The sequence below is a fragment of the Coregonus clupeaformis genome, chromosome 30 (assembly GCF_020615455.1).
Source record: "Coregonus clupeaformis isolate EN_2021a chromosome 30, ASM2061545v1, whole genome shotgun sequence".
NCBI lineage: Eukaryota > Metazoa > Chordata > Actinopteri > Salmoniformes > Salmonidae > Coregonus > Coregonus clupeaformis.
The window spans coordinates 15,473,705-15,617,883 of record NC_059221.1 but is presented as its reverse complement, the minus strand read 5'-3'; the positions used below and the strand labels follow the sequence as shown (position 1 = coordinate 15,617,883).

The window sequence follows — 144,179 nt, the reverse complement described above, 5'->3', positions numbered from 1 at the left end:
GATGCTGAATGCTTCCCGAAAAGACCCCAGGAGTGCGGCCCCACCACAAATGGGAAGAGCCCGTCCAAAGGACCCCAAGGTCTCGAACCCAGCCACGTCAGGACTTATCCCGGCTCCAGGGGGAGCCAGAAACCAGGCGGGTCCAAGAAGAGTACACCAGGAGGGGGAAACTCGACAGTGTTACCGGTGTGGGGAGATGGGACATATCTCCTGGCAGTGTGGGAAACCAGCCGATGAACCTATGCCCACTGCGGAGTCCTCCAGCTCAGCACCCACACACCGTTTTGCCTCGCTCTTGGGAGTCGTAGATGGCGGCCCAGATCGACCCCCCCACCTGCCCGGTAACTGTGAATCACCATGATGTGGAGGCCTTACTGGATTCTGGTAGCCGGGCCACCCTGGTGCGTAAGGATTTGGTGGGCCCCACGTGTCTGACCCCGGGGAAAGTCCTCCCAGTTTCCTGTGTCCATGGGGACACCAGAGAATACCCCATTACTGAACTTACAATGACCAGCACACGGGGAACCATACACACGACGGCGGGGGTGGTTGATTCCCTCCCCGTCCCTGTCCTAATTGGACGAGACTGCCCAGCCTTTTACCCACTCTGGAGAGAGTCTCAGGAGAGGATAACCCGAGTACCTCGGAAACGGAGAGGCAAGACTCATCCTGGGAAGGCTCCGGTGCAATCCTCCGAGTTACTCACTCCCGCCCCGGGCTCTGATAGGGATGGCAGGTGCCCAGACCGACACAGAGACGGAGCTACAGAATCTGGACAAAGAACTGTCTGGTCTGAAGGGGACCGCTGAGAGGTATCGTTTGTTAAAGCAACAGTTAGACATGAAGACAGAAGAGTTAGATATCCTCCAGGCTAAACTCCAACAGAGCTCCTTCCATAAGCAACAGGAGGAGCTGGAGAGGCTGCGCAGGACCATCGAGGAGTGTGAGGAGACCCTGCGCAGTAGTAAGGAGGTCCAGAAGAAGGCAGAGGAGAAGTACAAGGTGTTGGAGAACAAGATGAAGAATGCGGAGGCAGAGAGAGAGAAGGAACTGAAAGCTGCTCAACAGAAGCTAAACTCTGCTAAAACCAAGGCGGATGCGTTCAGTAAGAAACTCAAGGAGAGACAACAGGAGGCTGAGTCCCTGGTCCTAGAGGTGGAGGAGTTGAAGAGAGAGCAGGCTGGCAAGCACCACGGCAATGCGGACGCCCTCTCCCGGCGTGATGCCTTCTTCGCTGCCTTTACCCCGACGAGGACGTCGGTCCCGAGGAGGGGGATGTGTGATGTCACGAGAGGCTGTGTCCTGGAGGGACGTTACATCCCCCTGAGGTGGCTACAAACCCAGACAGCTATGGCTCCATCTGCTGGTATGGTCGGGAACTCCACCCCTCTATGGCCAATCTTCCCACGCAGCTGAAACAAATGAGGAGCTGATGAGCTGAAGGTTTGGGAAGGGAAGAGACACAGTCTCCAAGCTGGGCTCTCGGGAGGACAAGAGTGCTGCACGTCCACTTCCATGAGGAATATAAGGATTTGGAGATACTTACCTTTGGGAAATACTCACCTTTGGATATATGCACCTGTGGAAATACGTGAGAGACATTTGGAAGGACTTTTTGCTGGGTTGGCCACTAGCTGCAACGTGGACTACAGTAAGGCTGGGGAAAAGTTATCTGAGCGAGTGAGAATTATGATTTTGGATGTGGAAGAGACATCCCTGAACTGTTAACCCTTAAAGAGCCACAAGAGAACAGAATTTTGTTATATTTTCGTTAATTTCCCAAGACCTATAATAAAATCCTTGTTTTGTTTGAACCTTGTCTCCTTGCACTACTTGAGCAATCCCGCTGAAAGCTGTGTAGCCTCTCGTGACGTCACAATACATACAAAAACATATGCATACATATATATACATATCCTTTTTAAAAATATATTTCCCTTTATTACTTTCCAACCCCACCACCCCTTCCCTAAATTTATTTATTTTTATTTTATTTCACCTTTATTTAACCAGGTAAGCCAGTTGAGAACAAGTTCTCATTTACAACTGCGACCTGGCCAAGATAAAGCAAAGCAGTGCGATAAAAACAACAACACAGAGTTACATATGGGGTAAACAAAACATAAAGTCAAAAATACAACAGAAAATATTTATACAGTGTGTGTGAATGTAGTAAGTTATGGAGGTAAGGCAATAAATAGACCATAGTGCAAAATAGTTACAATTTCGCATTAACACTGGAATGATAGATGTGCTAAAGATGATGTGCAAATAGAGATACTGGGGTGCAAATTAGCAAAATAAATAACAATATGGGGATGATGTATTTGGGTGGGCTAATTTCAGAATGGCTGTGTACAGGTGCAGTGATCGGTAAGCTGCTCTGACAACTGACGCTTAAGGGGGTTAAGAGTCTCCAGCTTCAGAGATTTTTGCAGTTCGTTCCAGTCATTGGCAGCAGAGAACTGGAAGGAATGGCGGCCAAAGGAGGTGTTGGCTTTAGGGATGACCAGTGAGATATACCTGCTGGAGCGCAGACTACGGGTGGGTGTTGCTATGGTACCCAGTGAGCTAAGATAAGACAGAGATTTGCCTAGCAGTGAGTTATAGATAACCTGGAGCCAGTGGGTTTGGCGACGAATATGTAGTGAGGGCCAGCCAACAAGAGCGTACAGGTCACAATGGTGGGTAGTATATGGGGCTTTGGTGACAAAACGGATGGCACTGTGATAGACTACATCCAATTTGCTGAGTAGAGTGTTGGTGGCTATTTTGTAAATGACATCGCCGAAGTCAAGGATCGGTAGGATAGTCAGTTTTACGAAGGCAAGTTTGGCAGCATGAGTGAAGGAGGCTTTGTTGCGAAATAGGAAGCAGATTCTAGATCTAACTTTTGATTGGAGATGCTTAATGTGAGTCTGGAAGGAGAGTTTACAGTCTAACCAGACACCTAGGTATTTGTAGTTGTCCACATACTCTAGGTCAGACCCGCCGAGAGTAGTGATTCTAGTCGGGTGGGCGGGTGCAAGCAGCGTTCGGTTGAAGAGCATGCATTTAGTTTTACTTGTGTTTAAGAGCGGTTGGAGGCTACGGAAGGAGTGTTGTATGGCGTTGAAGCTCGTTTGGAGGTTTGTTAACACAGTGTCCAATGAAGGGCCAGATGTATACAAAATGGTTTCGTCCGCATAGAGGTGGATCCGAGCGTCACCAGCAGCAAGAGCGACATCATTGATATACACAGAGAATAGAGTCGGCCCGAGAATTGAACCCTGTGGCACCCCCATAGAGACTGCCAGAGGTCCAGACAACAGGCCCTCCGATTTGACACATTGAACTCTATCTGAGAAGTAGTTGGTGAACCAGGCGAGGCAGTCATTTGAGAAACCAAGGCTATTTAGTCTGCCAATAAGAATGTGGTGGCTGACAGAGTCGAAAGCCTTGGCCAGGTCGATGAAGACGGCTGCGCAGTACTGTCTTTTATCGATTGCGGTAAAAATATTGTTTATGACCTTGAGCATGGCTGAGGTGCACCCATGACCAGCTCGGAAACCGGATTGCATAGCGGAGAAGGTACGGTTGGATTCGAAATGGTCGGTGATCTGTTTGTTAACTTGGCTTTCAAATACTTTCGAAAGGCAGGGCAGGATGGTTATAGGTCTGTAACAGTTTGGATCTAGAGTGTCACCCCCTTTGAAGAGGGGGATGACCGCGGCAGCTTTCCAATCTCTGGGGATCTCAGACGTTATGAAAGAGAGGTTGAACAGGCTAGTAATAGGGGTTGCGACAATTTCGCCGGCTAATTTTAGAAAGAAAGGGTCCAGATTGTCTAGCCCAGCTGATTTGCAGGGGCCAGATTTTACAGCTCTTTCAGAACAAGGCAAGTTGCAGCGGAGGGTGCAGAGCTGGTGACCGAGGTAGTGGTAGCCAGGTGGAAAGCATGGCCAGCCGTAGCAAAATGCTTGTTGAAATTCTCGATTATTGTAGATTTATCGGTGGTGACAATGTTTCCTAGCCTCAGTGCAGTGGGCAGTTGGGAGGAGGTGCTCTTATTCTCCATGGACTTTACAGTGTCCCAAAACTTTTTGGAGTTAGTGCTACAGGATGCAAATGTCTGTTTGAAAAAGCTAGCCTTTGCTTTCCTAACTGATTGTGTATATTGGTTCCTGTCTTCCCTGAAAAGTTGCATATCGCGGGGGCTGTTCGATGCTAATGCAGTACGCCACAGGATGTTTTTGTGCTGGTCAAGGGCAGTCAAGTCTGAGGAGAACCAGGGGCTATATCTGTTCTTAGTTCTTAATTTTTTGAATGGGGCATGCTTATTTAAGATTGAGAGGAAAGCACTTTTAAAGAACAACCAGGCATCCTCTACTGACGGAATGAGGTTAATATCCATCCAGGATATCCGGGCCAGGTCAATTAGAAAGGCCTGCTCGCTAAAGTGTTTTAGGGAGCGTTTGACAGTGATGAGGGGTGGTCGTTTGACCGCGGACCCATTACGGACGCAGGCAATAAGGCAGTGATCGCTGCGATCCTGGTTGAAGACAGCGGAGGTGTATTTAGAGGGTAAATTTGTCAGGATGATATCTATGAGGGTGCCCATGTTTACAGATTTTGGGTTGTACCTGGTAGATTCGTTGATAATTTGTGTGAGATTGAGGGCATCTAGTTTAGATTGTAGGTTGTTAAGCATATCCCAGTTTAGGTCACCAAGCAGTACGAACTCTGAGGATAGATGGGGGGCAATCAGTTCACATATGGTGTCCAGGGCACAGCTCGGGGCTGAGGGGGGTCTGTAGCAAGCGGCAACAGTGAGAGACTTATTTCTCGAAAGATGGATTTTTAGAAGTAGAAGCTAAAACTGTTTGGGCACAGACCTGGATAGTATGATAGAGCTCTGCAGGCTATCTTTACAGTAGATTGCTGTGCCCTGGACACCATATGTGAACTGATTGCCCCCCATCTATCCTCAGAGTTCGTACTGCTTGGTGACCTAAACTAGGATATGCTTAACAACATACAATCTAAACTAGATGCCCTCAATCTCACACAAATTATCAACGAACCTACCAGGTACAACCCAAAATCTGTAAACATGGGCACCCTCATAGATATCACCCACCCCCTTTGGCAGTTCTATCGAGACGGAAAATGTTGTTGTTGGGGATGGACATTTCTGAATTTTTGGTGTCCTTCCTAAGCCAGGATTCAGACACTGCTAGAATTGGAGTAAACTAGTGAACAACAATGCATAGGCCTCTACTTCCGGCTTATACATACTATATACATTTTATGGACACAGTCAATTTTACAATAATTATATTTGGTTTGTTTTTACTCATGAACTTCCTCTATCTACCCTCAACCTCTCCGATCATTTTCATGATGTCCATCCAATTTGCTTCTATATGCCATATCTTTCTAACTGTGCTCTGTCACAAAAGCTCTCAACCTATAACCTATATACTTATTATGGACACAGTATGCTTTACATTAGTTATCTTGTTGTTATTAGTTGTTGTTAGTTGTTATAAGTCCCATCCTTCTACTCCATTCAACACCACCCATCTATCTCTTAACACCGTCCATATTGGATTTCTATTTGCCATATATATTTCAACTGTACTGTGATGTTTTACAAAAGTTCTGAACCCTTCTTGTCACGGTTTCGGCCGAGGCTGCTCCTCCTCCTTGTTCGGGCAGGCTTCGGCGGTCGTCGTCCCCGGAGTACTAGCTACCACCGTTCGATGTTTCATGTTTGTTTGGTTTGGTCTGTTTGTACACCTGTCCCTTGTTAGTGTTTGATTTTGTTTCCTATTTAGTTATCATGTGTTGGGTCAGGTGTTATGTGTGATTGTTTTTTGTCAAGCTGTTGCTCTCTGTATTTACTCTCGTGTTTTGTTGTTTTTCGAGAGTCCGCACTGTGTGCGCTATCGTCGTTTTACGCACTGTGTTTATTGTGCGTAATTTGTATTTTGCCTCCCGGTTGGGTTGGCTGTTCGCCTGTTTGGTGCTGCTTTCGTTTACTAAAGTCTGTTCACGAATGCCCGTGTTTCCTGCGCTTGATTTCCACACCGCATCTACACTCAGCTACTGACAGAATCACACATCAACCCATGGAATCAGCAGGAGCAACCGCGCCAACGGACATCATGGAGGACCGTCTTCGTGGGCAGGAGGACAGGATCAACCAGATCGGTCACGCCCTGGATCGGGTGATGAACACTCTCCACCGATGGGAAAGCAGCGGGGTACCCACGCCCCCACCTACCGGACCATCCCCATCGGTCAGTCCTCCTGTCCCCCTTCCGGAACCCAGCGGGATTCGGCTCGCCTCCCGAGGGCGTACGACGGCTCCGCTGCCGGGTGTCAAGGGTTCCTGCTGCAAGTAGAGCTCTACCTCGCCACCGTACACCCGGCGCCCTCGGGACACGAGAGCGTCTCCGCCCTCATCTCCTGTCTCACCGGCAAGGCGTTGGAGTGGGCCAACGCCGAATGGAGGAGAATAGACGCCGCTACTATTACCTATGCGGAGTTCTCCCGCCGCTTCCGTGCCGTGTTTGACCATCCACCAGAAGGGAAGGCGGCGGGGGAGCGTCTGTTCTACCTCCGACAGGGGATGAGGAGCGCACAGGATTTTGCTTTGGAGTTCCGGACTCTAGCAGCAGATGCAGGGTGGAATGAGTGGGCCCTCATAGACCACTTCCGTTGCAGCCTCCGGGAGGACGTCCAGAGAGAGTTGGCGTGCAGGGATACCACGTTGTCGTTTGACCAACTGGTCGACATGGCCATTCGGCTGGACACCCTGCTCGCCACCCGTGGACGTCCCGGGTGGGGGTTGCCCATTCCACCTTCCGGCACCTCCGAGCCGAGCCCTATGGAGCTCGGAGGTGCTGGCGCTAGAGAACGGAGGAGTAGGAACCCGAGGGGGCCGTTCCCTGCACCAACTGTGGCCGTGGAGGGCACACCGCGGCTAGGTGTTGGGGAAGGTCCCCCGGTGGAGGTGAAGGCAGGCCACGCATTGGGGAGTCCTCCCAGGTGAGTAGGCGCCCTACTTACCCAGAGCTTTCTGTCGTTCACATAACCTTGCCTGTTTGTTTCCCACAGGTTGCACCTCGTTCCCAGCATAAGGCGCTAGTAGATTCAGGCGCAGCTGGGAATTTTGTAGATCGCCAGTTCTGTGTAGAGTTAGGGATTCCTCTCCTTCCCGTTGATAAGCCTTTCCCTGTACATGCCCTAGATAGCCGTCCGTTAGGATCTGGGTTAATTAGGGAGGTCACAGCGCCCCTTAGGATGAAGACGCAGGGGGTCATGAGGAGACGATTCAGCTCTATCTGATTGACTCTCCTGCGTATCCGGTGGTGCTGGGACTTCCCTGGTTGATTACCCATGATCCTACTATTTCGTGGTGAGAGAAAGCTCTTAAAGGGTGGTCTGTTCAGTGTGAGGGGCTATGTCTGGGTGTTTCCATAGGGGCGACCTCGGTGGAGAGTCCAAATCAAATGCCCGCACTGCATATTCTCCCCGAGTATGAGGATTTGACACTGGTGTTTAGTAAGACAAGGGCGCGCAGCTGCCGCCTCATAGACAGGGGGATTGTGCGATAGATCTCCAGTTAGGAGCAGCACTCCCGCGGAGCCATGTGTATCCCTTGTCTCAAGAGGAGAGGAAGGCGATGGAAACTTACATCGCCGAGTCTCTGAGACAGGGATACATACGGGCCTCCACTTCACCCGCTTCCTCTAGCTTCTTTTTTGTGAAGAAAAAAGATGGAGGTTTGCGCCCGTGTATTGATTACCGCGGTCTCAATCAGATTACGGTGAAGTACAGTTATCCACTTCCTCTGATTGCGACTATGACGGAGTCATTACACGGTGCTCAGTTCTTCACAAAATTGGATCTCAGGAGCGCATATAACTTGGTGCGCATTAGAGAGGGCGATGAATGGAAGACAGCATTTAGCACGACCTCCGGTCATTACGAGTATCTCGTCATGCCATATGGGTTAATGAATGCTCCCTCAGTCTTCCAATCCTTTGTAGATGAGATTTTCCGGGACATGCAGGGGCAGGGAGTAGTCGTGTACATAGACGATATTCTGGTGTACAGTTCTACCCGAGCTGAGCATGTAGCCCTGGTGCGCCGAGTGTTGAGGAGACTGTTGGAGCATGACCTATATGTCAAGGCAGAGAAATGTCTGTTCTTTCAGAAGTCGGTCTCCTTTTTGGGTTATCAGTTGTCTGCGTCAAGGGTGAAGATGGAGGTTGACCGGGTGTCAGCTGTGCGTAATTGGCAAACCCCAACCACTGTGAAAGAGGTGCAACAGTTCTTGGGTTTTGCGAATTATTACCGGAGGTTTATCCGGGGTTTTGGACAGGTGGCAGCTCCCATAACGTCTCTGTTGAAGGGGGGTCCGGTGCGCTTGCGGTGGTCAGCTGAGGCGGACAGGGCTTTGGGAGACTGAAGGACCTGTTTACCTCGGCGCCGGTGTTGGCGCATCCGGATCCCGCTTTACCATTCCAGGTAGAGGTAGACGCGTCCGAGGCCGGTATTGGGGCCGTCCTCTCACAACGGTCTGGCACACCACCTAAGCTCCGCCCCTGTGCCTTTTATTCTAAGAAGCTCAGTCCGGCGGAGTGGAATTATGACGTAGGGGACAGGGAGCTGTTAGCCGTGGTACAGGCCCTAAAGGTGTGGAGGCATTGGCTTGAGGGGGCTCAACACCCTTTCCTCATTTTGACGGACCACCGTAACCTGGAGTACATCCGGGCAGCTAGGAGACTGAATCCTCGCCAGGCCCGCTGGACTATGTTTCTAGCCCGGTTTGTGTTTAAAATCACTTACATCCCTGGGTCCCAGAACGGGAAGGCAGATGCCCTGTCTCGGCAGTATGACACGGAGGAGAGGTCCGTTGAGCCCACTCCCATACTACCAAAGTCTTGTCTGGTGGCACCGGTGGTATGGGAGGTCGATGCAGAGATCGAGCGGGCGTTACGCACCGACCCAAGTCCTCCACAGTGTCCAGTGGGTCGGACGTACGTTCCGCTCGAGGTACGCGATCGCCTCATTTATTGGGCTCATACGTCCCCCTCCTCTGGACATCCAGGTATCGGCCGGACAGTTCACTGCCTGAGCACTAAGTACTGGTGGCCAACGTTAGCCAGGGATGTGAGGGTTTATGTCTCCTCCTGTTCGGTGTGTGCACAGTGTAAGGCGCCCAGACATTTGCCCAGGGGTAAGCTACAACCCCTGCCCGTTCCACAACGACCCTGGTCCCACCTCTCGGTGGACTTTGTTACAGACCTTCCCCCTCACAGGGGAATACTACCATCCTGGTCGTTGTGGATCGGTTCTCGAAGGCCTGTCGTCTCCTTCCCATGCCGGGTCTCCCTACTGCCCTACAGACCGCTGAGGCTCTGTTTACCCATGTCTTCCGGCATTACGGGGTACCCGAGGATATAGTGTCTGATCGAGGCCCCCAGTTCACCTCCAGAGTGTGGAGAGCCTTTATGGAACGGTTGGGAGTTTCGGTGAGCCTTACCTCGGGTTACCACCCGGAGAGTAATGGGCAGGTTGAACGTGTCAACCAGGATGTGGGTAGGTTTCTGAGGTCTTATTGCCAGGGCCGGCCGGAGGAGTGGGCGAGATACGTTCCGTGGGCCGAGATGGCGCAGAACTCTCTCCGCCACTCCTCCACCCAACTAACCCTTTTCCAGTGTGTGTTAGGGTTCCAGCCGGTTCTGGCACCTTGGCACGAGAGCCAGATCGAGGCCCCTGCGGTGGATGAGTGGGTGCGGTGCTCGGAGGAGACATGGAACGCTGCCCACGTCCATCTGCAGCGGGCCATCCGTCGGCATAAGACGAGCGCCGATCTCCACCGCAGTGAGGGGCCTGTATACGCACCTGGAGATCGAGTCTGGCTCTCGACCAGAAACCTGCCCCTCCGCCTGCCCTGCCGGAAGCTGGGTCGGCGGTTTGTGGGGCCATTCAAAGTCCTGAGGAGGTTGAACGAGGTGTGTTACAGGTTAGAACTGCCTATTGATTACAGGAATATTAACCCCTCGTTCCATGTGTCTCTCCTCAGGCCGGTGGTAGCTGGTCCACTCCAGGACTATGAGATAGAGGAGACTCCTCCGCCCCCGTTGGACATAGATGGGGCTCCGGCGTACACTGTGAGGTCCATCCTTGATTCGAGACGCCGGATGGGGGGTCTCCAATATCTCGTGGAGTGGGAGGGGTACGGCCCGGAGGAGCGGTGCTGGGTGCCGAGGAGGGACATATTAGACCTGTCCCTGCTGACCGAGTTCCATCGGGGTCATCCTACGCGCCCTGCTCCTCGTCGTCCTGGTCGTCCCCGAGGCCGGGATCGGCGCACGGCTGGAGCCGCGCGTCAAGGGGGGGGTACTGTCACGGTTTCGGCCGAGGCTGCTCCTCCTCCTTGTTCGGGCAGGCTTCGGCGGTCGTCGTCCCCGGAGTACTAGCTACCACCGTTCGATGTTTCATGTTTGTTTGGTTTGGTCTGTTTGTACACCTGTCCCTTGTTAGTGTTTGATTTTGTTTCCTATTTAGTTATCGTGTGTTGGGTCAGGTGTTATGTGTGATTGTTTTTTGTCAAGCTGTTGCTCTCTGTATTTACTCTCGTGTTTTGTTGTTTTTCGAGAGTCCGCACTGTGTGCGCTATCGTCGTTTTACGCACTGTGTTTATTGTGCGTAATTTGTATTTTGCCTCCCGGTTGGGTTGGCTGTTCGCCTGTTTGGTGCTGCTTTCGTTTACTAAAGTCTGTTCACGAACGCCCGTGTTTCCTGCGCTTGATTTCCACACCGCATCTACACTCAGCTACTGACACTTCTATTCTCATTGTTTCTACAGATTGTAAATTGAAAATAAAGATTTTTGCTAAAAGTATTATTATATTATTGATCGATTGACTATTACTTTTCAGGTCACCCAGTAGTGCTATCTGCAGGGTTAGCTCCAGGTAAATATTGCAATCCTTTAGCCATTCCTGGACCTGTGTTCAAAAACAAGCTACAAATGGACAGTACCAAAACAAATAATCTAATGATTCTGTTTCTTCGCAGCAAAATCTACAGAGCTGGGAAGATTGTATCCCCCATATAAATCACATTCTATTGGTAGCAAGAATTTTATATAATAATTTAAATTGAAAAATTCTAAGTTAGTAAGTTACATCTTACATGCTCTTGTGATCTACGTGTAACTGCCAAAATAAAGGAAACACTTGAGTAAATGAGGGATACAAAGTATACTGAAAGCAGGTGCTTCCACACAGGTGTGATTCCTGAGTTAATTAAGCAATTAATAACATCCCACCATGCTGAGGGTCATGTATAAAAATGCCCAGTTTCCCATTATTATGGTTACCATTTTGAAAGAGGGGTTTAAAGTGTGTGTGTGTGTGTGTGTGTGTGTGTGTGTGTGTGTGTGTGTGTGTGTGTGTGTGTGTGTGTGTGTGTGTGTGTGGGTGTGTGTGTGTCTGTCACAGTCACCAGATCTCAACCCAATTGAACACTTATGGGAGATTCTAGAGCGGCACCTGAGACAGCGTTTTCCACCACCACCAACAAAACACCAAATTATGGAATTTCTTGTGGAAGAATGGTGTCGGCCCTATTAAGACACTTTATGTTGGTGATTCCTTTATTTTGGCAGTTACCTGTATGTTAGTATGTAGGTTATGAAAAGCAAGGTGCATTAATTGTTGCTTTATTAAATATTTCCTCCTTTTTTTATTTCAGCAATGGTCAAATATATGCAAAATAAACATTAATATAATAATATGCCATTTAGCAGACGCTTTTATCCAAAGCGACTTACAGTCATGCGTGCATAAAATTTTTTTTTGTGTATGGGTGGTCCCGGGGATCGAACCCACTACCTTAGCGTTACAAGCGCCGTGCTCTACCAGCTGAGCTACAGAGGACCACATTCTTGAACCAAAGCAAATTTCATATGTGTTTAGAACCGGATCACTCAGATATAGCCTACAGTATATCAGACTTGGTCATTGAGTGTCTAAAATGTGCAGTGTGCTCCTTCAAAGAGTCTGTGTAAGCTCAAGAAGGCATAGGAGGTCACCAGAGAGCTATTGGCCCGCATATGGGTCAAGGTTCACCTCAAACCCTAGTCCCAAAATAGGTGTTTCTCCTTTTGAAGCACTAACTACAGTTGAAGTCGGAACTTTACATACACTTAGGTTGGAGTCATTAAAACTTGTTTTCAACCACTCCACAAATTTCTTTTTAACAAACTATAGTTTTGGCAAGTCGGTTACGACATCTACTTTGTGCATGACACAAGTAATTTTTCCAACAATTGTTTACAGACAGATTATTTCACTTATAATTCACTGTATCACAATTCCAGTGGGTCAGAAGTTTAAATACGCCTAAGTTGACTGTGCCTTTAAACAGCTTGGAAAATTCCAGAAAATTATGTCATGGCTTTAGAAGCTTCTGATAGGCTAATTGACATCTTTCGAGTCAATTGGAGGTGTACCTGTGGATGTATTTCAAGGCCTACCTTCAAACTCAGTGCCTCTTTGCTTGACATCATGGGAAAATCAAAAGAAATCAGCCAAGACCTCAGAAAAATAATTGTAGACCTCCACATGTCTGGTTCATCCTTGGGAGCAATTTCCAAACGCCTGAAGGTACCATGTTCAGGAAGGAGACGCGTTCTGTCTCCTAGAGATTAACGTACTTTGGTGCGAAAAGCGCAAATCAATCCCAGAACAACAGCAAATGACCTTGTGAAGATGCTGGAGGAAACGGGTACAAAAGTATCTATATCCACAATAAAACGAGTCCTATATCGACATTACCTGAAAGGCCGCTCAGCAAGGACGAAGCCACTGCTCCAAAACTGCCATAAAAACGGTTCTCCGCTAAAGCTAACTCTCGCTCCTCCTCCTCTGCTCCTCTGCTCTTATCCTTCTAGACCTATCCGCTGCCTTTGATACTGTGAACCATCAGATCCTCCTCTCCACTCTCTCCAAGTTGGGCATCTCCGGCGCTGCTCACTCTTGGATTGCGTCCTACCTGACAGGTCGCTCCTACCAGGTGGCGTGGCGAGAATCTGTCTCCGCACCACGTGCTCTCACCACTGGTGTCCCCAGGGCTCAGTTCTAGGCCCTCTCCTATTCTCTCTATACACCAAGTCACTTGGCTCTGTCATATCCTCACATGGTCTCTCCTATCATTGCTACGCAGACAACACAAAATTAATTTTCTCCTTTCCCCCTTCTGATAACCAGGTAGCAAAATCGCATCTCTGCATGTCTGGCAGACATATCAGTGTGGATATCGGATCACCACCTCAAGCTGAACCTCGGCAAGACGGAGCTGCTCTTCCTCCTGGGGAAGGACTGCCCACTCCATGATCTCGCCATCACGGTTGACAACTCCATTGTGTCCTCCTCCCAGAGTGCAAAGAACCTTGGCATGACCCTGGACAACACCCTGTCGTTCTCCGCTAACATTAAAGCGGTGACCCGTTCCTGCAGGTTCATGCTCTACAACATTCGCAGAGTACGACCCTACCTTACACAGAAAGCGGCACAGGTCCTAATCCAGGCACTTGTCATCTCCTGTCTGGATTACTGCAACTCGCTGTTGGCTGGGCTCCCTGCCTGTGCCATTAAACCCCTACAACTTATCCAGAACGCTGCAGCCCGTCTGGTGTTCAACCTTCCCAAGTTCTCTCATGTCACCCAGCTCCTCTGCACACTCCACTGGCTTCCAGTTGAGGCTCGCATCTACTACAAGACCATGGTGCTTGCCTACGGAGCTGTGAGATCAACGGCACCTCCTTACCTTCAGGCTCTGATCAGACCCTACACCCAAACGAGGGCACTACGTTCATCCACCTCTGGCCTGCTAGCTCCCCTACCTCTACAGAAGCACAGTTCCCGCTCAGCCCAGTCAAAGCTATTCGCTGCTCTGGCACCCCAATGGTGGAACAAGCTCCCCCACGATGCCAGGACAGTGGAGTCACTGACCACCTTCCGGAGACACTTGAAACCCTAGCTCTTTAAGGAATACCTGGAATAGTATAAAGTAATCCTTCTTCCCCCACCCCCCATAAAAAAATTATATTAAAAAATACTAATAAATAAAAGGTGGTTGTCCCACTGGCTATCATAAGCTGAATGCACCAATTTGTAAGTCGCTCTGGATAAGAGCGTCTGCTAAATGATGTAAATGTAAATGTAAATGTAAAAAAGCCTGACTACGGTTTGCAACTGCACATGGGGACAAAGATCGTACTTTTTGGAGAAATTTCCTCTGGTCTGATGAAACAAAAATATAACTGTTTGGCCATAATGACCATCGTTATGCTTGGAGGAAAAAGGAGGTTGCTTGCAAGCCGAAGAACACCATCCCAACCGTGAAGCACGTTTGACCCAAGTTAAACAATTTAAAGGCAATGCTACCCAATACTAATTGAGTGCATGTAAACTTCTGACCCACTGGAAATGTGAAGAAATAAATAAAAGCTGAAATAAATCATTCTCTCTACTATTATTCTGACATTTCACATTCTTAAAATCAAGTGGTGATCCTAACTGACCTAAGACAGGGAATTTTTACTAGGATTAAATGTCAGGAATTGTGAAAAACTGAGTTTAAATGTATTTGGCTAAGGTGTATGTAAACTTCCGACTTCAACTGTATGTCTCTAATTTAGAATACTGCTTGTGAAGAAATGTTCAGTATATTGTCTGTCTGTTTCAAAATATATAGGTTGTTTAATGAGAATTTAAACTATTCAATTTTCCTACGTTAAAATGTATTTTTCCTGTGTATGCATTGTAAATAGTTTATATTCTGCTCTTTTTTTCTTATGAGATATGTGATTTGTGTGTTGCTATTGTGTCGGACCCTAGTGGCCAATAGATGAACTATCTGTGAGTCAAGTAAAAGGTTCTGCATGGTCAATCTGACGTCTGTAGTGACCTACAGCATACAGCATTTACTGCAATACGGCCTCTGCAGAAGGCAGGGCATTCATACTTATTGCGCTTTGCATAGCAGAGCAGAGCTGTTGAGCAGAGCTGGTGTGAAGGAAGTTGTCAAGGAAGTGAGTTTGTGTTTATACAGGACCACCCGCCCCCACCTGGTGTCAACCAATCACGTCAATGCGGAGCCATCCACATTGTTACAAAATGTCGGAGGTGCACAGCAATGCCGTACTGAGCTCAATTTGGCCTCTGCCTCTGGGGGCGCTGCTATTGCGTCACACCCTCCATATGGCATAAAATGGCTTTAAGGGTTATATAATCAACAAGGGGCTATGTGTTCTATGGAAAAAATGCATGACACATTAGCGAGTTGATTATCCTGCTTGGCATTGTTTAATACTTGTTTCTGATTGGCTTAAAGGGCATTATAGAGAGCACATAATGTTCCTATAACGCACGGTATACCAGCATGGTAGAATTCCATGGCTATAGACCCCTTTTTTTGTGTTTGCAAACATTGCAGCATGAGGGCGATGCGCGCAAGTTGGTGGCAGAACTCGGGGGAGTTCTTATAGAATGTCAGCAAAAAAAAGCTACTATTTACATGTTGTTTATGAGTGCATTTCACACTAATTTGGGATTATAATTGGATTTTAAGGCTCATATGAATGTCCTGCTTAATATAATGTTTGTGTCTTCATCGCAAATCAACTGCATTATACTTAAAAAACACTTCAACTTAAACCAGTTAAATTGCTCTTTGGCTAGCTTTTGCTACAGCCTATGTCAATGAGCGTTAGCATTCTAGCTAAATGCTGCATCCAAAATAGTTATTTTGCAAAGATCACAAACAAATATAATCTTAGCTACTGTTCAAGCAAGAATCAAAACATAATTGTAAGCATATGAGATTCTAAAAAAGTTATTTTGTTTAGAAGTAATACCAAACGTAAATCTAGGCTTTGTTGAATGGGCGCAGGTGGCAATGGCTTTCACGCATTTGTGAGTGTGTCCTGTACTGGAAAGGGGTCTATAGTTCATTCCTACATGGTCTATGTTTGAGCTGCTTTTGAAACCATAAGTAAAATTGAAAACATTATTGGCATTGTTGAATTTGATTTTCATAATAGCAAGCTAGGACTGATGGTTTGGTTAGCTAACTAGCAAGTATGTTTGGTTACCAAGGCAACTACTGTAACTCTCTAGTAAACTTGCTAGCTACTTCAGTGGATGTTGAACACATTTCTACCTGTAAATTAACACATTTCTAGCAGCAAAGGTATTAAATTATAGCCATGGTATTTTAGTGATAATGCCCGAGAAGCCAGTGTTTGGAGGATATATTGGCAAGGGTGTTGTTGTCGAGGCCCGGCAAACCGTGCCAATATATCCTCCAAACACCGGCTTCGAAGGCATTATCACTTTATACAATATGTTACCAACATATTCAAATAATAATTGACATTTTCATTAAAAACGTTATTTTGATGAATGTATTCATACTATTTCATCCTTCCACAAGATATAGTCCTGACAAATATCTAGGGTTGCTACCCAAGCCTGCTGGTCGTTCGTTCTATCGGTTCGGTTGCTAGAGACGCGATCCAGTCATTCAGTCTTTTAGTTCTGTATCTATGTCGTTCGTTCTAAATTATCCATTGCAATAATGGCTGGCAACGTGCCTATCCCTTGCTTGCTAGCTAGCCAACTACGGCTAATTTAGTCACGTCAAAAAGTCCAGCCAGAATAACAGCAAAGTAGCCGCATTTGCATTTGTTTAAGCTGTTTTCTAGTGACATTTATTTGGACACATCCATAGCGATTTCGCCTGGCGTAGAAAATGTGCTCTCTCATCAGGACACTTGTTCAGAGGAGCTAGCCAACAACACAGCTAACACAATCACTTCAAACCGAAGCTGGAAAGACTGCAAGCTAGCTGCACTTCCTTTCGTTTACCTTTTTTCAATTGACATTTCTTTGTATATATCCATAAAAATGATGCCAGCTGATTCATGATTTCGACTGGCTGAAAAATGCTGCCTGCCTGTCTCGTCCAGAGACTCCCCACACGATTATTACTATACCATTATTACTATGGGACCGCTGGAGATCTAATTTTAATATTGAAACAATGTTGCAAATGTCGGAGAGACAGACATCAAGGTTTATACAAATCTCCGCTGTTGAAAACTAAGGACTACTGGACGCTATGGCCGAGGAGTAGGGTTGATCCGAGTGTTCTGATCTCACAACTGCAGTCAAGCATCCAAGCTAACTGGTTAGCTTGTTAGCTACTTCCAGACACAAACGAGAGAACACCTCACTCTGACCATTTTACTCGCCCTAGCAGAGCTGTTTTCATGTTATTCAGAGCTTTGTTGGCTGTAACTGTGTTGCTGGCAACAATTTAATTACATTTACTGACACCGGCCATATTCAAGGGTTGTTGAGCGTTTGTCAATTCATCAGTTATTCTGCGCTCTGGCACACAGACGAAAGCGCCCTGAAATCGGAGTGAATTTACGAATGCACCCTAAATGTTAGTCTAAAAGAAATGTGAGATATTGTCTAGATGCTTTTTATAGTGGAGATCAATTTTATAAAGTTCCTGGCTGGGCTGATGGAACAGAGTAAATCGGAATTTAACTTCATAGATTTAGTTGGTGGTAACTTGTGGCTGGAATGCGGTTTTAACCAATCAGCATTCAGGATTAGACCCACCTGTTGAAAAAAAGGACAAGCAACTCGGGGCTCTATGCGTTCTCTGGAAAAGAATGTAACTCTTTGGAAGGTTAGTTCCAGTCAACTAGCACGTCGTGGAACACACATTCCACGTCGTTCATTATTTTCCATAGAACGCATAGCCCCTCGTTGATTATCCCTTACATACCAAGGCTATATTTGCAGCTAGAAATGTCTTAATTTGCCGTAGAAATGTGTTAAACTCACCGATGTATAATAAGAACGGTTCAACTTCCACTGAAGTAGCTGGCAAGTTCAGATAGCTAAAGTAGTTGCCTTGGTAACCAAACAAACTTGCTAGTTAAGCTAACCAAACTATCAGTCCACTCCTCGTACAGTAGCTTGATATTTATAAAAATAGAATTCAATAATGTTTTCAATTCGACTTGGCATTGAAAACTGTTCGTGTAACACCTTCCACAACGTACTTTTTTTTCTCCATAGAACGTAGCCCCTCTTTGATTATCGCTTACATGTTCTATGTTTGAGCTGCTTTTGAAAGCAAAAGATGAATTGAAAACATTATTGGCATTGTTGAATTCGATGTTCATAAATAGCAAGCTAATGTATGAGGAGTGGACTGATGGTTTGGTTAGCTAAACTAGCAATTCGGTTTGTTTGGTTACCAAGGCAACTACTGTAGCTATGTAGTAAACTTGCTACTTCAGTCGATGTTGAACACATTTCTACCTTAAAATGAACACATTTCTAGTGGCAAATGTGTTAAATTATAGCCATGGTATAAAAGGGATAATCAACTCGGGCTCTATGCGTTCTCTGGAAAATAATGAAACTCTGTGGAAGGTTAGTTCCACTCCTCTAGCGCGCCTTGGAACACCTCCTTCATTATTTTCCATAGAACGAATAGCCCCTCATTTGATAATGCACGCTCTAGAATGCCCTTCTAGCCAATCAGAATCGGGTATTCAACAATGCCATGGTATAAGCACAGTTTCTAAACCCAGAGGCGCAACATCGCGAGACTTCCAGGAATGCTTGAGAAACAGACCAGGGCGGAATTTGGGGTTTGTGAAGTCGAGTAGAAGTGAAAAATTGTTCCTTCAATTATTCTTTAATCTAAAGGCACATCCTAGATTCGAGACAATGTCTTAAGTAGTTGAAGATGTTATTACTCCAACCTCGTGAAAGTGACAAACTGACACTTTTAAATTTTCGTCAAAAACAACTTTATATCAAAGGAGTGCCTTTGATTCGACGGCCTGCACATGCGCAGGTTGGAGCGAGACCACAGTTAGACACGATGACGTGCATCTACGCATGAGTTTAAGCTAGGCAATTTTTATTTTTTATTTTCTAGTCACGTCTTGTTGGTGCTCTTCAAGGTTGATTAATTGTGTGGTTACAAAGCATCCTTGCTTGTTTGAATGGCTTGCTATGAAATGAGATCGAGCAATGAAAAACTAAATGTAATTTAGTTCCCAAACAGCAGCATAATTATACAATAGACACGGACCTATTGGTCACTCAGTGCTGTTTAACAAAGATACAGTTATTGCTGCACACCATTTTTACACTATTGGCTTTTTCCATTTACAGGGCCTGATAATCAATGTTATCTTTAGAGTTCCATTAATGGCATTTTTTGGTGTTGGTTATGATAGAATGATGGATGACCATGAGTACACAGGAGTGCCAGGTCTATGATTGACAACAAAGCCTTTTCAGGCCTAGCATTTATATATAGCAACAAGCACATCCATGTCAGTTCTACCACAGAGTTACCAGTTCTGTCATCACACATCAAAGGAGAGGGAAAATGTTGAGCGGCAATATAAAATGGATCCTTCAAACCTGCGCAGTAGTAGCCTATGGAACTGGAAATGTTGGGTGATGGTGTTATTGGTGTGTTTGTGTATAATGTAGGCTACACGGTTGTGGGAAAAAGTCCTCAGACAATAAACAAATTCCCTCAGTCAGTACATATGAGCAGTCTCTGCGTGAAGCACGTCATTTAGCATAAATACAAGAAAGGCCTGCTCTTTCTACTCCTGCTGCTGCCATGTAATGAGCCATTGGTTTTTCATGTCTGCAAACTTTGTCCAAACTTTGTTTTGGCAGCCAGAAAACAAATGTACCCAGTGTTGTAGCAGTGAGCTTTTCCCGGACCGACCGGTGATACATAGAGGGACTGAGGGAAACAGTGACAATTGGAACGGCGTTCCTGATGGAATTTACAGGAATTGAAAGAATTGAAAACTCTGCTTTCTAGCATAAACTTTCAGCCAGGCATGTAGCCACAATTAAATGGTTTGACAGGTGTTAAGAAGGTCCAAAAATGACAATGTTATAGAACGTAATCCTTCGCACACAATAAGGCCTACCTCTTCAACATTTATTGTTTACGTTTTACGTACGTCAGTAACCTTTAGAAAGACAAAACGCTGTTATTCCCAACACCGCAAGTTGGAGACAGTGTGGTGGTGTGTGTGTTAAGACTGACCTCAAAAATGTAAATGGCTGTTGTAGAGAGGAAACTATGTTGAAAGCTACATTTGGACTTGAAATAATCAGCATAATTTTAGGCTATAATGTGTACCAGACCTGGGTCAAATACATTATGTCAAATACTTCAAATAATTGAGCTGTGCTTGATTTAGTTGGCATGGTACAATGGAACCAACAGAATAGTCCCAAAAGTTCAAACTGTGTGAAATTCATTTATTTATTTATCATCGCTTCTAGGTGGCACACACTGCTAAAGCTGTTTTGAGTCCTCCTCGAATCATACTTCTAGGGCGACAGGTAGCCTACTGGTTGGAGCTTTGGGCCATTAACCGTGAGTTTGCTGATTCGAGTACCCAAGGTGAAAAATCTCAACCCTAATTAGCTTCACGGGCGCAGTACTACTATAGCTGACCCTGTGAAACTGCACCTATCAGGTGTATGTGACAATATTATTTTTTATTTTTTTACATATATATGATCAAACTACACAATCCCTAAGGCTAAAATTACTGCTCTTTTAAAAGTTGTGTCATTTAGTCGTCAAATAGGTGATAACCTAAAACACCAATGAATAACACCAGGCTCTAAATCTGGTACAGACCTTGGTCCAAATGATTAGAAATCTTTCAAATACTTTGAGATTTTACTTTGGCCTGTCTGGAGTGGCAGGTGGGTGAGGTTTGCACTTTCGGGTGTTCTCTATTTGTTCCATTGCAACTGGCAAGCTCAATCAAGCACAGCTCAAGTATTTGAAATTATTTTAAATACTATTTGAGCCCAGGTCTGGACTGGTGATTTATGGTTTGGAACTCTGCTGAAGCATGGCTAACTGTCCAATAAATCTGACCTGACCTTTCTTCAGGAAAGTTTGAAGTGGGTCGGACTGAAGCCTGGGAGGATGAACCCTAGACCAAACAATCAGGCCAGAGACAATCCCACCCCCTGGCCCTGCAATATGACATCATCTGTCTGGGTCTAGACGGAGCTGACTGTGGCCTTGCATACAAAAGCACACTGTGACCTCGTAGTGTCTAGGTAGTGCCAAAGGCACAGCACAGAAAATCACTGCACACTGAATGGCCCCAGTATTTACCTTTAGGGAACATAAAATAAACCTTACAAAAACTATATTTGAGGTCCCTTAGCCACAGCATTCATGTTAGCCAGCTCTCTCTTCTTCACCCTGGCTACATCAGCAGCTGGTGCCTTCAGGGAAGAGGTTTGGCAGGTAAAATATAGGCTTATATAGGCTCCACCTCTGTCACAGCAGACACTCTTCAACAGTCTAGAATGTAGGCTACAGCATAAACAGGCATGGGACTCCAGAGTGGCGCAGCTAGAGGCGTCACTACAGACCCTGATTTGAATCCAGGCTGTATCACAACTGGCTGTGATTGGGAGTCCATAGGGCGGCGCACAATTGGCCCAGCGACGTCCAGGTTAGGGTTTGGCCGTCATTGTAAATAAGAATTTTTGTTCTTAACTGACTTGCCTGGTTAAATTAAAAAATATATATACAGTGGGGAAAAAAAGTATTTAGTCAGCCACCAATTGTGCAAGTTTTCCCACTTAAAAAGATGAGAGAGGCCTGTAATTTATAATAATCATAGGTACACGTCAACTATGACAGACAAATTGAGAGAAAAAAAATCCAGAAAATCACATTGTAGGATTTTTAATGAATTTCTTTGCAAATTATGGTGGAAAATAAGTATTTGGTCACCTACAAACAAGCAAGATTTCTGGCTCTCACAGACCTGTAACTTCTTCTTTAAGAGGCTCCTCTGTCCTCCACTCGTTACCTGTATTAATGGCACCTGTTTGAACTTGTTATCAGTATAAAAGACACCTGTCCACAACCTCAAACAGTCACACTCCAAACTCCACTATGGCCAAGACCAAAGAGCTGTCAAAGGACACCAGAAACAAAAGTGTAGACCTGCACCAGGCTGGGAAGACTGAATCTGCAATAGGTAAGCAGCTTGGTTTGAAGAAATCAACAGTGGGAGCAATTATTAGGAAATGGAAGACATACAAGACCACTGATAATCTCCCTCGATCTGGGGCTCCACGCAAGATCTCACCCCGTGGGGTCAAAATGATCACAAGAACGGTGAGCAAAAATCCCAGAACCACACGGGGGAACTAGTGAATGACCTGCAGAGAGCTGGGACCAAAGTAACAAAGCCTACCATCAGTAACACACTACGCCGCCAGGGACTCAAATCCTGCAGTGCCAGACGTGTCCCCCTGCTTAAGCCAGTACATGTCCAGGCCCGTCTGAAGTTTGCTAGAGTGCATTTGGATGATCCAGAAGAGGATTGGGAGAATGTCATATGGTCAGATGAAACCAAAATAGAACTTTTTGGTAAAAACTCAACTCGTCGTGTTTGGAGGACAAAGAATGCTGAGTTGCATCCAAAGAACACCATACCTACTGTGAAGCATGGGGGTGGAAACATCATGCTTTTGGGCTGTTTTTCTGCAAAGGGACCAGGACGACTGATCCGTGTAAAGGAAAGAATGAATGGGGCCATGTATCGTGAGATTTTGAGTGAAAACCTCCTTCCATCAGCAAGGGCATTGAAGATGAAACTTGGCTGGGTCTTTCAGCATGACAATGATCCCAAACACACCGCCCGGGCAACGAAGGAGTGGCTTCGTAAGAAGCATTTCAAGGTCCTGGAGTGGCCTAGACAGTCTCCAGATCTCAACCCCATAGAAAATCTTTGGAGGAAGTTGAAAGTCTGTGTTGCCCAGCGACAGCCCCAAAACATCACTGCTCTAGAGGAGATCTGCATTGAGGAATGGGCCAAAATACCAGCAACAGTGTGTGAAAACTTTGTGAAGACTTACAGAAAACGTTTGACCTGTGTCATTGCCAACAAAGGGTATATAACAAAGTATTGAGAAACTTTTGTTATTGACCAAATACTTATTTTCCACCATAATTTGCAAATAAATTCATAAAAAATCCTACAATGTGATTTTCTGGATTATTTTTTCTCATTTTGTCTGTCATAGTTGACGTGTACCTATGATGAAAATTACAGGCCTCTCTCATCTTTTTAAGTGGGAGAACTTGCACAATTTGTGGCTGACTAAATACTTTTTTCCCCCACTGTATATTCCATATTCAAAGAAAAAAAAGCACTGTTGCCACCTTGCTCTCCAAGTATGGTACACAAATAGAGAAACAAAATTGGTAGTAGTACTTTGTACACATGTTGCTGTTTAACGAAATCAATCAGGGGAGACTCTGAGGCAAAGTGTGGTCTGCTTTTATATTGGCCTGAAGTCAATAAACACATGGACAGTAAAATAGACAGTAACCATCATGCCTGTGGGGGAATGCCTGTAGAGTTGGCACCCTATGAGGGCAAGTCAGGAGAGTTTGTTTAAAAAATTGACTGTCTAAGTTTTGTACTCCAGGAACGTACAGACCCTCTTGATCATTGGGCCAAGATGTCTGCAGGACAGAATCCAATGTTTCATCTCCTGCACTGGATTTGTTCAACATTTTCAAACTCCAGAGTAACTTCTAAAGGTTTTCCCTCCCCACTCTTGTCCAACTGACTTGTTTATTTTACATTTGTTTGCAATGATTTTGAGCAATCAATCTGAATAATGACTTGACTGGATTTGTTGAGGCAATGTGCAATACATAGAAAAATATTCCGTAACGCTTGTCAAATCAAATTGTATTTCTCACAAGAGCCGAATACAACAGGTGTAGATTTTACTGAAATTATTACTTACAAACCCTTTCCCAACAATACAGAGTTAAAAAGTAAGACAATAAAAACAATTTAAAAAAAGGAAATAGTAACACAATAAAATAACAATAACGAGACTATATACAAGGAGTACCGGTACTGAGTCAATATGCAGGGGTACGATGTAATTGAGGTAATATGTACGTGTAGGTTGGGGTAAAAGTGACTAGACAATCAGGATTGATAATAAACAGAGTAGTAGCAGTGTATTTGAAGAGTGTGAAAGCGTGTGAAAGTGTGTCTATGTGTGAGTGTGTGTGTGTGTGTGCGTGGCGTCAATATGCATGTGTGTGTGTTTTGTGTGTGTGTGTATGTAATGTGTGTGTGTGTGTGTGTGTGTGTGTGTGTGTGTGTGTTTGGAGTGTCAGTGTAGTATGTGTGAGTGTGCAGGCAGAGTGTGCATAGAGCCGGTGCAAACACATGGTAAAAATTTGACTCAAGATTACAATTGGACGTTCAAATGTAACTAGCATATTTCCTCCAAACTGTGCTTGCCTCTGCCAGACATTATTGAAATCTGTAACCATTTCATTTAAAACACCAGTATTTCACCTCAACCCAGCCCAGCCTGTATAGTCTGGCATGGATTCTTGAGATTTGAAAGTGATTTCAAGAACAACAGCCAAACACAAGACATGATGGGGGAATTTATAAGAGAAGCTTGTTCGCCAAGTCAAAGTGCATCAAGTGCATCAAGCTACATTGAAGTATAGCCTACTTCTGAACCTTAGAGTTGAATATCCCTCATGCTTAGATTGTCACCTATAGGCCATGCGATTATGTAGCCTGCCCCAGTCCCATACTGTGTCCCATACTGTTATGTAACCCAATCAATCCAATATACCAATAATACATAATAAAACTACTTGTTATGCTGTAACAATAAATTTAGCAGATTTATTACATTAGCAAACAAAAAAAACAGAAAATTTAACTTAAAGAATTACTGCATTGTACTGGTAACAAGTGACTAAATTGTTAGCTATAAAGCCATGGGACCAACTCTATGTTAACTCAGCCCTATGTTCCCTCAGCCCTATGTTCCCTCAGTTCTATGTTCCCTCAGATTTTTTTACATTACAGCCTTATTCTAAAATTGATTAAATTGTTTCCCACCCCCAATCAATCTACACACAATACCCATAATGACAAAGCAAAAACAGGTTTTTAGAAATGTTTGCAAATCTATAAAAAAAAAAAAACGGAAATATCACATTTATATAAGTATTCAGACCCTTTCCTCAGTACTTTGTTGAAGCACTTTTGGCAGCGATTACAACCTTGAGTCTTCTTGGATATGACGTTACAAGCTTGGCACACCTGTATTTGGGGAGTTTCTCCCATTCTTCTCTGCAGATCCTCTCAAGCTCTGTCAGGTTAGATGGGGAGCGTCACTGCTCCTGCGTTGTCTTGGCTGTGGGCTTAGGGTCATTGTCCTGTTGGAAGGTGAACCTTCGCTCTGGAGCAGGTTTTCATTAAGGATCTCTCTGTACTTTGCTCCGTTTATCTTTCCCTTGATCCTGACTAGTCTACCAATCCCTGCCACTGACAAACATCCCCACAGCATGATGCTGCCACCACCACCATGCTTCACCGTAGGTATGGTGCCAGGTTTCCTCCAGATGTGACGCTTGGCATTCAGGCCAAAGAGTTCAATCTTGGTTTCATCAGACCAGAGAATCTTGTTTCTCATGGTCTGAGAGTCCTTTAGGTGCCTTTTGGCAAACTCCAAGCGGGCTGTCATGTGCCTTTTACTGAGGAGTGGCTTCCGTCTGGCCACTCTACCATAAAGGCCTGATTGGTGGAGTGCTGCAGAGAGGATTGTCCTTCTGGAAGGTTCTCCCATCTCCACAGAAGAACTCTGGAGCTCTGTCATTGTGACCATCGGGTTCTTGGTCACCTCCCTGATCAAGGCCCTTCTCCCCCGATTGCTCAGTTTAGCCGGGCGGCCAACTCTAGGAAGAGTCTTGGTGGTTTCAAACTTCTTCCATTTAAGAATGATGGAGGCCACTGTGTTCTTGGGGACCTCCAATGCTGCAGAAATGTTTTGGTACCCTTCCCCAGATCTGTGCCTCGACACAATTGTGTCTCGGAGCTCTACGGACAATTACTTCGACCTCATGGATTGGTTTTTGCTGTGACATGCACTGTCAACTGTGGGACCCTATATAGACAGGTGTGTGCCTTTTCAAATCATGTCCAATCAATTGAATTTACCACAGGTGGACTCCAATCAAGTTGTAGAAACATCTCAAGGATGATCAATGGAAACAGGATGCACCTGAGCTCAATTTCGAGTCTCATAGCAAAGGGTCTGAATACTTATGTAAATAAGGTATTTCTGTTTTTTATTTTTAATAAATTTGCAAAAATGTCTAAAAACCTGTTTTAGCTTTGTCATTATGGGGTATTATGTGTAGATTGATGAGGATTTATTTCTCCATTTAATCAATTTTAGAATAAGGTTATAACATAACAAAATGTGGAAAAAGTCAAGGGGTCTGAATACTTTCCGAATGCACTGTATATTTTTTTAACTCCAGGGATGTTGTCTTGATAAGTGCGTGAATTGGACCATTTTCCTGTCCTGCTAAGCATTCAAAATGTAACAAGTACTATTGGGTGTCAGGGAAAATGTATGGAGTTAAAAGTAGATAATTTTCTTTAGGAATGTAGTGAAGTAAATGTAAAAGTTGTCAAAAATAAAAATTAAAGTACAGATACCCCAAAAAACTACTTAAGTAGTACTTTAAAGTATTTTTACTGAAGTACTTTACACCACTGGTCACATGCGCCGAATACAACACTTTAACGTGAAAAGCTTACTTACGAGGCTTTTCGCAACAACGCAGAGTTAAAAAGTATGACATTTTTGCTAAATAAAAAAAGGAAATAGGAACACAATAAAATAACAATAACAAAGAGATATATTGTAACACGTCGTTTTTGTACCTTGCATAGAACAGCTTCGATAAAGCATTACTTTTCTTTTTACTTGCGTAGATGCTGAGATACATTTTATTTTTCAGCCTCCGAAAATTTTATTCTGCTGTAATTTTGACAAAAGGTCAAGAACACACTGACATATTTCCATGTTACAGCGCTTGTTTATGGAAAACAGACAAAACACAGTCGACTATCTGCGCTAATTAGCTATCTGCGTCTCCGAACACCTATGTGTAAACGGACTACGGACTCCACAAACGTGTTGTCACTGAAAACTACTGTTGCTGCAGTTAAACAGTGTATATCTTTTGCATTTTTCCGAAATTATTTTGCTGTGATATGAAAGTAGAGAGCTTTATGTTTCTAGAACCATACCACAATTGAGAATTTATTCACATTTAGATGGAGTATTTGGCTTTTTTGGCTGCAAGAGCCAATTTGCCTCTGAACATAACATGTAAGGTCCTTGGACTTTAAGGAGTAATGGGCTAGGCACAAAGTAGCTTCTTCCTGTAACTAGCCATTTAAACTAACCTTTATATTAAGAATTTTGACTTTGACATTTAATGTTCTGTATGGCCATCTGTAACATTAATAGTGAAAGTAAAAATTCTTAATATAAATGTTAATTTAAATGGCTAACGTTGCGGGGTGAAGCTAGGCACAAAGTAACTCACAAACAGCTTTTTATCTGACCAGAGCTAGAGAAGCTAGCTATACATTTCAGTGTTTTTCATGTCAATGATTAAGATGACATGTATAACTTTTAGTCACTGGGAGTTAGCGGCAGTATCCTCGGCACTGCTAGCTGTACTGTACACTAGTGATTGGTTGTTCGCGAACAAACAGCTCTTTTTGAACAGATATTTTTGGTGAACGTAGGGAGCTGAATCGCATCGGTGAAAGAGTCGTTAATTTGGCTCCCTGATACTGCTACTACTGCTTTTTGACCTCAAAACAACAGATTTTCTGCAGATAAGTTTGAAAATAATTATTTAAAGAGGGTGACTTATTTCAGGCCATCTAATAATTTGGCCAGGTAAAAATGTATTTGACTGCACATTTCACGATCTGACATAATGGTAGCCTACCCTTTGGGCTTTATACAGGATATGTACTTTTTTATCATGGTTCTTTGTCGATTTTTAAGCATTTTGTACGAAGAGCCGTTTGGGAGCCAAATGAGCCATCTCTTTAACGTAAACGGAGCCAAATGAGCCGGATCACCAAAAAAACTTTGAATGCCCATCACTACTGTACACATGGGTGCGCGCCGCGAATCCTAAACAGGTGCTGTGTTGTCCCATTCTGCGTTCCGTTCCGTAGCTTCAAATCAGGCGCCAACCTGCTATTTGTCCATTTCCAGGGAGGCTGGCGTTGCGAATGCGTACTAGACAAAACGCCTACTCAACGCCATTGTTGTGGTCTTAGCTTAGCAGCGGTTTTCTAACATTTTGGCTACAGTTTCATGATTCAATATTTATTTCAAAGGATGGTATGATGCTTTTAAAACGTTGTTTGGCAAATTGATAGATGTCTCCATAGATCATTTAAGATTGTGAGGGCGAGGAAGGTTGCTAATGTAGTAAAGGAGGAGGTGAGCACCGGGGGAAAGGAAATGTACGAAATTCTGACAAGATCCGACGAGGATGAGTGCACGGCGATGTACGGGGAATCCGACGAATACCTGTACGTTTTCTGCTGTTGGTGATTGATAGTAACACTGGGTGTGCAGGAGGTCAGGCCTAGGCATTGTGTGTGTAGTAAGGATTTTACATGTGGAACAGGCCACTCCATTTCAATGCACACAAACAAATGTAGAACTACCAGTGGTGTAGTAAGGATTTTACACGTGGAACAGTCCATTCCATTTCAATGCACACAAACAAATGTAGAACTAAGTAAAAATACTTTAAAGTACTACTTAAGTAGTTTCTTTGGGTATCTGTACTATTTATGTTTGTGTACTTTTTACTCCATACATGATGATGTGCAAATAGAGATACTGGGGTGCAAATGAGCAAAATAAATAACAATATGGGGATGAGGTAGTTGGGTGGGCTAATTACAGATGGGCTGTGTACAGGTGCAGTGATCGGTAAGCTGCTCTGACAACTGATGCTTAAAGTTAGTGAGGGAGATAAGAGTCTCCAGCATCAGAGATGTTTGCAGTTCGTTCCAGTCATTAGCAGCAGAGAACTGGAAGGAGTGGCGTCCAAAGGATTTGGGCATTACCAGTGAGATATACCTGCTGGAGCGCATACTATGGGTGGGTGTTGCTATGGTGACCAATGAGCTAAGATAAGGCAGGGATTTGCCTAGCAGTGATTTATAGATGACCTGGAGCCAGTGGGTTTGGCGACGAATATGTAGTGAGGGCCAGCCAACGGGAGCGTAAAGGTCACAATGGTGGGTAGTATATGGGGCTTTGGAGACAAAACGGATGGCACTGTGATAGACTACATCCAATTTGCTGAGTAGAGTGTTGGAGGCTATTTTGTAAATGACATCGCCGAAGTCAAGGATCGGTAGGATAGTCAGTCTTACGAGGGCATGTTTGGCAGCATGAGTGAAGGAGGCTTTGTTGCGAAATAGGAAGCCGATTCTAGATTTATCTTTGGATTGGAGATGCTTAATGTGAGTCTGGAAGGAGAGTTTACGGTCTAACCAGACACCTAGGTATTTGTAGTTGTCCACAAATTCTAAGTCAGACCCGCCGAGAGTAGTGATTCTAGTCGGGCGGGCGGGTGCAAGCAGCGTTCGACTGAAGAGCATGCATTTAGTTTTATTAGCGTTTAAGAGCAGTTGGAGGCTACGGAAGGAGTGTTGTATGGCATTGAAGCTCGTTTGGAGGTTTGTTAACACAGTGACCAATGACTGGCCAGATGTATACAAAATGGTGTCGTCTGCGTAGAGGTGGATCTGAGAGTCACCAGCAGCAAGAGCGACATCATTGATATACACAGAGACTAGAGTCGGCCCGAGAATTGAACCCTGTGGCACCCCCATAGAGACTGCCATAGGTCCAGACAACAGGCCCTCCAATTTGACACATTGAACTCTATCTGAGAAGTAGTTGGTGAACCAGGCGATGCAGTCATTTGAGAAACTAAGGCTAATTAGTCTGCCAATAAGAATGCGGTTATTGACAGAGTCGAAAGCCTTGGCCAGGTCGATGAAGTCGGCTGCACAGTACTGTCTTTTATTGATCGCAGTTATAATATCGTTTAGGACCTTGAGCGTGGCTGAGGTGCACCCATGACCAGCTCGGAAACCAGATTGCATAGCGGAGAAGGTATGGTGGGATTCGAAATGGTCGGTGATCTGTTTGTTAACTTGGCTTTCAAATACTTTCGAAAGGCAGGGCAGGAGGGATATAGGTCTGTAACAGTTTGGATCTAGATCTAGAGGGGGATGACCGCGGCAGCTTTTGAATCTCTGGGGATCTCAGATGATACGAAAGAGAGGTTGAATAGGCTAGTAATAGGGGTTGCTACAATTTCAGCGTCTAATTTTAGAAAGAAAGGGTCCAGATTGTCTAGCCCAGCTGATTTGTAGGGGTCCAGATTTTGCAGCTCTTTCAGAACATCAGCTATCTGAATTTGGGTGAAGGAGAAGTGTGGGGGGGGGGGCATGGGCAAGTTGCAGCGTAGGGTGCATAGTTGGTGGCCGTGGTAGTACAGGCTTAGCCTTTGCTTTCCTAACTGATTGTGTATATTGGTTCCTGACTTCCCTGAAAAGTTGCATATCGCGGGGGCTGTTCGATGCTAATGCAGTACACCACAATATGTTTTTGTGCTGGTCAAGGGCAGTCAAGTCTGGGGTGAACCAGGGGCTATATCTGTTCTTAGTTCTGAACTTATTCAAGCTGTTCTTCAGTGAACAGACCATAAGAGTCCTGTGTGACAACACTAACAAACAAGTAGCCATAAACATAGCGAGAGGGAGAAAATATGCCTGGACGAACATCACTGTTCCAGAGATGTATAAACTCATAGGGCTTCTGTTCTACATGTCTGTGGTCAAGTTGAAACGGATGAGAGACTACTGGAAAGTGGACAGAATTTTCTCCCTGTCCTTTCAGGGACAGTCATGTCCAGGAATAGATTCCAAATGTTCCTAGTGAACATTCACATGAGTGACCCTAAGAAAGACTGCGTCAACGATGCAAAAAGGAGAACGCTTGAGTACGACAGCCTTTGCCGTATTAAGCCATTGATGGGTGCCATGTGGATTGCAAGTCGAGCGTACTACCATCCTTACAGAACTCTGTCTATCGATGAGCGAATGATGGCATCTAAGGCTATATCTCAAAAGCCTCAATACATAAAGGCTAAGCCGGTCAAGTGGGGCTTCAAACTCGTTGTTTTGGCTGACTCCAGCGATGGCTACACCATTGACATCAGTGTGTACACTGGAAAGTCAAACTTCTCCTCTGGCAACAGACATGCCTACGACGCTGTCATGCGTCTCATTCAGCCATCCTACTTGGGCACTGGTTACCATCTCTAATGTGACAATTTCTTCACAAGTCCAAAACTGTTCCGGGATTTATTGTTCCGGAAAATTGGTGCTTGTGGAACCCTGCATGAGGATAGAGAAGACCCTGCTGGCGTCGAGACAAATGCCCTGACAATGAAATCCCAGAGTGGATCCATAAGGTGGAGGAGGGAGGGCAACCTGCTGTATGTGAAGTGGAATGAAGCAAGCATGGTGTCAATTGATTCCACCATACACAAAGCATACGAGAAGGACACAACAGTGAAGAGGAAGAAGAGGTTGAAGGACGGAAGCTGGACCACTGTGCTCGTGCCTATCCCAGAGCCCTTTGTGGACTACACCAGCCACCCTAGTCATAGACTGTTCTCTCTAGGTAACAACACATCTGCCACGCTGATCCTCAACACGGGGGCCCCTCAGGGGTGCGTGCTCAGTCCCCTCCTGTGCTCCCTGTTCACAGCGTAAAAGAGGGGGTGGGGGACACAATGCAAATAGTCCAGGTAGCCATGATTAGCTGTTCAGGAGTCTTATGGCTTGGGGGTAGAAGCTGTTGAGAAGCCTTTTGGACCTAGACTTGGCGCTCCGGTACCGCTTGCCATGCAGTAGCAGAGAGAACAGTCCATGACTAGGGTGGCTGGAGTCTTTGACAATTTTGAGGGCCTTTTTCTGACACCGCCTGGTATAGAGGTCCTGGATGGCAGGAAGGTTGGCCCCAGTAATGTACTGGGCCGTACGCACTACCCTCTGTAGTGCCTTGCGATTGGAGGCCGAGCAGTTGCCATACCAGGCGGTGATGCAACCAGTCAGGATGCTCTCGATGGTGCAGCTGTAGAACTTTTTGAGGATCTGAGGACCCATGCCAAATCTTTTCAGTCTCCTGAGGGGGAATAGGCTTTGTGGTGCCCTCTTCACGACTGTCTTGGTGTGTTTGGACCATGATAGTTCGTTGGTGATGTGGACACCAAGGAACTTGAAGCTCTCAACCTGTTCCACTACAGCCCCGTCGATGAGAATGGGGGCGTGCTCAGTCCTCTTTTTTTTCCTGTAGTCCACAATCATCTCCTTTGTCTTGGTCACGTTGAGGGAGAGGTTGTTATCCTGGCACAACACGGCCAGGTCTCTGACCTCCTCCCTATAGGCTGTCTCATCGTTGTCGGTGATCAGGCCTACCACTGTTGTGTCGTCGGCAAACTTAATGATGGTGTTGGAGTTGTGCCTGGCCATGCAGTCATGGGTGAACAGGGAGTACAGGAGGGGACTGAGCACGCACCCCTGAGGGGCCCCCGTGTTGAGGATCAGCGTGGCAGATGTGTTGTTACCTACCCTTGCCACCTGTGGGCGGCCCGTCAGGAAGTCCAGGATCCAGTTGCAGAGGGAGGTGTTTAGTCCCAGGATCCTTAGCTTAGTGATGAGCTTTGAGGGCACTATGGTGTTGAACGCTGAGCTGTAGTCAATGAATAGCATTCTCACGTATGTGTTCCTCTTGTCCAGTTGGGAAAGGGCAGTGTGGAGTGCAATAGAGATTGCATCATCTGTGGATCTGTTGGGGCGGTACGCAAATTGGAGTGGGTCTAGGGTTTCTGGGATAATGGTGTTGATGTGAGCCATGACCAGCCTTTCAAAGCACTTCATGGCTACAGACGTCAGTGCTACGGGTCGGTAGTCATTTAGGCAGGTTACCTTAGTGTCCTTGAGCACGGGGACTATGGTGGTCTGCTTGAAACATGTTGGTATTACAGACTCAGTCAGGGACATGTTGAAAATGTCAGTGAAGACACTTGCCAGTTGGTCAGCACATGCTCGGAGTACACGTCCTGGTAATCCGTCTGGCCCTGTGGCCTTATGAATGTTGAACTGCTTAAAAGTCTTACTCACATCGGCTATGGAGAGCATGATCACATAGTCATCCGGAACAGCTGGTGCTCTCACAGATGCTTCAGTGATGCTTGCCTCGAAGCGAGCATAGAAGTGGTTTAGCTCGTCTGGTAGGCTTGTGTCACTGGGCAGCTCGCGGCTGTGCTTCCCTTTGTAGTCTGTAATAGTTTTCAACCCCTGCCACATCCGACGAGCGTCAGAGCCGGTGTAGTACGATTCAATCTTAGTCCTGTATTGACGCCTTGCCTGTTTGTTGGTTCGTCGGAGGGCATAGCGGGATTTCTTATAAGCGTCCGGGTCCCGCTCCTTGAAAGTGGCAGCTCTACCCTTTAGCTCAGTGCGGATGTTGCCTGTAATCCATGGCTTCTGGTTGGGGTATGTACGTATGGTCACTGTGGGGACGACGTCATCGATGCACTTATTGATGAAGCCAGTGACTGATGTGGTGTACTCCTCAATGCTATCTGAAGAATCCCGGAATATGTTCCAGTCTGTGCTAGCAAAACAGTCCTGTAGCTTAGCATCTGCGTTGTCTGACCACTTTTATATTATCGAGTCACTGGTGCTTACTGCTTTAGTTTTTGCTTATAATAAATAATATGCCATTTAGCAGACGCTTTTATCCAAAGCGACTTACAGTCATGCGTTCATACATTTTTTTGTGTATGGGTGGTCCCGGGGATCGAACCCACTACCTTGGCGTTACAAGCGCCGTGCTCTACCAGCTGAGCTACAGAGGACCACAAGCAGGAATCTGGAGGATAGAGTTATGGTCAGATTTGCCAAATGGAGGGCGAGGGAGAGCTTTGTATGCATCTCTGTGTGTAGAGTAAAGGGGGTCTAGAGTTTTTTTCCTCTGGTTGCACATTTAACATGCTGGAAGAAATTAGGTAGAACGGATTTAAGTTTCCCTGCATTAAAGTCCCCGGCCACTAGGAGCGCTGCCTCTGGATGAGCGTTTTCCTGTTTACTTATGGCCTTATCAAGCTTATTGAGTGCAATCTTAATGCCAGCATTGGTTTGTGGTGGTAAATAGACAGCTATGAAATATATAGATGAAAACTCTCTTGGTAAATAGTGTGGTCTACAGCTTATCATAAGATACTCTACCTCAGGCGAGCAAAACCTCGAGACTTCCTTAGTATTTTATTTTGTGCACCAGCTGTTGTTTACAAATATACACAGACCGCCACCCCTTGTCTTACCGGAGTCAGCCGTTCTATCCTGCCGATGTAGCGTATAGCCCGCTAGTTTTCCATGTCGTCGTTCAGCCACGACTCGGTGAAACATAAGATATTACAATTTTTTGTCCCGTTGGTAGGATAACCGTACTCTTAGGTCATCTATTTTATTTTCCAATGATTGAAGATTGGCTAATAGGATTGATGGAAGAGGCAGTTTACTCGCTCGCCGTCAGATCCTTACGAGGCACCCCGACCTACGTCCACAATATCTTTGTCTCTTTCTCCTGCGAATGACGGGGATTTGGGCCTTGTCGGGTGTCTGTAGGATATCCTTCGTGTCCGACTCGTTGAAGAAAAAATCTTTGTCCAATACGAGGTGAGTAATCGCTGTCCTGATATCCAGAAGCTCTTTTTGGTTATAAGAGACGATGGCAGAAACATTATGTACAGAATCAATTACAAATAACGTGAAAAAACACACATAATAGTACAATTGGTTAGAGGGCTGTAAAACGGCAGCCATCTTCTCCGGCGCCACTCTGTAGGAGCTGCAAAGCTCCACAGTGGAGATTGGAGTATCTGTCCATAGGACCACTTTAAGCCGTACACTCCACAGAGCTGGGCTTTACGGAAGAGTGGCCAGAAAAAAGCCATTGCTTAAAGAAAGAAATAAGCAAACACGTTTGGTGTTCACCAAAAGCCATGTGGGAGACTCCTCAAACATATGGAAAAAGGTACTCTGGTCAGATGAGACTAAAATTGAGCTTTTTGGCCATCAAGGAAAACGCTATGTCTGGCGCAAACCCAACACCTCTCATCACCCCAAGAACACCATCCCCACAGTGGTGGTGGCAGCATCATGCTGGGGGATGTTTTTCATCGGCAGGGACTGGGAAACTGGTCAGAATTGAAGGAATGATGGATGCTGCTAAATACAGGGAAGTTCTTGAGGGAAACCTTTCAGTCTTCCCGGAGATTTGAGACTGGGACGGAGGTTCACCTTCCAGCAGGACAATTTTACATTTACATCATTTAGCAGACAATGACCCTAAGCATACTGCTAAAGCAACACTCGAGTGGTTTCAGGGGAAACATTTAAATGTCTTGGAATGGTCTTGTCAAAGCCCAGACCTCAATCCAATTAAGAATCTGTGGTATGACTTAAAGATTGCTGTACACCAGCGGAACCCATCCAACTTGAAGGAGCTGGAGCAGTTTTGCCTTGAAGAATGGGCAAAAATCCCAGTGGCTAGATGTGCCAAGCTTATAGAGACATACCCCAAGAGACTTGCAGCTGTAATTGCTGCAAAAGGTGGCTTTACAAAGTATTGACTTTGGGGGGGTGAATAGTTCTGCATGCTCAAGTTTTCTGTTTTTTTTTCTTATTTCTTGTTTGTTTCACAAGAACAAATATTTGCATCGTCAAAGTGGTAGGCATGTTGTGTAAATGAAATGATACAAACCCCCAAAAAATCAATTTTAATTCCAGGTTGTAAGGCAACAAAATAGGAAAAATGCCAAGGGGGGTGAATACTTTCGCAAGCCTCGCTACTGTTATTTTTACTGTTATTTTTACTGTTATTTTACTGCTTTTATTTTTTTACTTATCTATTGTTTGAGAGGCAAACGGACCACGTTCCTGTGCCTTGCAAACCGCCGGTATGCAAAAGAAAGAGGGCTAGTCTAGAATGCAGAAGTTATAAATATTGCCTAGACGAATGGAACCACACCCACAAAACTCCATGGAAGTGCAAGGTGTGCGAGGTTGCGCAGTGTGTTATTCCTGACAGGAACTGTTTTGAGAAGTGGCACACTAAACTTCCAGTAACTACCATCAAATATGAGATGCTGGAAGTCTTAACGATGCCCTAGTAACGTTGTAGTTGCTTACCTCAAATTTTGGGCAGATCGAATTGTATAGTTAAAATACGCATATGTATTATATACAGTGCCTTCAGAAAGTAGGCTATTCATAACCCTTGACTTATTCCACATTTTGTTGTTACAGCCTGAATTCCAAATTCATTAAATTGATTTAGATGGGTAAAAATAAAAAAGCAGATATTTAATATCCCTTTGAGCATGGTGAAGTTATTAATTACACTTTGGATGGTGCATCAATACACCCAGTCACTACAAAGATACAGGCGTTCTTCCAAACTCAGTTGCCGGAGAGGAAGGAAACCGCTCAGGGATTTCACTATGAGGCCTATGGTGACATTAAAACAGTTAGAGTTTAATGGCTGTGATAGGAGAACACTGAGGATGGATCAACAACATTGTAGTTACTCCACAATACTAACCTAAATGACAGAATGAAAAGAAGGAATCCTGTACAGAATAAAAAATATTCCAAAACATGCATCCTGTTTGCAATAAGGCACTAAAGTGAAGTGAAACTGCAAAATATGTGGCAAAGAAATGAACTTTATGTCCTGAGTACAAAGCTTTATGTTTGGACTAAATCCAACACAACACATCACTGAGTACTACTCTTCATATTTTCAAGCATGGTGGTGGCTGCATCATGTTATTGGTGTTCTTGCCATCGGCAAGGACCAGGGAGTTTTTTATGATAATAAGAAACAGAATAGAGCTAAGCACAGGCAAAAATCCTAGAGGAAAACCGGGTTGTCTGCTTTCCAACAGACGCTGGGAGACAAATTCACCTTTCAGCAGGACAATAACCTAATACACATGGCCAGATATACCCTGGAGTTGCTTACCAAGATGACATTGAATGTTCCTGAGTGGCCTAGTTACAGTTTTGATTTAAAAGGGCTTGAAAATATGTGGCAAGACTTGAAAATGGCTGTTTAGCAATGATCAACAACCAACTTGAAAGAACTTGAATTTAATGTGCAAATATTTTACAATCCAGGTGTGCAAAGCTCTTAGACTTACCCAGAAAGACTCACAGCTGTAATCGCTGCCAAAGGTGATTCTGTATTGACTCAGGGGGTTGAATACTTATCTTATGAAGATATATTAGTGTTTAAATTATTATTATTTTTTACAAATGTTCATGTTCTTCCACTTTGACATTAAATAGTATTTTGTTTAGATCATTGACAGAAAGCTTACAATTAAATCTATTTTAATCCCACTTTGTAACAACAAAATGGGGAAAAAGTAAAGAGGTGTGAATACTTTCTCAAGGCACTGTAGGTGCCGTTTGCAAGGCATTGGAAAACCTATCTGGTCTCTGTGGTTGAATCTGTGTTTAAAATTCACTGCACGACTAAGGGACCTTACAGAATATTGTATGTGTGGGGTACAGAGATGAGGTAGTCATTCAAAAATCATGCAACTTATACTGAACAAAAATATAAATGCAACTTGCAGCAATTTCAAAGATTTTACAGAGTTACAGTTCATAGAAGGAAATCAGTCAATTGAAATAAATTCATTAGTCCCAAATTTATGGATTTCACATGACTGGGCAGGGACGCAGCCATGGGTGGGCCTGGGAGGGCATAGGCCTACCCACTTGGGAGCCAGACCCGTTGGACGTACTGCCAAATTCTCTAAGACGACGTTGGAGGCGGCTTATTGTAGGGAAATTAACATTCAATTCTCTGGCAACAGCTCTGGTGGACATTCCTGCTGTCAGCATGCCAATTGCATGCTCCCTCAAAACTTGAGACATCTGTGGCATTGTGTTGTGTGACAAAACTGCACATTTTAGAGTGGCCTTTTATTGTTCCCAGCACAAGGTGCACCTGTGTAATGATCATGCTGTTTAATCAGCTTTTTGATATGCCACACCTGTCAAATGGATGGATTATCTTGGCAAATGAGAAATGCTCACTAATAGGGATGTAAATACATTTGTGCACAACATTTGAGAGAAATAAGCTTTTTGTGCGTATGGAACATTTATTTTATTTCAGCTCATGAAACATTGGACCAATGCGTTTATATTTTTGTTCAGTATATTTTGTGACTTGTTAAGCAAATGTCTACTCCTGAACTGCCATTACAAAAGGGATTAATACTTTTTGACTCAGGACATTTCAGGTTTTCATTTTTTATTAATTTGTCCCCCCAAAGAAAATCAATTTTGACATTATGGGGTATTGTGTGTAGGCCAGTGACACAAAATCTAAATGTAATCCATTTTAAATTCAGGCTGTAACACAACAAAATGTGGACAACTCAAGGGGTGTGAATACTTTCTGAAGGCACTGTACATAGTGGTGTAAAGTACTTAAGTAAAAATACTTTAAAGTACTACTTAAGTCGTTTTGGGGGGTATCTGTGCTTAAGCTTACTATTTATATTTTTGACTACTTTCACTGCACTACATTCCTAAAGAAAATGATGTACTATAAACTCCATACATTTTCCCTGACACCCTAAAGTACTCGTTGTATTTTGAATTCTTAGCAGGACAGGAAAATGGTCCAATTACATTTTACATTTACATTTTAGTCATTTAGCAGTCACTCTTTGACTTACAGTTAGTGAGTGCATACATTTTTCTTTTTTTTTTCTTCATACAATTCACTCACTTATCAAGAGAACATCCCTGGTCATCCCTACTGCCTCTGATCTGGTGGACTCACTGAACACACAATGATGTCTGAGCATTGGAGTGTGCCCCTGGCTAACCATAATCTATATTTTTTAATGGTCTCGTCTGGTTTGCGAATTTCAAATAATTTATACTTTTACTTTTGATACTTAAGTGTATTTTAGCAAGTACATTTACTTTTGATACTTAAGTATATTTAAAGTCAAATATTTTTTTACTTTTACTCAAGTAGTATTTTACTGGGTGACTGTCACTTTTATTTGAGTCATTTTCTATTAAGGTATCTTTACTTTTACTGAAGTAAGACAATTGGGTACTTTTTCCACCACTGACTGTACATAATATGAATCAATGTCCTACCTCTGTAAACTACACATAGCCGCGGGAATTAAAATATCTGAATACATTTTTTTATATTAATTAAAGAAAAACAATCTCACAAAAATAGTGCATTGGGCCTTTACTAGTCCTGTATTAGCGGACCAATATAGCGATCTGTAGCGCGGGAAAAACATAAATAATCTGCGTGATGTTATTGATTCTGAGATGTAAGGCAACACTTTACAGATCTATAAGGACGAACGTTGAATTGGTGTAAAAAAAAAAAATTTTTCATTTGTTCGCCTCGAGGTTGGGTGCAATATATTGGGAAGTTGAAATCATTTGAACCTTGCACTACTTGGCTTGCTCCCAGAGCTCCTGTTCTGTTACACTTGAATGTGTTATTTGTATAAATAACACATGAAAGTGTAAGGTGTGTGCTCTAGCCTATAAAATCTACTTGTATTTTACCTGCATGCTATTTTTTTCTGTTTTGATTCATTAATCAATTTGCTGCTACTTCCATAACTGCATATCACCAGATTAATTAAATGAAAGATGTACAGCATTGATTGCTTGGCAGTTCCATCATATGGGTGTGTGAACTGCTGCTATTGTTAAACCAATATAAATGAATTGGAAATGGTGACTACTCATGGAAATACATTGATATTATTTCTAACTATTCCAAACTGAATATCCCTCATGCTTAGACTGCCACCTAGGGGCCATGGGATGCTCTGTAAATGATGGTCGATGAAAGCACAGAAGCCATAATGAGCTCAGGGGTGATTAGCTTTTGCCCTAGTCTTCGTAACTTTGAAACCTTTCTCTGACAATGCAATGTATGAAAAATGACAAAAACTAACTTGTTCCTCCTTCCCAGCATTCTCCATTAGTCATTAAACGTCAAATTTACCATAATGAAAACAATTAAACGTATTTAATGTCGTTGCTTGCCAATTGCTAAGATATTAATCAAATTCTCTACTCATTCAAATCAATGTATATTTTTGGACCAATGTCTGACATGCTGAAACGCAACGCCCAGAGAGTTCATTGTCTAGAGAGGGCTGCTGTCACGGTGGGCCAATCCCCTCATTCTTGGACCATCGTCAACATGGCAGACGTGGATATCATCGTGAACAAGTTTTTGACACTTTGGAGGATACCGTTTGTCCGTCTTAAATTGCCGTGGATTTTCTTGGGTATTTCAATAGTGGGATCCTTTGTCAAGACGACACAGCTCGTTCCGGAGACATATTTTAGCAACAGCAGAAATGTTCTCAATATGTAAGTAGAATGACCTACCGGTTAGCAAACTATCCACAATGACAACTTGATTTAGCTAGTAGAAAGCTCGCTAGCTAGCTAGGTAACGTTAGCTTGCGAAGTGGCAAACCCTTGCGAGCACAGCCACGACTAGTAGGGCCAAACGTCAGTGTTATTCAGTTAACCAGGCAAGTAAGCTAGCTAACAAATCCCCAGTTCTTCTTTCGTATTTATTTACAATACAAGGAGAAGCAACATAGGGATTAACTAGCTACAACCACTTACCAAATTCCTCTTAGGCTAGACATTTGTTACCAGTGGCGATTTTACCATGTCAGTCTTGGTGGGAAAAACAAAAGTGGGATGCATGCCAACAAAGCCACTAAACAATACATTAATTGCACTATAAAGGTGACAAACTGTGCCCACAAACTGTTAGGGCCTACATAAAGCTGTCCCAACAGCTTACCACTGCTACACCTGGCTATCAGCAGAGCCTTGTCTGGCAGCGAAACAGTTAATTCAGCCTCATTTACTGCCTTTTAAAAAAACATCGCTGATATGGCTGACTTGTTTCAACAAATGTGGTTTCTACTGACAATTGAGATGTACAAAATATGGCATAAGGAGACGACAAGCAGATAAGAGGCAATCTGTAATTTCGATTAATACATTGAGTGAGCTAGGACGGATGTAGTCAACAACTATTTTTTCAGCACTTTTGAAATGTACAGCGACAGAATTCAGAACATGGGCCGTTCTTACAGTGTTCTCCCTGTACACCAAGTCAGAACCGTGGGGTAAATAAAGGGGGCATATAAGCAGACAATGAAAGCTCTTACAATATTCAATGTTTACATTTCTCTAAAACAGGTTATCGGCTACATATGCACCACCAAGTCAGAACAGTAGGCAAAATTAAGAGGGGAAAATAGACCAAATTATTAGGGTGAAGCACATGGGCTCCTAACAGCTTACTACACAACATACACTTAGCATTACTTTCTTAGCTACAGTCTACATATCTCCCTGGCATATTACATAATTTATGCAGCAGCATACAATACATTTTTGGACACACCTTGTTGTGCTTCGTGGGCAAATGTTGTCATCAAAGTCTGGCATTCTCTGGATTTATGGTGCTTTCAAGACAACTGGGAACTCTGGAAAAAAACAAGGTCGAATCATGATGAAGTCAGTGATCTTCAGGTTGTAGTTCTAGAAAGAGGTCAGAGTTCCCGATTTACAATTCCGAGTTGGATGACCGTTCAAAACTTATTTTCCCAGTCAGAGCTAGTTTTTCCCTAGTTGTCTTAAACTCACTGAAGTCAGATTTCGCAGTTCCGAGTTAACAGTTGTTTTGAGCGCGGCACAAATCATGCTTCATTGACAGCATGGCCAATGTTGAATGTTTATCATTTTAAGTTTGGAAAAGAGACCGTTAATCCCATACTTTGGACCACACAGCGACTTCACTGAAAAGAAGGCTAGTGATTGCTTTGCAATGCTTGCAGTTAGCCACTGATTCCTTCCAAACCACTCATTGTTGAATTTGCGATTTCCAACTTGTTGTGTGATGTTTATGTCCAATGGCCGATGAGCACCGATACGTTTTATCCATAATTTCTCTTCATTATTTATCTTCATTGCCAGTAGATTGTCGACTTGATTCATGATGACTGCTAGCTAAGATTTTGAAAGTATGATGTTGACATGATCAGTCCAATCAAAGCTACTGTAGATATAATGTGATTTGACGTCATTTTATCTGTGGCCAATGACCTTGAGCCGCCTTGGATGGGCACTTCTAATGTAACTCTATGGCAGCACCCAAGGGGCTTGAATTTTCAAGCTCTACCCTTAGACTTGGCGGTGAAGTAGTGTCCCCATGAGTGACAGAACACTGAGCCAATCATGGCGCAACTAGAGAACATTACCAACACCTACGCTCCGTATTTTCCGCTGGCTGCCCCACCACCACAGAAAGCACTGAGCTAGGCTAAAACACCTGCATTTTGGAGCTGCCTTATTCAATAAAGCAAAAAAAGAGACCATGTTTGTATGCGGCTTTATTAACTCAATGATATGTTTTTTTTTTACATTGTTTGCTAACTGATATGTGACACGTATTAATGCCAAAATAACATGCAAAACAGGCAAGACAAAAAAGAAAGATTTTTATTTTATTGTTTATTTTTGCTAAAAATGTATGGTTTGCTCTGCCCCACCTGCCCTGAATGAAGGGTCGCCACTGTTTGTTACCCCATTCATAGACACTATCTACTTTAGCGCCTATTGACGATAGTATCTATTGACATAGGGAATTTTGTTAAGAGCCCCGATGCCTGCGCTGAACGTTAACACGCATCGCTTGCGGTACTGTTTTGGAAACGTATATAAGGAACGTATCTTTCATATCAGCGAGAATTTTATTTAAAAAAACAAAAGGTTAATTACTGCACACCTTTTATAGGGTTAGTGTTCCCACACGGCCATAGCTATATCTGTTACAGCGCTTGTTTACGGAAGACATAGGCCGCCACCTGTGCTAATTAGCTATCTAGCGTTCTGCGAACACCTGTGTGTAAGCTAACTGGGGAGGAAGTGTAGTTTGTCAACTAGAGGCCACAGTGTATGGATCTGTGCAAAACTGCTACAGTAAGTGGCTTTTTTATAAGAACGATTCTTTCTGGGTTACATTAAAGATAAGGGGCATATCAGTACAGGTTTAGAAAGCAATTATTATTGACGTTTCTGAACATTACAACACCACGTCGTAATTAGAGTTTATACGGAGCCAAATGTGGGCGACTATAATGGCTGAAAACCCTACATACGGAGAAGGGTTTTCGAGAGCTAGACACTTGCCAGTTTGCCTGTGTAGTCTGATTATCAACTGTCTGCTACATCTTGCATGACCACTATTTCTTACATGACCACTTCCTATATCTATTTCAGGTATTTTGTCAAAGTGTCCTGGGGCTGGACCTTACTGCTGTTGACCCCGTTCATCTTCCTCATATCCTACAACAAGAGCTTGACCTTTGCCCTCCGGCGAATGAGCTCATTGGTGGTGGCCACAGCCATTTGGTACACCTTCACTGAGACCTTCTTCTACATTGAAGATGCCACAGGTACATGCCACATGGATAAAGTCCCTCATGAAGAATTCACCACAAAGTGGAGATGCAGGAAGGCTGGGGGTCAATGGGATGGCTATGACATCTCAGGACACTCGTTCATTCTCTCGTACTCTGCACTCATCATTGCTCAAGAAATGGCACCTATGCTTGACAAAAAGATCAATCGGAACATTGTCCTTGATCTGTTATATGTGTCTCTTAATGGAATAGTAATCATCTGGATATGGATGTTTATGTGTACCTCTGTGTATTTTCATGATTTCTTGCAGAAGGTTCTCGGGACTGTTTTTGGAATTCTGGCATGGTTTGTCACATATCGGGTATGGTATCCAATGCCCTTATCGCCTGGTCTTCCACATCAGTCAGAAAAGCAGAGCTGACTTGCTTAAAATCAGCACTACTTGGTACTAGGCTAAACATCCTACTCTCACACTGCAGTGTGGCTCTGCAACGTCTGCCACCTTCAAAACATTAAAGTTAAAAACATGGACATTCTTCTGAGGGTCCGTGTTGACTGTTGTTGCTATTTAAAGTTGTCTTTCCTTTAGAAAGGTCATTTTGGACAGGGGCTTGGGGTTAGTTTGCATGCAGTCCCTACTCCCTATGTGGCTGTAGGCAGCTGGTGTTCTTAAAATGACTCTGAAGTAATCCGAGATCATTGCAGTGCATGGCGTTGATGTCTTGGTCCAGGCCTATCAGCTAGCTAGTCTTCTCTAGGGTTGTGGTCCATACCATTTACTTCCTGAATTGAAAATGGAAAGATTTAAAGAAAAAGGAATTCAATTCACCCCAACTCTGATGGTCACGGTGTAATTTTTTGTTTTACATTTTTGGCTTCAAATGTTTTATCTGTGTGGAAATATTTATTGTAGAGAAATGTATAAAGTAGCCTAATTAATTTATCAATGGCAAATGTAGTGAACACTACATTTACAATGAGATACTGTAAGGCTTACCTTTAAGGTATTTTGAAGGTAAGGTATTGTGCTTTGCCGACAATTTTTATTGTAACACACAACCCTCCAAATAAAAATGAGATCAGTTCTGGAGCTAGTTGTACAGATTGCCAGATGTCTCAAATGTCCAGCAGCTCTCAATCAACATTGTGCTTTATTCATAAGGCCTACATAAGGTCAGCCAAAATTGTAGCCTAACTATTTCGTTTTGTTAGACAAATCATTAAGGACAACATACAATTCTTTCCAGAACCAAAGGATTCTAATCATATCAATGTTACTACTAGCTGTAGGTGCATCTGTTTATTCTCAGCACTACCTAGGGACATGGAAAATTGAGCATGATGTACATTTATTGTCAAATTCATTGTATTTTTAGTAGATTGCGTGACTGTGCACTCTAATAAATTTCTTAACAATGAGGATATTGTCTTTTGTTTGGATGTGAGAAAAACCATAGAGTATAAAATAATAGAGAAAATACATTACATTCAATTATAAGTGTTGAAATAACAGTTTTTAATCTCCAAGTTCTATTTTTCAATTTCATAATTTATTTTTAATTGATGGCAACTGAATAAATTAAGGCTTATGAACAAACAAAGTGCACTGTAAAGAAATGCATATTTATAAATATAAAAAATAAGAAAATACTATTGTGAAATATGTCCATAAATAACAGCTAGAAGTACTCAACTTGATGAAATCATTGTCTCGAGAGTTCTGTGAGCCATATGGAATACAGACCTAATTTGCAAGGATTACGTTTTCAGTTGTAAGAAGCAGATAATTCTTCGTAACAATGGTGCTTGTTATAATGAAATCTATACAAGCCTTGACAATGATAGACTGGTTATGGAATTGTGATTTCTCAATTGGTCTCTGACATTTCACCCAGACAGTGTTACAGTTTATGTATCAGTGAAAGTCCCAGGAGGAGACACAATTGTACAAGAAGAAAAAACAAAATGAAGTGGATTGTAGACACTTGAGTTGAACTACTGTATGGCTATTAATGAAAGACTATGTATTAGTTGAGTACTAGGCAAACTGTCAAATGTGTTACCTTGCTTACTTCCAACTTTAAAATCAGCTTAAACTTAAGGTATTCAAACCTGTGCCATGTTGTGTTATTGTTCTTATACAGGTGACTACTGGAGTCAAATGTTCTTTCCATTACATAGATCTCCAAAGCTCAACATATTGTGAATCAGACTCAAAACATTTTGTTTTTACAGTTCTTCTGTATTTTTTTTGTCACCAACAAACAAAAAAGGTGATGATGAACTGTAACTTCTCAACTTCCAGTTCAGACAAACTTGTAGGGCCGGTTTCCCAGACAACGATTAAGCCTAAACCTAGTCCTGAACTAAAAAGTTATTTCAATGGAGATTCTCCATTAAGCAAGCTTTTTAGTCCAGGACTAGGCTTAATCAGTGTTCAGGAAACCGGCCCCAAGTGTGTCTTGACAAGGAGAAGTAATAAAAGTTAAACCATTATGTAGTGTGAATCAAAAATCGCACCCTATTCCCTACATAGTGCACTACTTTTGACCAGAGCCTTATTGGCCCTTGTCAAAATTAGTGCACTACATAGGGAATAAGGTGCCATTTCGGACATAGATGTCCCACACAGCTGACACACTGTTAATGAAACATTGATCATTGTCTTTGGTTAAGAATCCTCTTCCAACGCCCCGTCTCAGCAGTAATCAGCCATGCAGTCTGTTAACAACCATCTGCACAGTTACTATGAATATCAAGTCTTTCCTCTTCCTCAAAACACCTTGAAGAAAAAGACAATTTCTCAATTGTCTCCCATGCCTTGACAAGGAGTGGATAGATGTTTAAGCAATTGAAATAGAGCTGAAGATCCAAGATTCCTCTGCTCTTCTAATTTAATGCTCTCCTGTTTCCTCGTTTCCCTCGTGACATTTTGAAAAGGAGGGAGGGAGAGGACGGGAGGACATGAGGAAAGACTATTGAGAAAGAGATTCTGTTTCTGTGGAAAAACAGAACTGGAGCTTCCTGTATTGTATCTTGTCCTGTGTTTTTTTTTTACCCAGACCTCATTTAAATATAAATAAATCCTTGTAATCATACAATGCAAACCCTGCTAACGTTCCACATTCGTCTGTGTACATGCTAACACTCCTCAATAGAGAGGAACATTGTACAGTTCAGTCAGACTCCAGAGGGGGGTTCTATAAGAGGTTTAGGTTGTAGAAGTTTAGGTTAAATGCCTAGTCATACCAGTCATAGAACAAAATAAACAAAAAGGTTAGTTAGCTGAACTAAAACTCCTGGAATCAAACCAACCATGTCAGCTATTCATGTGAGTATTTAACTGAACAATGTAGAATTTCATAATCACTCTATAGGGGCACTGTTAAAGGCCACTTACTGATTCCTCGCTCAATATTGCGGAGGGCTCAATTGACCCTTTTCGTATTTCTCCATCATACCTCTGACTTTCAAGGATCAGTTTATGATCAGCTCAAGACAATGGTGCTGTGGTGTGAGAAATGACAATCACATTTTATTCATGAATGAATGGATGGAGCACATATGTTTTCATGGTGCTCTAAAGGTATTGTCTGTATATGGCTGGTTCAGCCGGTCCCAATTCACTCCCGAACCCTTCCCTTTGGCCCAACGTTTGCATATCTGAAGGGTCTGGCTAGGTATAAGCAGTGTAGTCGTGGAACTTACAGATCTGCATACAAGAGTTATGGCCAAGGGAAAAGGGATAGGGATCTAATTGGGACCGACTGGACGTCTTGCTATCCTAACGTCTCATCTGGCAGTTTTTGGCAGCACAGGAAGTATCAGAAGTACAGTATCAGTGTTCATCACGTAAATTGCCTTGGTTTTAATAAAAGAAACCCCAGGCCAACAGAGGAGTGAAGGGCAATAGGTGAATGCCAAAACTATGATGGAAAAACCTATTAAAGGGATATTTCTGGATTTTGGCAATGAGGCCCTTTATCTACTTCCCCAGATTCAGATGAACTCGTGGATATCATTTTTATGTCGCTGCGTGCAGTTTGAATGAAATTGATAACTAGCGTGAGTGCAATTGCTTACTAGCGTTAGCGCAATGACTGGAAGTCTAATGGTATCTGTTAGCTTCCAGTCATTGCGCTAACGCTAGTTAGCATTGGCTCGCGAAACTACCTCGAACTTCCTTCACACTGGACACATTGACATAAAAATGGTATCCACGAGTTCATCTGACTCTTGGAAGTAGATAAATCCAGAAATATCCCTTTAATAAAACTCTAGTACATGCAAGGTGTGGATGAGCCCCGCTTTGTGTATGGTGATGCAATGTCAAAACATTCTGTCTGGCTCTCTCATGTGTAGGGAATATGACCATAATGATAATTCTGAACACACAAATATATTTGTTCCCTTAATTAATATAACTGAACCTACAGCATGCCTCCAAAATGAGCTAATGAGAAAGTAACAAGTGGATCGTGAGACCTGAAGAAGGGAGACATAAATTAAATAGTTGAAGGCATTGAATACCAGAAAAATTAGCTGTTAAGAATTCCTTTGTGTATGGAACGTTCATATATTCTTTGTTCACCCAGGTAAGTAATAGTGTTCTCTATATAGATTCATATTTTCCTGCTGTCGTAAAACATGACAGAAAAGATGAAACATCACACAAATACACAGACATTTAACACAAGGAGGGGGGGGGGGCGTTCACTACACATATTTCTTTTTTAAAAACCAATAGGCAAAGTATCCCATCCCTCCCAGAGAGCCCATGAGGAAAGAGGCCCCGAAAAAAGATGGCGGCTTCTTTTTTACCATTCGGAATGCGTTGGGTAGAACTGCTGACAGGAGGGTTGTGTGGATGTCACCCAGAACCTTGCGGAAAGCGTAGCGTTTTTGCACCCGCTCGAAAAAGGACTGGAGGTTGGGTCGGCTGCCGTCCTCCCAGTATTTCTTTGAGAGTCCCAAGAATTTAAGCCTGTGCAACAAGGCTCCCAGGCAGACATCAGCTAGTGTAAATTCAGGTCCACATAGCCACAACTCACACTTTTGACCTGCCAAAGGGAAAAGAAAACATGATACTGTAGCAGAGTGGTACGAAGTAGCAGATATGTGTGTTGTCTTGTCAACTCTTATATGACCATAGTAGTTGCAGTTGGCAAGATAGCACAGATCTGGGACCAGGCTAGGAAGATAAAACAGAATATGTTTGTAATGTAATGTCTGAACTGAAGGACATAAACATAAATAACATGGCAACAGTAAACATGTCGTCCCACACAAATGCCCCCCCTTCCCCCCTCCCGTGTGACTAACAGATTTCAGTGAATTACTATATCTCGCGCCATGGGCCAATCAGTGTTATTTTGTAAATGCCGGATCTCTATGGCAAGACACCATTCACCCAAGTTTAGTCAAAATCAAGCCAGTGCTGTCTGAGATATTGCTTGTGACAATCATATGGATGAAGGCAGGTCCACAGTCCCCTCCCCGATTTCATAGAGGGGGACAATAATCTCCACTTACCTTTATACTCGATTTTCCTCTTTTCCAGCTCGGCCTCCACCTGATCTAGTACCATGGCCAACTCGCCAAGGATCTTCTTCAGGTAGTTGACATTGTCGTGGTCCAATATTTTTGCCTGTGAGCACAAGAGTAATCCCATATCACACACAGTACACTCGCTTCAGCACTCAGCGGTCCCATTCTGTGAGCTTGTGTGGCCTACCACTTCGCAGCTGAGCCGTTGTTGCTCCTAGACGTTTCCACTTCGCAATAACAGCACTTACCGTTGACCGGGGCAGCTGGAGCAGGGCAGATATCTGACAAACTGACTTGTTGGAAAGGTGGCATCCTGTGACGGTGCTACGTTAAAAGTCACTGAGCTCTTCAGTATGTATACACCTGTCAGCAACGGGTGTGGCTGAAATAGCCGAATCCACTAATTTGAAGGGGTGTCCACATATTTTGTATATACACTACCAGTCAAAAGTTTGGACACACGTACTCATTCAAGGGTTTTTCTTTATTTTTACTTTTTTTTTTTTACATTGTAGAATAATAGTGAAGTCGTCAAAACTATGAAATAACACATATGGAATCATGTAGTAACCAAAGTGTTAAACAAACCAAAATATATTTGATATTTGAGATTCTTCAAGGTAGCCACCCTTTGCCTTGATGACAGCTTTGCACACTCTCGGCATTCTCTCAACAAGCTTCACGAGGTAGTCACCTGGAATGCATTTCAATTAACAGGTGTACCTTCTTAAAAGTAAATTTGTGGAATTTCTTTCCTTCTTAATGCATTTGAGCCAATCAGTTGTCTTGCCACAAGGTAGGGGGGGGGGGTATACAGAAGATAGCCCTATTTGGTAAAAGACCAAGTCCATATTATGGCAAGAACAGCTCAAATAAGCAAAGAGAAACAACAGTCCATCATTACTTTTAGACATCAAGGTCAGTCAATAGGGAACATTTCAAGAACTTTGAAAGTTTCTTCAAGTGCAGTCGCAAAAACCATCAAGCGCTATGATGAAACTGGCTCTCATGAGGACCGCCACAGGAAAGGAAGACCCAGAGTTACCTCTGCTGCAGAGGAAACGTTCATTAGAGTTACCAGCCTCAGAAATTGCAGCCCAAATAAATGCTTCACAGAGTTCAAGTCACAGACACATCTCAACATCAACTGTTCAGAGGGGACTGTGTGAATCAGGCCTTCATGGTCGATTTTGCTGCAAAGAAACCACTACTAAAGGACACCAATAAGAAGAAGAGACCTGTTGGTCCAAGAAACACGAGCAATGGACATTAGACCGGTGGAAATGTGTCCTTTAGTCTGGAGTCCAAATTTGAGATTTTTGGTTCCAACCGCCGTGTCTTTGTGAGACGCAGTGTGGGTGAACGGATGATCTCCGCATGTGTAGTTCCCACCGTAAAGCATGGAGGAGGAGGTGTTATGGTGTAGGGGTGCTTTGCTGGTAACACTGTCTGCGATTTATTTAGAATTCAAGGCACACTTAACCAGCATGGCTACCACAGCATTCTGCAGCGATACGCCATCCCATCTGATTTGGGCTTAGTGGGACTGTCATTTGTTTTTCAACAGGACAATGACCCATCACACCTCTAGGCTGTGTAAGGGCTATTTTACCAAGAAGGATAGTGATGGAGTGCTGCATCAGATGACCTGGCCTCCACAATCCCCCGACCTCAACCCAATTGAGATGGTTTGGAATGAGTCTGGTGGCAGAGTGAAGGAAAATCAGCCAACAAGTGCTCAGCATATGTGGGAACTCCTTCAAGACTGTTGGAAAAGCATTCCAGGTGAAGCTGGTTGAGCGAATGCCAAGAGTGTGCAAAGCTGTCATCAAGGCAAAGGGTGGCAATTTGAAGAATATAAAATATAAAATATAATTTTATTTGTTTAACACTTTTTTGGTTACTACATGATTCCATATGTGTTATTTCATAGTTTTGATGTCTTCGCTATTATTCTACAATGTAGAAAATAGTAAAAATAAAGAAAAACCCTTGAATGAGTAGGTGTGTCCAAACTTTTGACTGGTACTGTATAATGTATGTGAAACCCATCTCCATCTCTATGCCTATATTCTCACACCGTAGATAGCCTCTCACAGGCCAATACCTCTTGGAAGATCACATGAAACATACATGGACAACATCTGCTGAGACACTGGTCTCAACAGAAGATCTACCAGTTGTCATGAGCTATGGCATGTCATTGTCTGGCACAAGCAAGTAACTAAGCATCACTATGTCCCCTTGAAATACAATAACAGAGGAAAATAAACCTATTTGTAACATTGTAACTAACAACAGTGGTAAATAAATATATTTTCATAAAGGTACTGACTGTACATCCTAAAGATAGGCCGAGCCAAGCCGTTAAAAGGAAACCATTTGTTTTAGCCAGCAAGTTAGCCCTGGCAGTAGCAGCTATTCATGTTGATACATTATGGGTCAATAAAGAACTAGCACAGACCCTGACACAATCACTTGGGGTAATTGTGCAATATCTATCCTACATCACACTGAAACATTGTCAATAACAACCATGTTGGAGTTGCTCTGCTTAGTAAAAACGTACTCAACAACTCGTTGTCAATGTGACCAGTTAATTTGAGTAGGAACATTTAATGAAATCGTAATATGCTTGTAACACACAGATACACACACACAAATGGTATTTAGAGCAACCGGAAAGGTAAATTGTTTGTATTGTAATAATAATTTGTATTGTTTCTCTATTTTAAGGCTTCTCCTGTGGTGTGGTGGTGCCGTGTTGCCAGTCTTACCATGAGTTTTTTCTGCTTGGAGAGATATGGCTCTGTCAGAGTGGGCTCCTCATGGTCCAGCTTCATCAGCTCAGACGCAGCGTTGGTCAAGTGTCCTGAGGACAGAGAGACAGAGACATCACTGACTCCTGGATGAAATACTGCTCTGAGATAAGAGACAATAGTCAGTGACTATTGGAGTAAATACCTCTGTTAAACCCTTTTGTCACCACAAATGTGGGTCTAAAACAGTACCAAAAGCAGAGAGTTGATGTTCAATAACAGCAAATGATCTAGTGTATACGTGTCTAGTTGACAAGCGTATAATGCATTAGAAATACACAATATACAAATATGCAGAGATGCCATTAAATCTGCATTTCCCAGAGACTACCAATTTCAGTTCTAAAGTGTGAGATATAAATCAATAACATGTTGTTCATAAAACACATTAATGACTCTGATTAAATATAAACATAATTGGTGAAAACAACAAATAAAGCATCAAGACAGGGCATTGGGTTTCCTGGTTAATTTATTCCACTGAAGGCTTTTGGCCGGACCAGCCTTTTTCTTGATGTACACAACACGTCCATGACATAAGGATTAATACAGTGAGTGCAGACTTAATGACCTAATATCACATACAGAGAATTAATTACATTGCTTCAATTACATTTGATGTGATAAGGATTTTATTTTAAACAAGTTGAAATTGGACAGTGTAATTTGGTTGATGACATCCTGTTAACATGAAACTGTTATGAGAACGCTGAATGGTAATGGATTATCATATCAGTTTTCATTTTGTTTTGGGATATTGCGGATCATGAACTCTGTTTATATTCAATATGATATTATTACAATGTGCACGTGACTTACATGTAAGTATTTTGATGTCTACTAATAACCATCTCAAAATAATTTAGTGAGAACATCCGTTCATACTATGTGAATACTTTACAATTAATTGTAAATGGTTACACTGAACTTAACTTGACTTACTACGTATTTCAGCGGTGGCGTACTTTGGGATCATGGAGTCAGTGGTGAGCTCTGGGTGCAGGATACAGCCGTGTGTGTAAGCGTCCATGGGCAGGCCGTCCAGCAGCTCACGGTACTGCTGCACACGCTCGTGGAGAGGAGAGCCAGCATCGGGAATCAGCTGGGCCACCGTTTCTACAAAGAAACCAGGTACACACAGACAGCTGTATTTACAGCCTGACATACAGTGCAATTGGAAAGTATTCAGACCCCTTACCTTTTTCCACATTTTGTTACATCACAGCCTTATTCTAAACTGGATTAAATAAAAATGAGTCCTCATCAATCTACACACAATACCCCATAATGACAACATTTTTAGAAATTGTAGCAAATTTATTAACACAAAAAAACAGAAATACCTTATTTACATAAGTATTCAGACCCTTGGCTATGAAATTCGAAATTGAGCTCAAGCAAGTGCATCCTGTTTCCATTGATCATCCTTGAGATTTTTCTACAACTTGATTGGAGTCCACCTGTGATAAATTCAATGGATTGGACATGATTTGGAAAGGCACACACCTGTCTATATAAGGTCCCACAGTTGATAGTGCATGTCAGAGCAAAAAACAAGCCATGAGGTCGAAGGAATTGTCCGTAGAGCTCCGAGACAGGATTGTGTCAAGGCACAGATATGGGGAAGGGTACCAAAACATTGAAGGTCCCCAAGAACACAGTGGCCTACATCATTCTTAAATGGAAGAAGTTTGGAACCACCAAGACTCTTCCTAGAGCTGGCCGCCCGGCCAAACTGAGCAATCAGGGGAGAAGGGCCTTGGTCAGGGAGGTGACCAAGAACTCGATGCTCACTCTGACAGAGCTCCAGAGTTCCTCTGTGGAAATGGGAGAATCTGCCAGAATTTGCCAAAAGGCACCTAAAGGACTCGCAGACCATGAGAAACAAGATTCTCTGTTCTGATGACACCAAGATTGAACTCTTTCTCCTAAATGCCAAGCGTCACGTCCGGAGGAAACCTGGCACCATCCCTATGGTGAAGCATGGTAGTGGCAGCATCATGCTGTGGGGATGTTTTTCAGCGGCAGGTACTGAGAGACTAGTCAGAATCGAGGGAAGATGAACGGAGCAAAGTACAGAGAGAACCTTGATTAAAACCTGCTCCAGAGCGCTCAGGACCTCAGACTGGGGCGAAGGTTCACCTTACAACAGGACAACAACCCTAAGCACACAGCCAAGACAATGCAGGCGTGGCTTCGGGACAAGTCTCTGAATGTCCTTGAGTGGCCTAGCCAGGGCCCGGACTTGAACCCGATCGATCATCTCTGGAGAGACCTGAAAATAGCTGTGCAGCGATGCTCCCCATACAACCTGACAGAGCTTGAGACGATCTGCGGCGAAGAATGGGAGAAACTCCCCAAATACAGGTGTGCCAAGCTTGTAGCATCATACCCAAGAAGACTCGAGGCTGTAATTGCTGCCAAAGGTGCTTCAACAAAGTACTGAGTAAAGGGTCTGAATACTTATTATAACTGTATTATAATACATAGGACCATATATCATTCTAACATATAGGCCTGTAACATAAATATATACTGTAACACTATATACCAACTTCAGCCTTTACTTTATATGCAACTGTCCACTTACATATCACAAAGCCTAACAATGGTGTGTAAGGGGGATTTTACTGTGAATGGAGTATGATCAACTACAACCCTGTTTCTGATAATAGGATACATAGGCAAATAGACAGAACCAGAAGCAAACGTTCCACAAGATCAACAGATAGCTATGTGTTTTAACTTTAGATCACGATACCGGCTAGTTTAGGTAGGCTATGAGCTGCAGAGGGCTGGCCTGAAAGCTGTGACTGATGATGGGGAGTGGGGACACAGGAAGGGCCCGTGGATATTCCAGTCTGTGCTGTTCCTCCGGTTGTGTGTCTTCAAGGTGGAGCCGGAGGCCCGGAGTTGCACCTGGCAGACTGCTGACTAATCAGTCCAGGCCCAACAGGCTGACTTGGGCATGGCTGTGGCCGTACGTGGCTTGGCTCTGGAGGTCTGCTGCTGATGCGCTCTGCTGCAGCGCTAAGCAGCAAAGGGTTGTGATTATCAGAGCAGGCTCCTTGTTAAAAGAGCCCCCACCCATCCTCAGACAGAACACACACAGGGGCATGGCCTTGGCTTGGACACAGTCACAGCACTGCTGCATTTCGTGCCAACATGATGATGGTGCAAAATGAAATGTCGCACAGGAGAGAACCCAATGAGCTCACTATGTATTACTGCTCAGTCACATCTCACTCTCATCCATGGGAAGCAAATCGGATACTGCTGACAAAATACCAAAACAAGATTCTCCTTGAGAAAGCATAAAGAGAGATTAAGGTTCAGCTTGCCTGGCTACCCAGACTTCTTGCTTTGTTAAAATGCTATGCTACGCCACGCCCACAAACTTGTTGTTTTGAAAGCGGCAATTCTCCCCGACCTTCACCGAATGCGAACACATTCGGACATTCGGGGCGTCTGATTGGTCCCAGAAAATGAATGGGTTGGGCCAGAGCCAGAACACTTGGGTAAAGCAGCGTTTTCGAAGTACATAATTGGCTTTAATACTGTGATTGGTTAGAGGCGATCCAATCGCTGATTGCTTTGTTTTCACCATAAACGACATCACTCAAACGACTTTCAATGATGGCAGATTCACACTAAAGTATGTAGCGAATGACAGAACAGCGGAATAATTTAGTGTGAGGTGTCAGGCTAGTTCTTAGTTACCATAAAAGACTAAGTGATATGTCAGTGGATTTCACCTTGCTGGAGGTAGGATTTCACCTGGGTCCACTACACTAAGGCTAACTTAAGTTGACTTGGCACTAGATTTCCTGTCCATTACTATGATAGGATTTTCTCTGCTGTTTCATCTACACTTCCAAGGCCAACTCCAGTCCCCTTTGGCAGCGGGCATTAGAAAGTACACATAATTGGAGACAATATCTGTAAATCAAGCAGCTGAATGACACTTCCTCTTTAAAATGAGCATGAGGTCTGGGTCGTGTTCAGTAGGGAGAAAAAGTTTTCCAACAAAGTGAAACAGGGAGATATACTACTCTGAGATATACTATGCTAAATGCTTTGCTACACCGTGCCCTGCTGAACATGAATCTGCTACTAAACAGCCATATTGAGCATTCATTAAAACTATAAACTGAAAATAATCGAAATGTCATAAAAATAGCAACATTTGTTTAAAATAAAATAAGAGCTTGAGAGTACCAAACGGACGTTAATGACATGAGCTGGGTTAGGATATTGAGAAAACATTGGAGCATATCCGTTGCAACTGAAGTCTGAAATCAGTATAGTTGGCTTCTATAGCATCAAGCCTCTCTGTCATGGATGGGTGAGCATGAAGTATCTCGATCTGAAGTAAGAAGAAGTCCTTCATCCATTGGCCATGGTAAATACTGCATCCCTGCAGGGCTTACTGGAGCCATTCTCTCGGGACATTACATAACGACCCACAACCACCACCGCAAATTACCCATAGGACCATGATAGGACACACAATATACTGAGAAAAACATGATGCACAGAATACAGTTAGTATCTGGGTTGAATTACACTTCCCTGATGAAAAATAGCTTAACACTGTTTACAAACCTTAAAATGGAAACCTTAGCCTTAATAGAAACCTCAAAACATGTATACTCTTTGCTATGCAGCCTCCAGCCAGTCACTGACTTCATGGACGATCATTGATCCTTGAGCTGCAGTGAACCATAAGATTGGCCAATTAGATGTATCTCTGTTCACAACTGTTCACAATTCAGTCTGTAAGTATTCAATAACCTGGTAAATACTGTTTATGGTCACTAATAAAGACATGAGTAGCCCTGAAAAGCAGTACCTCCCCAAGTTAGTCTCTAGGTAGGCCAACTCAATGACCTGGTTGTATACTGTTTGCTATGCAGTCACTACTATAACATCATGGATGAAAATAGACCCTAAAGTAACCTTAAAGAGAGCATTTGCAGTCACTCACATCCCACTGCAGTCACTAACATAATGGAAAGAAATCAAGTAGTCTGAAAGGCAATACCTCCCCCAAAATGATCCTCTAGGTACTCTATAATCTGGTTGTAGTCTGAGACGATGGTGTCTCCGTGGATAAAGACGGGCACCTCCTCCCCCAGGTTGAGCCTCATGAACCAGGGCTCCTTGTACTCGGCTATAGGGAGACTCACGTCCCTCTCTTCACACAGCAGACCCTTCTCATTGATCACCAGACGCACCTGGAGGAAACACAGAGAAACACTCAAGTTACATCTTCATCTCATAACTCAACTCTGTTGTTTTTGTGTTTTTGTACAAACAGTACTCTTGATGGTCCATGTTATTATAATCTTATAACAAATATATGTGCTAGTGTCACGCCTGCTCCCGCTCCCCCTCCCTGGCGCTCGAGGGCAAAGGGTAGGAGTCCAGGTGAGTCCAATCATTACGCACACCTGTCACCATCGTTACGCGCATCAGCGCTCATTGGACTCACCTGGACTCCTACCCTTTGTTAATTACCTCCCCTATATCTGTCTGTTCCTTTGTTTGATCCCTGTGTCAGCATTAATGTCGTTATGTTTCCCCTGTCCAGACACTGTCCGTGTTTCGTTTCATGTCTGTATATATTAAATGTTCACTCCCTGTACTTGCTTCTCGTCTCCCAGCGTCTGTCCTCACAGCTAGTGAAGTGAATCTAATAGGGAAACACCTTCAGGTCTACAAGGGTTAACATTCAAAAGCAAATTGTAAGTTGCATTCGCAATTCAGCTTATTGCTGCTACTTGTACAATGTTTTGTTGAAGAACAATTTTCAAAGACAACAATTATCTGTTTCTTTCTAACCAACTGCACGCCCTAGAGCAGAAAAGCATGCTCTACACAAGTACAGACAGGCATGAAACGGGATGTTAAAAGGCCTTAGAAAAAAGTACAATTCATGCATCACTGCCAGACGTAGGCCCTTTATCTTTTGTGTTCATAATCCCAAACAAAATGATGTTTTATTGTGCTCAATTCGAACAAAAATGGCTTCTGTGAGGCAGACAGTATCCAATTACAGTGTCTATTAAAAGCAATGCCAAGCTCCATGGACGGCTATTTGTATAAATAATATTAATGAATGCACAGTAGATTACACTATGGAGGTTGAGGGGGCCATGGAGCGAGAAAAATGTGGCATTTGTTGTACATGGCCAGACAAATTATAATAAAACATCACAAAGTGTGAGTGCATCAAATTATTAAAAAGTTAAAGCCTAGGAATTATTACAACCTGTGTCTAGCACAGGGTAACCTTGTCCCCCGGCTATTGTGCACAGAGGGAGGAAGTCTAGTGCGTGAGACAGAACAGGAAGACCTTGTAGCTCGCTCAACTTACTGCAACAATTCCCATCACTGATTACCTATGTAACAGCATGAAACCTAAACTTAAACAGTAGCTGAAGTAGATGACTGTAGAGAATTATTAGGGTATATACTCAACCAGACCATCGATTCAACAATGACAAATATTTCTCAATCATATGGTTGCAGAAAATGTACCAATCTAACTCTTCTAACCAGACAATAACTTGCACCTTAACATTAACTCCTCATCATAAACTCACTGACCATGGCCGGACTAGCACAGCTGGGGCCCCAGGGCACCTACCTCCAGGAAGTTAGCTGTTTGGAAAACAGCTAACTTCCTGCAATTCTACACATTTGCCATGAGGCTGAGAGAAAAATGTGCTAATTTAAAGCTAATTTCCTGCAATTCTACACATTTTGCCATGGGGCAGACATTTTTTTGTTGCAGTTTTAAAGCTAAATTCCTAAATTCCCCAACCTCCATGGGGCCCCCAAACTGATGTGTTCAAATCACATTTTATTTTTCACTTGCTTCGTAATCAACCGGTGTAGACTAACAGTGAAACGCTTACTTAGGGCCCTTCCCAACAATGCAGAGAGAGAAGAAATAGAAGGACTAAATACACAATGAGTAACGATAACTTGGCTATATACACGGGGTACCAGTACCGAGTTGATGTGCAGGGGTATGAGGTAATTGAGGTAGATATGTACATATACAGTGCATTCGGAAAGTATTTAGACCCCTTGACTTTTTCCACATTTTGTTATGTTACAGCCTTATTCTAAAATCGATTAAATTGTTTTTTCCCCCTCATCAATCTACACACAATACCCCATAATGACCAAGCAAAAACAGTATTTTCTTTTGTTGAAAATGTATACAAAAAAATAAAAAACGGAAATATTACATTTACAGACCCATTACTCAGTACTTTGTTGAAGCACCTTTGGCAGCGATTACAGCCTCGACTCACTTGGGTATAACGCTACAAGCTTGGCACACCTGTATTTGGGGAGTTTCTCCCATTCTTCACTGCAGATCCTCTCAAGCTCTGTCAGGTTGGATGGGGAGCGTCACTGCACAGCTATTTTCAAGTCTCTCCAGAGATGTTCGATCAGGTTCAAGTCCAGGCTCTGGCTGGGCCACTCAAGGATATTCAGAGACATGCTTCACCGTAGGGATGGTGCCAGGTTTCCTCCAGACGTGACACTTGGCCAAAGAGTTCAATCTTGGTTTCATCAGACCAGAGAATCTTGTTTCTCATGGTCTGAGAGTCCTTTAGGTGCCTTTTGGCAAACTCCAAGCGGGCTGTCATATGCCTTTTACTGAGGAGTGGCCTCCGTCTGGCCACTCTACCATAAAGGCCTGATTGGTGGAGTGCTGCAGAGATGATTGTCCTTCTGGAGGGTTCTCCCATCTCCACAGAGGAACTCTGGAGCTCTGTCAGAGTGACCATCAGGTTCTTGGTCACCTCCCTGACCAAGGTCCTTCTCCCCCGATTGCTCAGTTTTGACGGGCAGACAGCTCTAGGAAGAGTCTTGGTGGTTCCAAACTTCTTCCATTTAAGAATGATGGAGGCCACTGTGTTCTTGGGGACCTTCAATGCTGCAGACATTTTTTGGTACCCTTCCCCAGATCTGTGCCTCGACACAATCCTGTCTCAGAGCTCTACGGACAATTCCTTCGACCTCATTGCTTGGTTTTTGCTCTGACATGCACTGTCAACTGTTGGACCTTATATAGACAGGTGTGTGCCTTTCCAAATCATGTCCAATCAATTGAATTTACCACAGGTGGACTCCAATCAAGTTGTAGAAACATCTCAAGGATTATCAATGGAAACAGGATGCACTTGTGCTCAATTTCAAGTCTCATAGCAAAGGGTCTGAATACTTATGTAAATAAGGTATTTCTGTTTTTTATTTGTTGTACATTTTCAAAAATGTCTAAAAACCTGTTTTCGCTTTGTCATTATGGGGTATTGTGTGTAGATTGACGAGGAACATTTTTTATTTAATCAATTTTAAAATAAGGCTGTAACGTAACAAAATGTGAAAAAAGTCAGGGGGTCTGAATACTTTCAGATGCACTGTAGGTAGGGCAACAGGATATATAATAATCAGCAGCGTCAAATGCAGGGGTCCCCAACCAACGTGCTCATAATATGCTATCTGGGGGTGCCCCGACCTCCCGGGGGCCCTCAACTGATGTGTTCATATGCTATGTAATCGGCCTTGTCACTGACATCTGAGTTGGAACCACTGACATCTGAGTGTTGACTACTGTATAAGATCTAGCAGCAGAGACTTACAGGCTCTGGGGTATACTGTAGTGACAAAGGTGTAATTCTCCAACCTTCTGCAGCAGTTAAGAATGACAGACAGTGGAGTATTGCTCTTCAATTACTTCCAGTTATGCGGTAACCTTAAGGTATCAAACTCACGTTGTATCATTCCTCCTGTGCACAATCCATAATTTACTGTATGTCAGATGGATCAGTGATCAATGGAACTACCTTATGAGAGCACTAGTGAGACATAGTTTACATACCTTGATGATTTTCTAAAGATATCCATAAAGACAGGTTTGTGCAGGTTAATGCAATGACACAGCAATTTTTTGTCTGTCTCAGCTATATTTGCAGTGTTTTGGACATCTGCCTTAGTCCTCCTTAGTTTGATCAAAATCCATATATGGATAATGTGAATTGTGCAAGGACATAAATTGATATACTTTTTATGGCATACTCAAATATAAAACATAAATATAAAACACATTTGCCTGTCTGTTGGCCACATACTGTATATTGGTGATTAGAGGACAGAGGAACCAGGGGATCCTAAAGTTCCTTGTTCATTATCTCAAGTCAAATGCCCCCTAGCCATCATTAAAAGCAACCTAAATTGGAAGAAAACTAAAAACCCATAGTACACTTTGCTTAATGACAGTTGTAGGCAACTGTATTAAGATGTAACACTGTCTAACGTAAAGGAATGCAACCTCTTTAAGTGGAACAACAACAATGATGTTTAAATTATGTTTACTGTTACTGTTGAGTGACAACAGGGACAGATCAGCAGTAGCTCCCAGAGTGGTTTGTAGCCAATAGCCTAATGGTTGACAGACTAAATCCCACATCTTTGCCCCATTGGGAGTGGAGCAAAGCTAGCTGAGCACAATACATACAGCTGTAAAGAGTGGATGTTTAACCAGGTGCAGAGCAACACTGGCCCACATGTTGTCTTCATTGCATGATGTTTCCATCTGTCATATTGGTGCTAAGTGTTAATGCTGCTTTCACTATATGTGCATTTCGGAAAAGCGAAATAATTCTGTCTCTATATTCAAAATGTGTAATATACACTGAGTTTGGAAAACATTAAGAACACCTGCTCTTTCCATTACATAGACTGACCAGGTGAATCCAGGTGAAAGCTTTGATCCCTTATTGATGTCACTTGTTAAATCCACTTCAATCAGTGTAGATGAAGGGGAGCAGTCAGGTTAAAGAAGGATGTTTAAGCATTGAGACAATTGAGACATGTATTGTGTATGTGTGCCATTCAGAGGGTGAATGGGTAAGACAAAACTTTGAAGTGCCTTTGAACAGGTTTGGTAGTAGGTGCCAGGCGCACTGGTTTGTGTCAAGAACTGCAACGCTGCTGGGTTTTCCCACGCTTAACAGTTTCCAGTGTGTATCAAGAATGGTTCACCACCCAAAGGACATCCAGCCAACTTGACACCAACATTGTCGTCAACATGGGCCAGCATCCCTGTGGAACGCTTTCGACACCTTGTAGAGTCCATACCCCGACTAATTGAGGCAGTTCTGATGGCAAAAGGGGGGTGCAACTCAATAGAATACTGAATACACTGAATACTCAGTGTAGATTCGGCTTACACCTTTCATTAACAATTTCCGTCCTTCAGTGCTTGAAATGTAAGAATTAAGCCCAAACATTGGAACATACTTTAGGCCTATCCATTAAACATACATAATAAATCAAATAAAAAGCACATGCAAAGATTCTAGATTGAGATCAAATGAGGTGGACATATTTCTTTCATAGGTAATGTTTGTAAGACTTTTAAGCAATAACCTCAGTCTTTGACACCGGCCTGTTGTAACTGTTAACTCTAAACCTGCAGAACTGTTAATAATAATGAGTGATTGAAGCATCTCTCTTTTAACAAAATGTCTCTCACAGAGCCCCAAGGTTGTGTGTTTTAAGCGGCACTAGCTCAAAATGAGATGTCAAGGCATTGATCTATGGTCTGCAGACAACATGCAGAAGATCATGCTCTACACTCTTAGAAAAAAGGGTTCCAAAAGGGTTCTGCGGCTGTCCCCATAGAATAACCCTTTTTGGTTCCAGATAGAACCCTTTTTGGTTCCAGGTTGAACTATTTTGAGTTACATGTAGAACCCTCTGTGGAAATGATTCTACCTGGAACTAAAAGGTTTCTAAACTGAACCAAAAAGGTTATTCAAGGGTTCTCCTATAGGGACAGCCAAATAACCCTTTAAGGTTCTAGATATCACCTTTTTCTAATATACACTACCGTTCAAACGTTTGGGGTCACTTAGAAATGTCCTTGTTTTCAAAAGAAAAGCAGTTTTTTGTACGAGATCTTCAGTTTCTTGGCAATTTCTCGCATGGAATAGCCTTCATTTCTCAGAACAAGAATAGACTGACGAGTTTCAGAAGAAAGTTATTTGTTTCTGGCCATTTTGAGCCTGTAATCGAACCCACAATTGCTGATGCTGCAGATACTCAACTAGTCTCAAGAAGGCCCGTTTTATTGCTTCTTTAATCAGCACAACAGTTTTCAGCTGTGCTAACATAATTGCAAAAGGGTTTTATAATGATCAGTTAGTCTTTTAAAATGATAAACTTGGATTAGCAAACACAACGTGCCATTGGAACACAGGACTGATGGTTGCTGATAATGGGCCTCTGTACGCCTATGTAGATATTCCATAAAAAATCTGCCGTTTCCAGCTACAATAGCAATTTACAACATTAACATTGTCTACACTGTATTTTTGATCAATTTGATGTTATTTTAATGGACAAAAAAATTGCTTTTCTTTCAAAAACAAGGACATTTCTAAGTGACCCCAAACTTTTGAACGGTAGTGTATATACAGTGCATTCGGAAAGTATTCAGACCCCTTGACTTTTTCCACATTTTGTTACGTTACAGCCTTATTCTAAAATTGATTAAATGTAATCATTTCCTCATCAATCTACACACAATACCCCATAATGACAAAGCAAAAACTGTTTTTTGGAAATGTTTGCACATTTATTAAAATTTAAAAACAGAAATACTTTATTTACATAAGTATTCAGACCCTTTGCTATGAGACTCAAAATTGAGCTCTTGTGCATCCTGTTTCCATTGATCATCCTTGAGATGTTTCTACAACTTCATTGAAGTCCACCTGTGGTAAATTCAATTGATTGGACATGATTTAGAAAGGCACACTCCTGTCTATATAAGGTCCCACAGTTGACAGTGCATGTCAGAGCAAAAACCAAGCCATCAGGTCAAAGGAATTGTCCGTAGAGCTCCGAGACAGGAATGTGATGAGGCACAGATCTGGGGAAGAAGCCCAAAAAATTTCTGCAGCATTGAAGGTCCCAAAGAACACAGTGGCCTCCATCATTCTTAAATGGAAGAAGTTTGGAACCACCAAGACTCTTCCTAGAGCTGGCCGCCCGGCCAAACTGAGTAATTGGGGGAGAAGGGCCTTGGTCAGGTTGGTGACCAAGAACCCGAGAAACAAGATTCTCTGGTCTGATGAAACCAAGATTGAACTCTTTGGCCTGAATGCCAAGCGTCACATCTGGAGGAAACCTGGCACCATCCCAACAGTGAAGCATGGTGGTGGCAGCATCATGCTGTGGGGATGTTTTTCAGCGGCGGGGACTGGGAGACTAGTCAGGATCGAGGGAAAGATGATGAATGGAGCAAAGTACAGAAAGATCTATGATGAAAACCTGCTCCAGAGCGCTCAGGACCTCAGACTGGGGTAAAGGTTCACCTTCCAACGGGACAACGACCCTAAGCACACAGCCAAGACAACACAGGAGTGGCTTCGGGACAAGTGTCTGAATGTCCTTGAGTGGCCCAGCCAGAGCCTGGACTTGAACCCGATCAAACATCTCTGGAGAGACCTGAAAATAGCTGTGCAGCGACGCTCTCCATCCAACCTGACAGAGCTTCAGAGGATCTGCAGAGAAGAATGGGAGAAACTCCCCAAATACAGGTGTGCCAAGCTTGCAGCATCATACCTAAGAAGACTCAAAGCTGTAATCGCTGCCAAAGGGTCTGAATCGTTATGTAGATTTGATATTTCCGTTTTTAATTTTTAATAAATTTGCAAACATTTCAAAAAATCTGTTTTTGCTTTGTCAATATGGGGTATAGTGTGTAGATTGATGAGGGGGAAAAAACGATGTAATACATTTTAGAGTAAGGCTGTAACGTAACAAAATGTGGAAAAAGTCAAGGGGTCTGAATACTTTCTAAATGCACTGTATATATATATATATATACAGTGGGGAGAACAAGTATTTGATACACTGCCGATTTTGCAGGTTTTCCTACTTACAAAGCATGTAGAGGTCTGTAATTTGTATCATAGGTACACTTCAACTGTGAGAGACGGAATCTAAAACAAAAATCCAGAAAATCACATTGTATGATTTTTAAGTAATTAATTTGCATTTTATTGCATGACATAAGTATTTGATACATCAGAAAAGCAGAACTTAATATTTGGTACAGAAACCTTTGTTTGCAATTACAGAGATCATACGTTTCCTGTAGGTCTTGACCAGGTTTGCACACACTGCAGCAGGGATTTTGGCCCACTCCTCCATACAGACCTTCTCCAGATCCTTCAGGTTTCGGGGCTGTCGCTGGGCAATACGGACTTTCAGCTCCCTCCAAAGATTTTCTATTGGGTTCAGGTCTGGAGACTGGCTAGGCCACTCCAGGACCTTGAGATGCTTCTTACGGAGCCACTCCTTAGTTGCCCTGGCTGTGTGTTTCGGGTCGTTGTCATGCTGGAAGACCCAGCCACGACCCATCTTCAATGCTCTTACTGAGGGAAGGAGGTTGTTGGCCAAGATCTCGCGATACATGGCCCCATCCATCCTCCCCTCAATACGGTGCAGTCGTCCTGTCCCCTTTGCAGAAAAGCATCCCCAAAGAATGATGTTTCCACCTCCATGCTTCACGGTTGGGATGGTATTCTTGGGGTTGTACTCATCCTTCTTCTTCCTCCAAACATGGCGAGTGGAGTTTAGACCAAAAAGCTCTATTTTTGTCTCATCAGACCACATGACCTTCTCCCATTCCTCCTCTGTATCATCCAGATGGTCATTGGCAAACTTCAGACGGGCCTGGACATGCGCTGGCTTGAGCAGGGGGACCTTGCGTGCGCTGCAGAATTTTAATCCATGACAGCGTAGTGTGTTACTAATGGTTTTCTTTGAGACTGTGGTCCCAGCTCTCTTCAGGTCATTGACCAGGTCCTGCCGTGTAGTTCTGGGCTGATCCCTCACCTTCCTCATGATCATTGATGCCCCACGAGGTGAGATCTTGCATGGAGCCCCAGACCGAGGGTGATTGACCGTCATCTTGAACTTCTTCCATTTTCTAATAATTGCGCCAACAGTTGTTGCCTTCTCACCAAGCTGCTTGCCTTTTGTCCTGTAGCCCATCCCAGCCTTGTGCAGGTCTACAATTTTATCCCTGATGTCCTTACACAGCTCTCTGGTCTTTGTGGAGAGGTTGGAGTCTGTTTGATTGAGTGTGTGGACAGGTGTCTTTTATACAGGTAACGAGTTCAAACAGGTGCAGTTAATACAGGTAATGAGTGGAGAACAGGAGGGCTTCTTAAAGAAAAACTAACAGGTCTGTGAGAGCCGGAATTCTTACTGGTTGGTAGGTGATCAAATACTTATGTCATGCAATAAAATGCAAATTAATTACTTAAAAATCATACAATGTGATTTTCTGGATTTTTGTTTTAGATTCCGTCTCTCACAGTTGAAGTGTACCTATGATAAAAATTACAGACCTCTACATGCTTTGTAAGTAGGAAAACCTGCAAAATCGGCAGTGTATCAAATACTTGTTCTCCCCACTGTATACAGTGGGGGGAAAAAGTATTTAGTCAGCCACCAATAGTGCAAGTTCTCCCACTTAAAAAGATGAGAGAGGCCTGTAATTTTCATCATAGGTACACGTCAACTATGACAGACAAAATGAGAAAAAAAATTCCAGAAAATCACATTGTAGGATTTTTTATGAATTTATTTGCAAATTATGGTGGAAAATAAGTATTTGGTCAATAACAAAAGTTTCTCAATACTTTGTTATATACCCTTTGTTGGCAATGACACAGGTGAAACATTTTCTGTAAGTCTTCACAAGGTTTTCACACACCGTTGCTGGTATTTTGGCCCATTCCTCCATGCAGATCTCCTCTAGAGCAGTGATGTTTTGGGGCTGTCGCTGGGCAACACAGACTTTCAACTCCCTCCAAAGATTTTCTATGGGGTTGAGATCTGGAGACTGGCTAGGCCACTCCAGGACCTTGAAATGCTTCTTACGAAGCCACTCCTTCGTTGCCTGGGCGGTGTGTTTGGGATCATTGTCATGCTGAAAGACCCAGCCACGTTTCATCTTCAATGCCCTTGCTGATGGAAGGAGGTTTTCACTCAAAATCTCACGATACATGGCCCCATTCATTCTTTCCTTTACACGGATCAGTCGTCCTGGTCCCTGTGCAGAAAAACAGCCCCAAAGCATGAAGTTTCCACCCCCATGCTTCACAGTAGGTATGGTGTTCTTTGGATGCAACTCAGCATTCTTTGTCCTCCAAACACGATGAGTTGAGTTTTTACCAAAAAGTTATATTTTGGTTTCATCTGACCATATGACATTCTCCCAATCCTCTTCTGGATCATCCAAATGCACTCTAGCAAACTTCAGACGGGCCTGGACATGTACTGGCTTAAGCAGGGGGACACGTCTTGCACTGCAGGATTTGAGTCCCTGGCGGCGTAGTGTGTTACTGATGGTAGGCTTTGTTACTTTGGTCCCAGCTCTCTGCAGGTCATTCACTAGTTCCCCCCGTGTTGTTCTGGGATTTTTGCTCACCGTTCTTGTGATCATTTTGACCGCACAGGGTGAGATCTTGCATGGAGCCCCAGATCGAGGGAGATTATCAGTGGTCTTGTATGTCTTCCATTTCCTAATAATTGCTCCCACAGTTGATGTCTTCAAACCAAGCTGCTTACCTATTGCAGATTCAGTCTTCCCAGCCTGGTGCAGGTCTACAATTTTGTTTCTGGTGTCCTTTGACAGCTCTTTGGTCTTGGCCATAGTGGAGTTTGGAGTGTGACTGTTTGAGGTTGTGGACATGTGTCTTTTATACTGATAACAAGTTCAAACAGGTGCCATTAATACAGGTAATGAGTGGAGGACAGAGGAGCCTCTTAAAGAAGAAGTTACAGGTCTGTGAGAGCCAGAAATCTTGCTTGTTTGTAGGTGACCAAATACTTATTTTCCACCATAATTTGCAAATAAATTCATTAAAAATCCTACAATGTGATTTTCTGGAGAAAAAAAATCTCAATTTGTCTGTCATAGTTGACGTGTATCTATGATGAAAATTACAGGCCTCTCTCATCTTTTTAAGTGGGAGAACTTGCACTATTGGTGGCTGACTAAATACTTTTTTTCCCCACTGTATATATACAGCTGCGGAAAGAATTAAGAGACCACTGCAAAATTATCAGTTTCTCTGGTTTTACTATTTATAGGTATGTGTTTGGGTAAAAATAACATTTTTATTTTATTATATAAACTACTGACAACATTTCTCCCAAATTCCAAATAAAGATATTGTCATTTAGAGCATTTATTTGCACAAAATGACAACTGGTCAAAATAACAAAAAAGATGCAGTGTTTTCAGACCTTGAATAATGCAAAGAAAATAAGTTCATGTTCATTTTTAAACAACACAATAGTAATGTTTTAACTTAGGAAGATTTCAGAAATCAATATTTGGTCGAATAACCCTGATTTTCAATCACAGCTTTCATGCATCTTGACATGCTCTCCACCAGTCTTTCACATTGATGTTGGGTGACTTTATGCCACTCCTGGAGCAGAAATTCAAGCAGCTCGGCTTTGTTTGATGGCTTGTGACCATCCATCTTCCTCTTGATCACATTCCAGAAGTTTTCAATGGGGTTCAGGTCAGGAGATTGGGCTGGCCATGACAGGGTCTTGATCTGGTGGTCCTCCATCCACACCTTGATTGACCTGGCTGTGTGGCATGGCACATTGTCCTGCTGGGAAAACCAATCCTCAGAGTTGGGGAACAATGTCAGAGCAAAAGGAAGCAAGTTTTCTTCCAGGACAACCTTGTACGTGGCTTGATTCATGCGTCCTTCACAAAGACAAATCTGCCCGATTCCAGCCTTGCTGAAGCACCCTCAGATCATCACCGATCCTCCAACAAATTTCACAGTGGGTGCGAGACACTGTGGCTTGTAGGCCTCTCCAGGTCTCCGTCTAACCATTAGACGACCAGGTGTTGGGCAAAGCTGAAAATTGGACTCATCAGAGAAGATGACCTTACTCCAGTCCTCTACAGTCCAATCCTTATGGTCTTTTGCAAACCTCAGCCTGGCTCTTCTTTGCTTCTCATTGATGAAGGTTTTTTTATAGCTTTGCACTACTTCAGCCCTGCCCCTAGGAGCCTGTTTCGAACCGTCCTCGCCGTGCACTTCACCCCAGCTGCCTTTTACCATTATTTTTGTAGGTCACTTGATGTCATCCTACGGTTGTTGAGTGACATTCGAATGAGTTGGTCGTCATCCCGGTCAGTAGAGAGTCGTTTTCGCCCTCTGCCGGTCTGTAGCTTTGTTGTCCCCAATGTCTGCTGCTTGACCTTGTTTTTATGAACCGCCGTCTTTGAAATTTTAAGGATGGAAGCCTCCTGACGCTCACTGTATCCCTCTGCCAGTAAAGCCAGAATTGAACCCTTCTTTTCCTCACTCAAAACTTTCCTTTTCAACTCTTTTGGCATGGTCAATAGTTCTTTTTTTAAATTAATATTACTTTTGAGGTACTATTAGCACTGTTTTTGCCATCCAGCTGGTCCTATTGCAAGAGGATAGTGATCACCACAGCAGTGGTTTTTATACTTTTCCTCGTTAAATAAGATTTGGTTCATGTGATCACCTAATCAGTACCTAATTCAGTAGAATGAGGTGTGCCTGTGTTGGAATTCAACAGATACTGGAATGGAATGGCTGTCATACATGTAGAGATGCTGATTTAAGAAAAATTTGCAATGGTCTCTTAATTTTTTCTACAGCTGTATATATATATATATATATATATATATATATATATATATATATATATATCAGTATCAGTCAAAAGTTTGGAGACACCTACTCATTACAGGGTTTTCTTTATTTTTACTATTTTCTACATTGTAGAATAATAGTGAAGACATCAAAACGATGAAATAATACATACGGAATCGTGTAGTAACCAAAAAAGTGTTAAACAAATCAAATTATATTTTATATTTGAGATTCTTTAAAGTAGCCACCCTTTGCCTTGATGAAAGCTTTGCACACTCTTGGCATTCTCTCAACCAGCTTCACAAGGTAGTCACCTGGAAGCATTTCAATTAACAGGTGTGCCTTGTTATAATTTAATTTGTGGAATGTCTTTCCTTCTTAATGCGTTTGAGCCAATCAGTTGTGTTGTGACAAGGTAGGGGTGGTATGCAGAAGATAGCCCTATTTGGTAAAAGCCCAAGTCCATATTATGGCAAGAACAGCTCAAATAAGCAAAGAGAAACGACAGTCCATCATTACTTTAAGACATGAAGGTCAGTCAATCCGGATAATTTCAAGAACTTTGAACGTTTCTTCAAGTGCAGTAGCAAAAACCATCAATCGCTATGATGAAACTGGCTCTCATGAGGACCGCCACAGGAAAGGAAGCCCCAGAATTACCTCTGCTGAAGAGGATAAGTTCATTAGAGTTACCTGCCTCAGATTGCAGCCCAAATAAATGCTTCACAGAGTTCAAGTAACAGACACATCTCAACATCAACTGTTCAGAGGAGACTGTGTGAATCAGGCCTTCATGGTCGAATTCCTGCAAAGAAACCACTACTAAAGGACACCAATAAGAAGAAGAGACTTGCTTGGGCCAAGAAACACGAGCAATTGACATTAGACCAGTGGACATCTGTCCTTTGGTCTGATGAGTCCTAATTTGAGGTTTTTGGTTCCAACCGCCGTGTCTTTGTGAGACGCAGAATAGGTGAACGGATGATCTCTGCATGTGTGGTTCCCACCGTGACGCATGGAGGTGTGATGGTGTGGGGGTGCTTTGCTGGTGACACTGTCTGTGATTTAATTAGAATTCAAGGCACACTTAACCAGTATGGCTACCACAGCATTCTGCAGCGATACGCCATCCGATCTGGTTTGGGCTTAGTGGGACTGTCATTTGTTTTGCATCAGGACAATGACCCAAAACACACCTTCAGGCTGTGTAAGAGCTATTTGACCAACAAGGAGAGTGATGGAGTGCTGCATCAGATGACCTGGCCTCCACAATCACCCGGCCTCAACCCAATTGAGATGGTTTGGGATGAGTTGGACTGCAGAGTGAAGGAAAAGCAGCCAACAAGTGCTCAGCATATGTGGGAACTCCTTCAAGACTGTTGAAAAAGCATTCGAGGTGAAGCTGGTTGAGAGAATGCCAAGAGTGTGCAAAGCTGTCATCAAGGCAAAGTGTGGCTACTTTGAAGAATCTAAAATCTAAAATATATTTTGATTTGTTCAACACTTTTTTGGTTTCTACATTATTCCATATGTGTTTTTTCATAGTTTTGATGTCTTCACTATTATTCTGCAATGTAGAAAATAGTAAAAATAAAGAAAAACCCTTGAATGAGTAGGTGTGTCCAAACTTTTGACTGGTATTGTATATATGCTCTTTCTATAGACTGACCAGGTGAATCCAGGTGAAAGCTATGATCCCTTGTTGATATCACTTGTTAAATCCACTTCAATCAGTGTAGATGACATGGAGGAGACAGTTTAAAGAAGGATTTTTAAGCCTTGAGACAATTGAGACATGGATTGTGTATATGTGCCATTCAGAGGGTGAATGGGCAAGACAAAAGATGTATGTGCCTTTGAATGGGGTATGGTTGTAGTCGCCATGAGCGCTGGTTTGAGTTTGTCAAGAACTGCAACCCGCTGCTGGGTTTTTCACGCTCAACAGTTTCCTGTGTGTATCAAGAATGATCCACCACCCAAAGGACATCCAGCCAACTTGACACAACTGTGGGAAGTATTGGAGTCAACATTGGCCATTATCCCTGTGGAACGCTTTCAACACCTGGTAGAGTCCATGCGCTGATGAATTAGGTGTTCCTAATGTTTTGTGCACTCAGTGTATATAAAGAGTTATATCAAGAATATTTAGGCTAGTTAGCTGGGTAACTCTTGATCCTGTAGTATACCCCTAAGAAAAGAAAGGTATCTGTATCAAAAAGGCTCATGATGGGCCCTATATACTTTTGGAATAATAATGGCCAAGCCTATGAATAGATTTTTGAACAACATATGCACTGCATTGAGAGAAAGGCACAGGGAAGGTTGAAATGTTGCCTTTCGTTTGTTTTTCACAGAGATACTTCATTTTCAATCAATTATTTAGATTGTCATATGTCGGACCACATGAGGTGTAGCCTGCTTTCTCATGCTGAGGCGAAAATTGTCAAAACATAGCATATGCCTTGTTAGAATTAGACACAGTCTTCTAATCGCCGAATCATCCATTGGAATATAACAGATATTGATCACCAATCCAGTTATAGCCTATCTATCTCATATAAACAAATGTCGAGGAAAATGATGATGCAGAGGTTTCTCAACGTCTCGTATAAGAAATATTGCCAAAATGCAATAATTTCTTACACAAACGTGTAGGCATACAACATTATATATACAAAAACATCATTAGAATTGTATAGAAAATATAGAGCTATAGCAGATATGACATGTAAGAGACAGACCAGGAACACCTCCATTTCATTTTCACGCTGTCTATGTATTACCTTTTGAGAGGTGAAAGACTGCGTCCAGTGATACAAAACAAGCTTGTCTTTAGAGAAATTAGGTTTCGACTCTATAGCTGGCTCTTCGCTTTTCTCCCCATCTGTAATTTCACCGTCTTCATCCATGGCTGAGATGGGCCACCAGCTACAGTTGGTGGGGGTAACATTGTTCGAAGACGCCATGACAGAGGGTTTTGTGAGTGTGAGAGAGGACCAAGGGAGGGAGAGAGGAGAGATGGAGGGAGGGACAGAGAAGAAAGGAGCGAGAACAGGAGTGCAAAGGATTTCAGCACCACGAGCAGAGCATCATCGATTCAACGCGACGCGGCAGCATCAATTTTGGACAGCGCCCGGTGCTGAATTCTTGCGTTGGCAAAAATGGTATAGCGTAATCCACATAACGTTAACCCTTTACTCGAGCATGGGAATACGTTTACAATTAAATAATTGCGTAAGCTATTACATCACACACGCACAAACATGAGCCAGTGATGGGAGGTTGCATTTTACAAGGAGGTCAAAGTGCTCTCAATGAGGAAATGGGTGTAGGAGAGCTGTTATTGATAGGACTTTGTTTTAAAAATTATAATGGCCAATATTGATAGTTGAATTAAAATGCATCCAAAGCAAATTGGTTATTTTTAGGTCGAAATAGGCTACAGTATAGGGTTCCCAGTCCTACTAATGATTGTGCAATTTAGCTTCATTGAATTAATTGCATTAACCCTTCTCCTTTTACTCATAAAAAACGGAATTAATCCACGTTTATAGAGCAATTTAGATGTTTTTATTGTTTGTTTTCTTTAACCACAAATATTGCAATGATTGACCTGTGCCAGTAGATGGTGCGACTTTTACATGTTGGGGCTGAGCAATCAGGATCCTAGTCACTGGGTCATAGTGCCACAACGCATACCAAGCAAGCCTCAAGGTGGCGTTCAGCTAAGTGCTCAAATAAAGATGAAGGGTCGTGCAGAATATGAAATGTTCCAAGATAAATTCGGCGTCTGTAAATGGCAGCAGTTCAAGTTTTGAGTTGCATCATATGAATTGAAGCAATACGAATTTAGAGTCAATTTAGTTTTTTAGGACTATATAGGCCCTCCTGTAGCTCAGTTGGTAGAGCATGGCGCTTGCAACGCCAGGGTTGTGGGTTTGATTCCCACGGGGGGCCAGTATGAAAAATGTATGCACTCACTAACTGTAAGTCGCTCTGGATAAGAGCGTCTGCTAAATGACTAAAAATGTAAATGATAGCTTACTTTCGCATCCATAGCCTATTGGCTCCCATGAAGGAAATAATGACAGTATTCAAGCAGTGTTACTGTTTTTCCACTACTAAGATTTAAAGCCATCCTTTTATTTTGTTTTGAAATGTTTGTTTTAACCACATGTTGTTGATGGTGCATAGTTGATTGACACCTTATTAAAATAGAAGATAAGGCCTATTTAAACGCTCTGTCTTCAGTGTGTTACTGTGGATATACCCTACGCATGCCCAACTCTGGCGAGTGATCTGAGATGACTCCTTGCAGCAGAGTAAGGATTGGGTTGTATTTTTTGGAACAGTGTGTGTGGATCTGGTCGCCTTGTTAGGTCTGCTTAAACATTTACAACAGCACCAAGTGTTTGGAGATAGCAGCGGAGAGCGAGGGGAAGCAGGGACAGGGGAAAGGGGCTTTTCTATGGCCACCTTGGAAAGCCATGCAAGATCCCTGTCTCAACCAGAAAGATAATACATTCAAAGACAGTTAAACTAAATAATGGCATATTAGTATTATCTCTGGGGGGAGGGGGGGAGATAACAACCGTAACAAATCTTACTCAGTCAGCACAGAGGCTGCATTAAGTTCATGACTCTGAAATCGACCGGTGATCAACAGAAAATCCATGAAGGGAATAAGATACAATAAGAAAAATGCGCGCCTAAATCAAGTTTGAAGGGTCTCGAGCGCAAGGCTACGTGAAAAATACAAATAAATTCTAAGCACAGTACCAAGGATATCCTAGATCGTTTTTGATGACAGGTGAAGGTGGATGCAGTCTGAAGGAAGATATTTTATCTTGACCAAGATTTTTTTTAAGTCATTGATTTGACTTTACCTTTGAAACGACATTTTTGTCTGGAGTCACAGAAGGGAGGTATGAGTGGAGGTCGTTTTGAATTTGATGATGGCGGAGCTTATTGTGGTGGTTGGGAGGGTGGCAAAGCCCATGGGCATGGGATCTGCACCGGACCTAAAGGACAGGGCGAGTTCTCCGGCTCCTGGAATTACGGGTTTGAAGTAGTTGGAGTGTACACCTGGCCAAGCGGAAACACCTTTGAAGGCTTCTGGTCGCAAGGGAAGCGCCATGGTCTAGGAGTTGAGACTAAAGGACATTGGGTTTACAAGGGAGAATGGACTCATGGCTTCAAGGGGAGATATGGCTTGCGTCTGAGTGTGGGTAGTGGAGCAAAATATGAAGGAACATGGAATAACGGATTGCAAGATGGATATGGCACAGAGACATATGCTGATGGAGGTATGGGATCGTTTTTCTATTCTATTATGTTGTCCAGTGTCTGGAGGTGGGCTTGCCACTTAATCATGTACCAGCCATGTAATGGCATTTAATTAAATCAAGTATATGTAAGTGAATCTGTAATTTATCATATGTAATAGCAATGCAATAACAGTGTAATAATATTGTACCTTTACTGCACATCCATTTGCCTCGCTTGACATTTATCTTACTTTACATTTAACATTTGAAGAAGGGTAGAGGTAATTGCATAGGATGGGTATTTATTTTCTGTAGTGCTGATATAAGTGCAGCTGAAGGTATAGCATCAGGGATATGAGTGATTATCTACAGTACAGTAGGCTATACAGTACAATACCAATGGCCCATTTGGGTGTTTTATAAGAGAATGAATGACTAAAGCTTGCACCAGTGAACCAAGGAGAGGAACCCAAGTGTTGCTGCAGATGGTCCATTGGGATCTTGCCCATTGCTAAGGACCTCTTGCCAAAGTATAGTGGCAGTGGAAGGCACATTAGGGGTGTGTGTCAATACAAAGTGTGTCCTATGATGTGGGAAGTTAAACTAAGCTGTCTTAGCTGTTTTAGTTTCATTGTTGTCACACACATACAGAAGAAGTAATGGGCCCGGTGCTGATTGGTCGCCCCTGTCTATATAATCTTGATCAAACTGATCCTAGATCAGCACTCCTACTCTGAGATGCCCTAAAGAACTGGTGAGAGAGTGACGGAACATTAACAGGAGAAACAAGACTGATTGCTCGACAATGTTGAATGAATGAACAGTAGCTTAGGCAGAGGAGTTCGCAAAAGCACATGCAGTAGAGATCTAGGACTAGGCTATATCTTCTCATACTGTAACTGTACACTTGAACATGCTGAAAGATCACACCAATAATATTGGTGGCTATGCTGTCTGCTTAAAGCCCCTGGTCCCCTCAGTAGCTGACTCATCAGATTTGGGCCCATTTGATTGGTTGATTGGGAGATTCTGTCAGGAAGTAATAATAGCCCAGCAGGCTGCTGTGTCCTCTTGGCCTCACGGTCCAGCTATAGATACAGCCAATGGCATCCAGACACAGATTTTGCATGACAGACTAGACCCATGATTAGTTTGGGTAACATGAAAAACTTGCACTGTAGTCTTTCACGCAAACTATAGGCCTACCTATCAAATCATATGTTACTGTGTTGATGTACTTCATAGTGTAGGACAAAGTAGAAATAATGTGTCAGTGTTCTCTATCATGTTATGGTTCCTGACCTGCATTGATTCCACATAGTCTAAGTTACTTCAACGTTACAATTATGCAATTTATTCTGCTTTCAAAACAAAACCACTCATCTCACACTGTTGATTTACCTTGCAGTGACATACGGGTGATGATAATGAGTTAAATAGCCAGCCCACACATTTTCAATGAAATTGTGTAGGACATGTGAGGCTAGTGAAGACTGTTTAGTCTATATCTTGTCTATTTTTGTAGATGTTAATATATCCATCAATGCCCTCTGTTTCTTTCCAGGCACATTTCAGGGCCAGTTTACTGGCGGTATGCGAAACGGGTACGGAGTCCGTCAGAGCGTGCCCTACGGTATGGCGGCGGTGGTTCGCTCCCCTCTCCGCACCTCCCTCACCTCCCTCCGCAGCGAGCACAGCAACGGCACCTTGCTCCAGCAGGATGTCCCCGCCATCACCACCACCAACGTCGCCGGCCAGGAGACCCGGGTCACCACGCCCACCCAGCTGGGGCCCTCCCGGGGCGGCTTCGCCCTGACACTCCAGGTGGACCCGGACGCCGTTAAACCCAAGAAGAAGGGCCTGTTCCGAAGGGGGTCTCTCCTGGGGAAACTAAAGAAGTCAGACTCCCGTACGTCCTTATCCAGCGTGAAGAGCAAGTTAAGCTTCCTGGGATCGAGGAGCGAATCAGCGCTAAGTTCTGCTGCCAGCAATGTGGCCTGTGATGCCAACTCCACCATCAGTCTGGGAGACGAGAGCCTGGCCGGGGCGGATGAATTCCCCCCCGTGGAGGCCGACATCGATGCCACCACCACAGAGGTCTACATGGGGGAGTGGAAGAACGACAAGCGCTCGGGCTATGGAATAAGCGAACGGTCCAGTGGTCTGAGGTATGAGGGTGAGTGGTTGGACAACCAGCGACACGGCTATGGATGCACTACCTTCACGGAGGGGGGCAAGGAGGAGGGAAAGTATATGAACAATATGCTGGTGAAGGCCATGAAGAAAAGGGTGATCCAACTGAAGGGCACCAAGATCCGGCAGAAGGTGGAGCGCAGTGTGGAGGGAGCTCAGCGTGCCTCTGCCATCGCCAAACAGAAAGCAGAGATCGCTGCTTCCAGGTATAGACATACTCTGAGCATACCAAACACCTTCCTAATATTGAGTTGCACCCCCTTTTGCCCTCAGAACAGCCTCAATTAATTGGGCATGGACTCTACAAGATGTCAAAAGCATTCCACAGGGATGCTGGCCCATGTTGACTCCAATGCTTCCCACAGTTGTGTTAAGTTCACTGGATGTCCTTTGGGTGGTGGACCATTCTTGATACATTTACATTTTAGTAGACACTCTTATCCAGAGCAACTTATAGTAGTCGTTGCATACATTTTCTTCATACTTGTCCCCCATGGGAATCAAACCCACAACCCTGCGTTGCAAGCGCCATGCTCTACCAACTGAGCTACACGGGACACACACGGGAAACTGTTGAGCGTGAAAAACCCAGCAGCGTTGCAGTTCTTGACACAAACCGGTGCACCTGGTACCTACTACCATACGCCGTTCAAAGGCATTTCAATCTTTTGTTTTGCCCATCCACCCTCTGAATGGCACACATACACAATCCAAGTCTCAATTGTCTCAAGGCTTTCACATTCTTCTTTAACCTGCCACCTCCCATTCATCTACACTGATTGAAGTGGATTAACAAGTGACATCAATAAGCGATCATAGCTTTCACCTGGAGTCACCTGGTCAGTCTATGTCATGGAAAGAGCAGATGTTCTTAATGTTTTGTACACTCAGTGTATATACAGTTGAAGTCGGAAGTTTACATACACTTAGGTTGGAATCATTAAAACTCGTTTTTCATCCACTCCACAAATGTATTGTTAACAAACTATAGTTTTGACAAGTCGGTTAGGACATCTACTTTGTGCATGACACAAGTAATTTTTCCAACAATTGTTTACAGACAGATTATTTCACTTATAATTCACTGTATCACAATTCCAGTGGGTCAGAAGTTTACATACACTAAGTTGACTGTGCCTTTAAACAGCTTGGAAAATTCCAGAAAATGATGTCATGGCTTTAGAAGCTTCTGATAGGTTAATTGACATCATTTGAGTCAATTGGAGATGTACCTGTGGATGTATTTCAAGGCCTACCTTCAAACTCAGTGCCTCTTTGTTTGAAATCATGGGAAAATCAAAAGAAATCAGCCAAGACCTCAGAAAGAAAATGGTAGACCTCCACAAGTCTGTTTCATCCTTGGGAGCAATTTCATAACACCTGAAGGTACTACGTTCATCTGTACAAACAATAGTACGCAAGTATAAACACCATGGGACCACGCATCCATCATACCGCTCAGGAAGGAGACGCGTTCTGTCTCCTAGAGATGAACGTACTTTGGTGCGAAAAGTGCAAATCAATCCCAGAACAACAGCAAAGGACCTTGTGAAGATGCTGGAGAAAACAGGTACAAAAGTATCTATATCCACAGTAAAACGAGTCCTATATCGACATAACCTGAAAGGCCACTCAGCAAGGAAGAAGCCACTGCTCCAAAACCGCCATAAAGAAGCCAGACTACGGTTTGCAACTGCACATGGGGACAAAGATCGTACTTTTTGGAGAAATGTCCTCTGGTCTTGATGAAACAAAAATAGAACTGTTTGGCCATAATGACCATCGTTACGTTTGGAGGAAGCCGAAGAACACCATCCCAACCGTGAAGCACGGGGATGGCAGCATCATGCTGTGGGGGTGCTTCGCTGTGGGAGGGACTGGTGCACTTCAAAATTATGTGGATATATTGAAGCAACATCTCAAGACATCAGTCAGGAAGTTAAAGCTTGGTCACAAATGGGTCTTCCAAATGGACAATGACCCCAAGCATACTTCCAAAGTTGTGGCAAAATGGCTTAAGGACAACAAAGTCAAGGTATTGGAGTGGCCATCACAAAGCCCTGACCTCAATCCTATAGAAAATGTGTGTGCAGAACTGAAAAACCATGTGCGAGCAAGGAGGCCTACAAACCTGACTCAGTTACACCAGCTCTGTCAGGAGCAATGGGGCCAACATTCACCCAACCTATTGTGGGAAGCTTGTGGAAGGCTACCCGAAACGTTTGACCCAAGTTAAACAATTTTAAGGCAATGCTACCAAATACTAATTGAGTGTATGTAAACTTCTGACCCACTGGGAATGTGATTAATGAAATTAAAGCTGAAATAAATCATTCTCTCTACTATTATTCTGACATTTCACATTCTTAATATAAAGTGGTGATCCTAACTGACCTTAGACAGGGAATATTTACTAGGATTAAATATCAGGAATTGTGAAAAACTGAGTTTAAAGGTATTTGGCTAAGGTGTATGTAAACTTCCGACTTCAACTGTACATGACTGGGATAGACTAGGTGATTATGATCAGACACATTTTTAGCATTTTTTAACACCAAAATAACAAGCACACTATTTCAACCCATTGTGTTATAACTGTTTATTACCTATGTCCTATGTATAAACGATTACTTACCTTCTTTAAAAAAACTTTATAAATCCTTCAAGTACACAACATTTCTCTCTATAACAACTTCCTCTATGCCTCACCTCCCCTCTCCCAGTATTCCCTTAAACATTTCACCAAGAAGAGCAAGGCTCTGCTTCAATGTCAATGTTAAATGTTTTAGTCACTGATGCCTACTTCTGCATAGCAGTGCATGGACAAGAGGGCTACTGTATGGCACTGAATGGTAAGACGAGTGATCTTGGCAAATAAAGAAACCTTTGAGTTAGTTCAGAATCAGCAGTTGCAGGTGTTGCTCCCATGACTTCTCTGGCTGTGGTGACAATAGGAGCCATAGAGAACACAGAGGAAAACGTTACTTCTCTATGTGGAGTTACCAGGCTCTTTATAGACAGTTGGTAACTGAACGAGCAGTGTCTTTCTGCCTCTGCCATGTTTGAACTAGCCTTAGATCAGAGATCATGTTCGAACTAGCCTTAGATCAGAGATCATGTTCGAACTAGCCTTAGTTCAGAGATCATGCTTGAATTCTTGCATCCATTTTTCCTTGCTACTCTCATGTGCTAGAGGACAGCCCTGGTAGAAGAAGGCTGTTTATTGACACCACTGTTCGTTGACAGCACAGTGCCTCAAACAATGAAAATGAAAGCCATTCTCCTCCTTCAGTGTATAGGGATCCAGGTGAAGAGAAAAGTCAGCTTTGTCAAATAGAAATTACTGTCAAGTTCAAAAGGGGAAGAAGCAATGTCATGGTTTCAGTTTGCTGTGCAGCCCCTTGGCATAATGGTGACATGGGCCTTTCTCTAAAAAGTTGTCTGTTGGATTCCCTGACACCCCTCTTACCTTTACTGTTTGCGTCATGTGTGTGACTCTGGGTATTGTGACAGCAATGGCTGTATCAATGCGTTGCGTTGTGCATAAGAACAGCGCTGAGCCGTGGTATATTGGCCATATACCACACCCCCTCGTGCCTTATTGCTTAATTCTATTGCCTTCCACTATAAGCCACATCTCGGAGGAGCTAGCATACTTGACCGTAAGGGAACCTAGCTGCAGTGCACTTCAGTTTAGATTGATACGCTTTTGAGAGAGGGTGTTCGTTGAGACTCTTCTATTTGCTGATAGGGAGGTAAGTCTCTGAGGTATCACTTTACAATGAAGCTTTGATATCTGACCAAGCATATCAGAATTTGATTTTGTTCTTTGTGTACTGTAGGCCTAGACCTTGTTTGCACTCTTACATACTTAGGCTACCGACACAGAGAAACAGTCAATGACGGTCAAGATGACACAGGTTTCCTCTGTGCCTCACCAAAGAAGGCAGCAGTGTATATATCTACTGTAAGCCACAACAGCACCTGAAATAAGCCCAATGTTTACAACAGTAAGTTTACGTCCCAAATGGCACCCTATTGCCTTTATAGTGCACTACTTTTGGCCAGGGCCCATAGGGTAGTGCACTATATAGGAAATAAGGTGCCATTTGGGACGCATCCTAAGGCTCTGGCTGATGAACTACAGATCCTGTCCTGACTCCTAGGCAGATGGAAATCTAAATATTTTACCACTGATACCAGCAGTATTACAACAGTTAGGGGCCCAGAAATATGTGTATTGTTTTAGGCTCAGCTACATTATCTTCTACAGACAGGCCTAGCCATGAAGACTCCATAAATAGACATGTGAAACAACCAGAAGCCTTTTGAGGATTCACTGTGGAAACAGACAGTTAGTGGATTAAGGACACCACGGTGGTCTTAACCTGCCTGGTCTCTAGAGGTTTTCATCAATGAAAGAGGCCAAACCTGATTGTCCCATACATTCAGCACATTGTCCCATACCCCAGAACCTCTAACTAGCGACCTCCAGTAATACAAAACTGATACAACATAATTGTTCTTGTTCCTACTATTTTACTATTATTCCTACTTTGAAAATAGTGAAGTGGCTGAGCTTGTCACTTGGATTCAAGAAATAGAAACGACCTGGAACTTACTAATCACCCATACATACTACACAGAAGAGTTTGATTTAGCATTGAAGCCCTCTGTTCTGTTGTTGTGGAGGGGTGGATGACAGGGCAGGGCAGCTAGCCAGGATGGTATCCTTTTGCCAGACGTGAACTATGTCCCTGACAGCAGTGACTCTCTGCATACTGCCCAGCCAACAGCCACGGTGCCAGGGCCAACAAGCAGCCATTGTGATTAAGTCAGTGGTTTATAAATACAACATGTCCATTGAGACACGAGCCGCCCTTAGGTTAGGTTAGCTAATACTCCCTCTCTTCCCCTATCTCCCTGCCCTGACATCCAGTCAGTATTTTGAGGTGGGTGTGGGTGGGTCTGGGTCTGGTGTGAGGCTGAGTCTCTTCAGAGGATCTGAAGGCAGCAGAGGCCACGGCGGTCTGGGACTGTCTGGGTGTAAATGGCGCACAGAGAGAGAGAGGCCTAGTATCAGTAGTCAGTACAAAATGGAGGCCTAGACTGACTGACTGGCTGACTAAATAAGGGCAGGCACACACTGTTGCTGAATCACAATCACAGGCGAATGCAGGCAACAGCTGATTGCTGTTGCTATCGCGTCTTCCAGCAACTTTCCTGCCCAGTCTAAATAGTCTACACTCTGTCTAGTAACGTCACATCATAGTTTACTCTAGAAGTAGCACTGCTGTAAAACAACTCATCAATGAATCGTGATGGAACTAACCAAGGCTTGCTTACTTGAACGATTACTAAAACAACCAAGGCTTTCTTTATAAGATCCAAAAATGGAATATGTTTATGGTGTTAGTATCCTCAACTAAACCTGAAGACAACTTTGTGTATCTGTTGGAACAGTTTGTTAACCAATCCCCATGCCATGACAAGGCTCTAAAACAAGTTTTAGCACTTTCTCACTGGTAGCTAGCGGACAAAAAACCAGACCTGGGTTCAAATAGTATTTGAAATAATTGCAAATACTGTATCTGGGCTTGATTGAGCTTACCTGGCGCAATGAAAAAAATGGAAAATCACAAAACTACAAAACCTTGCCTATCTGGCATTTCAGGCAGGCTAAAGCAAACAATTAAGTTATTTAAATGATTTCAAATAGTATTTAAACCTAGGTCTGCAAGCAACACATAATTGACACCACAGCAGTCAGTCAGCCTTCCTTGCGTCAGCAGGGGTGTCAAATGGATTCATGGATATAAATATGCCCGAGCTCATAACTAAGTGGGGATTAGAGGTTGGTGTATACATGTACCACACCTAGCATTAGTCGGGTGTCTAGACTTACATACAGTAGTGCTGATATGTACATTTTGTTTCAATGCAGCCAATCATATGATTCGTAAATATGAGTGTTCCGGATAACACTGTCTATTCTTACCTTTGTACTGTATGTACTCTCGCAATACCTATTTATTGTCAAAGTGGTATTGACTCCCGTGTGTAGTTCGAAAGAATGACAATAGGACTAAGAAAACTGTAGTGAGACAAACTTGTACCTGACTACACACATACTGATTTTGTCAGTCTTCCAATTTACATTGTTTCAAATCAGAAGAGGTAATGAAAGTCTAATGTTGGTGTTGGTGTCCTTTCACCCAGAAGATCAAGCAAATAATTGATGTCCTGACTGCTCTGTCAAGTAGCACATTTATACTGCTAGTACTATGAAACCCTCCCCCTGCTATAAGTTCAGGACCCCACTCATCTGCAGAACACCAGTGACAGGCCACGATGACAGAGGATCTCCTGTGACTGTGAAACATGAAGAAAAGCAAACTGACCTAAAGTGAATATCCAGTGACAGTGAAGCCTAATTAAGTATTTTTAAGCAGAAAATTACATTAGCCATTATTTTTAAAAGGAATGTCAAGCTAGCTTTATGTTCATGTTTCAATATCGGTTGGGGTTGAAGACAAGTTTGTGATGACTGACTGAGTGTCTTGCATTCGCTGGCTTCTTGCCCTTAGAATATGGGGGGTATCCATTGGGGAAGTCTAAAAGCACATATGGTATTTAGGTCGCAGCTTCATATCAGACTTTGTTGAACAAGTCTATAGATTACTGCATTGTTGTGTTTGGAGCTTGCAAGAAAGACATTTCACTGTACATGTTGTATGTGACATTAAAACTTGAAACTTGAAACCAATCAGTAGAGGGCCACCAACTAAACTGTAGTAAAACTACCTTGGTTCTGGAGTACTGAGCATTGATATTAGCCTGGCCACAGATATGTTTGTGCTGGTCTCAGATCTGTTTGTGCTGTATTACCTGATGGTAAAACTGATTGTTGCCTTGTCCTAGATCTGTTTGTTCTGTATAGCCAACTGTCCTGTATAGCCAACTCCTTTGGCACAACAGTGACCACAGGAGTTGGCATAGGAGTTGGCTATACAGCATAGTTGGCTATACAGAACAAACAGATCTAGGACCAGGCAACAATCAGTTTTACCACCAGGTAATACAGCACAAACAGATCTGAGACCAGGCTACACTGATGGTTTACTTAGCAAGCCATCTGAGAGGACTCTGAGGACTGTGAGGAGTACTGCAGGTAGTCAGAAAGCACCATCTGTTGTGACACTCCTCCCACGGAATGGCACTGCCTGGCAACCCAACAGAACGGCCTGCCATTTTAGGAACCTCTAAACACTACACACCAGATCATGTTGTTATGTGTTACCAGTAGCCTGTCATATCTGTGAAATGTAAAAATGTTAGGCTGTATGTTTGTCTCACTACTTACACAATGTGAAATGGATGTTTCTAGTCAGTCTAGATAGAGTCTAGACCAAACCTTATGAGCCTCAGCCTAGACCACACTTTTATCAGAATGACTAGTAGTCTATTGTGATGTTTTGAAAGTAAGTTTTATACAACTTCTTACCCCAGTTAGTAGTTCATAGCCTTGTAAATTGCAGATGGGCTTGTCAGCTGTTCAATAGCACAGACTCTCCAGCCCTCCATAGCACAGACTCCACAGCCCTCAATAGCACAGACTCCCCAGCCCTCAATAGCACAGACTCCCCAGCCCTCAATAGCACAGACTCCCCAGCCCTCAATAGCACAGACTCCCCAGCCCTCAATAGCACAGACTCCCCAGCCCTCAATAGCACAGACTCTCCAGCCCTATGTCTGCTCTTTTATCAAGATAACCAGCCTGTCTGAGACTGGTCTGAGACTACTGTATAAGAAGCAGTGAAGAAGCCCCTAAAAGAGGGATTGTTGACTTAAGAGCAGACAGGTGTTGATATTCTATATCAAGACAGGGAGTCCCAGCCACCTCAGCCTAATTGTTCCATTGGGGAAGTGCTGCCTACCCCTCAAAGTCTTTAAGTGGATGGATCTTATTTGAGCCCAGTAGTGTAACATTACAGTATGTCAAGTATTCACGTAGTAAACACAATCAGTAAGTCTCAGCCCCAGCCTGAGCCTGAGCCTGAGCTTTGGGTAGATATCAGTAGCATTGAACCCTGAAAACCATCACTCCTTCACTAGGTTTTATAATAACCCTGGGAGGTAACCAGAGAAAAATAGAAGAGAAAATGTTGGGCAAGAGGAGGAGTCTGTAGAGTATGTTTAGATACAGTATACATCTTTAAGTGCTGTCAAGCTCCAACCTTTGATATACATTTATATTATGTAGCCTTAATGTCACAGACACATTGTGCAGACACGATATACTGTATGTTCTAAAAGTTTCACAAACTTCTGTACATGCATTTTATCAAAAAAGTATGACGATTAGTAGTATACAGTAAATAGGTAAACTTTTTTAAATCAAGGGTAACTGTATACTAAATCTGCATTTATTACATTTGCCTCCTCTACAGTATGTATAAATACACAGACTAATCCTAAATAAATCTGTGAATATAACATACACAGTACAGGGGAACATCCTGCAAACCCCCTGGCACTAACTCATTGTCTGGGTCGAGGTGTTAAAATAGTCATTTATTTCTGTTCCAGCCAATGGGAGAATAGGACACCCTCTGCAGCTAATAATAATAATGAACCACATGACCAACTCAACCCCACACATCAGCCCTATAGGTTTTTAAATGAATGAATATTGTAAACAAGATCTCTGTAATATTTCTGTCCATTTGAGTCTGGTTTTGGATTAGTACATTAGCGTTGGTTTTTACAGCACAACCCTTTAGTTGGTTTGTGCTTTTGGTTTGTACCAGTATTCATCTCTTGGACTATAGGGCTAACTGGGTATATGGCATGGTATGGGAATCTTAAGTGTTGGGGATGTTCTCATTGCTTTTTATAGTCCAGACAAAGTGCCAAAGTATCTTTCCAAATTAAGAGGAAGGGAATGGATTGGGTTTGCAATGGCAACAGCAGTCACCTAAAACCTAGCGAAAGTGCAGCAGGATTTCCCAATCATTTTCACAGACAAATGTTGTCATGATCAAAGATCAGAATGATCTGCTTAACAATGTTTCAACTTTTAGCTCTGATCTGTTTATTTGAATATTTGATCACGATGACATCATAAGTAGCTACAGATTTAGCATGCCATTGTAAAGATGAACAGTTGAGGCCCTTTGCTCCACTATGAGCTAAAAGAAGTAAATCAAGTAAGTCATTGAAAGGTTGGGTTAGTTGATGTTGAGTAAAGAAGCTTTGTTTGTTTCCCTGCAGGACGACCCATGCTAAGGCCAAGTCAGATGCTGCTGATCAGGCCTCTCAGGCCTCTAACCAGGAGTCCAGCGTCGCCAGGTTGGTGGCCAGGGAACTATCCCCTTCCTTCTATCAGCCAGGTATGTGTACTGGACTTCTCAACTGTGGGATTGAGGGCATGATACTGACAAGAGAAAAACATATACAAGAACCGTGATTTCCAGGCTTTCTCACATTCGTTCCAATAGCCAAGTGCTGTACGAGACTTGGAAGTATAGTAATGCTTGCCTTTCAAGAACAGTATTGAAAAGCAAGTGTTACAAAGTGAATTGAATGATATTATAAGATTTTAAAAGCAAAGTAAAGTTCTGTTCAAAGCATCTAGCTTCTTGCTGTATACACTGATAGATAGATATGTCTTGCTACTGTTGCAGCTGATTCTTGCTTGGCTTGGGCAGGCTCTCCACAAGGGTAGTCAGCCTTGAATGTCTAAAAAAAGGACTGTCTTACTTGTGTAGAGCAATCATATCAGTTTCTTTACAGGTCTGTCCGGGCCCAGGCCCACACAGTCAGGCCCCAAAGCCTTGTCGAGTGTGCCTCTGCATTTCTATCCCCCCTCAGTCACTCACTACCCACCCAGGACCCCGTTGAGTGCTTAGCAGATGCAAATAGACACTGATAAAAAGTTGCCACTGACTGTCGAGTGCCTGAAATATCTGTGTCTAATGGTACAAATGGGAAAGGGCACAGTGTCACTCAACACCACTGAAGCTGACAGGGAGAAACAGTGCTATAGGCTATAGTATTTCCCGGATTCTTCCTGCAAGAATTTTCCTTGATCTTCGTGAATTAAACATTGGGACAAGAATTGGGGGCTAATAACAGTATGTGATTGATAGTAGATTGTCTCACTCCATCTACTAGTCTTTTTGTCTTTGTTTGGCTTGTCTGTACTCTATGTCAGATAGTAAGTGGTTACGTCAGAGCCTGTTAATAGAAGGCTCTGAGTCAAGTCAGTGGTCATGTCCGAATAAACATACTAGCGTACTACATACTCATTTCGACGCTTAATCTAGTTGTAGAAGTCACTCGTCTTTTCCGACTGACGTGTTTGACAACAGCTGATAATCAGATAAATTGACACGCTGTACTAAAATGAATGAATGGCGGGAGTCAACGCAATCGCGCATTAGATGACGCGTTCAGAGTACTATTTTCGAAATTTCACATACTCTAAAACGTAATTTTTTCGCATACTATTTAGTACGCTAGTATGGGTATTCGGACACGAGCAGTATTTCAAATCCTACCCTGCAAAATGATGTTATAGGTTGTAAATAAAATAAATGAAAAATTAATTAGGCCTATATTACAGACTCAACTTGTTTGGTTTGTCATATTGCAATTCAGCTATTAGTTTAAAGGCCCACTCTGTGATATTTACAGCCTAAAGTAGCATGTTTTTGCATCAGACTGCAAAAATGTGACCTATGAATAATCAACCCTTTATGGGATATTTTACGGGATCCGCAGTTGCTGTGTTTTCTCAGGCCAACTGTACATTAGGTTTTATAGCAAGATGTTCCTGGGGTGACTGTCACAGGACTGCGTTACAAGCAGACAGAGTGGCTCCAAATACAAATCTAGACCTTGGCGATACTTCTCAAATCCATCCACGACTGTCTGCACTTCCTAGCTAATAACCTCCAAAATATCCTGCACTAACCATTTTTTATTAGCTACCCTGTAAAACAACACATTTCACTGTACGTGACAATAAAACATCTATAAATAAATTAGTCTGATGTTTATCTAGTCTGATCTAGTCTTATCTTGTTGTTATTGGAATCTCATCAAACATATATTTATCCATGTTCTTCCACAGGCCCAGAGTACATGAAGAAGAGAGCGCTACAGGAGATCTCAGATGGCAATGGGAACCCAGACCCTATAATGCATGAGCCACTGTTAGCAGGGCAGCCACCGACACCCGCTGAAAGCCCAATGCTGCCCGACAGGCCTGGCTACTCTCCAGCCCGCACACCCTCCCCCAGCCCGGCTGTGACCCATCCAGCGTCCAGGCACTCCAAGCAGGGCAACGTCAGCAAAGAGGACCCCCATCTCCTCGGCCCTGCTGGCTGGAACGGGGACAAAGGTGGTGGAAGTCGGGGGAGCAGCCGTCCCAATAGCAGAACCAACAGCCGGCCCAGCACTCCCGCCCCTGCCGCTGCTCCCCCTGAAGAGCGCCTCGCTACTGCCCCCATCCCTAGCAGCCGGGGGTCCTCCCGCGCCTCCAGCCGCTTGAGCAACAAGGTAGAGCAGGGCTCTGACCTGGAGATCAAGCCCCTGGAGAAGACGGCATCTGAGGCTAAAGTGTCCGAAGCTGCTCCCTCGATAAGGACCAGTGTCGCCTACTCAGAAGAAGAAAAAGAAGCCCCACCCCCTTCTCCCGCCTCCAACGTGTCTTCCAAAGCTGCCCTCACCCCCAAGCCTAAATCGGCAGAGCCCAAACAAAGAACAGAGTCGGTCAATGAACGACCTGTGTCCACCATATCTGAGAGCAAACTAGAGTCCAGTGCCCAGTCTGTCAATAAAGTGTCACCCAAGCCTTCGCCATCACTCAAGCCATTGACGAAACGGGAGGCCAGTCCAGCTTCAAAACCTGCCACACCTGCACCTACACCAGTGCCTAAAGCTGCCAAGCCAGCCCCTAAGGTTGAACACAAAGCGGAGGCCAAGCTGATGAAGATCATGGTGAAGAGCCCAAGTACAAGTGAAGTTACAGAACTAGTAGAATTTGAGCAGGCAAGGCAACTCAAACACTCATTATCTCATGTAATGAAAAGCTTTGAGAACACATTCAGTCAAATGAAGACTGTTCTTACATGTTATGTAGTACACTCTCCCATGACCTGGGTTCTAAAAGTAGATTCAAAACATACAGTAGGTCCTCTCTCCTCTAAGTGCAAATGTGTAACCTGATGTTACTCTGGAGACTATTATCTACAGTTGGTGCTGGTCCTTTAAACCACACTAATCAGACCCCATTTCTGATTAACCTCCCCTCCTCTTTTCCTCTGTTATCTAATAATAATTATCCCTCTAGTTATGTTCGTACATATTCTCAACTGCATTTCCTTTCTGATGACCACATTCAAGGCCATTTTCCCATTTCTGGTTGGGAACTTACAAACAGATAACATGACACAATTTCTCTAGCAACCAACAACTACCATCGTTAGCTCTAAATATTGCTCGAAATGTCAAATTCTGTAATCCAGACGACCCATTCCGATCTATGAAAGTATGTAAATAAACTTTGCATTTCAGGTGACTGTTACATAAGTGTTTATAGAGGCAACAGTTATTTGTTCTGAATGATTATGGAGGCTGTAGATGGCGTGCAGATTAGTGGTTTGTCTGGGACATGAGACCTTAGGGGAGGTTTTCCATAGCCCAGGCCCCCTGTGTTGAAAGGGGCATACTGCATATGAGAACCTACCAGGCCGCCATAGCTGACGTAGACTTTGTATTTGTTGAAATGTAGCAGCAGCCCTGGCTTCTCTCCCAGTCACCATATTTTACAATTGTTGTTACTAGAGTCATTACAACATTGCTACACAGGCATGGATGCAACTTCAATATAAAAAGGATAATTGTGATTTAATTTTTCATCCCATTCGTATCGCTGTTGTTTCATAGATTTTAAACAGGTCTGTCTTGAGGAAGACATTTTTATCTCAATATGACAAACCTGTATAAATAAAGGTTAAATAAAACATGAAATGTATCTACTGTACCTCTCTCTTCCAGAGACCGAACACCATCATGATAACCATGGTGATTCTGCTCAACATTGGCCTGGCCATTCTCTTCGTACACATCTTGTCATGAGACACTGTCGACCCAGGTAACTAACACAGCTCGCTGACTGTCCTGCCAGTTACAGATATACACTGAATGGTACCTGTTGCTTTTGTTTCAAGCAGTCAAAACACAATGGCACTGAACCTCTGACCCTTGCAACCTGTAAGGAAATGTCTGTTTGATCTGGTCACATGACAAAGTATAGTTTGATTTCAACAACAGTTACTGTTTACATTGTTTTGACTCAGAGGTACTTCAAGGTGATGATGATGATGATGATGATGATGATGATGATGATGAGAAATTAACTTGTCTTCATATTTGTTTTGTCTGCTTGACCTTTTTCCCACAGGTCACCACCTTGCAGTGGTGTTGAGGTAAGATGACCCACATTTGTAAGCAAGGACCATACAGAACAAAGAGACTGCCAAGAAACACACGCCTTATGTGAAGGAAGCTGACGACAGCTCCTCCACACACAGCCTCTTGTTGATGTGACTGTGTTGAGGCTCTTTAAGGCTAATCTGCTTTTCAGAGGCTTGGAATCAGAGGATGCTGGTGGGAGGAGTTATAGGAGGACGGGCTCATTAATGGCTGGAATGGAATTAATGGAGCGGTATCAAACACATCAACCATATGGAAACCACATTTTTGATTCTGTTCCATTTATTCCATTTAAGCCATTACAATGAGCCTGTCCTCCTATAACTCCCCCCACCAGCCTCCTCTGCGTGGACTATCTGGAGCCGGATTAAAGAACACCATATGAATCCTTACGGATCAGGATTGAAGGATATCAATGCATATGAATCCATATGAATGCTTACAGATCAGGATTGAAGGACATTAATGAATCTGAATGTCAGGATGAGGGTCTGAATGGACACTGTGCTTGAAAAGAAGGGAACCATTGGTGAGTTTCGGTGTCTACCCTGGAGATGGTGTTGAATGTTATTCACTGGTGAAGTCTTTGCTAAAAGTTATTTCACTGTATCTGAGTCACAACTAAAGCACTGTGTGTTATGTTTTAACAAAGGGCTAAACCCTTCATATTGGCAAACACTGTTGCCTCAGATCACCAACAGATTAGAGTGGTTGTGGTGTGGACAGGTTAGAGTGTCAGGAAATGATTAGTTAGCTTTGTAATTAGATATATATTTAACTGATGTCTTGTCTATAGGAATGTAATCTCTGGGAAAATCTCAAATAAATGGAATATTCTCTCATTTTTGCCTATTTTTGCCAATAATAATGAGTGGTTTGGGGGTAATAATCAGTGTTCCTATTTATTGACAGATATCTATATTATGCTCCTATTAGTTTATCTGCTTTCTTCCTTTTTTGCCATATTCTAAACTTTCTTTGTAGACATCAGTAAAGACATCTTACAGTCTCTTTGACGGCACAGAGCTCTAAGACATGAATTGCAGATTCTTTATTCGGCAACGCCTGAGAATCAATGATTTTCTTATCTGCAATGGCAATGCAACCCACTACAGGAATGCAGTGTAATGTACAGTTATGTTTGCACATTAAATATTCTCTCTCCAAGGCAAATTGAGTGAGTCACACTGGAATGGTATTTAAAACAATATCTGTAACAGGAGTGGTACAGTAGTACTGACATGCACTGTACATTGTATGATTTCGTAAGAGGCTTTCAAATGACACAGAATAGAGGAGGAATTCTAGGACTTTAACCAGTGTATGTGGTATTGAATTTCTGGGGTAATGTGTATCTATGTTGTTTTCTGGTTGTCTGATCAAAAGAAAAGTAAAGCACCCTATTGTATGGTTTGATTTCAATAAAAACATGACATGAAAATCACAATGTCAAATATGGGTGGGTGTGTTGGTAGGTGGGTCAATTCTGTCAAAAACCATTAGGGAACATTTTGTGTAGATTTCGAGAGGTTATTTATTTGAACAAATGAGCTTGCATTGTTAGGATGTAATTGTGAGCAGTTGTTTGGGAATTTTGTTGGTCTGTATGCTTCAGAATAGGTCACACTATTTAAAATGCATTGCCTCAAAATCAATCAAGCTGATTTTCCTCCCAACTTTTCTATGTGGGCACTGTTTGTGTGTGTTTTTGTACCTTTTTGAAGTACACATCTTTTCATCTACAAAAGTATTCTGCTGTTGCATTTTTGTGAGCGTAATATCCAATCCCACATGTATTTTTTGTTTTCCCTGTAGAGTCAATGAGATTATACCAGGTCTTACTTTACTAGAGAGCACTCTGAGATTGTGCACTGTATAAATCCATATTTATAACTTTATTTTCCCTATGTCCCAAACAGTTTTGTTCCCCTCAAAGACGATTGATAAATAAGTGGGAAGAGATATTTAAGATAAGGTACTTGTACATTATGTAAAAGAGGCCTCAGATCTATTTCTTTACTACTCCAACTCCCCCCTATGGACAATGCACTTGTATTGTTTTTCTCATGCTCATAGCGACATGAGACTCTGTACCAGACTCCTTACTCTCAACATAATTTCATAAAACATCGAAACTTTCTGTAACTTATTTTCATTGCAATAAAACACTCAAGAGACCCTCAATCAGAAGTGACTTTGGTTTAATCCAGGAGCTGATTATTTAAACCATAATCCTGGATGGATCTCATTGTATTCATAAATATTGCTGGTCCTTTTCTAAATTGCGAAAGAAAATAAAAAACATCTTCCAATGTTGTGCTATATGTCATTTTCTTCACGGGGCAGATACTTGCAAAAAGAAACACATGCAAACCAGGCTGTAAGGAGTACAAAGGCCTTGTAAGTGAGTAAACCAGGCTTCTTGGGCACATGCAAATAACTGCCCCATGCACATTGATAATAATCTATATACTATTGTTTGCATTCTTTCTGGTCTCATGGCATCAAACCAACGTGAAACCCCTTGCTCGTATATCAATTTTCCATAGATATAGCACATGGTTGCTTATATTTTTGTCATACCATTGCAACAATGGTTTACGTTTAATTAGCTTGAGAATTGTAAAGGAGCCTATATCATGTTTTGAGTCTAAACGCAGTAGGAACAAAGACAGTATTTTTAAACCCCACCTGTCCTCTCTGCCAGCTTGACAGATCCCCCCCCCATGACTGGGCAGGGTCTGAATGCCAGGACCTATTTTAGATCAGGGCTGTGAACTGGGACTGGGTTCTTCTCAGGTCTAGCTGGCTTTCACATTAGTAAATTGGAGTACATTTCACATTTCCAATTCACAATGAATGTAGATTCCATAGAATGTAATATTGTAGCATGTATTATTTGTTTGCATTCTGAAGAAATGCAGTGTATTTGGTCTAGCTTTACCCTGTATGTAGTTCCGGCTGTGATTTGTTCACATTCATTTTTTGAAGGGACTTTTCTAAGTGTGTTGTTTTAATATTACCTTTGTGATATGTTGTAGTGTTCAGTTATGTATTGAATTTGATCGACCAACTACAGTAAGCTTCTGCATATTCACGTTCACGGAAGGACATGAACAAGTATTTGTTGCACAACACTGCCCTCTAGACATAAAATTTTGTAGGTATCAGAGCAGAGGCTCACGTTACTTACAGTCTTGAAAACCAACACACACAAGCACCACAGCTGCTCTTTCAAAGAAAAGCTCTCGACAAAGTTAAATATTGAAATTATTTAAACTTCAAGTAGTTGTTGCATTTTAAAATGCAATTATTTGTTTATAGATTCGTATAAATCTGTAATAAAAGTAATAACACATACATTGAAATTATGTGATTGTTATGGTTAACTTCAGTGTTCCTAGAACCAAATGAATCTGTCTAATCCACCAGTATGAGTTCATGTACAGGTCTAAGCAACTAATGGAACGAAGACCTCTAAATGGGAAACTGAAAATTACGACAAGTAAACATTATGTTTTCCGTATAATGTCGATTTATTATCAACATGAAAGTGCTTTTTATTTGAGATTAGGAGTTTTCAAAGAGTATACTGCATGAAAATAAAATAAAAGGGTGGATCTATGACAAAGAGTTTTTAAGACAGACAAAGAAAGACAGCCATTTCTAGTACTGTTCTCCGTCCTCATCTCCTTCACCGTTGTCACGTCCCACCTCTTTATAATCTTTTTCCAGAGCTGCAATGTCCTCTCTGGCCTCAGCAAACTCTCCTTCCTCCATCCCCTCACCCACATACCAGTGCACAAAGGCACGTTTGGCGTACATCAGGTCAAACTTGTGGTCAAGCCGAGCCCAGGCCTCTGCCACAGGAGTGTTGTTGCTCAGCATGCACACAGCTCTCTGGACTTTGGCCAGGTCTCCACCAGGGACTACAGTGGGGGGCTGGTAGTTGATGCCAATCTTGAAACCAGTTGGACACCAGTCAACAAACTGAATAGAACGTTTGGTCTATCTGCAATAGCAGCATTGACAGCTTTGGGCACCAGATCACCACGGTACAGAAGGCAGCATGACATATGCTTGCCGTGGCGAGGGTCACATTTCATAATCTGGTTGGCTGGCTCAAAGCAGGCATTGGTGATTTCAGAGACAGTTAACTGCTCATGGTATGCCTTCTCTGCAGAGATGACTGGGGCATATGTAGCCAGAGGGAAATGAATTTGTGGATAGGGCAACAAGTTGTTCTGGAACTCTGTCAGATCAACATTGAGGGCACCATCGAATCGAAGGGAATCAGTGATGGAGGAAACAATCTGGCTAATGAGCCTGTTGAGGTTAGTGTAGGTAGGACGCTCAATATCGAGGTTCCTACGGCAGATGTCATATATAGCCTCATTATCCACCATGAAGGCACAGTCAGAGTGCTCTAGGGTGGTGTGGGTGGTTAGGATGGAGTTGTAAGGTTCCATCACAGCTGTGGACACCTGGGGAGCTGGGTAGATGGAGAACTCCAGCTTGGACTTCTTGCCGTAGTCAACAGACAGGCGCTCCATCAGCAGAGAGGTGAAACCAGAGCCGGTGCCACCTCCAAAGCTGTGGAAAACCAGGAAGCCCTGAAGGCCTGTGCACTGGTCAGCCTGAAGAGAAAGAGAAAAAAACGTCAATAAAAGGAGGACATTCTGATCAGATAGTCGATAAAATAGTTAATTCATTCTGAGATAGCCACCAGTTTGCGGATCCTGTCCAGCACCAGGTCAATGATCTCTTTGCCAATAGTGTAGTGTCCACGGGCATAGTTGTTGGCAGCATCCTCTTTGCCAGTGATGAGCTGTTCAGGATGGAATAACTGGCGGTAGGTCCCAGTGTGCACCTCATGTGAGGAGAGAAATCAGTAGCTCATGGAGGACCTCAATACCATGAAAGCAAAACATGATATCTAACAAATACCTTTGACTCAATGTAATAAACAGAAAGCTTACCTATGACTGTGGCTCCAGGTCTACAAACACAGCCCTGGGAACATGCTTTCCAGCCCCAGTCTCACTGAAGAAGGTGTTAAAAGAGTCATCTCCTCCTCCAATGTTCTTGTCACTGGGCATCTGTCCGTCTGGCTGGATCCCATGTTCCAGGCAGTAGAGCTCCCAGCAGGCATTGCCAATCTGGACTCCAGCCTGACCCACGTGGATGGAGATGCACTCGAACTGCGGAAAGAGAGTTGTTTACAACTTTCTCAGAGCAATAAATACTTTTAATTAGAAAATCGATCAAGTATTAACTATAAATACACATAGGCCAAGTCATAGTCCAAAGGAAATTATCACTGTCAAGTTCTACTTTACAATCTTCTGAAATAAAAAAGTTCTTAGAATATCTATGGGCATAATAGACAATTGGACCAAAACATTCATCTAAAACTGGAATAGTAACAACAATATTTCATTTGTTTAAAATTGGCAATTTCCTAGAGTTTGTTCTGTTTCATTCTTAGCAACTCTGTAGGCGAGGAGAGGTCGGGGCTTGGGGCATGACAGAAAATGCTTTCATTGTAGAAGATAGGCTATCGGTTTAAACCAGAACACATGGGGACACATCACCTGACTGGAGAAACAAGTGATCACCTGTTAAACAGACAAACAGGCAGTGTTTTTAAAACTAAATGTAACACATAACCTACCATGGGTGACTAATTTGACAAAACAATTACCATCTGATCAACACATTCCAAAGAATGAATGCATTTGACTTCAAACGGATTTAGTAGACCTGCTAACCACATATGAAACGTTAAATCAAGGTATTTTTACTATGGCACTCAATTTTTTACATGTAATAGCATATCAGCAAAGCAGTTTAAACTTTGATATCATCAGACATTCTGAAATATCTCATGAAATATTTGAGTTCTAAATGATTAACAAGATTACAGGTTACTCATTACTTTCAGCCTACTTCATAAACGAGGCAATTTATTTGAATACATTATGAGTGCGAATAACTGAGTTTACATTTGCCTCTACGAAAAAAGAAAAAAAAATGTAAGTCGCTCTGGATAAGAGCGTCTGCTAAATGACTAAAATGTAAAATGTACAGTGCGTCATATTCCCTGGGTCGCTTCTAATGCAGACATCAAAGCAGGAGAGAGATGTCACTAAGAAGAGACATCAGTTCAACATCAAGTTTTGTTAAGAGTAGTTGGCTGAAGTTAACAAAATTATTGAGATTGATTTGCATTTTGGTTTGGGTTACAAAATGACATCTGTGTAAGATTATGACAAAAATTAATGTTTTAGTCAAATTGATTAATTATGTTGAAAAAATAAAATAGAAACTACTTTGATTTAACTATTGTAAGAAGATACTAAATTATTGAAACGAACAATAATATGATTTGTGTGTACTCACCATGTTTAAGTTGAGAAATTTCAAGATGTGGTGCGGAGAAATTGAATTTTCTTTTAGTTTAACTCTCACAGGCTTATCTTTGGGAGACTGTAGTAAGAAGTATAATAGAAAATTTGAAAGATGGCGCAATTTATACTTCTACGATACAGTGGACAGGCTTTGCCGAAACTGATTGGAAGATCTTACCATATGCCTTGTCCCAATTGGCTATCAGAGTAGAATATGTCAAAGTATCTCTCCCATATGCGTGTGGTTTAAGTAAGCATCTTCAGAGCTTACTTGTGGAAGTTGAAGTAACACTGTATAACTGCAGTTATATTTCCAAAACTGCAGTACTACAATTACAGTTAGTATGTCTCCAAAGTATAAAAATGTCACTACATTGTAACTGCAGTATTTTTTAAGAATTAATCTAGGTCTACCATATACAGATTCCTCTACTTCTGGTGAATATGTTGGAGTTTTAAAAACATTGATAAGTAATTGATGAAAAGGTATACAAAAAAAAATACACACACACTTTTATTGGTGAATCTTTAATGAAACACAAAGAAAAACTGTGATTATCACTATAACAAACCAGTTGTGCTTAAACCTAAGCAAGCAGCAAGAAAATATCAAACTGTAAGAAGAAATGCATTGCTTTTGAAATTGTGCTATTATAAGATATGGGAGCCAAGGGCATCCTTGCATGAACACTCAATACTCCTCTCCCTCCTCCTGTCCGTCACCCTCGACGGTGTCAACCCCCACCTCTTCGTAATCCTTCTCCAGGGCTGCCATGTCCTCTCTGGCTTCAGAGAACTCTCCCTCCTCCATCCCCTCACCCACATACCAGTGCACAAAGGCACGTTTAGCATACATCAAATCAAACTTGTGATCAAGCCGAGCCCAGGCCTCTGCAATAGCAGTGGTGTTGCTCAGCATGCACACAGCCCTCTGGACTTTGGCCAGATCTCCACCAGGGACTACAGTGGGGGGCTGGTAGTTGATCCCAACCTTGAAACCAGTTGGGCACCAGTCAACAAACTGAATAGAACGTTTGGTCTTGATGGTGGCAATGGCAGCATTGACATCTTTGGGCACCACATCACCACGGTACAGAAGGCAACATGCCATGTACTTACCGTGGCGAGGGTCGCATTTCACCATCTGATTGGCCGGCTCAAAGCAGGCATTGGTGATTTCAGCCACAGAGAGCTGCTCATGGTAAGCCTTCTCTGCAGAGATAACTGGGGCATAGGTGGCCAGAGGAAAATGAATTCGGGGATAGGGTACCAAGTTGGTCTGGAACTCTGTCAGATCAACATTGAGAGCACCATCGAATCGAAGGGAAGCAGTAATGGAGGAAACGATCTGGCTAATGAGCCTGTTGAGGTTAGTGTAGGTAGGACGCTCAATGTCGAGGTTCCTACGGCAGATGTCATATATAGCCTCATTATCCACCATGAAGGCACAGTCAGAGTGCTCTAGGGTGGTGTGGGTGGTTAGGATGGAGTTGTAAGGTTCCACCACAGCTGTGGACACCTGGGGAGCTGGGTAGATGGAGAACTCCAGCTTGGACTTCTTGCCGTAGTCAACAGACAGGCGCTCCATCAGCAGAGAGGTGAAACCAGAGCCGGTGCCACCTCCAAAGCTGTGGAAAACCAGGAAGCCCTGAAGGCCTGTGCACTGATCAGACTGAGGAGAAGGAGGAACATGTCAATAAAAGGAGCACACAAGATGTCCACATTCTGATCATTTAGTTGATAAAAGATTTTAGCGATTAATTCTGTGGTACCCACCAGTTTGCGGACCCTATCCAGCACCAGGTCAATGATCTCTTTGCCAATAGTGTAATGCCCACGGGCATAGTTGTTGGCAGCATCCTCTTTGCCAGTGATGAGCTGTTCAGGATGGAATAACTGGCGGTAGGTCCCAGTGCGCACTTCATCTGAGAAGAAAAACTTAGCAGCTTATGAAAAACAGACCAGGAAGTTCTAAAAGGGTTCTTCTACAGAGACTAGGGTTCTGCATGGAACCTTTTTCATCTGAGAACCTTCACCATGGAAGAAAGGGTTCTAAAAGGTTTATTTTTGTTGGAAAGGGTTCTGGAACCAGGGTTTTTCAACAACCTTCAAATTCAAATTTGGACCTCGAAGTCAGTTCTACTGGTTTTTTTCTCTATATCAGGTCTATATCAGGGACTGATATAGACCTGGGACAACAAATAGGTGCAATTAATTATCAGGTAACAGAAAACCAGCAGTATTCCGGACATCGTATAAGATTTCAATACTCCTGTTCTACAGGGACAAGCCGAAGAACCCTTTATGGTCCTAAGTATAACCTTTTTTTCTTAAGAGGGAAAGCTTACCTATAACTGTGGGCTCCAGGTCCACAAACACAGCCCTGGGAACATGCTTTCCAGCCCCCGTCTCACTGAAGAAGGTGTTGAAGGAGTCGTCTCCTCCTCCTCCGATCGCTTTGTCTGATGGCATCTGTCCATTCGGCTGGATCCCATGCTCCAGACAGTAGAGCTCCCAACAGGCATTGCCAATCTGGACACCAGCCTGACCCACGTGGATAGAGATGCACTCGCGCTAGGGTGAAGAGGGAAAAATTTTTTATCTGAAAGGAGGTCCACAATAACCCAAAATAGTCTAAACTCTAGACCAGGGGTGGGCAAACCTTTTGGCTCAAGGGCCACATACTAGTGTACTGTAAGTGTACATATGCTTGCAGAACAATTCTACCCTTGTACCATCTCTACCCTTGTTTTTTGTGAACAAGGTTTTCAAACAAATTTGCAAAATTGATATAATTTATAACATCACAGACAGTCAAACACACAGATCCTGCCTCTCTACCCTTGTAAAGTACAATCAAACTTCAAAATAGATGTATATTATATGACTGGAGACATGCAAATTCTAAAATTTGAGTGAAACATGGCAAGAGCATCCGTTTAATTTGGAATGGTCTGTTTTTGAAAGTATATTAAGGAACATTTCTCATCTCCGTTGTGAGCCATATTTACAGTTATCACCTCAGCCCAAATCTGACTGATTAGTTATTACCTGTATCCAAGTGCATTGCTGGATAATTCTCACTGCATAACCATCACCATGAAAAAGCATAATCCTTGCCTATCCCAGTCACTGTTTCTTTCAGTGAGCCATAGAACTGGTCTATTGTTGCTGTTTTGTACTTCTCCTTCAAAGCACTGTCACATTGGATGTCGCTGAGCTCCAATTGTGTGTCTGGTGGTGCTTTCTCACTGTCGAAAGACAGGGGACATGATACAAGCTCCAGCTCAGTCTCAATCTTAGTGAAGTCAGAAGCGGCAGGAAAAGTCAGCATGCAGGTCGATCAAAGTGCTACTTTATGTCTCAGTGTCGCACTGCAATGTGGGCGCGTTCAGCGCGGCCAGTGTCGGAAAATGAGCGAGAGACCGACTGCTCATTTGTTTGGCCTTGAATGCTTTCACGTTGGAATACAGTTTATGCACAAAAACACAATTTCCCTGCAGTTTCACATTTAGATCGTTCAGATGCCCCAATATGTCCACATCAAAAGCAAAGTCGCCCAGCCAGTCTGTGTCTTTCAACTCGGAGAAGTCGTCAGCTTTACCAACCCTGTCAAGGAACATACCCATCTCCCCTCTCAGTTCCCACACACAGCGAAATACTTTCCCCAGGCTTAGCCAGCGCACATTTGAATGGTACAACAAGTCCTGGTGCTCTGCCTCTGTGTCATTGAGTAGCTGAATGAACTGACGATGGTTAAGCCCCCTTGCCCGTATAAAGTTGACACGTTTTACAACCACTTTGACAACATTTTCCAGCTTTAACACACATTTACACAGGGCTTCCTGATGAATAATACAGTGAAGAAATATAAATTCCTCCGAGTTAGGGCTTTCTTCTTTTAATTTGTCTTGTAATCTTTTTAGTAGGCCAATGTTTTTACCGGTTAGATTTGGTGATCCATCAATCAATCAATCAATCAATTTTATTTTATATAGCCCTTCTTACATCAGCTAATATCTCGAAGTGCTGTACAGAAACCCAGCCTAAAACCCCAAACAGCTAGTAATGCAGGTGTAGAAGCACGGTGGCTAGGAAATACTCCCTAGAAAGGTCAAAACCTAGGAAGAAACCTAGAGAGGAACCAGGCTATGAGGGGTGGCCAGTCCTCTTCTGGCTGTGCCGGGTGGAGATTATAACCATCTGTTGTGACTGTTGTGACTGTTGTGACTGTCCTCTTCTGTTGTGACGTTTGTCAGTTTGCTCCATGGTAGATTAATTTTATCCAGGCAGGCAGACACCCTGTCGTATAAATCAGAGCCCCTGGTTGTTCCCATCATTGATTCCATCGCAAGAAGTTCCTCTGTTATTTCAAAGTTCTCATTTATTCCTCTGACAAAAATTAAAAGTTGAGCGGTGTCTCTGATGTCAGTACTCTCATCCAGTGCTATAGAAAAAAGATCGAAGGCATCTGCTTTTTTCTTCAACTCTGAGATTAGCTCCTCACCCATCACATTTACATTTACATTTTAGTCATTTAGCAGACGCTCTTATCCAGAGCGACTTACAGTTAGTGAATACATTTTTTTATTTTTTTTATTTTTTATACTGGCCCCCCGTGGGAATCGTCACCGCCTTATGTCCAATATTAGTAAAAAAAAGTATTTTGCTGTTCATTCTTTTTTAAACACACGACATTCAGAATCCACTTTTCTCATTTTCGCAGAAATATAATAATATTTAATACATTCAAAATATTTCTTGCGGGCCGGATTGAAGGGCCGTACTTTGCCTCCCCTTGGTCTAGAGCCGTATCCGGCCCACCGGGCACTTCAATCCGTACCACAATACTTTTTTAAAAATGTATTAAATATTATTATATTTGAGTTACGATTTTTGGTCTAAAATTACTCATTCCATGATATACAAACAACCTCCAATAAGGCAAGTATTGGAAACAATAGAACACTATGGAAAATATGGGAAACCAGGCCTGCTATTCATAGCAGACTTCGAAAAGGCATTTGATAAAGTTCGACTGGAATTTATATATAAATGCCTGGAGCATTTCAATTTTGGAGAATCTCTTATAAAATGGGTCAAAATCATGTATAGTAACCCTAGGTGTAAAATAGTAAATAATGGCTATTTCTCAGAAAGTTTTAAACTGTCAAGAGGAGTGAAACAAGGTTGTCCACTATCGGCATATCTATTTATTGTGGCCATCGAGATGTTAGCTATTAAAATCAGATCCAATAATAATATCAGAGGATTAGAAATACAGGGCTTAAAAACAAAGGTGTCATTGTACGCAGATGATTCATGTTTTCTTTTAGATCCACAATTAGAATCCCTCCACAGCCTCATAGAGGATCTAGATACATTTTCTAACCTCTCTGGATTAAAACCAAATTATGACAAATGTACTATATTACGTATTGGATCACTAAAAATACAATTTTTACATTACCATGTAGTTTACCAATAAAATGGTCTGATGGTGATGTGGATATACTCGAATACATATCCCAAAGGAAATAAATGATCTCACTTCAATAAATTTTAATAGAAAGTTAGCAAAAATAGATAAGATCTTACTACCATGGAAAGGAAGATACCTGTCAATTTGTGGAAAAATCACCCTGATTAACTCTTTAGTATTATCCCAGTTTACCTATTTGCTTATGGTCTTGCCTACGCCTAGCAAACAGTTTTTTAAATTATATGAGAAAAAAATATTCAATTTTATTTGGAACGGCAAGCCAGACAAAATTAAAAGAGCATATTTATATAATGAATATGAATTAGGAGGACATAAATTATTAAATATTAAAGCATTAGACCTATCACTAAAATCTTCAGTCATCCAAAAGTTATACTTAAATCCGAACTGTCACTGTTCAAGAAAGGCCTTTTTCCCTTTATTCAGATTACAACCTCTCACTTTCAGTTATTTGAAAAGGAAATAATCTCCCAAATGTCACTATTTCTAAAACAAGCCATAGAAAGTTGGTTGCAATTTCAATTTAATCCTCCAGAAACGACAGAACAAATAATGCAACAAATATTGTGGTTAAATTCAAATATACTAATTGACAAAAAACCTTTATTTTTTGACAGAATGTTTAAAAAAGGTATAATCTTCGTAAATGATATCATCGGTAGGACTGGTGGAGTTATGTCACACATGCAGCTAACAAAAACATATGGAAATGTCTGCTCTACCCAAAATTACAACCAAATAATTGCAGCCTTACCGCAAAAGTGGAAGAGGAAAGTTGAAGGGGGAGAAAGTAAGGAACTTGTCTGTCGGCCTTGCATTAAAGAACATAATTGGTTAAGGAAAACTGTGATAAATAAAAAAGTATATCAGTTTCACTTAAGGACCAAAGGATTGACAGCCGTCCCATATAGATTGCAAAATAGTTGGGAAGAGATCTTTGACGTACCGATCCCATGGCATAGTGTTTATGAACTGACACGCAAAACGACACCGGATTCAAAAATTCAATTTAAATTATTATATAAAATTCTTGCTACCAATAGAATGTTATTTATATGGGGGATACAATCTTCCCAGCTCTGCAGATTTTGCTGTGAAGAGATAGATTCATTAGATCATTTGTTTTGGTTCTGTCCATTTGTAGCTTGTTTTTGGACACAGGTCCAGGAATGGCTAAAGGATTGCAATATTTACCTGGAACTAACCTTGCAGATAGCATTACTGGGTGATCTGAAAAGTCATAGTCAATCAATCAATAATATAATAATACTTTTAGCAAAAATGTTTATTTTTAATTCACAATCTGTAGAAGCAATGAGAATAGAAAGGTTCAGAACTTTTGTAAAACATCACAGTACGGTTGAAATATATATGGCAAATAGAAATCCTATATGGATGGTGTTAAGAGATAGATGGGAGGTATTGAATAGAGTTGAAGGATGGGACTAATAACAAATAACAACAAATAATAACAAAGATAGCTAATAATGTAAGCATACTGTGTCCATAATAAGTATATAGGTTGTATGTTGGGAGCTTTTGGGAAAGAGCACAGTTAGAAAGATATGGCATTTAGAAGCAAACCGGATGGACATCATGAAAATGATCGGAGAGGTTGAGAGTAGAAGTAGTTCAGGAGCAAAAAAAATAATAAAATAAAATAAAAAATATATATATATATATATATAGAATTATTGTAAAATTAACTCTGTCCATAAGGTGTAGATAGTAAGTATAGACCGGAAGTAGAGGCCTGGGCGTTGTTGTTCACTAATTTACTCCAAGTAGGGAAAGGATGGTGGGGTTGAAAAGTAATAAAGGGGAATATATATAAAAAATAAAAAAAACATGGGGGATTGGAAGTGATGCAGACAATTACATTGATAGAAGATACAATCTATCTGCAATATTAAGCTGATCCATCCCCCCCCCCAAAAAAAATAAAATAAAATAAAAATAAAGATTATTAAATATTCAAACAAATATTAAAAAAATAACCTCCAATAGATGGTGTTGTAGCCTGGCAGCGCGCTCTGTATTTGGGCCTACTGTCAGATTCAGACTGCGCTCAGTCATCATAGCCACTTCATTGCTTGATGACTTTTGACGTGAAAAATGAGTGCTGCGAAAATGAGAAAAGTGGACTCTGAATGTCTTGTGTTTAAAGAATGGACACCAAAATACTTTTTTACTAATATTGGACATAAAGCGGTATGTCTGATATGCCAAGAAAGTGTTGCCGTTTTTAAGGAATATCATCTCAATCATCATTATTCAAGCAAGCATGCTAACTACTCTAGCAATCTGTCATCTCAGGAAAAGGCAAGGAAGGCCTCAAAACTTGCAACAAACTTAAAATCCCAACAAAATATGTTTACTAAAGGTGCTCTACTCAAGACTCTGTAACTAAGGCAAGCTATGTAGTGGCACATTAAATCGCAAAGCATAGCAAGGATTATGCTTTTTCATGGTGACAGTTATGCAGTGAGAATGATCCAGCAATGCACATGGATACAGGTAATAACTAATCAGTCAGATTTGGGCTGAGGTGATTGGATAACTGTAAATATGGCTCACAATAGAGATGAGAATTGAGTTTGCATATTGTGACTGTAAGTTTGATTGTACTTTACAAGGGTAGAGATGCAGGATCTGTGAGTGTGTTTGACTGTGTCTGTGATGTTATAAATTATATCAATTTTGTGAACATTTTGGGAAAAATATGTTCACAACAAACAAGGGTAGAGATGGTACAAGGGTAGAATTGTTCTGCAAGCTTATGTACACTTACAGTACACTAGTAGTTGCGTGTCAATGTGAAAATGAAAAGGCTTCACATGTTTTGTCACGCGTATAGTATGTGGCCCTTCACTTGGTTTCAAAAACTCAATGTGGCCCTTGAGCCAAAAGGTTTGCCCACCCCTGCACTAGACCATGATATACTGTCAAAACTGAAAAGATATCATGTGTAAATGCACAGCAAATTCCCCAGTGTTAAATTAACACAGAAAATGTGTACCCATATTGTACGAAAGACTATTGAGAGTAAATATTAGTTCACCATAGGAGAGCTGTAGCAGATTGTAGCCATATTATTTATAGCTTATGTAATTGGAGGTTGTATTAAGCCTATACCTGCCATTTACTATTGTATTTAATTTAGCTCTTTTCAGAACCACACACACTCTTGGTTAACACAATTGTCAAGCCATACACTGTGCTGTGCCGTTACTGCTCTGTGAATCAGCGTCATTAAACAACCTCAACTGGAATCCTACCGGTCTGTCATCTTTGCCCTTACAAGCACCTGGGAGAGAACACATAGTGCTAAGTAAAACCTAACCCTACAGAATATACAGTCCACCAAGTCCCCAACTACACGTATAGACACTGAACAGTGTTGAATTAACACACTGCTTAGTGTAATAGTTTATTTGCATATTTCCCAGAGTGCCTTGCCTTTCAAGTGAATTGTAGAGTTACCACCAGAGAGGAAGAGGAAGAGAGAGGCCCAACTCGGCTGAAAATCTGACTCCCTCCAACAGGTGGCGTTTTTTCTTTGTTTCCCATTGTTAGGGCGGAGAGACAGATCTTGTCAGTATATCCATAATCTTTGGTTACCGCCCATGACTGAATTTGTTACTGACAGTGACATGCTTGTTGCATTCATCAATTTTCAGTTCTATGGGCTTCACCAAGTGAGATCCTAAGTGAATATGTTATCATTAAAATTTAATTATTTAATACAATAAAATATGTATTTCATAAGGCCTTATTTTGAGGGCATACACTTAAACATACTGGGTTGTTTGGATGACCCAACTGCTGGGTTGCAGGCATTGGGTCACAAAGGGCTCTATTCAATCAGATCTGCTTTAGCCGACATTCGCATTGCGGTTGTTTTGGCGGTGTCAGAGGTGGAACTGTGTTAGAGCTGTCAAATCCACATGCAGCTCCTGGCATTATACTGTACCTAAAGCGGACATTGCCATTGGCTGCACCGAGTCGCATTAACAGAAATCCCATGCAGCCTTGTTTACAAGTTTGAATGTGAGATGAAATCTACAGCTCAATTAGTTTAATGATTATTTAGTTTAATGATTTTTCTATTTGAGAGTAATTATTTCTATATAGCCTACACGTTCTCGTTCTGAACTTCTAACGCGAGTGGGGCGGGTGTGGCTTCCTGACAATGATTGCAAGAGCAGCTGCTCACCGATTTGACAGCTCCAACACAGTTCCATCAAATCATCCACTATGCAGGTGTCTGCTATTGCTGGTTAACGCTTGATCTGAATGAATCTAGGCCTTAGTTGGGTTGTTTTTTTTTAAAGAGCAAGGTTTGTTGATGCTGGGTTATTGAGATATGACACAGCAAGTCAGATTAGAAGACTGGAGGCTTGGCTTAGTAGGGGTGTTCCTTTCAGTAAGTTATTTTTGGCCACCCGTGAGAGTAAATGTCATTCCGGTTTATATTTTCTGTTCAATTGTTATCACATGTTACGGTCGAACACAGACACTTTTGTATCTATAATTAATCTTACAGAAGTGTATGCGTTCCTTAAAAGCCTATGCAAATTCCAAAGTGATAACCCCAATGGGATAGTAACCACTTTGTTGCAATATGTAAATAATAATGTTAATATTTTTGTATTACAATATGTAATGTGCAATAATATTCAAAGAAAATGTAACATTGCAGTGTACAAACTTTACATGATCAACTGGATTTACATTTACTCTCACGGGTGGTCAAGAATATCTGTATAACAGCCAAGCCCCTAATAAATCATGCCTACTGAAAATAACCTATAGATTAAATTTAAAATACACAGCTACTTGGTCAACCCAGCATGAAAGTGAATAAAATCCCAATTGATGGTTAAATTAACCCATGTTTGGGTAATCTGAGCAACCCAACATGTTGGGTTATTCATGCAACCTGTCACATTATGCTGACTTGCAAAATGATGTGTAATTCCGATTGAAATCCAGCCAGAGTGGGGATATCTAACCTTTGGAATTTTTTACCACCCACAATCTGCATTCAGAATGACTGCCAGGATTGGGAAGACTGAAATATGAGACTACCTTAAACTTCTAAACTGGAACAACCATTTCAGTAACGGGTGCAATAAGTTTAGAAAATGTATGTCATTTATATTTCAGAAGCATAAGATTAATTAATCAATCAATGTACATGCAAAAACATAGATATTGAAACAAACAATTCTTAAAATCAACCTGCAATACAGCATGCTGGAAAATATGATAATGTACTTGGTTCAACTCTGGTTAATAACACCAACACTTGGGCATTTTACACCAATGAGTGTTAATTCAACACTTACAGAGTTAATTGTTATGTTTAGAGTGTAGGCCCTCAAAATAAGGTCTTATGAAATACGCATTATATTGTGTTAAATAATTAAATTTTAATGATAACATATTCGCTCACGATCTCACTTGGTAAAGTCCACAGGACTGAAAATGGATGAATGCAACAACCATGTCTCTGTCACTAACAAATACAGTTATGGTGATAACGCTACAATTCACTCAAAAAGCAAGGCACTCTGGGAAATAAGGCTTTACACCAAGCAGTGTGTCAATTTAACACTGTTCCAGTGTCTATACGGGGCAACACTTTCAGTTTTAATTTAACACTCTTAGTGTTACATTTAAAACTGGAGAATTTGCTGTGTGGAATAACTAAGATGATACCTCAGCCAAGTGTTAGATTGCTCTTATGTGGATCTTTCTTTATTGCTGTTTTATATTCTACTCTCATATTCTATGTAAGGGATAATCAACGAGGGGCTATGCGTTCTATGGAAAATTATGAAAAAACGTGGAAGGTGTGTCCCCGATGCGCTAGTGGAGTAGAACTGACCTTCCACAGAGTTGCATTATTTTCCAGAGAACGCGTAGAGCACCGAGTTGATTATCCCTTTTATACAATGGCTATAATTTAATACATTTACCGCTAGAAATGTGTTCATTTGCCAGTAGAAATGTGTTCAACATCCACTGAAGTAGCTAGCAAGTTTACTAGATAGCTATAGTAGTTGCCGTGGTAACCAAACAAACAGACTTGCTAGTTTAACTAACCAAACCATCAGTCCTAGCTGGCTATTATGAAAATCGAATTCAACGATGGCAATAATGTTTTCAATTCGACATTTGCTTTCAAAAGCAGCTCAAACATAGAACATGTAAGAATGAACTATAGCCATTGAATTCTACTGTGCAAATATACTGTGCGTTACAGGGAATTATAAACTGGGTGGTTCGAGCCCTGAATGCTGATTGGCTTACAGCCGTGGTATATCAGACCGTGTACCACGGGTATGATAAAACATTTATTTTTACTGCTCTAATTACGTTGGTAACCAGTTTATAATAGCAATAAGGCACCTCTGGGGTTTGTGGTATATGGCCAGTATACCATGGCTAAGGGCTGTATACCACGCCCCCTTGTGCCTTATTTCTTAAATAATGCACACTCTAGAATGCCCATCAATCCAATCAGAAATAAGTATTCAACAATGCCATGGTATAATCTAGAATAATCTAATATTCTTTAAGATTCTACAGGTTCTGATCAGATCTAGCCTACTGTTCTACGGATGTGTTTTAGTGTTGTGTTTTCCTCTGACTGTGCAGCATATGGAGGGGATTATCTAGGTCAGCAAGTTTTAGTCCTGCTGTCTCTTTAAAATGTTATGAGATTAGTCAAACCACATCCAGATTTATACTGAAATTCATTCCAAGTGTTATAATAATAGTTTTTTTTCCCTCAAATAAATATATTTCAATAACCGCAGCAGCAGGTGAATAGGAGAAACCAAATATGCTGATATAGCCACACACACAGGTAGCATTTTTATGTATTCATTCTCTCACAGCAAGTGGCAAAAATATAGATAGCCTACTAAATAACGCTGGAAAATATACATACCATACAGTCTAATAAAGTAAATAGATTTGTCCATCAAATGGCAGTAAAACGACTCTCCACGTCGACCAGCGCTGAGCATGCCTAATCTGATTTAGCCTATTGTTTGCACTGACCAGAGGATTTTAGAGAAGTAGGCTACCGCGCAGTTCCATTCATTGCCGGTCCCTACAAAGTTTTATTTTATTTTACATCTTTATCAACACCATTATATTTACTTGCTTTGAGTTCCTAAATTTTACATAAATGTACACAATATTCGTAAGAAAAAAACAAGTCAATTAAGGTTATTTCGATCGTTTCTATTTGACAAGTGTCAGGGCCCATGGGTGAAAATCAGGACAGTCACACACATAAATCACAAAAAACATCTGAACAAAATGGTTGAAATTGTTGAAATTACATGTTACATAATATGTCACCGAAAATAAGTCGACAATGCTCACCATGATAGGTCTTTGTGCAGGGGATGAGGAGAAAAAAGTAAAAGAATGAAGAGCTTGTTTTTCTAAACTTGCAGCTTGAGGTGTGCGATATCTGAAGGTAATCCCAGGAGTGACGCGTCGACTATTCAGTATTAGTCTGGGGGAAAACTTCTAGCCTTATTGCCCAGATTTTTTTCCTAGCGTAATTTATTCTTTGAATAGGTTAATTTTACTAAACAGTATATGCTCCTTTGAAGCTGTAGCCTAAACTTGAAACATTTGTACCGAGGCTGAAACTTCAGGAGGACAGGTCAGCTGCCATTCGTTCGCAGGTTGACGTTTATTGTCATTAGTCTTGTCCTGGAGGCAGAATTGAGCGATTTCCCCTTTAGACTAGATAGGCCAGCTGCAAAGTCAAAATTAGCTATATTATAAAAATGTATATTTTTCTAAATAGCATTTTTTTTGTCTTAAATTAAGATTAGGGTTAGGCATTAGGGTTAGCGGTATGCTTAAGGCTAGGTTTAATATTAGGGTTAGGTTTAAATTAGATTTGATTACTTTGTGGCTGTGCCAGCTAGTGACCACTCTGCAGAGCTGCCTCCAGAACAAGAATCATGACGAAAAAATCTAACCTGCCGTTCATTCAATGAAAGAGAACACAAACAACCAGTCAGGATTACTGACCTAAATAGTACATTTATTACATTTTAAAAGCAGTACATTTACATTATAATTGGCTATATTCAACCCATGCCAAAAATGCTTTATAAATCTTGCACAGAGGTTTTTGCTGTTACACAAGTGGAATAAGGAATATATCCTTTATTAAAAAGCTATTAATATGCAGTTACTAAACTATTATGTAACAAAATGTAAATACAATATTGTTAACATTATTATTACAGTGTTATTACACAGGAATAAGAACAACAATGTTAAGTTTTACTAAAACCTGATTTTGTGCTTTATCTACCAAATTCATGATAACTATAGCTATATAAGCTGAAATACATTTAATAAGAAAATGATTTAAAAAGAGAATGTACTTTTGTCAGAAAACACATTTATTTTTCCAATACAGTAGTCACTTGATACGCTGCATTTTGCTAAGAATTCTTTTGAAATCATGTTGAGAACTTCTGCTTCCTGAATAAGTAGCACCTAGTTTTCCATTTAGTAATCCTCTCCCTACTCCTCTCCCTCCTCCTCCTCTCCCTCCACCTCTCCCGCCTCCTCTCCCTCCTCCTCTCCCTGCTCCTCTACCTCCACCTCTCCCTCCTCCTCTCCCTCCTCCTCTCCCTCACCCTCAATGGAGTCAACCCCCACCTCTTCATAATCTTTCATCATCTGATTGGCTGGTTCAAAGAAGGCATTGGTGATTTCAGAGACAGAGACCTGCTCATGGTATGCCTTCTCTGCAGGGATAACTGGGGCATATGTAGCCAGAGGGAAATGGATATGGGGATAGGGTACGAAGCTGGTCTAGAACTCTGTCAGATCAACATTGAGAGCACCATCGAATTGAAGGGAAGCAGTGATGGAGGAAACAATCTGTCCAATGAGCCTGTTGAGGGAGTAACTACAATGTCGCTGATCCATCCTCAGTTTTCTCCTATCACAGCCATTAAACTCTGTAACTGTTTCCTTCCTCTCTGGCAACTGAGTTAGGAAGGACGCCTGTATCTTTGTAGTGACTGGGTGTATTGATACACCATCCAAAGTGTAATTAATAACATTACCATGCTCAAAGGGATAGTCAGTCAGCTTTTATTTTAGTTTTCATCTTCCAATTGATTACCTTCTTTGCGAGGCATTGGAAAATCTCCCTGGTCTTTGTGGTTGACTCAGTGTTGAAAATTTTTCAAAAACATAATTCTACTTTGACTTTATGGAGTAGTGTGTGTAAGCCAGTGACAAAACATCTCAATTGAATTCATTTTAAATTCAGGCTGAAACACATCAAAATGTGGAGAACGTCAAGGGGTGTGAATACATTCTGAAGACACTGTAACACACACACGCTTACCGACAGAACACACACACACACACACACACATATAGTGGGGAAAAAAGTATTTAGTCAGCCACCAATTGTGCAAGTTCTCCCACTTAAAAAGATGAGAGAGGCCTGTAATTTTCATCATAGGTACACGTCAACTATGACAGACAAAATGAGAGAAAAAAAATCCAGAAAATCACATTGTAGGATTTTTTATGAATTTATTTGCAAATGATGGTGGGAAATAAGTATTTGGTCAATAACAAAAGTTTCTCAATACTTTGTTATATACCCTTTGTTGGCAATGACACAGGTCAAACGTTTTCTGTAAGTCTTCACAAGGTTTTCACACACTGTTGCTGGTATTTTGGCCCATTCCTCCATGCAGATCTCCTCTAGAGCAGTGATGTTTTGGGGCTGTCGCTGGGCAACACAGACTTTCAACTCCCTCCAAATATTTTCTATGGGGTTGAGATCTGGAGACTGGCTAGGCCACTCCAGGACCTTGAAATGGTTCTTACGAAGCCACTCCTTCGTTGCCCGGGCGGTGTGTTTGGGATCATTGTCATGCTGAAAGACCCAGCAACGTTTCATCTTCAATGCCCTTGCTGATGGAAGGAGGTTTTCACTCAAAATCTCACGATACATGGCCCCATTCATTCTTTCCTTTACACGGATCAGTCGTCCTGGTCCCTTTGCAGAAAAAACAGCCCCAAAGCATGATGTTTCCACCCCCATGCTTCACAGTAGGTATGGTGTTCTTTGGATGCAACTCAGCATTCTTTGTCCTCCAAACACGACGAGTTGAGTTTTTACCAAAAAGTTCTATTTTGGTTTCATCTGACCATATGACATTCTCCCAATCCTCTTCTGGATCATCCAAATGCACTCTAGCAAACTTCAGACGGGCCTGGACATGTACTGGCTTAAGCAGGGGGACACGTCTGCCACTGCAGGATTTGAGTCCCTGGCGGCGTAGTGTGTTACTGATGGTAGGCTTTGTTACTTTGGTCCCAGCACTCTGCAGGTCATTCATTAGGTCCCCCCGTGTGGTTCTGGGATTTTTGCTCACAGTTTTTGTGATCATTTTGACCCAACAGGGTGAGATCTTGCGTGGAGCCCCAGATCGAGGGAGATTATCAGTGGTCTTGTATGTCTTCCATTTCCTAATAATTGCTCCCACAGTTGATTTCTTCAAACCAAGCTGCTTACCTATTGCAGATTCAGTCTTCCCAGCCTGGTGCAGGTCTACAATTTTGTTTCTGGTGTCCTTTGACAGGTCTTTGGTCTTGGCCATAGTGGAGTTTGGAGTGTGACTGTTTGAGGTTGTGGACAGGTGTCTTTTATACTGATAACAAGTTCAAACAGGTGCCATTAATACAGGTAACGAGTGGAGGACAGAGGAGCCTCTTAAAGAAGAAGTTACAGGTCTGTGAGAGCCAGAAATCTTGCTTGTTTGTAGGTGACCAAATACTTATTTTCCACCATAATTTGCAAATAAATTCATAAAAAATCCTACTCAATTTGTCTGTCATAGTTGACGTGTACCTATGATGAAAGTTACAGGCCTCTCTCATCTTTTTAAGTGGGAGAACTTGCACAATTGGTGGCTGACTAAATACTTTTTCCCCCACTGTACATACACAAACACTTTTACACTCATCATTTGCTGCTGCTACTTCGTTCTTTATTTTACTCTTATTATTTTCTATCCTGATGTCTAGTCACTTTACCCTGCCTTTATGTACATATCTGTGACACTCTGGCTCTAGGACTTTTGTATGTGAGCTAGAGTGTCTGTTGTTTTGTTGGGGATTTGGGTGTTTTTCTATGTTGGTAGTTCTGTCGGGTGTATTTCTATGTTTGCAGGTCTGTGGGTTGTTTTTCTAGGTGTTGTATGTTGTAGTCAATGACTCCCAATCGGAGGTAACGAGTGTCAGCTGTCGGCTCGTTATCTCTGATTGGGAGCCATATTTAAACTGTCAGTTTTCACCTTTGTTTTGTGGGTTATTGTTCCAAGTTCAGTGTATTGTTACGTTAGGACTTCACTATCGTCTTTTGTTGTTTTTACGTGGTTGCTTTATAAATAAAGTCATCATGTTCACTCCACGCGCTGCGTATTGGTCCGCTCCTTCCGACGATCGTGACAGAATAACCCACCATAAAGGAACCAAGCAGCGCGTCCAGGAACAAAGGGTCTGGACATGGAAGGAACTGGTGGAAGGTAAAGGGTCCTGGACTTGGGAGGAGATCCTAGATGGTATGGATCGCCGACCATGGAACGAGACGGTGGAGAGGCGACGGCGAGAGGAGCAACGGCATCAGCAGGGCCATCATCGTCGGAAGGACGAGAGGCAACCCCAAGAAATTTTTGGGGGGGGGCACATGGCTTGGGCGACGGAGCAGCAGGAGGCTGCCACAAGGCAGAGTCAGAGGGCTGCCAGGTTAAGGGGGCTGACGGAGGCAGAGAAGGGACAGATTCAGTGGGCTACCAGGTCAAGGGGGCAACTGGGTAAAGCAGGGAAGGAAAGTGTTGAGGCACGGCGTGAGGTACTGGGGTGTGTAACCAGTTCGGTCCGGCCCGTTCCTAGTCCCGTGGTGCAGCCAGTAGTGTGTGTTCCCGTACGGTACGGCCTGTTCCGGTCCCTCGCACTAAGGATACGGTGCGCGTCGCCAGCCCAGCCCGGCCTGTTCCTACTCCTCGCACCAGGGATACGGTGCGCTTCGCCAACCCGGCCCGGCCTGTTCCGGCCACTCGCACCAGGGATACGGTGCGCGTCGCCAGCCCAGCCCGGCCTGTTCCTACTCCTCGCACCAGGGATACGGTGCGCTCGCCAACCCGGCCCGGCCTGTTCCGGCCACTCGCACCAGGGATACGGTGCGCGTCGCCAGCCCAGCCCGGCCTGTTCCTACTCCACGCACCAGGGATACGGTGCGCTTCGCCAGCCCGGCCCGGCCTGTTCCTGCTCTCCGCACTAGGCGTTATGGGAGTCCCCAGGGTCCAGCATGCCCTGTTCCGGCTCCCCGCACTAGGCGTTATGGGAGTTCCCAGGGTCCAGCATGCCCTGTTCCGGCTCCCCGCACTAGGCGTTATGGGAGTTCCCAGGGTCCAGCATGCCCTGTTCCGGCTCCCCGCACTAGGCGTTATGGGAGTCCCCAGGGTCCAGCATGCCCTGTTCCGGCTCCCCGCACTAGGCGTTATGGGAGTCCCCAGGGTCCAGCATGCCCTGTTCCGGCTCCCCGCACTAGGCGTTATGGGAGTCCCCAGGGTCCAGCATGCCCTGTTCCGGCTCCCCGCACTAGGCGTCATGTGCGTTCCCAGGGTCCAGCAAGCCCTGTTGCTTCTCTCCGCACTAGCCCTGAGATGCGTGTCCTCAGCCCGGTACCTCCTGTTCCGGCACCACGCACCAGGCCTACGATGCGCCTCAGACGGCCAGAGTCTGCCGTCTGCCCAACGGGGCCTGAACTGTCCGTCTGCCCAACGCCGTCTGAACTGTCCGTCTGCCCAACGCCGTCTGAACTGCCCGTCTGCCCAACGGGGCCTGAACTGTCCGTCTGCCCAACGCCGTCTGAACTGTCCGTCTGCCCAACGCCGTCTGAACTGCCCGTCTGCCCAACGCCGTCAGAGCCTTCCGCCAGACAGGATCAGCCAGAGCCTTCCGCCAGACAGGATCAGCCAGAGCCTTCTGCCAGACAGGATCAGCCAGAGCCTTCTGCCAGACAGGATCAGCCAGAGCCTTCTGCCAGACAGGATCAGCCAGAGCCTTCTGCCAGACAGGATCAGCCAGAGCCTTCTGCCAGACAGGATCAGCCAGAGCCTTCTGCCAGACAGGATCAGCCAGAGCCTTCTGCCAGACAGGATCAGCCAGAGTCTTCCGCCAGCCAGGATCCGCCAGAGCCGTCCAGCCAGGATCCGCCTGAGCCAGCCAGCCAGGAGCTGCCACTTAGTCCGGTGCTGCCCCTTAGTCAGGTGCTGTCCCTTAGTCCGGTACTGCCTACTAAGCAGTTTGTGACTGTGGTAGGGTGGGGATCACGACCGGGGCCAGAGCCACCACCGTGGACAGACGCCCACCCAGACCCTCCCCTAGAGCGTATGCTGGTGCGCCCGGAGTGCGCACCTTTAGGGGGGGGTACTGTGACACTCTGGCTCTAGGACTTTTGTATGTGAGCTAGAGTGTCTGTTGTTTTGTTGGGGATTTGGGTGTTTTTCTATGTTGGTAGTTCTGTCGGGTGTATTTCTATGTTTGCAGGTCTGTGGGTTGTTTTTCTAGGTGTTGTATGTTGTAGTCAATGACTCCCAATCGGAGGTAACGAGTGTCAGCTGTCGGCTCGTTATCTCTGATTGGGAGCCATATTTAAACTGTCAGTTTTCACCTTTGTTTTGTGGGTTATTGTTCCAAGTTCAGTGTATTGTTACGTTAGGACTTCACTATCGTCTTTTGTTGTTTTTACGTGGTTGCTTTATAAATAAAGTCATCATGTTCACTCCACGCGCTGCGTATTGGTCCGCTCCTTCCGACGATCGTGACAATATCTACCTCAAATACAGTGCCTTGCAAAAGTATTCATCCCCCTTGGCGTTTTTCTTATTTTGTTGCATTACAACCTGTAATTTAAATTGATTTTTATTTGGATTTCATGTAATGGACATACACAAAATAGTCCAAATTGGTGAGGTAAAATGAAAAAAATAACTTGTTTAAAATAATTATACAAAATAAATAACGGAAAAGTGGTGCGTGCATATGTATTCACCCCCTTTGCTATGAAGCCCCTAAATAAGATCAGGTGCAACCAATTACCTTCAGAAGTCACATAATTAGTTAAATAAAGTCCACCTGTGTGCAATCTAAGTGTTACATGATCTCAGTATATATACACACCTGTTCTGAAAGGCCCCAGAGTCTGCAACACCACTAAGCAAGGGGCACCACCAAGCAAGCGGCACCATGAAAACCAAGGAACTCTCCAAACAGGTCAGGGACAAAGTTGTGGAGAAGTACAGATCAGGGTTGGGTTATAGAAAAATATCAGAAACTTTGAACATCCCACGGAGCACCATTAAATCTATTATAAAAAAATTGAAAGAATATAGCACTACAACAAACCTGCCAAGAAAGGGCCACCCACCAAAACTCACGGACCAGGCAAGGAGAGCATTAATCAGAGAGGCAACAAAGAGACCAAAGATAACCCTGAAGGAGCTGCAAAGCTCCACAGCGGAGATTGGAGGATTTGTCCATAGGACCACTTTAAGCCGTACACTCCACAGAGCTGGGCTTTACGTAAGAGTGGCCATAAAAAAAGCCATTGCTTAAAGAAAAAAATAAGCAAACACGTTTGGTGTTCGCCAAAAGGCATTCTTGAGAGAAACCTGTTTCAGTCTTCCAGAGATTTGAGACTGGGATGGAGGTTCACCTTCCAGCAGGACAATGACCGTAAGCATACCGCTAAAGCAAGACTCGAGTGGTTTAAGGGGAAACATTTAAATATCTTGGAATGGCCTAGTCAAAGCCCAGACCTCAATCCAATTGAGAATCTGTGGTATGACTTAAAGATTGCTGTACACCAGCGGAAGGAGCTGGAGCAGTTTTGCCTTGAAGAATGGGCAAAAATCCCAGTGGCTAGATGTGCCAAGCTTATAAAAGACATACCCCAAGAGACTTGCAGCTGTAATTGCTGCAAAAGGTGGCTCTACAAAGTATTGACTTTGGGGGGTGAATAGTTAAACACGCTCAAGTTTTCAGTTTTTTTGTCTTATTTCTTGTTTGTTTCACAACAAAAAATATTTTGCATCTTCAAAGTTGTAGGCATGTTGTGTAAATCAAATGATACAAACCCCCCAAAAATCACATTTAATTCCAGGTTGTAATGCAACAAAATATGAAAAATGCCAAGGGGGGTGAACTTTCGCAAGCCACTGTACCTCGTACCTCTGCACATTAATCTGGTACTGTCTATAGCTCCATTTTATTTTATTCCTCATGATACGATTTTATTTTATTTGTATTATTATTTTTAAAATATGCATCATTGGGAATGGCTCGTAAGCAAGCATTTCATGGTAGAGTCTACACCAATCGCGGCGCAAATGTACACAGCAAAATCAATGGTGTACATTTAACTCTGAAAGAGTCCTACTGTACTGAAGTTAAAATAAGACTTTGAAAGTGTAAAATGTACACTATTTTCTGTGAACATATGAGTCCCACTGTACTGGTGGTGTTAAAATAACACTTTAGAAAGTTTTAAAGATTTAACTCTGTTGCAGTGTTCCCCATTTTAATCTTAAAGTGTTCAAAGGAACTTGATTGTGGTGTTTCCATAGCTCTACTGTAAAACATAACACTTGATTTAGAGTAAACTGGACTCACTTTGCTTAGTGTGACTGACTCTGTTACACTTTCCCAGTGTAAGAAATGAACACCAGTAGTTTTACCGTAAATCATTTTTGGGGTGTTATTTTAAAACTGTATGGTGTAAAGACTCATTTGTTAACACCCATGACTGTATTTGTTAGTGACAGAGACATGGTTGTTTAATTATTTCCTTTTAAAAAGAGTTCCTGGGCGAATGTTATCATTAAAATTAAACTATGACAGTGCGCCCCTGCCCAGTCATGTGAAATCCATAGATTAGGGCCTAATGAATGTATTTCAATTGACTAATTTCCTTATATGAACTGTAACTGAGTAAAATCGTTTACATTTTTGCCTGTTGCGTTTATCTTTTTGTTCAGTATAAAATCACAGATATTAAAATCAATCCTAAAAAAATCTACCTGCAGTACAGCATGCTGGGAAATATGATAATGATGGGTGTGGTTTTGATGGGACTGTTTTACTCTCCACAGTGTAAAACAATAACTCTGGTTATTAACAACACTGGGGGTTATTTTACACCACTGAGTGATAATTTCACTCTTACAGAGTGAATTTAACTCCTGAATCAAATGTTACACTGAAAAATTAACACTGGCCAAATTGCTGTGTAGCCTGTCTGTGATGAGGTGTGAATGACGGAGTCAGGCGCAGGAGGTAAAACACCGAAATCCAGAGTTTATTCAGTGTACATGAATAAAACGTAGCAAGCTTCAAAACGAAACTAGCACAAGGGAAAAATCCACCTTGGCTACATACAAGGAAAGAGTAGCTCAACCGAGCTACTCACTCTCACAATGAACAATCACTCACAAAGGACAAGGGGGCAGAGGGAACACTTATACACAGACTAATGAGGGAATGAGTACCAGGTGTGTGTGATTGACAAGACAAGACAAGACAAATGGAGTGATGATAAATGGAGCGGTAGTGGCTAGTAAGCCGGTGACGACGAACACCGAAACCTGCCCGAGCAAGGAGGAGGGGCAGCCTCGGCTGAATTCGTGACAGTACCCCCCCCTTTGACGCGCAGCTCCAGCAGCGCGCCGACACCGGCCTCGGGGACGGCCAGGACGACGCGGAGCAGGGCGAGTCGGATGGCGACGATGGAAGTCCCTCACCGGGACCCAGCACCGTTCCTCCAGACCTACCCTTCCCACTCCACGAGGTACTGAAGGCCCCCCACCCGGCGCCTCGAATCCAGTATGGAACGGACAGAGTACGCCGGCGCCCCCTCGATGTCTAAAGGAGGTGGAGGGACCTCCAGCACCTCAGACTCCTGGAGCGGACCAGCCACCACCGGCCTGAGGAGAGACACATGAAACGAGGGGTTAATACGGTAAGAGAGAGGCAGATCAATTTAAAAAATCAACACTCAAATGAGACCATGGTCGTTGTGGAACTGGTAAAGGTTTTAACTCACCCGCTAGGAGGTTGCCTAGGTGCCTTACTCTGGGCGCACACTGAGCAGGAGGAAACATACACCCTCACGTCCTTAGCCAAGGTAGGCCACCAGTACTTTTCGGTCAGGCAGTGCACTGTACGACCAATACCTGGGTGACCAGAGGAGGGTGACGTGTGTGCCCAGTAGATCAGACGATCACGGATAAGCGCAGGCACATACTGCAGCCCAGCTGGACACTGTTGTGGAGATGGATCTGTGCGTAATGCCTGCACTATATCTACGTCAATTGCCCATACTACCGGCGCCACAATGCATGAGTCTGGCAGTATGGGAGTATTGTCTCTGGGCCTCTCCTCTGTATCATACAGCCGGGACAGTGCGTCTGCCTTCACGTTTTTCGTACCAGGAATGTATGACAGTGTGAAATCAAACCGGGTGAAGAATGGCCTGGCGAGGGTTCAGCCTCCTCGCTGCCCGGATTTACTCCAGGTTACGGTGGTCCGTCCAGACGAGGAATGGGTGTTTCGCCCCCTCGAGCCAATGTCTCCACACGGTCAGAGCTCGGACAACAGCCAACAGCTCCCGATCACCAACGCTGTAGTTCTGCTCTGCCGGGCTGAGCTTCTTTGAGAAGAACGCACAGGGGCGGAGCTTAGGTGGCGTGCCCGAGCGTTGAGACAGGACTGCTCCCATCCCAACCTCGGACGCATCCACCTCCACTACGAACGGTAGTGATGGATCGGGGTGGGCCAGTACCGGGGCCGAGGTGAACAGTTCCCTCAGGTTACTGAAGGCCCTGTCAGCCTCAGCAGACCAGCGGAGCCGGGACGGCCCACCCTTCAACAGAGATGTAATGGGAGCTGCGACCTTGCCAAAGCCCCGGATAAACCTCAGATAATAGTTGGCGAAGCCAAGGAAGCGCTGCACCTCCTTTACCGTGGTTGGAGTCGGCCAATTACGCACGGCTGCAATGCGGTCGCCCTCCATCTCCACACCTGTGGTAGAAATGCGGTATCCGAGGAAGGAGACGGACTGCTGGAAAAACATACAGCTTTATCCATAAAGTTCCCAGCTGTGCCTGAATCTACTAGCGCCTTACACTTGGGAACTCTCATGTAATCAGGGAAGTATATGGGTATGGTACAGTGCGCAGCAGAGGGCTCTGAACAAGTGTGGGTGCTCAATACCTGGGGTGATGCGAGAGTGCCCTGCCGGCCGCCTCCTGACCCAAAAGAGCGCTGAGGACAACGTGTGGTGGAATGTCCCTTCGTGCCATCCAATTGGCACTGGCGCTGTAGTCTTCTGCTCTCTCGGGGCGGGAACGGGCAGAGCTCCTCCAGGACGTCCTCTGGTTGCCAGCAGGTTATCCAGACGAATGGCCATGTCCACCAGTTCAGTAAAAGACAAACTGGTGTCACGGCAGGCGAGCTCCCATCGGACGTCCTCCCGTAGATGGCACCGGAACTGGTTGATCAAGGCCCGCTCGTCCCACCCGGATCCTGCTGCCAGAATCCAGAACTCCAGCGCGAACTCCTGTACTGTCCTCTTCCCCACCTCTCGACCCTCGGGCGGGTGATCGAAAACCGCCCGAAATAGGCGGGCGAACTCCCTGTAGTCCTCCAATGCGGCTCCTCCTTCTCTCCAAACCGCGTTGGCCCACTCCAGTGCTTTCCCCGAGAGGCAGGAAATGAGGACGGACACCTGCTCTCGATCTGATGGCGCCAGCCTGACACTGGAGCAGTACAGCTCCAGTTGGAGAAGGAATCCCTGACATAGAGCCGGCGTCCCATCGAACGCCTGTGGTCGAGATATCTGGATCCCTCCGGGTGCTGTGATGTAGGTGGCTGGATCCGGTTGGCCAGCTGGTCTCGATGGATCGGTTCCTCTTCTCTCCAGGCGTTGGACGACCTGAAGAACCCGATCCATCGCTTCCCCCAAGGTGCCAGCATAGTGGAATGTTCCTGGACCCTTGCCACTATTCCAGGCATGCGCTCCTCTCCTGCTGACTCCATAGAGGTGAGTGATTCTGTGATGAGGTGTGAATGATGGAGTCAGGCGCAGGAGGCAAAACACAGAAATCCAGAGTTTATTCAGTGTACACGAATAAAGCGTAGCAAGCGTCAAAACGAAAAGAAAAAAAAATCCACCTTGGCTACATACAAGGAAAGAGTTGCTCAACCGAGCTACTCACTCTCACAATGAACAATCACTCACAAAAGGACAAGGGGACAGAGGGAACACTTATACACTGACTAATGAGGGAATGAGTACCAGGTGTTTGTGATTGACATGACAAGACAAGACAAATGGAGTGATGATAAATGGAGCGGTAGTGGCTAGTAAGCCGGTGACGACGAACGCCGAAACCTGCCCGAGCAAGGAGGAGGGGCAGCCTCGGCTGAATTCGTGACACTGTCATTACAGCCATAAATGGTTATGCATTTTCTCAATGCAAGATAGGCTACAGAAATAAACTGGTTTACAGCTGCATTTGGAGCTGAAAGTCATTAATGTTAGGGATATATCATGTCACTTCTCTGGAGCCCAGAGCAAGCAAAATCATATGGCCTACTTCTAGTGGAGGTTGCAGGATCAGATGAAAAGCATGCTCTGTCTGCACCTTGCCATCACTTTCGAGGGCAGCCTGCCTACAGAGTGCTCATTGCCAGCCGGGTAGCCCTGTTCTTCCTCACAATTATCGTAATAAATTTGCCCGAATATGTTACATCTTCAATCCATAATATTGGAGGCAGTGCGATGTTACAGCTGCTTGTCTTTAGACATATTTCCAGTAGTCACCCAAACTAGGCCTATCTGTAATAAGAAAATGTTCTGGCAAAGATGAGTCAGTAGCAGATTGCTAAACTGTATTTTATATGGATGATAAACGTAGGCCTACTCTGTTTTTGCCAGCAAAACTGGAGGAATTGAAACAAGTTCTTTCTGGTCACTAATCTGGATATGCGCGCCCGCCTTTGTGCGGCAATGTTGATGACTGGTCATTGGTCAACAATCAACAATCGTAACTTTTTGCTTCTGAAGAATATTTGAGAATTTAATGAAGGCTTGCGGGCAATGGGTTCAGACCAAGGACAAAAACTGCACACAAAAAGATTATAGGCTATCACCACTGAAAAGGGCACTTTGGAGACTGGAAGGGCAAAGGGGCATGTGCTCCATACAGTAGTGCTGAGGGATGAACCTATATGTTTTCTTCTGTTTTTAAACAACTATTTCACTGACTTAGTTCAGTTACTTGAATTCCATTTAATTTGGGGGTTTTCTGTGAGCTCAATGTGCACATTGTACGGTTTATCTGTAGATAAACCAGATCAAGCCCGAACTGTGCGATGTAGAGTTGTAGTTTCCAACAGTTTCCAACAGGCCAATATTCTAGTTTAGTGCAGAAAACGTGGTAAGTCTGTGTTTCTTTTACGCCTGCTATGTAAAAGACACAGAAGAATGCATGATTGAGGGATAGAGAGCAGTTGCTTCAAGAGGTATCTCTACCTGAAAATACATTATCCAAATGATTGGTAGTTGGTATTCAGCAGTCATAAAAGTATGCCTTATTTACTTTGAAGAACTACAAAATATGTTATTTAGTCAGACAGCATAGTCACCAGCTCTATAGAGATGAGATGATGACTTGGAATGAAATTACAGTGGGGGAAAAAAGTATTTAGTCAGCCACCAATTGTGCAAGTTCTCCCACTTAAAGAGATGAGAGAGGCCTGTAATTTTCATCATAGGTACACGTCAACTATGACAGACAAATTGAGAAAATAAATTCCAGAAAATCACATTGTAGGATTTTTAATTAATTTATTTGCAAATTATGGTGGGAAATAAGTATTTGGTCACCTACAAACAAGCAAGATTTCTGGCTCTCACAGACCTGTAACTTCTTCTTTAAGAGGCTCCTCTGTCCTCCACTCGTTACCTGTATTAATGGCACCTGTTTGAACTTGTTATCAGTATAAAAGACACCTGTCCACAACCTCAAACAGTCACACTCCAAACTTCACTATGGCCAAGACCAAAGAGCTGTCAAAGGACACCAGAAACAAAATTGTAGACCTGCACCAGGCTGGGAAGACTGAATCTGCAATAGGTAAGCAGCTTGGTTTGAAGAAATCAACTGTGGGAGCAATTATTAGGAAATGGAAGACATACAAGACCACTGATAATCTCCCTCGATCTGGGGCTCCACGCAAGATCTCACCCCGTGGGGTCAAAATGATCACAAGAACGGTGAGCAAAAATCCCAGAACCACACGGGGGGACCCAGTGAATTACCTGCAGAGTGCTGGGACCAAAGTAACAAAGCCTACTATCAGTAACACACTACGCCGCCAGGGACTCAAATCCTGCAGTGCCAGACGTGTCCCCCTGCTAAAGCCAGTACATGTCCAGGCCCGTCTGAAGTTTGCTAGAGTGCATTTGGATGATCCAGAAGAGGATTGGGAGAATGTCATATGGTCAGATGAAACCAAAATAGAACTTTTTGGTAAAAACTCAACTCGTCGTGTTTGGAGGACAAAGAATGCTGCGTTGCATCCAAAGAACACCATACCTACTGTGAAGCATGGGGGTGGAAACATCATGCTTTGGGGCTGTTTTTCTGCAAAGGACCAGGACGACTGATCCGTGTAAAGGAAAGAATGAATGGGGCCATGTATCGTGAGATTTTGAGTGAAAACCTCCTTCCATCAGCAAGGGCATTGAAGATGAAACGTTGCTGGGTCTTTCAGCATGACAATGATCCCAAACACACCGCCCGGGCAATGAAGGAGTGGCTTCGTAAGAAGCATTTCAACGTCCTGGAATGGCCTAGCCAGTCTCCAGATCTCAACCCCATAGAAAATCTTTGGAGGGAGTTGAAAGTCCGTGTTGCCCAGCGACAGCCCCAAAACATCACTGCTCTAGAGGAGATCTGCATGGAGGAATGGGCCAAAATACCAGCAACAGTGTGTGAAAACCTTGTGAAGACTTACAGAAAACGTTTGACCTGTGTCATTGCCAACAAAGGGTATATAACAAAGTATTGAGAAACTTTTGTTATTGACCAAATACTTATTTTCCACCATAATTTGCAAATAAATTCATAAAAAATCCTATAATGTGATTTTCTGGATATTTTTTCTCATTTTGTCTGTCATAGTTGACGTGTACCTATGATGAAAATTACAGGCCTCTCTCATCTTTTTAAGTGGGAGAACTTGCACAATTGGTGGCTGACTAAATACTTTTTTCCCCCACTGTATAAAGTAATCAAATAAAACAGATGTAATATACACAACAACTGAAATATTGTATTAAAGTAAAGTAATGTGAATAAATTGTGGTTAATAAGTGATGAGCACTAATGGGCAGTCACTACCATCAATGGATGTGTATTCATTGTTTCGGTGTTGTTACAGCATTCAACCCACATAATGCATAGTGCATTTAATGTTTAAAAAATCGAACCGACCTCAAAAAGCAGTAATTGTTTAGCTCTACTGCACATGTAGAGCCCTATCGTGCACATGCCTTTAGGTCTACATTACTGATAAGTGATTATGATTATGCATTTCAAACAGCCGCAAACTGATAGTCAGTGGTGACCCGTCTTTCAGGGCAGGTAGGGCAGAGCCCCACCTGTTTTGAGCCCCACCTGTTTTGCTAAATAAATAATATACAGTTAAAGTCGGAAGTTTACGTACACTTACAGTGAGGGAAAAAACTATTTGATCCCATGCAGATTTTGTACGTTTGCCCACTGACAAAGACATGATCAGTCTATAATTTTAATGGTAGGTTTATTTGAACAGTGAGAGACAGAATAACAACAAAAAATCCAGAAAAACGCATATCAAAAATGTTATAAATTGATTTGCATTTTATTGAGGGAAATAAGTATTTGATCCCTCTGCAAAACATGACTTAGTACTTGGTGGCAAAACCCTTGTTGGCAATCACAGAGGTCAGACGTTCTTGTAGTTGGCCACCAGGTTTGCACACATCTCAGGAGGGATTTTGTCCCACTCCTCTTTGCAGATCTTCTCCAAGTCATTAAGGTTTCGAGGCTGACGTTTGGCAACTCGAACCTTCAGCTCCCTCCACAGATTTTCTATGGGATTAAGGTCTGGAGACTGGCTAGGCCACTCAAGGACCTTAATGTGCTTCTTCTTGAGCCACTCCTTTGTTGCCTTGGCCGTGTGTTTTGGGTCATTGTCATGCTGGAATACCCATCCACGACCCATTTTCAATGTCCTGGCCGAGGGAAGGAGGTTCTCACCCAAGATTTGACGGTACATTGCCCTGTCCATCGTTCCTTTGATGTGGTGAAGTTGTCCTGTCCCCTTAGCAGAAAAACACCCCCAAAGCATAACGTTTCCACCTCCATGTTTGACGGTGGGGATGGTGTTCTTGGGGTCATAGGCAGCATTCCTCCTCCTCCAAACACCGCGAGTTGAGTTGATGCCAAAGAGCTCCATTTTGGTCTCATCTGACCACAACACTTTCACCCAGTTCTCCTGTGAATCATTCAGATGTTCATTGGCAAACTTCAGACGGGCCTGTGTATGTGCTTTCTTGAGCAGGGGGACCTTGCGGGCGCTGGAGGATTTCAGTCCTTCACGGCGTAGTGTGTTACCAATTGTTTTCTTGGTGACTATGGTCCCAGCTGCCTTGAGATCATTGACAAGATCCTCCCGTGTAATTCTGGGCTGATTCCTCACTGTTCTCATGATCATTGCAACTCCACGAGGTGAGATCTTGCATGGAGCCCCAGGCCGAGGGAGATTGACAGTTATTTTGTGTTTCTTCCATTTGGGAATAATCGCACCATCTGTTGTCACCTTCTCACCAAGCTGCTTGGCGATGGTCTTGTAGCCCATTCCAGCCTTGTGTAGGTCTACAATCTTGTCCCTGACATCCTTGGAGAGCTCTTTGGTCTTGGCCATGGTGGAGAGTTTGGAATCTGATTGATTGATTGCTTCTGTGGACAGGTGTCTTTTATACAGGTAACAAGCTGAGATTAGGAGCACTCCCTTTAAGAGTGTGCTCCTAATCTCAGCTCGTTACCTGTATAAAAGACACCTGGGAGCCAGAAATCTTTCTGATTGAGAGGGGGTCAAATACTTATTTCCCTCATTAAAATGCAAATCAATTTATAACATTTTTGACATGCGTTTTTCTGGATTTTTTTGTTGTTATTCTGTCTCTCACTGTTCAAATAAACCTACCATTAAAATGATAGACTGATCATTTCTTTGTCAGTGGGCAAACATACAAAATCAGCAGGGGATCAAACACTTTTTTTCCCTCACTGTAGGTTGGAGTCATTAAAACTCGTTTTTCAACCACTCCACAAATTTCTTGTTAACAAACTATAGTTTTGGCAAGTCGGTTAGGACATCTACTTTGTGTATGACACAAGTAATTTTTCCAACAATTGTTTACAGACAGATTATTTCACTTATAGTTCACTGTATCCCAATTCCAGTGGGTCAGAGGTTTACATACACTAAGTTGACTGTGCCTTTAAACAGCTTGGAAAATTCCAGAAAAGTATGTCATGGCTTTAGAAGCTTCTGAGTCAATTGGAGATGTACCTGTGGATGTATTTCAAGGCCTACCTTCAAACTCAGTGCCTCTTTGCTTGACATCATGGGAAAATCAAAAGAAATCAGCCAAGACATCAGAAAAAAAAATTGTAGACCTCCACAAGTCTGGTTCATCCTTGGGAGCAGTTTCCAAACGCCTGAAGGTACCACGTTCATCTGTACAAACAATAGTACGCAAGTATACCATCGTTATGTTTGGAGGAAAAAGGGGAATGCTTGCAAGCCGAAGAACACCATCCCAACCGTGAAGCACGGGGGTGGCAGCATCATGCTGTGGGGGTGCTTTGGTGTGGGAGGGACTGGTGCACTTCACAAAATAGATGGCATCATGAGGAAGGAAAATTATGTGGATATATTGAAGCAACATCTCAAGACATCAGTCAGGAAGTTAAAGCAAATGGGTCTTCCAAATGGACAATGACCCCAAGCATACTTCCAAAGTTGTGGCAAAATGGCTTAAGGTCAACAAAGTCAAGGTATTGGAGTGGCCATCACAAAGCCCTGACCTCAATTCTATAGAACATTTGTGGGCAGAACTGAAAAAGCTTGTGCGAGCAAGGAGGCCTACAAACCTGACTCCGTTACACCAGCTCTGTCAGGAGGAATGGGCCAAAATTCCCCCAACTTATTGTGGGAAGCTTGTGGAAGGCTACCCGAAACGTTTGACCCAAGTTAAACAATTTAAAGGCAATGCTACTTCTGACCCACTGGGAATGTGATGAAAGAAATAAAAGCTGTAATAAATCATTCTCTCTACTATTATTCTGACATGTCACATTCTTAAAATAAAGTGGTGATCCTAACTGACTTAAGACAGGGAATTTTTACTAGGATGAAATGCCAGGAATTGTGAAAAACTGAAATTAAATGTATTTGGCTAAGGTGTATGTAAACCTCCAACTTCAACTGTATATTCTGCATATGATAGAATGCCTTGAAGATTTTTGCACCAAAGCCTGCTTCAAAGAAGCACATGCAATCGATAGGCCTAGCTCTATAAGGCACACAATATAAACCCTGTGGCAAATGTGTAATCTATTCTACTTTCATTCTGGTGATTAGATCAACCTTGAATGTAGGCCTTCCCATCCACTGAAAGAGATCCCGTGATTTGATGAGCTTGGACCCAGGAGCAGAGAAGAGACCAGACGAGGAATCAGTGGCTTAGGATAAACGTAAATACTTTACTGAGAATTGGTAACAGAAGGATCACAGTAATACTGAGAAAACAAACACTAGGGCTAGCTAACTCACTCAGGAGACAAACACACATGGCAAACGAATCAAGCTTCTGCAAAGGGAAACAGGAAACACACCTCTCTTAAAAGGGAATTCATAATTAGTTACAGAACACACCTGCGTGTCATTATTGTCTTTAGGACAGTCTCTGCCGCCCTCTGGTGACAGGTGGAACCATGACAGATCCACTGATATTATCATGGATCATTTAACTATTAGTGAAATGCATGTAGGCCTAGTACAAGAGTGTCATTGTGATTATTATTTGTATTCATTTCAAGCTATGCTGTTGCTTGTTTTAATATTTACTGTCAGTTGTAGACTGACCATATCCAGTTATAAAAGCACTGTTCAATATGGGTGCCTTCATTAAAATGGGTAGACTTAAATAGCTGATATTATTGATAAAACGTTAGACTGCACCAACTAAACTTGAATTTGTGGTGGTTGTAGAACTACTGTCTGTGCTACTGATAATAGAGTTCAAATGACTCAAGCCTAGATCTAGAACAGGGAGCAACAGACACCCAACCCTCAAGCCCCCTTCCTCCCATGGTCCATCCGTTGCTAGGTGATGAATAACGGAGTTGCTTGGTTACAGGCCTAGTATCCACATAAACCATCTTTATCTGTTAGTCACGTGACCAAGCTTGAATAGCAGCAGCAGTAATAAGGAGTAGGACACAGCTGCCCCAGTGGGGGATGTGACTGAGGCTTCCCTCCAAGTCCAAGTTCCTTGTTTTTCTTTTCTCTTATACTGAGTTATAGAGGAAACAGTTCAAACCTCCTTTCTCTATCTATGGTAGGATGAGCTGGAGAATAACAAAATGTGTTGGAAAGAATTGTGATAAGGATGGGTTGAATCTTGACTTTCGACAAACAAATGCCAAACAATGAATGTGGTATGGCAGTTTTAAAAAACGTTTTGAGGCCTTGCTATGGCTTCATGATTTGTTTGGATAAGGAAAAAGATTGTCCATAAAAAATAGTAGTATGGCATTCAATATGCAGCAGTGAAGTGGAAATGCCCAGCGGCAACCCTGGTCACTAACAACATGGGACTCTATGGCAACTATACACACTATCCCCATAGGGTCGTAAATGATACCCCCATTATTGTTGTTGTCCTACTGGAATCGGTTTCAGAAGCCACTAAGAGAAGAGCACTAGAAAAACACAAAGTAGTTTATCATGAAAACCTCTATTTTTATCACCCCTTTAAAAAGCTATTTAAGATGTATTCCCTACAGTGGAATTTGTTATTTTTAAGCATGAATGACAATAAGAAGTAAGCCACAGATACTGTAGACATGGCTGTTTTAAGTTGATTTTAAAATCCACTTTGAAAGCTTTTATCATAATCATAAAGTCCTTAAAGCTTTAATATGTTCACAGAGATAACCAGTATAGGCCTACAACTACTTTTTGACTGCATTGGAAAACCATGAGTGTGATCCATAGATTCCATAGAGGATCACTCCCATCCAGCAGCTGTTTAATTTCAGGCTCCTCCTTGTCCCTCATCTGTTGCAGTGAGGGAACCACTGGAATCGTATAGGCATGAGGCCACACGTCTTGTTCTGCTCCTTCTACAGTGGACCTAAATCACATTCACAGTTACTGTATTAACCCACAATTGACATTAATCTTTGTTGCTTAGTAGCTTACCCAGTGAGCAAAACTGGTCGAGAATATTTAATTTCAATCAGTTTTTCTGTTAAAATGAAGTCTTTTCAACCAGTTTTGCTCACTGGGTATATTTAGAATTTTCCAAAATAAAGCTCTAAAGACAGAAAACTAGCTTGTGTCACAGATGCTTTCAAGTGGATTTTACAGAGGGACTGTATCAAGGCAATTATTCACTTTATAGTACATGACTTTGTAGTACAACCTGATGTAAGCTTTTATTTAAATAGCTGCCAGACAAAATCCAGTATTCAGTATAGTCTGACAATGCAGGCTTTTCAAACCTTGGATGTTGTGTAATCCTTCAGGACAGTCAGGGTGGTGATGTAGACTTACTAAAATGCCCTTGCAGAGACCTGAGCCCTAAAAGTCAATACATGTTTGGTCATCATGAGTATATTCAATTGGATAGATAATAGAAAGAAAAACTGCTTCCTTAACACGAATACACTCAGGCCAGCCCAGTGCATTCAGGAGGGAGACACTGTGATCACGTGATCAGCCCAGCGGGGTGACATCATCATTGCAGAGAATCTAGGACAAAGAGGGAGGAGAGATAGGAGGAGGATAGTGAGAAAAATAGGCTTTAGAATCACTGGACCACTGGCTCAGCTTCAGTGAGATAGCATCCTTCCTGATTTTGTCATTCTACATTATTTATCTGGTACTGTTCCACAAAAGGACTTTGGACATAAATCTATATATAACCATAATTTAAGATGTGGGTATGTGTTTTAGGTAGGCCAATGGTGATAGATTGTCAGGTTTTTTGGTGCATTCTGACATACAGTAGCTTCCAACACTCCCATTGATTTGCAGTCAATAATCCTAATGCTAAAGCTATCCCTACACCCAAATATTGGATTGCTCACTCTCAATGGTATTCATGATAAGATGCATTTTTAATTGGGGTGAACTATACAGTACCAGTTAAAAGTTTGGACACACCTGCTCATTCAAGGGTTTTCTTTATTTTTACTATTTTCTACATTGTAGAATAATAGTGAAGACATCAAAACTATGAAATAACATATATGGAATCATGCAGTAACCAAAAAAGTGTTAAACAAATGAAAATATATTTTAGATTTCACATTCTTCAAATAGTCACCCTTTGCCTTGATGACAGCTTTGCACACTCTTGGCATTCTCTCAACCAGCTTCATGAGGTAGTCACCTGGAATGCATTTCAATTAACAGGTGTGCATAGTTAAAAGTTAATTTGTGAAATGTATTTCCTTCTTAATGTGTTTGAGCCAATCAGTTGTGTTGTGATAAGGTAGGGGTTGTATACAGAAGATAGTCTTATTTGGTAGAATACCAAGTCCATATTATAGCAAGAACAGCTCAAATAAACAAAGAGAAATGACAGACCATCATTACTTTAAGACTTGAAGGTCAGTCAATTCGGAGCATTTCAAGAACTTTGAAAGTGTTTTCAAGTGCAGTCGCAAAAACCATCAAGCGCTATGATGAAACTGGCTCTCATGAGGACCGCCACAGGAAAGGAAGACCCAGAGTTACCTCTGCTGCAGAGGATAAGTTCATTAGAGTTACCAGCCTCAGAAATTGCAGCCCAAACAAATGCTTCACAGAGTTCAAGTAACAGACACATCTCAACATCAACTGTTCAGAGGAGACTGCTTGAATCAGGCCTTCATGGTTGAATTGCTGCAAAGAAACCACTACTAAAGGACACTAATAATAAGAAGAGACTTGCGTGGGCCAAGAACAAGAGCAATGGACATTAGACTGGTGGAAATCTGTCCTTTGGTCTGATGAGTCCAAATGTGAGATTTTTGGTTCCAACCGCTGTGTCTTTGTGAGACGCAGAGTAGGTGAACGGATGATTTCCGAATGTGTGGTTCCCACCGTGAAGCATGGAGGAGGAGGTGTGATGGTGTGGGAGTGCTTTGCTGGTGACACTGTCTGTGATTTATTTAGAATTCAAGGCACACTTAACCAGCATGGCTACCACAGCATTCTGCAGCGATATGCCATCCCACCTGGTTGGCGCTTAGTGGGAATATAATTTGTTTTTCAACAGGACAATGACCCAACAGACCTCCAGGCTGTGTAAGGGTTATTTGACCAAGAAGAAGAGTCATGGAGTGCTGCTTCAGATGACCTGGCATCCACAATCACCCGACCTCAACCCAATTAAGATGGTTTGGGATGAGTTGGACCGCAGAGTGAAGGAATAGCAGCCAACAAGTGCTCAGCATAAGTGGGAACTCCTTCAAGACTGTTGGAAAAGCATTCCAGGTGAAGCTGGTTGAGAGAATGCCAAGACTGTGCAAAGCTGTCATCAAGGCAAAGTGTGACTACTTTGAAGAATCTCAAATATAAATATATTTTGATTTGTTTAACACTTTTTGGGTTACTACATGATTCCATATGTGTTATTTCATAGTGTTGATGTCTTCACTATTATTCTACAATGTAGAAAATAGTAAAAATTAAGAAAAACCCTTGAATGAGTAGGTGTGTCCAAACCTTTGACTGGTACTGTATTTTTAAACAGGGTGACACAGGACGTAGGGTCAATTCACTACCTTCCCATCCCTTCCCTGAATTGGAGAAAATATTTTTTCTCACTAAAGAACATTTCATATTTATCATAATGCACAATTAGAAAAATACAAAATTAATAAAAAAGCTTCGTTTTAAAAACGTAATTTTCAGCCTCAAATAGCGGTATTACACAACGCACACGGCTGTGCATAAATTTGGGAGCGCCGCCCCTCTCCATCAGCAGTTGTTGCGTTGACCCTGACGGGCAGAGCATACACTAATTCATTCAGACACAAATAGGGATCTCTCTGCGTATTTCTTTGTATTTTCTCTTATTGTTCGATCCTCCTCAGAAAACATGGTAAGTCATGTAGTTTCTTCCGCAATAATAAGCCTGAAATAATTACGTTTTTGATGTTTTCTGTTGAGATTTTCTAAAATGATGAGACAACATCACACCCTTATTGTGGCTATATGGGTCGATTCTTATTGTCTCGGGCAATGAATTCTGGATAGGGGGGATTTGGAGCATTTTCGTGTTGTTCACCCATTTCCAAATGCGAAAGATTTGCTTAGACCGCATTAGCGTTTGGAAATGGTATTGCTTGCTATTTCGGTTTATTACCAGGCTATTACATAAATTGGTATGGCAGTGGAAAGAAAGAACAAGGGCACTATTTTGTCCATGCATAATTTGTGGTAGCTATTGAGCACATGAATTGTACAATGTTCATCAAAGTCCGCAACATTTATTTATCCAGGAAATTGATTTAAAATGGTAATACAATGGGATTATATTCTCACTGACATTAATTGTGTTGCTAGGTGGGGGAGGGCAGACTGGGTGGGGATAGAAGGGGAATATATGTCTCTCTTCTGTAATATATGTCTAACATTATGCCTAGTTTAACCCTGAAAATAAACCTATTCCACTCCAGTTACCAGCTGCATATTAATTACGTAGTGATGTAATGCCAGGTTGCAGTTGTAAATGAGAACTTGTTCTCAACTGGCTTACCTGGTTAAATAAAGGTGAAGTAAAAATAAAATAAAATATAACCTTATTGTCAGTTTATTAATGGTCATATGTTTATAGATGGCAAGATTCCTCTGCTATTGGTCTCCATTTTTGCTGTTCTTCAGTTTACATGTAGCCTACCCAGTATTCCACTAGGTGGTGTTTTTGGCAATTATACGTTTTTGTCAAATGTATTGTAATTCTGCTATATTCAATATTTTTCCATTTATTTTCCAGCGTGAGTGTATTTCTGTCCATGTGGGTCAGGCTGGAGTCCAGATTGGCAATGCCTGCTGGGAGCTCTACTGTCTGGAACATGGGATCCAGCCAGACGGACAGATGCCCAGTGACAAGACCATCGGAGGAGGAGACGACTCCTTCAACACCTTCTTTAGTGAGACTGGGGCTGGAAAGCATGTCCCCAGGGCTGTGTTTGTAGACCTGGAGCCCACAGTCATAGGTAATTTTCCTGGTTCTCATTCAATTTAAATAAAGGTATGTTAAAGAGGATTTCCTCTGCTTTCTTGCTATTGAGCTCCTTAATGAGCTCTTCATTTTCTCTTGTCAGATGAGGTGCGCACTGGGACCTACCGCCAGTTATTCCATCCTGAACAGCTCATCACTGGCAAAGAGGATGCTGCCAACAACTACGCCCGTGGACACTACACTATTGGCAAAGAGATCATTGACCTGGTGCTGGACAGGATCCGCAAACTGGTGGCTATCTCAGAATGAATTAATTAACTATTTTATCAACTATCTGATCAGAATGTGGACTTCTGTTGTCCTCCTTTTATTGACATGTTTATCTTTCTCTTCAGGCTGACCAGTGCACAGGCCTTCAGGGCTTCCTGGTTTTCCACAGCTTTGGAGGTGGCACCGGCTCTGGTTTCACCTCTCTGCTGATGGAGCGCCTGTCTGTTGACTACGGCAAGAAGTCCAAGCTGGAGTTCTCCATCTACCCAGCTCCCCAGGTGTCCACAGCTGTGGTGGAACCTTACAACTCCATCCTAACCACCCACACCACCCTAGAGCACTCTGACTGTGCCTTCATGGTGGATAATGAGGCTATATATGACATCTGCCGTAGGAACCTCGACATTGAGCGTCCTACCTACACTAACCTCAATAGGCTCATTAGCCAGATCGTTTCCTCCATTACTGCTTCCCTTCGATTCGATGGTGCTCTCAATGTTGATCTGACAGAGTTCCAGACCAACTTGGTACCCTATCCCCGAATTCATTTTCCTCTGGCCACCTATGCCCCAGTTATCTCTGCAGAGAAGGCTTACCATGAGCAGCTCTCGGTCTCTGAGATCACCAATGCCTGCTTTGAGCCAGCCAATCAGATGGTGAAATGTGACCCTCGCCATGGAAAGTACATGGCATGTTGCCTTTTGTTCCGTGGTGATCTGGTGCCCAAAGATGTCAATGCTGCCATTGCCACCATCAAGACAAAACGTTCCATTCAGTTTGTTGACTGGTGTCCAACTGGTTTTAAGGTTGGCATTAACTACCAGCCCCCCACTGTAGTCCCTGGTGGAGACCTGGCCAAAGTCCAGAGAGCTGTGTGCATGCTTAGCAACACCACTGCTGTGGCAGAGGCCTGGGCTCGGCTTGACCACAAGTTTGACCTGATGTACGCCAAACGTGCCTTTGTGCACTGGTATGTGGGTGAGGGCATGGAGGAGGGAGAGTTCTCTGAGGCCAGAGAGGATATGGCAGCCCTGGAGAAGGATTACGAGGAGGTAGGGGTTGACTCCATTGAGGGTGAGGGAGAGGAGGAGGGAGAGGAGTATTGAAATGTCCCTGCAGGCAAGCCATTGTCAAACACTATTACTGTTGCATGATACCTAATAAAATATTTAATTAAATTAGCCATTTGTGCCCTTGGTCTTTATTCGCATTCACAACATTATCTTGACAAATAGAAAGACACTAGTGCAGTTTTGGGGGAATTTTAATGGGGGAAAGATAGTAAAATGTCTAACATCACAGTAGTTTCCACTATTATTCACTGGTCAAACCTCCAGTATAAAAATGTAGAATCACTGTAGGTCTTACCATACATATGTTCTTTGAAAATGTTTAGTTTGATGGAAATAAGCCAAATTATACACATTCATGAACTTGTAGTTAAAAATAAAATGTATAAAAGAAAAAACAAAACATGTCAGATGACTATATGTGCAAATAAAATGTTTCTTGACTGTTATGTATTGTGTATTTTGCAGTTGAATGGGTTGTTGTTGTTGTCCATTCACACAAGCCTGTCATCAAGCAGTGTGCTGTTCTCTACAGGAGCCTGTCGACTCAGAAGGTTCCAGAACAGTAGAGGCCCAGAGCTCCAACCAGAACTGCCCTCTGCGCTCTGGGAGGAGGAGCCAACCACAGACTCCTCCTTCAGAGGACGGTAGGCTTTGAACCGTCTGTGGAACAAAAAGAGAAAATTAAAGTACATACATTTTATCAGAGGCTCACTTGAAAAAAAAATATGTACATCTCAATGTGACTCCCCTGGTGAATAAAGGATAAAAAGGTAATTAGAAAAGTATTATCAATGGTACAATATGTTGCATGCAGTTGCCCTGAGACATGGCTGTACAGTGTAGACAGACACCATAAGGGTCATGTCTCAAAGCAAGCTGTACAGGTTATACCTTGTGGTGATATGGAACCCTTCAGAAAGGTGTGACAAGAGTAGACCAATGTTGATGTGACTCACTTGTAAGTGTAGGCCACAGATCCAGCGACCAGAGCAACGATCAGGACCCCCATCACCATGGCTGCAGTGCCCGCTGAGGACAGACCGGAACCTGCCACCAAAGAACACAGACAATAATTTATGCAAAACAACTTCATATAACAACATATTAAAATATATTAATTATTTTCTAAACAATAACAATAGGTGTTTGACTGGAAGGTATTGGACTGATTGTCTCTGGGACCCAGGTTCGAGACATGGGTGGGGCTACCCCCCAACATAGCCACTATACACAGATGTGCAGAGCAGACATGTTACAGAACATACCCACGGTCACGCTAACTTTGGCGCTGGTGACTGCCAGACTGACATCATTGGTCATGGACACATTGATGCAGAAGATGCCAGAGTCATTGAAAAAGTGACGCAGTACTAGCTGGCACTCAGAAGAGGGCGCCACTGTGTTACACATGGTGTGGACGGGCATCAGACAGTCTGCATCGGACACCACTGTACACACCTCTGTGGGAAGGCTGGGTGGAAAACAGACAAAGGGTCAGAAACGCTCAGTGAAACAATACAGGCCGGTTTCCCTGACCCAGACTAACCCTGGACTAAAATACAAGAATGATTTTTAAATCGAGGACTAGGATTAATCTGGGGAAATGAAACTAGCCCTAGTGCTTAAACGGTGGGATATAGGCCTGCATTACTTATGGATTTGTCTGTGGACCATGATTCTGCTTAGGGAAATAATAACTAGTTTGATTCTTTGAGACAGTCTCCCTTTAATTGCTCTGGAGCAGGAATACTCACCTCCCATGGCAGGTGACAGTTAGATCCACTACATTTCGTTCAACCTCAGATTCATCAGTCTTGATCAGAGCATTATCCACTTGCACTATCTTCAAACTCTCAATGCCCTCTGAAGACAAAGAGGGGATGTAATCATCTTCAATGTTAATCAAATACAGTGTTAGGAAACCACAAGATGGAGATTTCGATGTCATTTAGACAGTGGACTCACCAACAATGTCAATGCCAGTGCAGAAGGACCCATAGCGATAGATCACACAGTCATCATCCTTGGGTTTGTCACCTGCTTCACGCTTAACAACTATCACCACGGGAGCTTGGGCCGTAGCAGTCTCCCCTGTATCAGGAGAAACAACAATGCACTCCAGTTACTAAATGGACAATCCAACAATTTAAAGCACATTAGACATACAATTAATTCACTTAATTCATCAATTAATATGATATGTAGGTGTGTTGTACATACCTGCTGGCTCTACTTCCTCAGAAGCAGCTGTTGCTAAACCAGCAGAGACAGTTGGGGTGTCAGGGTTGACTGGAGAAGGTGTCTTTGTGTGCTGAGCGGTGGAGACTCCCACCTCAGTCATGTCCTCCTCTGTGTCAGTCTCAGCAGGGGCTGATGGGCCTACGTTTATTGTAACTCCCTGTGTGGCCGCCATTACTGGAGCAGCTGATGCATCCGCAACAGGAGCGCTCACTGGAGAGAGAAACAGGACCATTCAACTTCCTATTTTCTTTGTCAATTCTGGCATAGCCTACTACATATTGGGTGAATGTCAAAATTATTTTCCATGATTCCTCACATCCTCTCTCCTTGACGACAGTAAGGATCCAAGGAATCCAAGTAAAGACTTTTGAAATTAATTTCTGGAATATAGCGTTTCAAGATGAGAATTACCTGTTGTGCCTGCCGGGTTTGCAGGCCCTACAGTGACAGCGTTACCAGTGGGGATAACACCAGCTGGTGTGGCACATGCTTTATCAGGGATAACGGCCTGTACAACAACCTGGGGCTTGAAGCCACCAGCCACTATGTAGGTATGGGTGACAGTCAGCTCTCTGGAGATGAGAGCTCCGCTGCTGTCACCAAAGTCCCAGTTGTATGTGATGTCAGCGTCACTCAGGTACTCGCTGGGGTCGTGGAGGCTGATCGTGAATGCTATCGCTCTGTTCTGGACGAAGCTCAGGTCTGCCTCGTTGATGTCGTTCACTTGGGTCATTGAGACGGCAAAGGGGATTTGATCTAGAGACAGAAATAGAGACAAAGAAAAAAATACCCTCAGACAAAACCTCTCAAGTAACTTCTAGTAGCAGTATTGTTGTTTTCTACGTAGTTGAATAAACATGAAATGTATTTTAAAATAGTCATAAAATGTGTTCATTCATTCACTCATTCATTTATTAATTTTTTCACGCATTCATTCTACTAACCAGTGATGGAGAACTGTGTGGAGGCATATCCCAGAGGGATGAACTTCTCGTGGCTGCGATAGTGGTAGATGACAATGTCCACGATGTAGGAGCCCAGAGGGACATTGTCTGTCCCGATGGTGAGGGAGGAGGAGGGGCCATCAGACACCTGCCAGTACTGACCTGTGAGGCAAAGCAAAGGAAATAGGTTTACATGCTTATAACAGAGTTATTACATGGTTATTAAAGGTTTATAACAACATTACTACAAGACAAAGTAAAACATGTTAATACTGTAGGCCTAATAGATGAGAGTGCTTGCAGCTGTACTTACCCCATGTTTTCCATACAAACACATACGGAGGGGGTTTGTCACCACCCTTCTTGAAGGGTGTGCCGTCGGGAAAGACTCCGTTCCACTCCGTGTTCTGTGCAGGATACACTAGCTCAGACTGATGGTAGTGTGTTCCTAATGGAAAACAGAGTGGGTGTTGGTTTCTGCTTTGTCTTTAGACAGAGGAGTATGTACTATGAATGTAGGAAAACAATATGTAGTATCTAACCTCAAAATGTACTTTTTGCAGACAGTAACTTGGCACTGTAGTTTCCAAAGGGAAAGAACAATACAGATATTGTAGACTGTCATGACAGACTTAATTAACAATCGCTGGCCAGAAGCCAGCATTCATGCGAGATTTGGCTCTGGGCACCAAGATTACTGTATAAAGTAACAAAAGACCCTCATATAGCCAAAACTCTAATCTTGTTCACAAGACACTTCCTCCCAATAAGCCTAGGGATGAGGTTACCAAAACTCAGTCAGTCCTCGAGGATTTACCATTGACGGTGCAGTTCTCGGCCCATACCACCTCTCCGTCAGGCATGACCTTCTGGTTGTGTGGGAACTGCAGCTCGATGGTAAAGGTCACCTTGGCTGCAGTCAGGGTCGGTGCGTCATTACCCACAATGAACTTCACCTTGCCACCTGTTGAGAAGAATGTACACTTTGAAGTGAATATCATAAGTATACAATTTCACAGAGATAATCGACTTACTTTACTTAAACCTTTTTGTCCTTTTGTTCACAGATGTTCCTGATAAATAAGATGAAAATGTTATGTAACCATCAGTGTATTTACATTGTGCTGAGACAGAGGACAAATGTGCATACCTTTCCAAGAGTCTTTGTAGCGAGGGTCTTCATCTTTCCACACCGGATACATTTTCGTATTCCATGATGGATATTGTGTGAAGTGACTTTTGGGCTCTGGAATATAATAATAGAAATTACATAAGTAAGCATGCACAGTCAGCATTCATTCATTAGAGTTGAAAGGGCAGGAGCTGGTCACACTTTTGCAACCAAAGGAGGGGGCTCAGCTCCAACCTAGGTGACTGCCAATCCCAAAATCTCTACAATCCCTCTCAATCCTATTCATGTGACTGTCAGCTGAGTGTACCATAACTTTACTACAGATTAGGGCTAAGGGCGAGGATTGTCTTTGACATAAGGACCAGGGAGGTCAAACTATTTATATTTAATTGCACTGATAAGCACTGACTATTTTCATAAATGCATTATGTTTTTATTGTAATGAATAAATTAGACAAAAAAATTGTCAAATCAAAATGATAAACCTGTGTTAGATTGCATCCCGGTCATCCATACACGGCACCCTATAGCCAAAATCACAAAATACAGATATCCCAATTGGGGGAGACTGTAAAGCGATTATCAAGGGTATGATTGTTAGAATAGGCTACTGTAACGTGCGATGATCCCACCATCGGTACATCTTACTATAAAATCAAGAATTTATAGCCGCTGACTAATACTCTCTATATTGTTTGGAATTAATGCAAACTGCCGATTGGTGACAAATGAGACCCTTCTCGCTTGTGCTTTTTAAATATTTATTGAAAAACTCATGCTACTTGCACAATGTTGAAGGTTAGTGCATTGAATCTTCCTAGAGGCCCTATGACTGCAATGATGCTTCCCCATAAAATCAAGAATGTCAACAGGGTTAATTCATATTTGTGAAATGTTTGCAAAGCATTTGGTTATCAAAACGGATAATCTCCATTGAAAGGGTTTTAGTCCAGGACTAGGCTTAATCTATGTCTGGGAAACTGACCCTTTGTAATGCAAAAGGACACATAGTGCTGCATTGAGGAGCCACTGTCATAAGAGTGGCTAAAACAAGACCAAATGCAGTGTTCCTCAATACACATCATTACTGAAAGGTTTGAATGAAACAAGTGTTACTAAAATGATTATCATATTGTGAAATCCTGACGTGCCACGGCCTGAGGTAAGAAATAATGTCCTTTTGTCATTTAAAAATATACTTTCTTGAAAACATATAATCTAAGTATACCAGATTATCTGGTATACATAATGATATCCAGAGTGGCTGTACAGATGTAGGATCTTAATTTGATCACCCTGTTGCAGGAGAACTCTTCTGAAATGCAGGAAATTAAAAAAGGCTTTTGAAGTTTGTAATTTCCACTTTGAAATATTAGACTTGATTTTCCCTACAAACATGTCCATTAATTATAATACACATAATAATTCACATTTCCTGTTGCTGCAGGATCATTTTCCTGCTGTAGTAAACTGGCTTAAATTAAGATCCTCTACATCTGTACTTACTTGTTGCAGCAGATGAACCCAGTGCCACCAACAACACTGCAAAAGCTGTCCCTGTCTTCATTATTAGTGTGCACGCTTCCTTTCCACGTTAAACATAGAATATCCCTTTTCTTCTCCTCCAATGCAGGTCGGAAACAAACTCACCAGACCATTGTGATTCCTGGCTTTATATATTCTCTAAATCTCTGGCCTCACAGCAGTAGTACTAAACCCCTCCTACCCCACTGAAACCTGTGATCCCACCTCCCCTTACGCAGTGGTGTAAAGTACTTAAGTAAAAATACTTGAAAGTACTACTTAAGTCGTTTTTTGGTGTATCTGTACTTTACTATTTATATTTGTCAACTTTTACTTTACAACATTTCTAAAGAAAATAAAATGTACTTTTTACTCAATACATTTTCCCTGACACCCAAAAGTACTCGTTACATTTTGAATGCTTAAAAAGGACAGGAACATTGTCTAATTCACACACTTATCAAGAGAAAATCCCTGGTCATCCCTACTGCCTCTGATCTGGCGGACTCACTAAACACATGCTTCTTTTGTAAATGAGTGTTGGAGTGTGCCCCTTACTATCCGTAAAAAATTAAAAATGGTGCCGTCTGTTTTGCTTAATATAAGGAATTTGAAATGATATATACTTTTACTTTTGATACTTAAGTATATTTGAGCAATTACATTTACTTTTGATACTTAAGTATATTTTAAACCAAATATTTTTAGACTTTTACTGAAGTAGTATTTTACTGGATGACTTTCACTAAGTCATTTTCTATTAAGGTATCTTTATTTGTACTAAAGTATGATATTGGGTACTTTTTCCACCACTCCCCAAAGGCACCTGTGACCTGTCGGGCTTTTCTAGAACAGTATAGCAGGGCTAATTTACATAAGGCACACAATGAAATGGTGATTCAAATGTATTTTACATACACATTTTGTGTACAAGGTTTCAGAAGATACCTTAATATATGAAAGAAGTTTAACTTGTCTGCTGACACAGGATAATATCTGGGGAGTGATGTCCATCAATCCATTTAAAAAAAGAAGACAACCTAATATACTTGTTGTGATTATTTCCCACGAGGCTGTGCAGTCTTGGGACCCATGAAATTATGTCTTTCTTCATCTTTGTCTCCATACTGTAGCCATATAAACTCACCATTACCTATACATACTGTACTTACATACAGTATAAGTAAACTTAGATTCATATAGTATTTGTTACAGTGATAGCTTGTGAGAAAGATTATGGACGGGTGCAACAACTTGTGAAATCAGCAGTCTACATTCCCAAGGCTGTGGGGCTCTGTTAGTCTTAGGTTAGGGTACCAAAAGGTTCATGCTATGCTGCCTTGTGAATGAATTGTGATAGTATTGCCCCATATTTACTATGGTATGTACAGTAGATATGTACTTCTTATAGGCTACTGTATAATGAAAAAGTGCTTTACAAATGTAATAAATGATAATTTTAATTGCTGGAGTACCGATAATGTTTCAAACTTTCATTAAAATTGGGTAACTGCATGTGAGAACTTATGTGCTCCCATTTTAAAATACCACCTGACCCATTGCATTGAGGCCAATCTGGAGTCTGTCCCAAAGACTACTCTCCACAAATAATTTAGAGATTTACCCTAAAATATTTTCAGCTCTATTCTAACGAGGATATTCAGTATTAAAATAGTCTAACAATCTGAGCAACAATGCTCAAATCTTGCCACACATATCAGTGGTAAGAAATAAAATCTTGCAACACTATTGATGAGATAATAGTTCTAATTAGGTATAACACCTGGAATATAGAAGATGGTGTACTAATTAGTGAATCGTTTCTGGGTCAACAGAACAATAAGTCATACAGCGCTGCTAAGAGAGACTGTGCTTACAGGCAGGAAACATGGCAGGAATGTAAAGTTCATAAGGATTACTGGGGCTCTTGTGACTTTTAAATTCATCCGGCTTTGTCCTCACCTCTATTTGAAACTATAAGTAAGAGTGTTAAAAGTTTTTTGTCTTAATATTTTATGGTCGAATTGTGAGACTGTTCAAACTCCTTTTAGAACAATGTCACCATTCAGAGCAAATATATTTAATGTATCTCTTAACTTTCGATTTATCATTCCTTATTTAACCCTCACATTAAGAAAAACGACACTGTAAATGCTTAGGTTTCATTTATTGTATTTCAATGATTTTTTTAAATCTCAAATAAATGCATTGGTTAAAAGGTCAACGCAATTCAAAATAATGTAAGCAAATGCTTCTATCATGTCCAAGTAGACATGCGAGTCCCTCTTCAGTTATTACTCTCGCTGTGAGGAGAGGTGGTGGAGGCAGTTGAGTCAGTTGGTGAATCGGCGTGGGGTGTCATCCCACTCTGAGCCAAAGTGCATCTCATTGTCAGACGACAGCGCAGCCAGGTGTGCAGCTAACGTCCTCACGAGCAGACAGCATTATCTCTGCGGCGAGCAGGTTCACATCTGCGCAGATGAGTCTTTCTGTTCTCACTCGTGTTTCAAAGATAGACTCCTCGCCTGAGCGGTCGATCGCTCTTAATAAAAATAAAAATAAAACATTGAATTTGCACAGCGCTTTTAATATTTAATAAGTAGAGCTTTGAGATAACTCT

At 42.7% G+C, this 144,179-nt stretch overlaps 6 protein-coding genes and 1 pseudogene across 7 annotated transcripts in view; 3 read left to right on the top strand and 4 right to left on the bottom strand.

The window, feature by feature from the left end:
* Window positions 1-40,395: 40,395 nt before the first annotated feature.
* On the top strand, window positions 40,396-45,121 carry LOC121545797 (acyl-coenzyme A diphosphatase FITM2). Its single transcript, XM_041856631.2, has 2 exons — window positions 40,396-40,621; window positions 43,559-45,121. Exons 1-2 carry the CDS (start codon window positions 40,449-40,451, stop codon window positions 44,121-44,123), a joined length of 738 nt encoding a protein of 245 aa, XP_041712565.1. The 5' UTR covers window positions 40,396-40,448; the 3' UTR covers window positions 44,124-45,121.
* A 1,617-nt stretch (window positions 45,122-46,738) lies between these two features.
* LOC121545796 (ganglioside-induced differentiation-associated protein 1-like 1) lies at window positions 46,739-73,054 on the bottom strand. Its single transcript, XM_041856630.2, has 6 exons — window positions 72,617-73,054; window positions 57,113-57,305; window positions 53,011-53,184; window positions 52,027-52,121; window positions 49,235-49,349; window positions 46,739-48,762 (listed from the first exon to the last, which is right to left on the bottom strand). Exons 1-6 carry the CDS (start codon window positions 72,797-72,799, stop codon window positions 48,419-48,421), a joined length of 1,104 nt encoding a protein of 367 aa, XP_041712564.1. The 5' UTR covers window positions 72,800-73,054; the 3' UTR covers window positions 46,739-48,418.
* A 1,362-nt stretch (window positions 73,055-74,416) lies between these two features.
* Window positions 74,417-91,057, top strand: LOC121545798 (junctophilin-2-like). The gene is made up of 6 exons (XM_041856633.2): window positions 74,417-75,139; window positions 76,665-77,499; window positions 86,567-86,685; window positions 88,431-89,350; window positions 90,359-90,455; window positions 90,765-91,057. Exons 1-5 carry the CDS (start codon window positions 74,761-74,763, stop codon window positions 90,437-90,439), a joined length of 2,334 nt encoding a protein of 777 aa, XP_041712567.2. The 5' UTR covers window positions 74,417-74,760; the 3' UTR covers window positions 90,440-90,455; window positions 90,765-91,057.
* Window positions 91,058-94,370: 3,313 nt separating this feature from the next.
* LOC121545799 lies at window positions 94,371-95,994 on the bottom strand (annotated as a pseudogene).
* A 1,739-nt stretch (window positions 95,995-97,733) lies between these two features.
* Window positions 97,734-110,389, bottom strand: LOC121545800 (tubulin alpha-1B chain-like). The gene is made up of 4 exons (XM_041856634.2): window positions 110,114-110,389; window positions 99,555-99,780; window positions 98,983-99,131; window positions 97,734-98,878 (listed from the first exon to the last, which is right to left on the bottom strand). The coding sequence occupies exons 1-4, from the start codon at window positions 110,114-110,116 to the stop codon at window positions 97,898-97,900; spliced, it is 1,359 nt and encodes a 452-aa protein (XP_041712568.1). The 5' UTR covers window positions 110,117-110,389; the 3' UTR covers window positions 97,734-97,897.
* Window positions 110,390-133,161: 22,772 nt separating this feature from the next.
* LOC121545802 (tubulin alpha chain) lies at window positions 133,162-135,826 on the top strand. Its single transcript, XM_041856638.1, has 4 exons — window positions 133,162-133,292; window positions 134,187-134,409; window positions 134,518-134,666; window positions 134,771-135,826. The coding sequence occupies exons 1-4, from the start codon at window positions 133,290-133,292 to the stop codon at window positions 135,749-135,751; spliced, it is 1,356 nt and encodes a 451-aa protein (XP_041712572.1). The 5' UTR covers window positions 133,162-133,289; the 3' UTR covers window positions 135,752-135,826.
* Window positions 135,827-135,893: 67 nt separating this feature from the next.
* LOC121545801 (melanocyte protein PMEL) overlaps window positions 135,894-144,179 on the bottom strand; it is a 10,172-nt gene continuing 1,886 nt past the window's right edge. The window contains exons 1-12 of one of the 2 annotated variants that reach the window (XM_041856637.2): window positions 141,542-141,688; window positions 140,054-140,149; window positions 139,721-139,867; window positions 139,217-139,351; window positions 138,904-139,065; window positions 138,371-138,715; window positions 137,939-138,169; window positions 137,684-137,809; window positions 137,473-137,581; window positions 136,984-137,189; window positions 136,675-136,765; window positions 135,894-136,378 (exon numbers count right to left, since the gene is read on the bottom strand). In XM_041856637.2, the coding sequence (XP_041712571.1) occupies window positions 136,210-136,378; window positions 136,675-136,765; window positions 136,984-137,189; window positions 137,473-137,581; window positions 137,684-137,809; window positions 137,939-138,169; window positions 138,371-138,715; window positions 138,904-139,065; window positions 139,217-139,351; window positions 139,721-139,867; window positions 140,054-140,149; window positions 141,542-141,602 (1,878 nt within the window). In that variant the 5' untranslated portion in view covers window positions 141,603-141,688 and the 3' untranslated portion in view covers window positions 135,894-136,209. Of the gene's footprint in view, window positions 136,379-136,674; window positions 136,766-136,983; window positions 137,190-137,472; window positions 137,582-137,683; window positions 137,810-137,938; window positions 138,170-138,370; window positions 138,716-138,903; window positions 139,066-139,216; window positions 139,352-139,720; window positions 139,868-140,053; window positions 140,150-141,541; window positions 141,689-144,179 lie in introns of those variants that run through there. The other variant, XM_041856636.2, reaches the window with a different exon arrangement.

Bases quoted from the DNA above. Each gene is read 5' to 3' on its own strand.
- LOC121545797 (XM_041856631.2), top strand. From the start codon at position 40,449: ATGGCAGACGTGGATATCATCGTGAACAAGTTTTTGACACTTTGGAGG. The intron at 40,622-43,558 runs GTAAGTAGAATG...TATCTATTTCAG, and splicing joins AGCAGAAATGTTCTCAATAT to GTATTTTGTCAAAGTGTCCT.
- LOC121545796 (XM_041856630.2), bottom strand. From the start codon at position 72,799: ATGGCGTCTTCGAACAATGTTACCCCCACCAACTGTAGCTGGTGGCCC. The intron at 57,306-72,616 runs GTAATACATAGA...TGTTTCCTCCAG, and splicing joins AGTCTTTCACCTCTCAAAAG to GTGCGTCTGGTGATCAATGA. The intron at 49,350-52,026 runs GTAAGACTGGCA...TTGTGCTCACAG, and splicing joins CCAAGCAGAAAAAACTCATG to GCAAAAATATTGGACCACGA.
- LOC121545800 (XM_041856634.2), bottom strand. The intron at 99,132-99,554 runs GTAAGCTTTCCC...TTTTCTTCTCAG, and splicing joins CCTGGAGCCCACAGTTATAG to ATGAAGTGCGCACTGGGACC. The intron at 98,879-98,982 runs GTGGGTACCACA...CCTTCTCCTCAG, and splicing joins TGGATAGGGTCCGCAAACTG to TCTGATCAGTGCACAGGCCT.
- LOC121545802 (XM_041856638.1), top strand. The intron at 134,410-134,517 runs GTAATTTTCCTG...TTCTCTTGTCAG, and splicing joins CCTGGAGCCCACAGTCATAG to ATGAGGTGCGCACTGGGACC. The intron at 134,667-134,770 runs GTGGCTATCTCA...CTTTCTCTTCAG, and splicing joins TGGACAGGATCCGCAAACTG to GCTGACCAGTGCACAGGCCT.
- LOC121545798 (XM_041856633.2), top strand. From the start codon at position 74,761: ATGAGTGGAGGTCGTTTTGAATTTGATGATGGCGGAGCTTATTGTGGT. The intron at 75,140-76,664 runs GTATGGGATCGT...GTTTCTTTCCAG, and splicing joins AGAGACATATGCTGATGGAG to GCACATTTCAGGGCCAGTTT. The intron at 77,500-86,566 runs GTATAGACATAC...GTTTCCCTGCAG, and splicing joins GCAGAGATCGCTGCTTCCAG to GACGACCCATGCTAAGGCCA.